Source organism: Mastigoproctus giganteus, chromosome 5, assembly GCF_048544385.1.
Source record: "Mastigoproctus giganteus isolate SK-2022 chromosome 5, ASM4854438v1, whole genome shotgun sequence".
Classification (NCBI taxonomy): Eukaryota; Metazoa; Arthropoda; class Arachnida; order Uropygi; family Thelyphonidae; genus Mastigoproctus; species Mastigoproctus giganteus.
Genome location: NC_143579.1, coordinates 74,410,796 through 74,512,816, shown reverse-complemented (window position 1 = coordinate 74,512,816; position 102,021 = coordinate 74,410,796). Strand labels below are relative to the sequence as shown.

Genomic DNA, 102,021 nt, shown 5'->3' with positions numbered 1-102,021 from the left:
ATCAGTAGGAATATGATCAGCATGAATATTCTGTTTCGTTGACTATTATTATTATTTTATTTATTTTTATATTTTGGCTGACGCAGATAAATTCCGCTTCCTTGCATTACGTAGTCTTACTGATACTAGTACAGAAATAAAAATAGCAATACACTTTTCAAGATCTAAATGAAACAACAATTAATATTTTTTACTAGCTTAATTCAAAAATACTCGTATAATTCCTGTGGTGTCTCTCCTTTTTTTTTTTTTGGTTTGGTTTTTTTTTTTTTTTAGGAGCATTAGCAACTAAGGCCATATTGCTCCGGGATATGCAGTGGTCATTCCCTGACCTTTCCACATCCTCCGTATTTGGTGGCGACGGGCTCGAACCCCGGTCTAATCAAGAAGCCTGTGCTATGCACCGCTGCTCCTTCCCACCTGGCTACGGAGGCGCCTGGTGTCTCTCCTGCCGCGGCATCTCTCCCGTGTTTACCTTATATATACAATATACAAGTGAACAGTCTCTCATAAAAGCGCTTTCGTATTTCACTGGGTTGTTACGACAAGAATGGCTAATTTTTAAATAATTAACTTTTACTGAGATTAAAGATTATAAAACTAATTTCAGTGTATTTTACAGGGCTGGCTTACTGGTCACTTAACAGGGGCGGCGTTCGATTAGCCGCCAGCGACTGGGGCACTAGGCAAATCAGGAAGTCAGCGCTCCCAAAACTCAGCGCCCTAGGCGACTGCCTAGTAGGCCTAATGATAGCACCGGCCCTGGTCACTGGTACATGCATATCCTTTCGAATACATAACACTGCTATAAAAATGAGTGACCTACTTTATTATGAAACAATTACAATGAAGTTGCCAAATATGAGGAATTTTTTTAAAATAAAAACTTGTTAACGCTTGTGGAAATGTATTGGTCTACTGCAAAATTTCTAAACGTATCATTCCTAATAGCAGGTATTTCAATATTCAGTGGTTCGTGGACTATTTATAAGAATTTTCTTTTTGGTTCAACTTGTTCCTAACTACTATACGATATGAGAAACCGATTTCCGTGGATTTCCTTCTTTTTCTTCAAATTGCCTATCTAACACTGTTTTTACACTCAATAATACTGTTTAAGCCAGTTTCTTCAAATTTTTGTCCTGAATATTCTTATCTTTCAATTCTTTTTGATAACTTCGCGGCTGAATAATGCTTTCAAACTTAAAAAAAAAGTTACTAATCAACATTCTTTGTTCAGTTATGTTTGGTACAAATTTGACAACGGCCAGCGTAAATTCCCATCATTTATTTGTGCAGTTGTAACAGCAAGCGAAAAAGTTATCGTGTATAATGAAAACAAAAAAACTACCAGTCATTTCATGGTAATCTCGTAGAGGTGGTTCCAAGGCCAACTTGATAGAACCGACTGAAAACATTATGTTAGAAAATGTCTTATATTATTATCTTTTCTTCACTACTTTTCCTAACTACAAGCCACTTGTCCCAATCAGAATGCAAGGAGCTACTGTAGTAGTTATAACCTACTCAAGCTTTATAATAAAAAAAAAAGAGAAGAAACCTCCAATTATTTAATCATGATAGTAAATCGACTACTATATAAAACTGTTCATGGACATAGTGCACAAGTCCGTTATAAACTAATGGGAGCTGTGAAAAACGCCGCAGACTCAATACACTGTACTTGCTGAAACAGACCTGTTGCGTATGATACTAAAACCTTGAAGAGCCAAAATTGAGCATTGCACACGCCAGACATGTAAAATGCATTATTTATTTATTTATTTATTTGTATGTTTGTAATATCTTTGTGGCTGTAACTGAAGCATCAATGGTTGACAATAATAAAATAATAATGCAATCAAAATTTGGTTTTTTTTTTCATCTGTCACACATCTTCATTACATACATCAAGCCGGACACAGATACACTTGGTCACAACACTTGATGTATTACAGATACCATTGAAAAGAGTGATTAATATTGCTAATAAATTTAACTTTTGTTTTTTTATTAATTTCAAATAAAAAAACAACTAGAGAAATAAATTAATATATATAGTAGAACATATCATGGTATTTACAACAATTACAATCGCGGGTAAGTTTGAATTATCAATGTCAAGCGAAGGTAATTTTAGTAATCCTAGGGAAAACGTTGTTTAGTAATAGTTGAAGTTACTATAGAGTGAATCAGAATTATGAGAATCAGAATTATGAGAATTATTATTAAGAGAAACGTACCAACTGTGTGGTACTACACTTAAGGTGGTAGAAAATGAAAAAGACCTGGGAGTAATTGTGCAGTCAGATATGAAGTTTTCTGAGCAGTGCAGACAGGCTGCTAGGGCGGGTCATGGGGTTTTGTCAATGATATATAGGAATTTTGCTAGCAGGGAAAAGGAGGTGATTGTCCCTCTGTATAAGGCAATGGTCGGGCCACGCCTTGAGTACTGCGTACAGGTCTGGAGGCCTCATTTTAGGAAGGATGTAGATTTGCTTGAGCGTGTACAGAGAAGAGCAACACGATTGGTGAGGGGAATGAAGGGATTCTCTTACCAAGAGAGGCTTAAGTTCTGCAAATTGCAGTGGATGGAGACTAGGCACCTGCGCGGTGATCTGATTGAGGTCTATAAGGCCTTGAATGGGTTGATCACGCTGAATTCTGATGGGATCCTTCCACTTGTTCAGATTACCAACCTACGGGGACATAAGTTCAAATTAAGAAAGGACAGATGTAGAATAGATGTGCGGAAATTTGCCTTTAGCCAGCGGGTGGTTAATTGCTGGAACAAACTTCCATCTGTCGTTGTGGAAGTTGATAGGTTAAATAAATTTAAGGAGGAACTGGACAGGCATTTGGAGGGAATGGTGTGATTTTTTTTTTTTTTTTTTGGCTGATGCTGCATAAGCTCCTACACTTGCTTTCTTGCATCATGTGCTACTACTACTACTACTACTACTACTACTATGTATACACACTTTAAAATCCATTTGTGAATCTAATAATATTCTTCTTCTTTTGATGGCGTCTCCTATTGGAAGTTGGCGATCACCGCGCTGTACTTCTCTCTGTCTTGGGCGAGATGAAAAAGATCCTCAGCGATCTGCCAGTCCAGTTACAGATGTTTTTCAGCCAAGAAAGTTTCTTTCTCCCCACTTCTCTCTTTCCCTCTATTTTCCCCTATATTATTACTTGAAGCAATTTATATTTCACATTTCTAAGGATGTGTCCCAGGTAGGCAGTTTTCCTTCTCTTTACTAAGCTCAACAATTCGCGTTTTCTTCCTGCTCTTTTCAAGACTTCAATGTTGATGATTCTATCTAAGATATTTTTAGCATGCGTCTGTAGATCCACATTTCGAAGGCCTCTGTTTTGTTCATGCTTGATGTTTTCAGCGTCTCAAGTTTCAACTCTGTATAATAGTATGGACCACACATAGCACCTAACGAATTTCAGTCTGATTGACAGATCTAAGCTTTGTTGACAGAGTATTGTTCTGTATTTTGTAAAGGCATATCTCTCGACCTCGATTCTTGCTTTTTTTTCTGCTTCCGGATCTAGATCAACATTTAGCCAACTACCAAGGTATTTAAAATGAGTCACTCTATCTATTGGAGCTCCATTCAATAATAGCGGACTTGGCTTACTGGAGATTTACTCACAGTCATGTATTTGGTCTTGTTGATATTGATTCTTAAACCCATATCATTACATTTGTTGTTAATACAGTCCAAAAGCAATTTAAGCAGTATCATCATCGTATCATATGTTATTTATCAGATGACCATTTATTTTTTTCCTTCTTTCCTTTCCCACAATGCATTTTGGAAAAGAACTTCAGAATAGATGTTAAATAGCATGGGCGAGAATACAACCCTGCCTTACTCCTCTTTTTATATTGCTCTAGTCAGTTTCACCCTCTTCGACACTTACAATGGCTGTTTGATTCCAATAGATTTCTTTGATGAGTCTGATGTCCCGTCCGTCAAGGTCTAGCTTTTTAAGTGCTTCTATAAGCTTTACATGTTGTACCCGATCGAAAGCCTTTTAAAAGTCTATGAAGCAGATGAATACTGTCTTCTGGTGTTCTCTACATTTTTGTAACAACACGTTTATACCTAGGAGAGCTTTTCTTGTGCCTAGTCCGCTTCGGAATCCAAATTGGATGATGTGAATCAGTAATCAGAGATTACTGATTCACATCATCCAGGATTTACAAAAAATGCGAATCAGTAATCAGAGATTACTGATTCGCATTTTTTGTAAATCCTGTTTAGGATTATCCGTAGCAGCATATATTAGCAACTGAATTACGTATTTGGCTTCTATTTAAAAGAAAAAAAAAACAGCATTTATGATGTTCAAAATATCTTTTTTCGACACTCCTACATACAATGCACAAATCAGTTGAAATTCTGCGTGTTGCCTGCTGTATCGCCATCCACAGATACTCCAATGTTTTTGGTTTTTGAATGTACACCTTATCTTTCAGGTATCCACATGCAAAAAAAAAAACATTAAGGAATTGAGGTCCGGAAACCTTAGAGGGCATTCAAAAGCACGACCACTGAGACCTATCCATTGTTCATGAAATTCTCTGTTCAGATAGTATTAACGACAGCAGTATAAAATAGTGCCACCCTGTTTTAAGAAACACCATCATATCTGAAAACATGCTTCTGCTACTACATAATTCCTTAAAATTTCAAGATAACTCTACCAGTAGCAGCGTCATTGAATCTGTAAGGTAAGATAATCCCACGAGAAGATACTCATCCACACAGTTATCCCTGGCAGGTTAGCATCTTTCTGCAAGGTGAGGGGGAGGAATTTCACCGACCCAGTAAACACAGTTGTGACGATTCAAATGTCCATTTAGTTTGAACGTGGCTTCGTTAATCATACAATTTTATTTTCAAAAGTGCGGATGATCCCATTTTTATGACAATACCATGAGTGGTATTGTCATAAATATTATGCAGGTCTTTTTAAACCTGCATGATATTTATGTATTGTCTTTCCCACGTACGCTGAACCTCTACGACATATTCAAATTTCCAGTACCGTTTAAGAATTGCCTTTCTCTCATCAACTGCGTGTTCTTCGTTGTTTCTATGGGTTTCAGTCAACCTGAAAAAGGAAATAATCCAGATCGATCATCTAATTAAATTAAATGATCCAGATCGATTATCTAAGCGAACTGATGTTGAGAGAGCCTGTAGTTTCGAAAGAAAAAGTTGGGATTTCTAAAAATGGTATCACTGATATGTGGGAAACCAGGATTTTTTGTTTGATAAGGGAGCGTAGCATTTAAAGTTGACATGTGAATAAAAATGTAAATTACCATACGTGTTGCACCTGTGGGGGGCGGTCTCCACAGGCCGAGAATCACTGGTTTAAAACTGTGCGTATTTCAACTCTACAAACACAAGCCGGTTACGACTTGCACCTAAAGTGTGAAAAAGCACTAAGGTTTTAATCTATCAATGACTAGGGATATTGTTCCTAGACTTCTCACCGAATGTTAAGTTAGTCAGTCACAGGAGGAAGTAATAGTAGTTTCGGCCAGGTTACTCCGTTTCTTAACTTCCCTGTAAAAGAGATAAATTGAACTTTAAAATACAATCAAATATTTGCATCATGATCTGAGTGCGATTGGTTTAGCTTATAGCAGAGAGAATTTCTAAAGGTGGTCAAGGTTATTCGCTAGATATTCCGTGACGTATTCACGCTACAATTCTACCCCTTCTCATCAAAAAAGTTGTTCTATGAAACGCACTGCTTACGTAAGCATTTAGTAGTCACTATCATGAATTATGCGGGCGGAAAATATACGAAATGACCTACAATCGCCTATAAAACATCTTTCCACTACAACGTAAACGCTAAGCAGAAACGAAACCTCAAAGAGGGGAGGGAATAAAAGTTACATTACTCTCTTACATTACTTTATACACCACTACACCCATATACAGAAGTACAATATTCATCTACAAGCATATTCAATAGAGATAACAAATAAGTCTTATTTTCAAATCTAGCAATATACAGTGTTTTGCTGCTTCTTAAAATACATTGTAAAAACAGCCAAAGCGGTTGTCTGATAGAGTACACCTTGAGTACCAGAAGAGGAGTTAATCTACTCGCTACTCCAAGAAAAGAATCTTCCACCGATGACTGGAGGTACTCTGGAGTCCACCCCAAATGCGCTTTCCCAGAATTCAGTTTACTGGTATTGGTTCATGAGCTTTCTAGAAAGCTGAATAGACTGATTGCACATTTTCAAAACTTAAATTGTACACTAGTTTCTGATAGTTGTTGTTTGGTTTTTAGAAGCATTAGCAACTAAGGCCATATTGCTCCGGAATATGCGGTGGTCATTCCTTGACCTTTCCGCATCCTCCATATTTGGTGGTGACGGGCTCGAACCCCGGTCTAATCAAGAAGCGTGTGGTACGCACTGCTGCTCCTTCCCACCTGGCTACGGAGACGCCGGTTTCTGATAGATTTTTCTTTGTATTATTTGCTTTGTATCTTCAAATGTTAGCTAAATTATAAAAACGTTTGTCGTCTATATTCAATATTTATATTAATTAATAGCATGAGGCTTTTCATAGTCCCTAGCAAATGAATGCATAACACTAGGTGTGAACCTGGGGTGACATAAGCGGCCACTGATACCCGCATCGCGAATCCAATCCAAACTAGAAAAAAAAAAAAAAGTACCTAAGGGCTGCTAGCACTTCACCAGTGAAACGCTGGTCCATACGCACTAGGGATTCTAGTTCTTCCCAGATTCCTCCCCACATCGGGTGGAAAAGGCCCGGTTCGAATCCCGTCGATGACGAGAGGGTCCTTAATGGGCTTTTTTCACTCTGGGGCTGAGTTAGTCGGTCTCAAGCGTAGATAGCAAGGTTTTCCCCCCAGAAACTGGGGTTTTTCGTCCAGAAAAACAGACAAATCGACCATAGAACACATGCAATTAACAGACATAAGACACAGCACCGCAGATGAATTTAATTATTCAGGTGGCCTAAAAATAATAATAGTTCTTCCCAGATAACCTCAGGGGTTCACATCTGGTGAGTATGGGCGTGGCACACCCACGGTCCTGAGCTGGATATCATCATTCTTCTTTTTCTTGGTGATTCCCTTCTCTCTCTCTCTCTCTCTCTCTCTCTCTCTCAGGGTAATTCAGAAATTTTTTTTTTTTTTTTGGCTGGTGTAGCATAAGCCTCAGGCTTCCTTGCACCATATGGCTAATAATAATAATAATAATAATAATAACATATCCCATATTAAGCAATTGCCGCCGCCTTTCTGTATAGTGGGCACTATGCACGATGGGTCCATGGATTCGTGTTACTTGCGCCACACACGAAAATGACCGTCGGCGCGTTGCACCAGGTTTTTGGACTCATCCGACGAGCACACTCGTTTACAGCCCCCCCCACAGTGTCTACCCAGCGTGTTGTTAACACCGCAGCATTCGCCGTCGACGATGATCAGTGGTGAGAAGAGGGTGTCTCTTGCGCCGTCTGCTGCGGAACGCCGTACTGTACCTCTCAGTGTGCGGCACATTGTCATTTGGGATATCGTTCTGGCATTCTCCATATTGTATTGCGATGTCAACTGTCTCACAGTTGACACCGCAGTTGACAGCGCATTGTAATTGCCATTGAGCCCGTACAACGCGTTGCACCCTTCGCTCATCACGAACACCGATATTGCGTAATCCTTTACAGTTCTGTAGCGGGAAGTGACACCCCTTTGGGGTGTCCCACCCTACCTCGCCCTCTTTCTTCTGCTTACTTTCTTTCTTCTCCTCAATCTCTCACCCCTTCTCCTATTTCAAAAAAAAATATATATATATTTATTTATTTATTTATTTTTATTTATTATTTTTTTAAATTTATTTTTTATTTTAATTTATTTTTTTATTTATTTATTTTTTTTTTTTTTTGGCCCTCCCTGGGAAGCTCAGGCTAATCCCAGAGTCGGCCAGCCAGAGTTCTCTTCCCACTTACCTGGTCCGGCTCCCAGTGCCAGTGACGGTAACTAGCAGTCTGTGGTGTTCCACAGATCCTAGGCTAAGCGACCAGATGAACAACATAACCCGCACTAAGCAAACATGAACATACACTAACATATGCTATCTGGCCTTGACAGTACTGTCTTACTTCACAAGAGATTCAAATGCGGAGTTGTGCGAAAGCACCGGTGCCGCCTGTCAAAAAAAACACTATGTCACTATGTAGCGGGAAGTGATTTGATCAGTTCGACACTATTCTTTGTACGCCTTAACCACATTGGGCAGTGAGAAATTGACAAGAAGTCCTGTTTCGATATGGAAGCACCCGACGCATGAGCTCCCACAATCATGCCCTTTTGAAACTCCGGAGTATCTTTACTAAGTCCTATAACTGTTACTTCATCACGTTGACTTGCACGACCAGGTGCAAATTATCACTACTCTAAAGTACGAAGCTGTTCGGCTTTTTATACTATGAGCTATGAGGCATAGTCCATAACGGACGAGAGTGTCATAATTCAGTGATTACTGAGTATACATACAACTTAACTAAGCAAAATTTACATCCCTTAGAAAGGAACTATATTGTCCCTAAGAGGGGAACAATGGTAAGTGATAATGGGAGATAACAATTATCTAAACAGGATGTATTTGAATTGGCTGAGGCACTGTCCTTGGTCAAACGGTAACTACTCTGTTTCACCCTAAGTTGACACCAAAGAAGAATCTATCTTAACCACTTTACACCTGTTTTATGTGTAAAGTTCAATGTTATAAATAAGTTCAATGGTATAAATTTGGATGTATACATTTTTATAGAAGAACTGGCGCAATAAACGTTAGACAACTTTCCCCTTGCTATTAATTTCATTTTATATCCGTCTACGTAAAAGCGATGTCGCTCACTGATCTATGTCTTTTTGTTGGACCTTGGCATAGATTGTAGCACTGCGTTCAACACTAGAGTAATTTTTTAAAATTTAATCCTCATCATCTGTCATTGTTCTGCTATTTCACGGATCAACTTATGAAGCCTCGCCACCATGTCCTGTCCATGTACTTCTCGCCGTCGTTGATTTCACCCCACTTTCCTCCTCTCTTAATGACATCGGTCTTTATCATGTCCTGCACCTCATTCTTAGTCTCCCCCCCACCCCTTGGTCTTTTGTCCCTTAATTGTAAATAAAACATTCTTCTTGTTAAACGCTTCTCGTTCATTCTCTTGACATGTCCAAACCATTTCAAACGGGACCTTTCAATTCTATCCTGGAGTTTTTCAACCTGAATTCTCTACCTAATTACATCATTCCTGATTTTGTCGCGTCTTGTCTTTCCGGCTATGCTCCTCACAAATCTCATTTCTACCCCCTGACTTTTGCTTTCATCCATTTTCCTCACAGCCGAAGTTTCAGATGCATACGTCAGAACTGGTACGTAATAGGCCTGATATATCGCCTTCTTACACTTCAGTGATATGTTCCTGTTCCAGATCAGATCTCTTGTCTGCTATAGAAATTCCCGCCCGCTTGTATCCTTCTACTTATTTCTTCGTCTATCACCCCAGTCTTTGTAATGGTGCTTCCTAGATACTTGAATTTGTTAATCATTTTAGCTCTTTCCCTTCCATTGAATGTATCCGTCAGGGTCGCCACTCCTCTTTAGAACCATTACTTCACTCTTCTCCTGACTGAAAACCAGTCCAAACATTCACCATACTAGCCCATATATCAACTTGTCGTTCCACTTGTTCCCTGCTCTCTCCCCATATGCAGAGGTCATCTGTGAAGAGCATGACTTTCACAGGTCCTGTCCAAGTTGTTCCACCACTCTTCATTGCACATCGTTCATGACAGCTATGAACAGTAGTAGTGACAGGACGCCTCCTTGCCTCAAACCTGATGCTATTTCGAAGCTATCTGTCAATCCCATCACTGTTCTTACTTTGATCAGTGTATTGGTGAACATATTCTCAATTCACTCCACAAGATGTTCCTCTATCCCCAAGTTTCTCAAAACCTCCCACCCTTTCTCTCTCTTCACGGCATCAAACGCTTTCTTTATGTCCAAAAATGCCATCCATTATTATTATTATTATCAGTTTATTTATCTAACATCCATGCACAGACATTATCTAGGAGGGTGGCTAATACAGACATTGTACAACAAATTAGACGGCAACATTGAAAATCAGAAAATACATAAGATTAAATAAATCAATAAATACATCAACAGTCACTTGACACAAAAATCGTTCAATACAGATGATTAAGAGTTCATGGGCACAAATTCCACAGAAATGTACACTCTTCTCTTCATTAAATTTGTAGTGCAGTATACAAATCCGGTGCTATCAGCTTCCTGTAGGCTTCGTCATGGCAGTACCTGTTCGGGTCGATTTTGAAGTCTCTAAAGAGCTCCAGAGCATTGGCAGGAAACATCCGCCTTAATCCCTCAGTGTAATGTAGAGCGCTTCAGAGACTATGAAGGTAGTAGAGCCGGGTCCCAGGATGTGGCCTGACCACAAGATTATCAATTTGTGGGGCATCTAAACTCCCAGTCAGAAGTTGTGCAAGTGCTGATGTTACGCATGGTGACCATCTGTATCCATAGAACTACGTTTAAGTTTGTATACAGCTTGGATTTTGAAATTGTAAAGGGCTTCCCGGCAACATTATTCAACCGCCGGAGCACCTAGTATTCCACGCTGAGAAACATCTACAACAAATTAGACGGCAACATTGAAAATCAGAAAATACATAAGAACAAATAAATCAATAAATACATCAACAGTCACTTGACACAAAAATCGTTCAATACAGATGATTAAGAGTTCGTGGGCACAAATTCCAAAGAAATGTACACTTTTCTCTTCATTAAATTTGTAGTGCAGTATACAAGACCGCTGCTATCAGCTTCCTGTAGGCTTTGTCATGGCAGTACCTGTTCGGGTCGATTTTATGATCAACCTGCCTTTGTCCCTTTTGCTGGCTGCCCTGCACGTTCAAAAGATTTTCAAATTCTTTACTGTGTTCATAACACATTTCCATCAGATACCTGATGCAGAAATTAGATCCCCCGTCGATCTGCCAGGCCTAAAGCTATACTGTTCCTCGGCCATCCTGTTTTCAATCGTTCCTCTTATCTTCCGCTCTAACACTCTCTCATACAGACTACTCATATGTGATGTCAGTGGGATGCCTCTATAATTTGGAACACCACTTTTTCCTCTTCTCCTTTTTGAACAACAGGATGATCAAACCTTCTTTCCAGTCCGTCGGCACCTGTCTCTCATCCCACATCTTACGGAACAGTCTGTATGTCCATGCTATCCCTGCCTCGCCTGTAGCCTTCAGCATCTCTCCGTTTATCTCATCTATACCAGCAGACTTACCTGTCTTGATGCATTTCCATGCCTGCACTACATCATTCCATGCCAAGTATGTCTGGTTTCTCTCCGTATCTTCGCTTTCATCCCCTCTTTTATGATCAACCTGCCTTTGTCCCTTTTGCTAGCTGTCCTGCACGTTCAACAGATTTTCAAAATACTTCTTCCATGTTTCTCTTATCTCTTCATCCTTGGTTATTAGGTTCTCATTCTCATCTATCAAGTATTTGCTCTATTTACCATCTCTTCTCTTATTCCTCACCATACCATACCATACAGCGTCTTTTTATTACCATCGATATCTTGTCATAGAGTTTCACTCCGATCTTCCAACTACAGTCTTCTTTCCCCGTTAACTATCCTCTTGGCATCTCTCTCTTTATTCTTATCATTTCTGTTCTGGAAGTAGGTCCTGAATGCAGTATTCTTGATTTTCACAAGAATCTCTCTCGCCCTCTCATTCCACCATGGAGTTTCTTTCCACCTCCTTCTATTGCTTGTCCTTCCGCAAGCCTGCTCTGTCCTACTATACAGTCTTTTCATGCTTTCCATTCTAGTTCCACGCTGTTCACCACTGTCTTAGGTACAACCTTCCTGAACTCTTCTCTGAACATCGCTCCTTTTTCCTCTTCTTTCAACTTCTACACCCGTAGTGTTCTCTCTCTTGTTATTTTGATCCTCTGCAATTTAGGGAATCTTAAAACTCCAACAACTAACCTGTGATCACTATCCAAGGAGACATTAGGAATGACCTTGACATCCACTAGTCTTCTGTGTCCCCGAGTATATAGTCAAGGAGGGATTCCTGTTGACCGTTCCAACCGTATCTGGTCACTTTGTGACTTTCTCTTCTTTTTAATTTAGTACTGATCAAAAATTACAAGTAATAACATTAACATTTATTTTTTAAAACATATTGATAAATATTTCTAAATTTATATTTTTCTATATCGGAAAAAAAAAACAAAACAAAACAGACTGCGATAGCCTACGCCGCTATGGACAAGACCAGGGCGTATAATTATATTATACCATTTGTTGCGTGAGGAGATCCTGAACTTTTCTCAGTGGTGTCAACTTAGGTTAAAACAAGAGTACTGAAGGATGTTTGAGGGAGCGGATGTTCTGCAATTTTCGCAGATCCTCGGGAAAGAGAGGGATTCCCATTGCTACTGGTGTTGTAACTAGGAATGCTGGAGAAAGAAAGGGGAAGGAAGGTGTTGATGGTGTCAGAAGATCTCGTATGGAAGGAGGGGAAGAAATAATGGAAAGAGATGGGGAGGAGAGGATATCAGAGGGGAGGAGGTAGGTTCATAAGAGATTGAATAAGTGTAACCAATAGGGAAGAACGGTGGTGTCCCTCCTTTTCCCTCCTTGTTTCTATTTAGGTTTTGGATGAACTGAGAGAAATTTGAAATTTTCAATGAAATCTCTCCTTTACTACTGTTTTTGCACTGTTAGAATTTTGGGAGCTTTCTGGTTGAAACTATGACTTTCAGAAATGCTGTGGAATACCACATCACTTAAAACACGGTTGCCAAGCTTGATGTGGTCTGCAGAATCCCTCATGTGGGCTTTCAATTTCATGTAGGGAGGAGGTAGGTTCATAAGAGATTAAATAAGTGTAACCAATAGGGAAGAACGGTGGTGTCCCTCCTTTTCCCTCCTTGTTTCTATTTAGGTTTTGGATGAACTGAGAGAAATTTGAAATTTTCAATGAAATCTCTCCTTTACTACTGTTTTTGCACTGTTAGAATTTTGGGAGCTTTCTGGTTGAAACTATGACTTTCAGAAATGCTGTGGAATACCACATCACTTAAAACACGGTTGCCAAGCTTGATGTGGTCTGCAGAATCCCTCATGTGGGCTTTCAATTTCATGTAGGGATAGTCTACGTAGGTCATGTTGTATTGGCATGTGACAATGGTTCCTTCCTATTACTTTGGAACCGGATCTGGATTTTGTATTTCTTGGTCATTCAGGTGCACTTTCCATCCCACCCACAATGGTAGGGAAGGGTGATATGCCTGTTCGTTGTTTTGGAGCCCCCTAAACTGTTTTTATCGATAATTATTTTGATAAGTTGCGGGGGGGGAATAGTTGTTATCCTGAATAGAACTTTGTGTCCCAGCTGTTAGTCCAGGTATTGAGGACTGCGGTTTAAAACAGTTACTGTTTAATGAAGTGGCAATATACTCGCATGCAGAACCGTAGCTAGTCGATTTTGTATCATATGCCAAGGTTCGATAGTTTATCCTATCATTTGTAGTTCATTTAATGCAATAGGTACAAACAGTAGGCAACAAACACTTCTGTTTGTAATCTCTTATCAACCGTGCCCTTTGCTTGGACACCATCAGTATCGTCCTTATCTAGCCATTTACGGTACAATTGCCCATTTATCGGGGATAACAGAGGTACAAGAGATCGATAACTGAATGATTCATAATATGGTTGCCGAAAATAATTACACAAAACATAAATTCATATTTATTCCTGTATATTCCATGGAAAGTTTCGTGTTCAATATGAAATTTAAAAATGTAATAAAGTTTGAATAAATATGTTATTAATCGGAAATAGGGAAATCGAACCAAACGAACCGCTCGATTTATTGTAGTACGGTTATCGCTCAGAACTTCAAGTCTCCATTATGTGATATTTGTAATTTCCAGTATGTATAGGTGTGTCTAAGCGAGTTGTTCCCAAACCAGAGGCCGAAAAAGTAAACCACAAATCAGCACCAGATTTCTCCTTACTACGTAAGTTTCTCTTCTTCATATTATAAATTTAATGACTGTCACGGACTAATAAAAGTAATACACTATTTTTACGCATTACCTTTTTACTGAGCATTTAATTTAATATGTATAATGTGACTAATGTCCTTTAAGTTTCATAAACTTCTGTGTATATTATTTTATAATTTGTTTATGTATCTACTTTACTGTTTACACGTCTATAAAACAGTTCATAAATGTTTGTTCACGATACTGGTTTCGAGTTTATGATATTAACCAGAATTTAATGAGTTAAACTTTCAATATGAAATTAGTGACTGATGCGCTGCACAAAAGACTAATGGAACTGTAATTCTGGATATAATAGGAAGCTAATAGATGCAGCAGAAACGTAATGGATTAATTAAAGAATTTCACTGTCATGGTTGTTTTTTATAAGTGATCGAAACCCAACGAAGGTGCTTTTTATTCTTTTGAGAAATAAATTGAACTACGTGACACAAAGGAGAGATATAAATAAATAAACAAAAAACATGCCGCCGGGAAGGGAATTGTTAAATGAATAAACTAACCACTGATTTTTAAATTGGAATCTTATTTTTGACCTTTATAAGCAACCTCTACGACCCTTTTCGATCGACCTGAATCATCAAGTCGATAAGATCTGTTTTAGTAGAGTATACTACTAAATCAGTATTAACACTTAACATTTATAGCACTCATTCTCATCAACTATCAACTTTTCAAAAACATTTATTATCAAATTAAATCATCATTCGCTATAAGGCCTGACTTTCCTACCTTAGGGTAGGCCTTTATTAACAAATTTAACAAATTAAAGAGAAGAGTGAACATTATTGATCAGTTAAAGAATATTACAAGGTAGACTAAGATCTCCTCCAAGGGAAGGCTACATCAAAAATATTGTCTATCAAAAGGCTTTATAAAGTAATGCGTTCTAATGAAAGACGTTGCTAATAGCCCAACTAAGCTAAAATTCAAGAACTGCACATTGTATTGCTAATCTGAAAATTTATGTTGGCAAAATGTTAGCAGCTAGCAAAATAGTTTCAAGTTTAGTATTCTTTCTAAAAAAAAACCCATATGCAAGGAAGTCCTGTAAATATTGTCCGGCGGTACGCCGGGTTAAATCAATTTGTTCTATTAACTATCGCTACAAAATTTCCTAAACTGCTTTGCTTTACACTTTCTCTTTAAACCAGAGGAAAAAACCAGTCCTCCGCTGGTAAACACACAAGTCACGTATACTCTTCTCAATGGGATTTATTGCACATATCACTGAGGAGGAGATCCTGCTCTCTATTCCTTTTATCGCACCATTACAAACTAATAACGTTAAAATTAAAAAAAAAAAAGAAGTTGCTATGCATGCTTTTCACACCAGAAGGCTTTTGTATTGCTCCATAATAGAACTGGCAGATTTCGACCAAAGCTAGTGTTTGTGCGTGAAGTGAATCGGAATCATAATTAATAAAGGATAAAAAACATAGTAAGGAATTAATTAATGGATGTAACGTGCAGGAACCTTAAATATTCCGACTTATACAGCTTGAATGGTCAATTGAACAATACGCTACAAGCAGACTTTATTGTTCGTTGCACTTCCCCTGTTGTTATCTTCAGATGGACTCGGATAACAGTACTAGCTTGACCGAATTGGATCGCTGCAACACAGTACAACCATTGAATTTCAATGGTTCTTACAGCCTGCTGCCTAGTCAACTGGTGATCCCAGGGAGACTCCCTATATAGCAATGCCACAGAATTCAGAGAATGCCCAGTACAGGGTCTGCAAAATGTTCGCTATGATAGATATAGAGATACAGTTAACCCTCACAATTAGGATTTTCTATAATTTTGACTGCTTTTATATATATATATATATATATATATATATAGAATCAAATTACTAGAGCGTAGAACTGGGATATTATAAGATTATATTAACCAATCAGATTAATGCCATCTGAGATAGAACATTACATCCGTCGTTAAATATATGCAGGAATATAATAATGTTAAATTGTAAAAATGTAGAAATGTAGAAGCCTTCCTGTAGTTTAAAATACCCGAAGCAATCCAAGAACAAACCGGACCCTAGGCAACAATGGTTAAACATAAATATTAAATTCAATAAAAAAATATATATAATTAGCCAACCATGGGAAAAGATACTTTGCAAGGGACTTTGTCGAGGGCTAAACCCCTACAAAATACCTAACCCATGGCTGGCAGAGCCATCAGTTTCTGTTGTCATCTGCCTGTATAACTAAGACCGAAAGATGTCGAAATGGACACATTAGTTAGGTATTAAAATAAAATAGAAATTAAGTAGCTTATTAATAGTAATTTTGCAGAAGACAGGCTGGATGACATTTAGCCCGACCGATAGCTGTAACAAAATAGGAAATAAGCAAAGCTGAGAACCAAATAATCTGCTAAACATAATAAGCTAAATTAGCTAACAAAAGGAGAACGGAGAGAAGGCTAGTTAAAGTAATAGTACCTCAATCCCCCTCGAATTACTCTAATAGTTCATGAGGTATGAAAAATAAGAATAAGATAGTTAAAAGTACAAAATGAAGGAAAAGTGTTTATACGATTGTACATAGGATAGTACCGGGAGCGTAACTTCCCGACCCTATAAGAAAGGGATCCTGGTATAGTAAGATAATATCAGCAAAGAGCCGTTAAAAATGGTAATATATAACGGAAATATATCGAAAAATGGAATGCCGGAATAGCTAATTCCTAATATAAATTCCTAAATGACAAATAGGCAATATTCATAGTGAAAATGTTAAGGTCATAGGGAGTAGGATATACCCATGGTGGAAACACTAAGGTATTACGGCGTTAAATATACGTTACCTTACCCTGTTGAAGCGTAGACAAGAAGGACCGTAAGTCAAAGCACATGTCATATGCAGAACGGAAATTTTAGCTAAATAAAAATTTAATGAGACTATTCTGAACTCCGAGTATCACGGTAACCAGGAAAAAAAGTTACGAAGAAAAAAAACGGAGACTAAAAATGAAATATCATTACGTCCTACACTCAAAAAATATTATTATACCTTTTAGGGTACAGTATATACCTCCCACATGTCTTTTTTTAAAAATGAATGAACCTTTAAAGTGAAACATTTTGAAATTATCATCGCTTCTTTTCTTGCATTGTTACTCAAAGGCCTTTCGGGTATAAGGAATGTGAATCAAAGAAAAAAAAAAAAACTGGGAGGGGAGGAACGAGGAAAGAAAAGCTTGGGAAAAAATCGAATTAGGAAAAGGTGTGGGGAAAAAAGTTGAAACTGAATATATTCTTTATAAAAGTTACACAGGATAAGAAATATTTTTTAATAAACTCTTCAGTTGTTGCGTGGAGAACTATTGTCTTCTGGCAATTTAAAAACGTTGTCCCAATGGGACAGCAGCATTATTTCCATTAAGTTCTACATGCGTAACTCAAAGGATTAATTTCTTCCATTTCCTTTATCATCCTTGTCACGTGTAGTACACCCGTGAAGTTCCCCCTTTAATACATTCTTTAGAGCGAGGTCACTCAGGATACTCTCCAACGTTCGGAAGTCAAAGCACGTCTCTTCATGTGACAGTTCTGTATGAAACTTGGTGTTAGTATGTAGGTTCTGTTAGTAAGTATTTTTGGGGTGGAAAACTAGTGTACAATACATACACCCTTCATTGCAATAATTAAATAAACAAACTATCTTTATTGCTGCTGAGTACGGTACAAGTACTGGGAAGAAGGTAGTACTAGGAATAATTTAAGTGGAGGTTTGCTAATTGCTTATTCATGAACAGGTGGGTAGCAATTTGTTTACTGATTCAATATAAAGAGATTTTGTCGTATACTGTGGCAAATATGCCAAGTACATACATAATATGGTACTCCATTAAATCATTATATTCATATTTATGAGTTGCCTATTTCAAAATCCAAGTTTGCATTTCCAGGAAACCAACTGTAATTTAAACTAGATACATAAAAACCAAATTTTCATGTCCTTAAATAACCGTAACAAGGGACGAGTGCCAATTGGTACATGACCAGTTACTTCACTCTCTCTTCGCTGTACGCACACGCTCCACCTATGAAGGATACGAGAAGCACGGTGAGTAGTGGTTAAATTATAATAAATATACAGATCTTGACGTAGTGGCAAAATTACCACCAATAGGTTGGGGGGGAAGAATGAAGAGGGAGATTCCGATGGGTCACTGGAACCAGACAGTTGGTTTGGTATAAGCATTGGGAAAAAGAAGTATTCGATAATCTCGCGGGGGAGGAGGGGAAAGCATTTGTAGTTTTGACTCTGCCCAGAGGTGCATGTATGTTTACGGCTGAACAGTCACCCATATATATGTAGCGTATGTGTGTGTATACATATATAAGAAATCCAATTATGAAAGTGTTGATTCGGAAAGCTTGAAAGTTATATCAAGGTCGTAATAATACCGCCATAGCTTAGCTACAATTCAGTTATGGTGTTAGTTTTGTTGTAGTTTAGTTTAGTAGGGTTCAGGTGGAAGAAAAGGTGATGGTTTCAGTGTAGCAAGACACTAGAATTAAATTAAATCAAGTTAAGAACAAATTAGCTGAATGGATAGCCTTGCAAGATACGAATACAACGACTATACCTATACAAACAATGAAGAATAGAGGAGGGGACTAATAAGGGTACTACAGTTGGAATTAATCCTATAAATTTAGAAGATAGATAGATATAGAGATAAGTACTATTTGTATTATATATAAAACTAACAAACATCAGAAGTTTGACAACAATCTGGAAAGTTAGCAAATAGTTGGTTTACTTTAAAATTGATTCTTATGGAATTCATATAATCACACTGTACACGCGAAAAGAGATACCATAGTAAGCATTTTCCCTATGATAAATTTACCATTACAGAGTGTATATACTTTCAGAGGAAAGCAGTTAAAAGAAAAAAAAAAACAAACGAAAAACTGTATGATGTCACACAACGAACACAAACAACTGCCTGACAGGAAATTTCGCAACAGAGGATATATGACAAAGAAACGAAGGCATGTAAACGTAAACTGTGCCAAAGTGAGACGAGGAAGCAGGTATTTCTTTTATTTTTATTTTTTACTACTACAGAACATACAGTACAATTCTAGGGTAATACAGTATACTTGTATTTTTAGCAATAAGTAATTTATAATAATAAAAGATCCTGTATGTCACTGCGACAGCTCGACCCCTATGAAACAGAAAAATCTGCATGCATAAGTGAACCGAAGAGGTGTGCACCTCATTTCTTCTACTCATTAAGTCATTTTTATGATTTATGAAAATTTATAAATTTTTTGACGCCATTATCGATTCTATTATTAATTAAATGTGTTATAAATGAAATAGATTATCATAAATGTCACTTTGCCAACTTAAAGGTAAGTGAGACTGAGCTTTAATTAATCTGCTTGAATATTTGCGACATTAATATTATTGCTATTAATGAGTAAAATGTATTATGTAAAGTACAGAAAATATTCTCTTTCAATAAATAAATTATTATTATATTTCGTGTTTGCGAATAAGATGAAAATGTTAAAGTGAACATGGAAATTTTTCGATATTAATGTCGATGTACACTGAAAGGACAGAATTCATGCAGACAAAATCTGCAACCTGCCCAGACATGATAGGAGGGAGTAAATGATGAGAGCCTTGTCAATCAATTTGGCCCTGAAGAGATTGTGCAGGCCTCATGGGGTAGAATTTTTCTCAACGTGGTCTGTGCTTTTTAACAGGAGAGATTGTTTCTACAGGGATGGGATACCTTGTTCCTGGGCAACGCGACGCTGTCACCCCTCTCGCTAGTGTTCAAACACACCGCCTGGCAGGTATATGGGTGCACTGCATTCACGTAGACGGTAAGTCGATGTCAGTATGGATAAGCGTCGTGAGTTAACCGACTTTTAAAGAGGGATGATAGTGGGTACCCGACGCATTGGTTACTTTGTCGTGGAGATGGTACAGATTTTGCACTACCGTCGTTCGACAGTATCAAGAGTGTATCAGGAATGCGCCATTTCCGGAATAACATCTCATCGTGGACAGCTCTGTGGGCGGAGAAAGGTGGTGGATGAACATGGCCGTCTGACTCGCATTTCTTCATCCAACGGGAGAGCGACAGTAGCACAAATCACCGCTGACTTCAACGAGGGAGGTGTCAGAAACGTCTACACCAAGGCCATCAGGCGATCATTAGCCGCAATAGGTCATGGGAGCCGCTGACCCACCAGAGTCCCATTGCTAACATCACGACACAGGACTCTACGCCTGAACTGGGCGAAAGAACATCGGCACTCGACCTTGGATGATTGGAAAGGGTCTCCTTGTCCGATAAGTCCCGTTTCCAGTTATTGTTGGTGACTCAATTGTAAGGGAAACGGGAAATATATTGTGCAAAAAGGATAGGTGGAATAGGACCAGGGTATGTCTGTCAGGGGCAAAGGTTGATGACGTTGTAGAGCAGATATCATCTTTTAAGGGCGCAAAAGGTGATATCATTGTATACGTTGGCACTACGTGTACAACATGTACTAATGACATTAAGTGTAGGAGATCTGCGGATTTACTAAGCAAGTACAGGTCAACGTTGAAAAAAAGTCGCGAATTAGGGTTAAATTTGAAAGTGTCTGAAACTGCCCAGACCCGATAGGAGGTAGTATATGATGAGGACCTTGTCAATCAATTTGGCCCTGGAGAGATTGTGCAGGTCTCATGGGGTAGAATTTTTCTCAACGTGGTCTGTGCTTGTTAACAGGAGATATTGTTTCTACAGGGATGGGATACACTTAAATAGAACGGGTGCAAGAATATTTGCTAATGCTATCGAGGCAATGTTAGGTGGATCGGAAAACTGCTGGCTTGGAGGAATTCACAGACTAACAGATTAACAGTAGCCGCAGTCAGAGGTGGAAATGATTCTTGAACTGCTTCTATTGGAATGAGCAGCAGCCCGGAAACCCAATTACTGGGGATTTCAGGAACTGCTGGGAGTCATGAAACAATTAAATGCATGGGCTGTGTTAGAGACAGTAAGAGTAAGAACAGGTGCATGTATACTTGCATGTACACCAATGTAAGGAGCATAGTAAATAAATTTGATGAATTTGAAGTGCTGGTCAAGACATCAAAGGCGGATATTGATTCAAAGACGTAGTGTCACACAGATATGAAAAGTGCAGAATTGGAATTTAAGGAGCACAATGTGTAGAGAAAGAATAGAGAGGACAGGAAGGGGAGAGGGGTTATGCTGTTAGTTATGAAACACATAAAATCTAAGGAAGTGCATCCAGTTAACATAGATAGACAGTGCAACGTTGAATCAGTTTTGTGTGACATAAACATTGGGAAAGAAAAAATGAGGGTAGGAGTTTGTTATAGACCTAATGACTCTGATGAGTACAATGAACAATTATACAGAGATATAGAGTGGGCCAGTAAATTAGAGCGTCTTATAATAAGGGATTATAACTTCCCAGATAAAGACTGGAACTTGTGGATTGGTCACTCGCACACTAGCAAGGCTTTTGTGGATTTATTGGATGATTGTTTTCTAGAGCAGCATGTTAGAGAGGCAACAAGAGGGAGTAACACTCTTGATCTGATTATCAGCAGTGATTATTCATGCCCGAAGAATTTAGAGATAAAGAAACTACTCGGTGGTAATAATCACAGTGTACTGATGTGGGATTTACTTAAAGATGTAACTACTATCAGGGGTAAAGGGTAGGGTTTTTGCTTTCGTAAAGCGACTACAGTGGTCTCAGAGATTTTTTAGGTTCTATACAGTGGAACCAACTGATGATGTTACCAACAGCAAATTCTAAATGGGAAGCATTCAAGGAAGTAAATTTTTAAACTACTAGGCTTTTTGTTCCAACTAAGAAATACTGCTCTAGGTTTAGGCCCAAATGGATATCAGATAAACTAATGAGACTCGTGGCAGACAAGAAAAATGCATGGGATGCACATAAATTGTCAGGCGATACAGAAGCCTATGGGAGATACAAGCTAGTCTGTAATCAAGCGAGAAAGGTTAGGCAAGCGAAGGCAGATTATGAAAAATCTTTAGCAAACGAAGCAAAGAAAAACAGCAAAGACTTCTTTACTTATATAAACTCTAAAAGGAAGGAGATGAATCAAATTGGTCCATTTGATATCAATGGTTTGACTGTAGATGATTATTCTTAGATAGCTGCAGAACTAAATGAGTATTTTTCATCTACATTCACACGTGAGGAGTTATTTAAGGAGGAGAGGGCGAGATGTTTAACAAATTCTAACAGCGAGTTAAATGATTTTGTAATAACTGAGAGAAAAGTGAAGGAGAAACTGTTGAAGTTAAACATAAGAAAGGCACCTGGAGTAGATGGAATCTATCTAGTTATATTAAAGGAGGTGGCAAAGGAAATAAGCAAACCCTTAGCCATAATTATGAGGGCACCCTTGGACTCGGGGTTAGTCCCCACGGACTGGAGATATGCAAATGTATCTCCAATTCATAAAGGGAGATCAAAGGGTGACAAGAATAATTACAGACCTGTTAGTTTGACTTCTGTTCCAGGGAAAATAATGACGTCAATGGTTAAAGAAGCATTGCAACATTATCAAGACAAGACAGCAGTAATAATTCAGACACAGCATGGGTTTGTCAAGGGAAAGTCTTGTCTGACCAATTTCATTGGATACTATGATGTGTTCACAAAGGAACTGGATGCAAAAAATAATTTTGATATCATATACTTGGATTTCAGGAAAGCTTCTGATACTGTTGCACATGGTAGACTACTATACAAATTGGAGCAGCATGGCATTAAGGGCAAGTTGCTACAATGGATAAAATGATGGTTGAGTGGGAGAAGACAGAGCGTGGTAATCAATGGATACTACTCTACGTATACTAATGTCATTAGTGGTGTCCCTCAGGTTTCGGTGTTGGGCCCATTGTTGTTTCGTATATTTATCGATGATATTGATGAAGGTATATATCAAGCTTAATGCCAAAGTTTGCAGATGATAGAAAGGTTGGCAGGGTTGTTAATAAGAGTATGCTGCTACAACAGGATCCGATAAAGTTGGGTAGATGGGCTGAGAAGTGGCAACTGAAGTTTAACAATAACAAATGCAAAGTACTGCATATGGGTAGCAGTAACCCCAGAGAAATGTACCAACTGGATGGTGTTACACTCAGGGTAGTGGAGAATGAAAGAGACGTGGGGTAATTGTGCAGTCAGATATGAAGTTTTCTGAGCATTGCAGACAGGCTGCCAGAGTAGGTCATGGCTTCTTGTCAAATATATATACGAGAATTTTGCAAGCAGGGATAAGAAGGTGTTTATCCCCTTGTATAAGGCAATGGTCAGTCAGGCCGCAACTTGAGTAATGAGTACAGGTCTGGAAGCCTCATTTTAGAAAGAATGTAGAGTTACTAGAACGAGTACAGAGGAGGGCAACAAGACTGGTGAAGGGAACAAAGCGGTGCTCTTATGAAGAAAGGCTTAAGTTCTGCAAATTGCTGCTTCTGGAGACTAGACACATGCGAGGCGATCTGATTGAGATGTAAGGTATTGAATGGATTGAGCAGGCTCAATGCTGATGGGATTCTTCCTCTTGCTCAGATTACAAACCAACCTGGGAGGGGGCATAGATTCAAACTGAGGAAAGACAGTTGTAGAATAGATGTGTGGAAGTTTGCCTTTAGCCAGCGGGTAGTTGATTTCTGGAACAAACTTCCATCTGTTGTTATGGAAGTTGATAGCTTAAATAAATTAAAGGCAGAACTAGACAAACATTTGGAATAAATGGATCTGTGAAATGGGAAGGGATTTATTTGGCTGATGCTGTATAAGCTTGCTTTCTTGCATCATGTGACTCTAATAATTATAATGCTAATTTCGAGCAGACTGGAGTGTGCGTATCTGGCGGAAACCACACGAAGGTATGCACCCATCATGTCAACAAGGGACTGTTCAGGCAGGTGGACGGTCCGTAATGGTCTGGGGCGTGTTCAACTGGCATTCTTTGGGACCTCTGGTACGTCTAGACGCATCTCTGAACGGTCCAGGTTACGTGTCCATCCATGCAGACCATCTGCATCCTTTCATGGTCATCATGCACCTGCAGGACAATGCGCCTCTCCATAGTGCCGTGGTGACTAGAACATGGTTCGAAGAGCATTCCGCAGATTTTGTCACCATGGAATGGCCTCCCCATTCATCGGACGCCGACCGGGCTAGCCGGGTGGGTAAAGTGCTTGCCTGGCAACCCAAAGGTCGCGGGTTCGATTCCCGCTTCGGGCTTGGATCAAAGTACTGCAAAAACCTTGGAAGGTGCATTATGGCCACAGAAGCCTATGCGCCAACAACTACTAAAAAAAAAATTCATCGGACATGAACCCTGTGGAGAATCTTTGGGATGCTGTGGATAAGTCCATTCGAGCTTTGGATCCTCCGCCTAGGAATGTGACAGAATTAAGGACAGCGGTGCAGCAAGCATGGATGGAAATAACTGTGAAACGCTTTCGTGAACTAGTGGACTCAATGTCTAGCAGTGTGACTGCCCTTATCCAGGCGAAAGGTGGGCTTACCCGTTACTAGGTAGGGGTCCCATGATTTCTGTCCACTCAGTGTAATAAATGAATAAAGTGTAGTAAATGTTCCCTTAATAAATAAAATACATTAACTCTTTAAAATAACGAATTTACTCTGAAAATCCATTATATTACTTAATATTAATAAATGAAAGAGGTCGTCGTGATAATTAAAAAAAAAGCTTTAATTCGACTGATACCTTATATTATAAATTTTAATGGGACAGTCTAACTGGCCACTTCGCTGGCTAATACTAAAACTTTAATACTGAAGTAAATAAAATAAAATTTTAAATCGAAAAGACTGATTGGAAATTGTCCTTGGACAGGCTACTTTGCAAATGGTGTCCTTGCTGTGAATCGCGAGGTATTACTGAAATACTGCCAACAGAGGAAGGCAGGTCCAGTCTTGTCGTTTAAGATTTAAGAATCTCTAGTAAAGAGACAACTGCAACACTTCTAGGCAATGGGAAAGCAAAGGTCCTGAAGTGGTGCCAGTTCTATTGTTTGTAATGAGTGCATAATATCACATAAAGCTGTCTTGAAGGCTCTTGACTGTATCGTGCATGACCTTCGATATAATAATACAGGAATGGCAGGAGTATCTCTAATGATGGTGGGTGAGTGCCAATAATAAAGGCAGAAACTATTTCAATGCCAAAACTTTCACGAACTGAAAGAAGCAGTATTTCCAAATGTTGCATATCACTTTCATGTAGGCCTTTTCAGGTCCACAGAAGTCCGGCCACTTCCAATTTTTGAGACCAGTAGCCATAAAATAATATAAATAAATAAAATAAAATAAAGGCCACAAGCAGTGAGGCATAATTTGGGCGGGTTTTTTTTCATAAATTTTAACACATACTTTTAAAGTCATTTTCTGAGCATTAATAGCACTAATTTTCAGAAAAATCTATTTTGATATCTATTTGAAGCCTACTTTGAGCTTGAAGCTTGTAAATCTACGCGCAAACTTGATTACTGTAACCAGCATAAAGCTGATTATTTTAGCTAGTTTATTCATAAATTAAATAACAGATAACTGAGAAAAACAATTATAAAAGACAAAAGGAGAAGCAATCCTAGTTATGAAGCTGCCAGTGGGTACCGAGGAAATAGAAAATTCACAAGTCGATTGAAATTTAACATTTTAAATAACCTTATTTAATTAGAGTAGCACCTCATGTACAAGTTAGTGCAATTGCATCATTTCAGTACATAGCCAACTACTCAAGTAGTTATAAATTGGCATCATTAAGTATATCTCATATTGTGAATACCTTCACAATCAGTTAGAGCAGCACCACATTGAGAAATAGCTAGGTTACATGAAAAAGGAGAGGTGCAACACCCTAGAATGTTTTCTGTCGATATATTACACAAAACCAGGGAAAATTCGGAAATAACTTGTTCTGTGCGCATGCATTAAAAACAAGTGGTCATGATATTTAAAAGAGTTCAGTACAAGCAATGCTAGATCAGATCAGCAGCAGACTGTAGGAATTTTCTCGCCAATAGAATATAAACAGAGCAGACCTCAGCAATATACTCTATAATTAAGTAAAGTGCCATACACAGCAGCACCTCTCCTGATGTCAACTGCTCTGGACATATGGTTTCCATTTACTGTAGTTAATTTCCAGCTTTATGATTTGGATACAAATAACGTATAGAAGTTAGTTTTCATTATTGATAGTGACTAATGTACTGGTTATCTTTCCTCGGTTACGGCAATCTGGAGGACAATACATAAATCTCAAAAAGTTTCTTCCGTTAGTGCCAGAACACCAGCAGGTAGAACCTTGGGTGAACAGATGTTTTCCATTTTAAAGAGAAAGAATGACAGTCGAATCTTATGTAAAAACGTATCCTCAAACTTTTCAGACGTATCTAGGCTTGAAGAACAATGTGACTCTACCACTGCTGGGGTAGAGGTGTGGCGGCAGAGGCATCACTCCTTTTCCTCTCCTTCCCAGAAGGAGGTGGAAATGGAAAAGAAAACCATCTCTTACACATCTCCACGCCGCTTAAGAATCAGGGAAAAGAAATTCTAATGGACAGGAATGCAGTATACTTTTCATTAAAGAGGCTTTTAATATTATTATTTTTATTTTATAGATATTAAATGATCCATTACATCTAAGGTTGCAATTACATCGTTTAGCAACAAATTATTAGAATTGCTAAACTATTAACAATTCGATGCATGGTCGGAAAACGAAATTAGCGTGCAAAAAATAAACACAATATAGTCCACAAGCTACATAGTCCATTAGTCTACTAAGAAAAGAAATGTCGTAGGAGGGCAAACGTGTCAATATATTGAGCCTCGTCTTCTCCAAAGGAGTCCTGAAGAGAGTGTGTGTCACGTGTGCTCATGCCCATGCCTTTAGGATAATTCGTAGTGACACCGTGATTGCAAGGGTTGAAATATTTCTTTAATATTCATAATTGAATAGCACTGAGTGATCCTTAGATATGAAAAAAATTTTTCGAAATCTGCAAACAATATGACCATGACATTTTCAGCAGTACTGAGGAAAATTTCATTTCTAGACGCACACTTCTCCAAAACATGCGAATGATATAATTATCTAAGGCAGCGGTTCTCAACCGGTCGTTCGCGAACCTCTGGGAGTTCGCGAAAGTGTTCCAGGGGGTTCGCAATAAAAATTCTGTAATGGCGTCTGCTTAGATTTACATAGGTATATTATTGTAAACTACAAAATATAACTAATAATAAACAATAAAGTAAAATCAAATTAAATAAAAAGTAAAAATTGCCAAAGAAAGAAACCACATCTCCCATAATTCCTTATAATTAGTTTATATATTACAGTATATCATGTTAAATAAATGTTTTCCATCCTAAATTTTTTTCATTCTCAAGGATCATTGTTATGTATAGGTATTTTTTTTTAGAACGTATATAGTATTTAATATTGTGAATGGATTGAAAAGTTGTTGACATTTAACTTGAACTTCTACAGATTTTAATTTTTAGGAAATACATATGAAGAAAGGTCGTTCCAGAAAACAGAAGTTGAATGAATAAATGAGGAAGAAGAAAAGTTGGTTCTGCGAATTTGAACTTGGACAGCAAAATGATGTTGACTTGTTGCGGCACGTGTTCGGAATATTTTGAAAGAGAGAGCAGGAATTATAGAAGCCAATTCAGAACAGTGCCCATGGAAGTATCTATAGAAAAGATATGTATAGGGAAGTATCTATAGAAAAGAAAAAGCATGCAACAGAAACAGAAAGTCTATGAGACAGAGAGTGGAGAGACTTTGTTAGAGATGAGACATCAATTAGCCTAACTGCCCTCTTTTGAATGGAATCTAGAAGCCCGAGAGAGGTTTTGGGGGCACCGCCCCAGATGTGGGAACAATATTCCATGGTAGGGCACATTTGCGATTTCTACAGACTCAACAACAGTTTGGAAGAAAAGTAACGCCGAGGGCGAAAGAGAAAACCCAGTTTATTAGATGCAAAGGAATCAATATTTGTCATGTGATTTATGCCAAGAGAGATTAGAAGTCAAGGTAATCCCCAAGATCTTGCCTAGAAATCGGAGCGTCATCGAAGATAAGCATAGGAGCAGAATCCTTTTTGCGAGATATAAGACAGGACTGAGTTTTAGAAGGATTGAAATTAAGTTATCTTTGCCCCACTGGAGAATTATCTGGAGATCAGCATTTAAGGATAGGTAGGATTTGGCAGTGGATACTCGAGAAGTTGAAGCTATTTAAGCAGGGCAAGGTTTCTCAAACTGGAAGGTGGAATGCAATGTGCTATCGCCAGCAAAACTTGGATAGGATTTCCGGTCAATGAAATAAGATCATTAATATACAAGAAAGAAAAGAGTGGGAGAAAGAACTGAACCTTGGGGAACACCAGCATTAGCGGACAAGTTAGAAGGCAGAGAGCCGTCTACCGTCACCTGCAGTGAGCGGTTAGAGAGAAAACTGGATACCCCGTTACAAAGAACAGCCGGCAAATCATAGGATGGAAGCTTATTTAAAAGACCTTTATGCCAAACACGACCAAAAGCCTTTGAAATATCAAGAGAAATGGCTTGAATTTCATCCACTTTTCCATTGAATTTGTCTATAGATGGGTAACAAGCCAGAATATCACCAGTGGAACGACACTAACGGAATCCATACTGGCGATTGTTGATCAAATGAAACGTTTCCAGATAGTTTTAAGAGTTGGCGGTTAATTAATTTCTCCATTACTTTGGAAAGAGTAAAAGTAATCGCAATGGGACGATAATTGGATGGAAGGGATTTGTCACCCTTTTTAGGAACTGGCTGGATATGAGCAAATTTCCAAGCAAATTTCCTAACACCTTTGGAATAAGAAAGTGAAAAAAGACGACACAAAACAGGAGTAAGTTCAGGAGCACAGATTTTGAGAACAAGTGGAGAAATACCATCAGGACCTGCAGCTTTCTTAGCATAAGATTCATCAAAATCTTTCTGACATCCTTTTGACAGAAGCCCACAAGAGGCAATGAATGGAGTGTGCTGGGAATGGTTTGAAGTGATTTACCAAGATCATCAATACATGAATTGGAAGAAAGATAGAATGCTAGCAGGTCATATTTATCTTTGGCTGATGTGGCAACTGAACCATCTGATTTTGTCAGAGGTGGGAACAGAGATGGGCAAAAATTGCGCCCAATAGCTTTGGCAAGAGACCAGAATGCTCAACTACCATTTGGACTAAAAACAAGTTTTCTACTCTTAGCCTGTTCGAAATCTAGCTTGGATTTATTAATAACTATTTTACAAAGTATAAATAATACTTAATAATGATTTTTATTATTATGCAATGTCGCTTATAAAAAGGTAGTACTGGAAATATTTTATAATAAAAATTCAGAATATTATACGATTTCAGAGAATATAAGCTTAGTGGTTCGCATTAAAAATATTATGTTGAAAGGGGTTCGCGATAAAAAAAATATTACATTGAAAGCGGTTCGCGATAAAAAATATTACATTGAAAGGGGTTCGCGAGTCAAAAAAGGTTGGGAACCGCTGCTCTACGGCATTCTGGTCAGGCATCAAGTGTCGAAAGTCATCAAGTTTCGTCACACATCAAGTGACGAAATTTGATTAGACCAATAGGAATATTAGCATATTACTCTTTATGTAATCAAAATAAATGTTATTCTCAACGTCCTGTGCCCATTTATTTGATGATCAGAAATGTAAAAGACAGATATTGAATACCGTCTTTTTTTGAAGACAGGCGTTGTAACTGACAGATGTAAGTTTAAGTAAACTGGGTTTCTTTTAAAATTAAATTGGGTTTCTTTTAAGCGATCCATTGAAAGCGTGGGATAAAGATCCATTTAGTCAATTATAATAAAATTAAATTAATCAGTATGTATCATAAGTAAATATTATCTCGTGTTGAATCGGAATCTTTAGACACAGTGTGAGTAAATGTGTAACTCTACACATTTATTCACACATTTACACACGATTGATGGGATAATTAATTGGGTTCTTTTCCATTACATTCATATGTGCTAAAAAAAACTGTGGATTCAGTTTGACTTTATTTATTTGACTTTATAAAAAAAAAAAAAAAAAAAAAAAAAAGCTAAAATCTGTACTCCGTTGACTCATTCAGTAAAAGGTTTACTGAATGAGTCAACGGAGTTGACTCATTCAGTAAAAGGTTTACTGAATGAGTCAACGGAGTGCAGACAAAAGTTGAGAGAGGCTCCTAACCAATCACAAACGAAGAGACATGTTGTTAATGTTGCATTTAGGCTAATGAGACAAATGGAGTCGGAGTCGTCCGAGCAACTATACCGACTTTGATTTTGTAAAACATTTCAGTTGCTGTTACATTCCGCTGTTAGCCTCACAGCAACTACACAACATACGGGCAGTCATTCTTTCATCTTTCTCTGTAGCAAGTTGTGGTTCAGAATACACAGTAACGAATACATAGTAAAATATTTAACTCTGCATCCATAGTTAAAAAGCATTTTTAAACATGCACGATAGGGAATAGTATCAGATGATATACTGTATTAATCAGTTTATCGTGTACAAAGTAATCAACACACTCATGAAAAATAAATTGTTAATAATGCTTAACTTGTCATTTTTAGAGAGAACCTTACTAATATATACAAATAGCTTTTTCCAAGATATAAATATTCTTAAGATGTACCTGGAATGAAAAACTCCAATGGACTGACAGAGTCCACAGAAGCAACCGGAAACAAATTTACATAAGACAAACATCTAATTTACATATTAAATTCAAGCTTGGCAAACAAATTGTGTTCAAACATCATAGCCCATCACTGAAAAAAAATCACATTTGCGGCATTTACACTTTCCTTCTTTTATAATATTGTCAACATACTGAGTCCTGCATAGAAGACCTGACCTATCAGTCTAGCTGGCCTCTTTAATTAAGGCGAAAGGAAACTAAAAGCTGATAAAAAAAATACTGCCGACACTATGGGGGGGGGGGCTGCAAAATAAGAACTTCCCCACCTTGCATAGTATAACAATGAATGCAGGCATAATATTAAAATGAACGCTAAACTCTATTTCCGCAAAGATCGCAGAAATGAGTTTAATCGAAAATAGAAGTTGTTCGCTTTCGGTGTGCACTTGAACAGAAACAGAGTGAAAATGTTGTGAACAATTAACAGGGTAATAGTCTAAATCAGGGATGGTCAACCTTTTAATACATACCGCCCACTTTTGTATCTTTGTTGATGGTAAAATTTCCTTACCGCCCATCGGTGCCGCAGTAACGCAATTTAGCGCAAGTGCAAAGTAATTTTTAGAGGGGAGGGTTTGTAAAAAATATGTACTTAAATTTATCTTTTTATTTAAACTTTATGTACATTTATACATAGATAATTTAAATTTAATGAATTTCTTCATCTCCATCGATACAGCGCCTACTAGTGCGGGAGCTGCTTAAATTGAAGAAAAAGATAGTTAAATGTGAAAACAATAAAGTTTATTGACATTACCTTTAATTAATGATTAATGAGATCCTTGAGGCTGATGCTGCGAGACTAAATATTTGATATGATAAAAAGTATTGACGGCTTCGATGATAAAAAGTATAGACGGCTCATCCTAGATCTGCACGTGGTCTCCACAACTACCAACTGATCTCAGATCGTTATGGCTGGGCAAGAAACTCTCAGAAAACTGCACTCGAGGGAAATATCTTTTGTTATCACAATTTGTATTATTTTTGTTATTTTGTATTAGTTTTCCTTCCAAGTCAATGTTATCTGCTATGAGTACTTTTTTTTTTATATATATATATATATAATCTGCCTATAATTAATCTTTATAATCCCGGCGAGGTTATCTCTGCCGCTTGTTAACCCCTGGCATGGTGCCGTGAAGGGTATTGTAGGGTCGTGGTACCTGCGTGTACCGGTGAACTTTATAATAAAGATTTCATTTATATCTGGTTCGATTTTCGTAAGGAAAAAACGAAGGTCTCCTCTTTCGGTGATATTGAGACGGTTTTTCTGTTTGGTGATAATATGATTAACAGCACTAAAGCCTGATTCTACAAGATATGAAGTAGGGAAAAGTATCAAGAAAAAGACGGTTTTTCTGTTTGGTGATAATATGATTAACAGCACTAAAGCCTGATTCTACAAGATATGAGGTAGGGAAAAGTATCAAGAAATTAAATATCATTTTCCACATATTTGGATATAACGCAGGCATTTTTTTATTTTGCCAGAGTTTTTGGTATCCACCACTATCGAAATTATATTTGCTCTCTCCATTATATTTAAGTTCTAATAGTTCTTCTTGGCAAGTTATATCAACCTCAGCAAAATTTGCAGTAAAAGGATTTATCATCAGTCATACACCTTCGAGTTCAAAATATCTTTAAATCGTTTTTCCATATCCAATTTAAGTTCGTTGAGGTGGCTACTGAACCTTTCATTCTCCTCTGGAGTTACGTCATCTTTTATAGATGACAATTCAGGAAACTGATGAAATTCTCTCTTCAAAAGATTATGACGGAGATCAAGTTTTTTGATAAATAATGACACAATATTTTTGCAATTGATAAGAGTTATATTGGCTCCTTGAAGCTGTAAATTAATTTAATTAAATCTCTTGAAAATGTCTGCCAAATAAAGGGCATCATTCTTTACTGTTTTTAATTGTTGACAGAGGCCAGCCTCATTATTACTTTCAAAAAACTGTATGACACTATCATATAATGCTACAAAACGAGACAAGCATGTACCCTTTGAGAGCCATCGAACTTCTGTGTGTAAAAGTAACCTAATAAATTGCTCATTGCTCATTATTGTCCTGGCACAGCTGTCGAAACATTCTATCATCTTTGGCATTAGATTTGATCTTATTTACAGCTCTAATTATTAAACTTAATGATGAATGGAGACTTGTACTTAAATGTTTTCCTACAAGATGTTGTCTGTGATACTGATGAAGCACCACACAACGAATACACAAAACGTTTGGCACTTCTTCCTTCAAATAAGCAACAAATCCACGATAGCGACCTACTATTGATGGTGCTCCATCAGTAGCGCATGCATCAATATTGTTCAACGGTATATAATTTTTTGCAAAGTATGATTTCACAGCATTAAATATTGATAATCCTTTTGTATCTGTATTTACAAATAAGATTTACAGTGAATAGCATATCTTCTTGCAATGTATTGTTTTCATCAAGGTACGGTACATATGTCATCAACAGAGCATTATTATCTGCAATGGTAGACTCGTCCAACTGTATGGAAAATGAAGAGTTTTGGAGAATACCTATAAGTTTATTCTCAACATTAAGCGCCATTTCGTCAATGCGTCGCTTTACTGTGCTATCGCTAAGGGGCAATGTTTTTAAAACTTCAGGTATATCCTGATGCATTACTAATGAGATAAATTCTTTGAAAGAGGGTATTATCAAAGTTTCTCCAATATTATGGCTTTTACCACGTTTTGCAATTAATTGTGATATACGATAAGCTGCAGTTAATCCATCTTCGTTCTTTGCATGTTGTTTCTTAGACTTAAACGATGCAGTTATTGTTGAACGATTTTGAAATATTTTATACATTTCTTGAAAATATTCAATGGGCTTATCTTTATCTTTTGAATGCTTTGTAGCAAGATGTTCTCGCAATCGATTTGGCTTCACTGCTTCATTGGATAATGTCTTGTGGCACAGTAAACACATTGGAAGCTGTTTATTTATAACAGATTCGATGAAACCCATCTTCAGATACTCTGGTAAATAGCCACGAGCGTATTTATTTGTTTGAGACATGGGTTCACAATTTGTTGCACAATTTATCAACTTGTTCCAAGCCGTGGACGCGTGCTTACTCTCACAAATCTAACCACGTACTGCACCCCCACCATGAAAGAGGTACAAATTATTATTATTTTAGGGTTGCCCGTAATTAAATACATTAATCCGTATTTGTGTCTGTAAATTGCGTATGTTCTATGGTTGATTTGCCTGTTTTGCTGGACGAAAAAACCCCAGTTACTGGGGAGAAAAACCTTGCCATCTAAGCCTGAGACCAACTAACTCAGCCATGGAGTGAAAAAAGCCCATTAAAGTTCCTCGCGTCATCGACGGGATTCGAACCCACGCCTTTTCCACCCGGTGTGGGGAGGACGATGACGATACCAATGTGCTACCCGCGCAGACATGAAAGAGGTACAGCTCGAAGACTGAGTGATGGTTGGCGGTAAGCCACGCCCTCGTTATACGCACTAAACTCGTGCCTTTGGCTACGGAGCTCATTCGCTGCTCCCTCGTCCACGGGTATACTTCGAGAAGTGTCCAGTGAATTATTATCTATATTCAAAGTTTAGAGATGGAATTCAAAAGTAAATTGCAAAAGCATATTTTAAAAAGTCAAACTCGCGAAGTTGTTAGCAATGTATTCGATATATGGAGGAAGAACAAAATTTGTAACAACGGACAAAAACTCCCACCGCCCACTGTTAAAGCTTGAATCGCCCACTGTTAAAGCTTGAATCGCCCACTAGTGGGCGGTAGGGACCAGGTTGATGACCACTGGTTTAAATGATCAAAATCTCCCCGATTAATAAAATGCACTATAAGTAAAATAGACGCTTTGTCTTTGACTACGTTACAATAAACAAAAAACACGAGCTTACAGCTTTATTAAATCACTCGGGTATTAGCTGCACACAGTTCCTTCCAAGTTTACGTGTACTATATGTCTAGAAATCCAACATTTCACCCAGCCCTCTTTTAGGTAAAACAAATAGAAACTCTACGCTTGATTTAAAAAGAAATGCCATGGGTATTTATATTTCTTTTCAATTCGCGTGTCACATTCATTATAAAATGCAAGATTTCAGAAATACTTCCACAGTTACCGTGCTGTAATTTACAGTTGTGGCCTTTGCCCACCCAACAGTGCTCCCACATACTCACAAGCGCTGAGGAATCCAAACACTGCAAAAACTCCAAACACAGAGACCAGCGAAACCCTGAAAAGCGAAGAGCTGAAAAACAAAGTTATGTCGAACCTCAAAGATGACTTCAAAACCACCAAGATTAAGGCAATAAGAAAGACAAGAAACGTAGGTATTGTCATAGAAACGGAGACAGAGAAAGACATTGAGAATATCATGACCAACACCATGGGCCTGACTGCAGAGCCACCAAAGCGGAAAGGACCATCAATTATTATCTTTAATGTAGACAAAGAAATCACCCCACAAATCCTAATACAGGAAATATATACCAGGAACTTGTCAGGAGCATTGCCACATCAGTCAAACTATGGTACAGCCGAAGTACTCAACGAAATGGAAAACCAGGACTAACAAAAACTGGATTGAGGAGATTGCGCCGGCCGCCTGGCAGACCCTGAAACATCAATCCAGGATCTACAGAGAATAGGGAAGTAATAGCTTCCGGGAGTGCATGGCCGTGCCCAAATGCTATAGATGCTGTCGGTATGGCCACACCTCCCATACATGCATCCAGGTCGCTTCCACCTGTAGTCAATGCTCAGAAAAAGGGCATGAATATAATAACTGTCCGAACAGGGCTAAACCACTGACCTGCGTAAACTGCAAAGCACTTAAACTGGCATAACCACTCAATCAGAAACTCCAAATGCCATACCTACCTCAAAACAAAAAGTCTTTTCCAACAAAGAATCAATTATGGAGACTAGGCCTAAACACTACAATACAAATTTGTACAGCTCTGCTAAAAATCATGCAAGTCAACGCACAACGAGCTCGAGTAGTGGTCGAGCAACTTCGAAAGAAAGCCGACGAGGAAAACACAGATCCTTCAGGAACCATACACCAATATTAAAAAAGTACGAGGTTATCCAGGCAATTACAAGATCGTCCAAACGAAGACATCCCCTGGACGGCCATCATAATCCGAAACCCAGCCATCACAGTAACGCGAATATCCCAACTATGCATGGCCTCTTGTTATCTCCCCATTGGGCGCCTTCTTTGTGGTGTCCCTGTACTGCAGGCCTGGGAAGGATATAACGCTCGCAACTAGATACCTCCGGACCCTCTTAGACACATTGCCTAATCAGAGAATCATCATAGGAGTAGATGTAAACTGCAGCTCCCCACCCTGGCAGAGCATGACCCCCAGATAGGAGAGCCACGAGAAATGGCCATATTCTGGAAGACCACTTGACAAACACTACGCTTGAGATCCTCAACCTGCCACACCAACTGACAACTGTCTCTAACACTCTGTGGGAGGCCACAATTGATGTATCACTCGCAACTGCGAACGTCGCCCAATACATTAAACACTGGACGGTCCAAGACTCCTGGACCACGTCCGACCACAGAGTGATTACATACCAGATATAGAACCAACTCAGAAGAACCCCGATGATAAAAACATCACTAAACCGGTTCGCAGTTAATAAGGCAAATTGGAAAACCTTCAAGGAAAAACTCACTGCTGAGGTTGGGGAGCACTCCCAGACTGCGAGTCGACCCAGTGAGGCAAATGACCTGCAAAGAAAAGTTACTGAATTCATCACAAGGGTTAGCGAACAGGCTATGAAAAGGAAAATCCCAAAGCCAGGCGCCATGCCCTGGTGGACTTCCGACATTCAAAACTTGAGAAGAGAAGTAATGAGACGAAGAAAGGACTTCCAACGGGCCCGGCGATCTTCGCCGGCCGCTGAGGTCGCGGCCATGAGGGACGGTATAAAGACGCAAGGAATCAATACACCAAACTAATAAAGGATACCAAGCGCAAAACTTGGGAAAATCTTGTTTTCACAGCAGAGAACGCTGACCCCTGGGGAGTGGTTTATAAAGTAGCCACTAACAGACACTCCAGAGGAGAAGTCGCAGGAGCAACGATGACCCCGCTGGGTTCCCTGACCACTACGTGGGATGACTCGGTGACCAATATCCTAAACACCATCTTCCTGGAAGAGGTAACTCCTACCCTCCCGGAACAACTGCGGAACTGTCAAGAAAATGACTCATACTTCATTGACCAACAAGAAACACCCTTACTGTGGATGAGTTGCAGGCGTTCGCCATGCAAATCAGAAGTTAAAAAAATGCCCTGGCCCGGACCTAACTGAACCGGAAATTGTGAAGGAAACGGTGGAATACACCCCGGATCTGTTACTCACGTTATATAACACCTGCCTCCAAGAAGGACCCTTTCATAATGACTGGAAAATTGCCAACATCAAACTTATATTGAAAAATCCATCAAAACAGCCAGAAAAACCAGAGTCTTAACCATCCGATCGCCTTATTCCCAGTTGTAAGCAAACTATTCGAGAGAATACTGCACAAGAGATTCCTCCACTATCACGAAGGGGCAAAGCTAATAAACACAATGCAATTTGATTCAAACCTGGCCTATCCACGATCGACGCTCTCAGGACACTACTGGATAAAGTAGAAGACTGTACTACAAAATATTTTCTTGTTATCAGCGTCGACTTCGTGGGGCGTTTGACGCCATCTGGTGGCCAGCATCCTTGCGAGACTTAGCCGGGCTGGAGTGCCTCAAAACTTGTATAACATAATCAGGAGTTACCTAACACAGAGAACGATCGAAGTACATGCACCGCATAGGAAGCTAACCAGACAAATCCACAGGGAGTGCCCGCAGGGCTCCGTCCTAGAACCCCTGTTGTGGAATATGATTTTAGATATATTCCTGGTCCTTGATATTGCGAAGTCGGCGCCCAGGCCTTCGCCGGTGATTTGATACTAACTGTTGCTGCTAACTCACGAGCGCAGATCGAAAAAAAGCCAACCACGAGGAATTTTACAAAACTGGGCTACAATCCATTGCCTGCGGATTTCGTCAAAGACCTGCTCAGTACTCCTGAAGGGCAGACTCGACCTTGCCAGACCACCGCAAGTGAAAATCCAAGGCAACACAATAAAACTTGCTACAGAAATCAAATATCTCGGAATCATCATAGACAAAAATCTGTCTTTCCAGCCCCATCTAAAGTACATTGAACAAAAGATACGGAAATATTCTGCATTGGTCGCAAGAGTGACCATGAGAGACTGGGGGCTAAACAAGCGGACCCTGTCTCTCTACTACAAACCTGCCTTCATCCTGTCATCGCATATGCTTCACCAGTTTGGTAAAAAAAGGTAACCACAGTGGTAAGTAAATAGAAGAACCTTGGACAGTATCCAGCGGTCAATAATTCTGACAATCACACGAGTTGTCTCGACAGTCAGCACGCACGCACGCACACCAGGTTCTGACGGGAGTCCTCCCGCTGGACTTGGAAATCATTAGATGCGCCCTGACATATAATATGGCAAAAGAAATATCGTGTGTACTATCCTGAACTATACGTTATTAGACCTCGTGAACAACAGGAAGCATGAAAAAACCAGACTACTCAACCACCTCTGACAGGAATGGCAGGATCAGTGGACAGAGTCCACTAAAGGGGAAATCACCAAGAAGTTCCCTCCGAGCGTAAATAGAGTCTTTAAGAAACATGCGAGTTGGTTCCAACCGGGGCTCCACGTCACCTTTCTGTTCACCGGGCAAGGGCCATTTAATGCAAAATTGTCTAGCTTCCGAATCACTGAGGATCCCCGTTGCCTCTGTGGCCGCGAGGAGACATGGCAATATCTCATGTATCAGTGCGATACATGAGATATTGCCATCACTATGAGGATCTGCGATATATGCTCACTACTGCTATCACCTACTTCTCGCAGAACATGGAACAGCACCTTCTCGACTCGGAACATGAATACAAAACCCTTAACATCTTCGCACAGAAACTCTTCACTAGAAGGAGAGCACTTATAGCAAACCACCACGCACAGCACCCGGAAACTGATGATGAATCACGAAACTAGGACTGGAGAAAACTGGAATACGCAAGAAAACTGTATCAAAATAACCTACAACCAGAAAAATGACCATCATCTAGCTTTGTTCACGAGGGAACTGACAACCAGGAAGACCTACGTCTGAACGAGACAAACTGACACAGGACTTGACATGAATTGGATACAAATTACTCGCACTGGACCACTAGTTGGATGACTAAACCAAATGGCCAACGCACGAACTAAGTGCAGAAGAAAATGCAGAAGAAAGTGCAGAAGAAAAGAGGGGAGGAGACAAGGCTGTCTCCTCCTCCCCCCTGCCAACCCTTATTCTTCTCCTGGCGAGGCACGGGCCTGACACACTGAACATCCTGGGGTCGCCTTCTCTATCGTCCCCATACTTCTGTATTTTCCCCCAGCCTTTAGTCTCCCCTCTACTCTGCCTAATACGGCAGCGTATACCCCATGCAAACTGCAAAAACTTAATTTTGTCCAAATTAAATCGCAAAAACCTCATTTGGCTTTTCTAATTCCAGCGCTCATCCATACTGAGTTTTTTTTTTTTTTTGTTTTTGTTTTTTTTTTAAGGCCACTGAAATCTCAGGAAACTAAGTGACAGGGCCTGCCTGAGTAAAAATTTCACAATACTGTGTACAGTACTTGGTCTGCAGTGTTGACAACTCTTAATAATACTTCCCGTTAGCCGCATGCTCAAAATCCGCTATTTTTAACACTTCACCCGCCAACTTTTTAAATTTTCATTTGGGTTAAATCCTATTAATGGGGGCCATAAAAAATTTTAAGACCCTACATAAGACCCCAGACAAAAACCTCCAAATTGCATATCAAATGCAGTTTATTCTGGGGAAAAAGTCAAAAATAACAACTTATGTAGTTGTTATTTTTGCAAAGTACAGCTTTTGGTGAAGTTTGCAAACTTGAAATGCGGCTAACAAAAAGTAAATGTAAAACTTATATGTTTAGATGGGGTTGTAAGAAACCTTGCCGTAAAACAAAGAGCATTAGACATAAATCATTTTTTGATGATAGTAGATGATCGTTATATCAAAATTTATTATTTCTAAGCTTCTGGTCCTAAGATTGGTCTCAAGATCGCATTGCTCTTGATTTAAATATCAATTAACAAAATAAAAATAATAAAAAAACTGTTATTGGAAAATGCAAAGATCTGAGGGAGATCTGCATGATATCAATAATTGATTAAGATAGTTAACTAGGGGGATTTCAGAAAATGGAATAGCTATCGGAGTTGAAATTGATGAATCAGCATTTTTCAAAAGAAAATATATAACCCCAGGGACTCACATATGGTGGGTATGGGCTTGGGATACCCAGGGTCGTTAGCTGGATATCATCATCGTTCTTCTCTTTCTTGGCGACTCCCTTCTACTTCTCTCTCTCTCTCAATAATTAAGAATTTTTTTTTTTCGGCTGGTGCAGCATAAACCTCAGGCTTCCTTGCACCGTATAGCTAATAATAAAATAATAGACGACTAATAGGAACACAATGGATTTTTTTGTGCATTCGAAAGAATTACCAAACGATGTTTTTTTAGTTCCGGGAGAAAATAGAGATAAAACAACTCTATTATCAATTATAAGAAAGAGAATATTGTCATGTACAAGAATCATCAGTGATGGATGGACTGCATATAAAGATCTCTACCGAGACATTAATTATACCCATGATGAGGTTATTCATCGCTATAATTTTGTTTCTCCAGATGATTCAATTACGACGAAGAAAAATAATCCAATGGCATTCCTTCGCGGTTTCAAAAAAAAGGTGGGGCTAATTCATTAGAATTTTTTCCACATTTTTAGATTTGATTCAACAATTTAAAGCTATGAACCAACGGTCATATCGTTTGACGGCGAGTGTAACTACGTATAGAAATAGTTGTGGTTCCCCTCAGGGGATCCCTGAATAATATAAAACCGATTCTTCGCTTTATAAAAAAAAACTATTAAATAAGATATCCCTACTATGTTTACGATGTATATCAATAAAACATTTCAATTATGAAATATTTATATTGCTAAATAAATATTTCTTAATTTAAATGTTACATTGCCAAAATATATAAAATGCTAAACATATTTTAAATTTTTACATTTAAACTCATTCCGCTAAAAAAACCGCTATCCGCTATTACATATTTTAATCCGCCAAACCTGAAACAATTCCGCTAAATTGGCAACACTGTTGGTCTGCCTCCACGAGGCCAAGTGTGGGCAATGTTGGGTCTCAGTAGGGGTCCAGCGGCTAAACGGCCAAATGAACAACGATACACAACACTACACATATACAAAACCCACACACTTTACACTTCCGACTTTACGACAGTCCTCAAAAATAATACTTCTAATATCAATAGCCTCAGGCAGCACAATTTTCCCTTAGTTATACTTAAGGAACCATATTCTGATAAAAGTCGGTGGGCGGAAGATAACCTATTTGAATTTGAATTATTAAGTGCGTACTTTTAATCTTGAGATAGGAAAACGGATGTTTTCCCATCTCTTAGATTAAATTCCTTTGACTGACGCATATCGGACACACACACACACACACACACAAAGGTATTTACGAATTTTTTTGAACATATGTGAAAGTGTGTATTTGAACGTTTCTCGAAATTTTAATTTAAATCTTCAGCAGTTGTCCTAGTTCTTATGCTATTATCAAATCTTGCGATAAGACTGAAGCTATCATATACCGTTTAATCTTGCGAAATTGTGAAGTTCCGCTCTACTACACAGTCAACGTCTCAACATTCTCTGCAGATTAGACACATTTCCTGTTTTGTTTTGTTTTTGAGTTATTTATTTCCTGTACCTCTTCCTAGAAAACGATAATCCCATTTAGTTAAACGTCATTCCTGTTTATCTGAGCTTCTTACCTAATTGCTGTTTATAATTCCATATTTTCTCGCGTTTATTTATTTACTACTCAGTAAATCTCGTAGCGTGCAGCCAGAGTCATTTCCTCGTCCCCGCCGCCCAACATATATACTGTACATACTCATATGCCACAAACTTTGGACTAATAAATAAATAAATAAATTTTCTGTTTATACTCCGGGACGACCAAACGGTCAGAGGAGATCACAAGATAGACAGATAGACAGAATACAAGAAACAGCACCGTATTCAGCAGTCACGAATTTGAACCCCGGTCACTCAAGGCACGTGTATTTATGCACCCGCGCGCCTGACCACTAGGCTAAGGCGGCCTAATGCACTTGTTGAATATATTGATGACACGATCCATTTGAAACACGCTTTCACCTATCGAAACGTAAACAAGAAAGCCGTTTGACGGTAGATATAACATTTTAAAATGTATTATTTTTATTTGTTTATTGTATTAAGCGATTCCTTCCAAAATCTGGCAACACCGCTGTTCAAACTACAGATAATTTAGATAACTACAATGTACTCTCCCTCCCTGTTTTTGCCCAATTGCAGGGTGGGAAGACCTTCTAAAATGACATTAAAATAACACACACACATATGAAAGACAGTTCAAAGTCCGGTTAAAGTGTCCAAGTCCAGGTTATAAATAACTATCAGCCTATTTCAAAGTCCACAGCATCATTGATTAAGATGGCTACAGCAAACCATACCAAATAATAAATCAAATAACGGTGAATAAGAAAATTCTCACGAGATCAAGAAGTTCTTCAATAATCTACATACCAGTCTGTAGGAACCGGGTACTTCGCTGAGATAAAGCCTGTACCACAAGTAACTGCCTACAACAGAACTGTGGAGCTCTGTGGTATCACGAACTAGCATAAGGAGCTTTCAGTGACAATCACAAACAATGCTGAATCACAAACAGCACCATGAACTACCAGGGGATATCAAGAGGAAAACGAAGACGTCGATTATGTAGATGTGGGAGTGGGCACCTATCAAGATTCAGGAACAGAATACCGTATCCTTGCCCGAAATCATTCCTTCTGTTCCGTCACACAACGCAATCCCTCACGTGAAAACTATGAGCTGTGTGAGCTAGCCTTGTAACAATAATACTGCACACATCTTTCATACTGGCGTTCGCAGCCGAGTTCCAAAGCATTTAAAGATCCTCAGCTCCAGATCACAAGAGCCTCATCTACCACACTGTCATATTCCACCACGAGGGACCACCAATTCTCCCACTTAGAAGACCTACTGCCAGAAGAGATAAGGATTTGAATGTGACTTAACCACAAGAACTCATGACTCCAACACGCCAAGTTTTAAGAATTCTAGTTAAGCTAGCTCATAAACTACACTGTACTCCACTACCAACCTACGCTTACAGACGCAGAAGCGTCCTTCGCCTATCAAATATAGCAGTGTTGAAGTCCTGGAAAGACAAGAAGTTACATAGCGTTTCCACTAGAACTGTTTCACAGCCTTCAACCATAACTTTGAGATCACGTACCAGAGATAACAATTCAAATCTCAGATCGTTACATTCCTCACAGGAATATAACACAGTTCTCACGACTCCGTTTGGTTGCCATTGTTACGAGGATAATAGCAACCAGTGCTTTCAGGGATTTCCCAAGTCATGCAACTGTGCATTAATCGAACCATGACCAGTTACTAAGAACATAGTTTGTAAGTTCGGTGCAAACCATTTGGATTGTATCAATGCTGCATGTTTTACATCCTAAAAAAATTTGGGGCAATCCGTCCTTTATCATATCGTCTCCAACGCTACTGCCAAACATTTTTCAGAGTGTCCCAGATCCTTGCCTTTTCTCTCCGCGGATCTGCCAAGAGGTCCACTCCTACATTCAGAAAAGAGTTCTTAATACCACAGCACATAGAATAACCTAACCCATTTTGCCAATTAACACCTATAAAGCTGAGGTGGTACTTCTAAAGATATTGAATTACTTGAATCTAATGTGCATTTGAAACAATTAGGGATTTTTGTGAGTAAGCCTTCAAGATCTCCGCCCCCGTATCATTATTTTTGGTGTTAAACGAGATATTCAAGAGTAAGAACTAATGAATCAGCTCTATGAACGGAATGTATTTGATCATGGGTCACAGGTGCAGGAGTTTGATAAGGAATGCAAGCTTTGTTTCTCAAGGGTCAATAGAACCGGTGATAACAGAAATTAAATATTGATGTTAGCCATAGAGGTAGGGAGCTTCTAGAACATTCTGGATGTATATTCATGGTTTGTCAAAGTTAAGGGTTCAAAATGTATTATATCACTACGATGTGTTACCGATGCCTTCGCTACGAGCATATTGCAGGTCGTTACTGTTTAAAAGAACTGATTTGTTCTCATTGTGCAAGGAGTGGACAATTATTATGAATGCTCATATTAGTATATGAAGCCTACTTTCGCTAACCGTTTGGCTGAGAACCGTTCTTCGTCGCATTCTGTTCGAAGCACATTGTGCTCTTCATTTCGGATGCATTATAATTGGTCACGATCAGGACAGAGACCAGTTAGATTCCTTTATCAGGTTGGACTTATTGAATGCTGTGGATTAATAATTTGAACTTCGTTTATTTTCTATATTTGTCCTTTCTTCTTCTTTTTCTTCTCTCTTTTTTATTTCCTGTCCTTGCTTTCCCACCTTATCCCTCTCTGTCTTTCTTACTCTTCCATACTTCTACACACGTTTATAGTATTATGCAGATAAGTATGCTGACTTAAAAGGTATAAAAATAACTGTGCTGGATAGATCCCTGGCCCGCTCGACCTTACCAGGAATGGAAACTAGTTGGTGGCAGCTCACTGTCTGCCAGATAGACTAAGTGGCCAATCACCCACCATAAACAACATAGCCCAACACCACACCACAACACTGATTGGCCTTTACGTGTGGTAATGCACACTATACATTGCGTGTTGCCATAATTTGGTCATGACTACCGCACACACAAAAAAAAACTCCTGCCTGCCATGCACATACAAAGTAGCACTACCCTTTGAACTGAACTGAGCTTCCCAGAAAATATTGTTCGCTTTATGCCAAAATCAAATTGGGACATCATACGTTACCATTGGGATAAATACACATTCATATAATAAGTGCAGCGCCTTTCCTTTTATTCCTCAACCGACCGTATTGATCCAGGTAATCATCCCAATAAATTTTCTGGCCTTATCAGACACATATGCAACGTACAGGTTGAATGTTAAAGAACCATCGCGCATACATAATTCCCAGATATCTTAATTGCCTTACGGAAGGTAGCCTCAACACATTCTCCCAACTGGGACCCCCCCCCCCCCGTGGGTAGAACAGTTTGTAGGATCGCCGTCCTCCACATACCTGGTGGAAAATACCTGAGTTCGAGTCCCTTCGATGACAGAAGGAAATTTTATGGGTCTTTTTCACAACATGGTTGTGTCAATCGGTCTCAGGCGAGGGTAGCATGGTTTTCCTCACCGGAACTCGGGTTTTTGTCCAGCAAAACAGAAAATCGACCACAGAACATATGCAATTTACAGACAATATACAGAATAAACACGGAGCAATATGGCTTTAGTCGTTGATGCTCCTAAAACCCTACAACAATTTACAACTGGGGTCTTCCACGTGACAAACGGCCCTTAAAACTATTGACACAGTTAATTTGTGTAACCTACACCACTTACTAACCTCATGTAAAATGTGTCGTGACCTGGTTTCTAGGTTCATCCGTGAATTCCCTTGAATAAGCAGCATAAGGTCATCAGCATTCACTGCCATTACTGTATTCTCAAAGTCCTTATGCAACCAATCCTCTAGAACTAAGTTCCACATTAGCGGTCCAAAAACTGATCCATGCGGCCATCCCCTGGTTACTTCCCATACAATCGAACCAACCGATGACTTTAGTTTACTGTACGGTGTGTGAAGTAGTCCCTCACCACTGTAAAGATCTTATTTGAGCAGCCTGCTAGTCGCAACATCATGAAACCACTGTCCCATTGAATGGAGTAAGAATTTTCCTGAAAATCAATAAAGACAGACTTCAAGAACATACTTACTATTCGACTCTAATATGTGGTTTCGCAACAACAGCAGCACATTCTCTGTCCCGCGACCTTGAGTGATTCCATATTGCATGCCACATTGGTGTGGGTTTCTTTCTGTACAATCCATGATCCTTCTCGCAAGCATTCTCTCAAAAATCTTTCCTAATCCAGGAAGGAGTGCAATAGGTCAATAAGACTGAAGATCGTTTTTTGGTTTAGATGGTGCCTTCAATAGGGGCTTTAGTAGAGCATCTTTTCATGGTCATGGATAGAGCCCATCACGTAGACAGCTATTGATGCCTCAAGAAGAATCCCCGATACTAGCCGATGGGACCGTTTAATAACCTCTCCTTCGATGAGGTCCATCCGCGGGCATTTATTATCCCTTATTCGGTGCATGACATCACTGAGCTTGCCCAAACTAAAGGGATCTTCATAATGGGTGCCGCTAGGTGGCGGAAGTTGACTAACTGCTGAATTATGTGTTCCGCTTTTTACCTTAATTTAGTATGGATTAAAAGGGTCAAACTAAGTGTATTTGTATCAGTGTGTAGCTCCTTCTCCAGCTTCTGAAACAAGTATCAACAGAAGACTAAAGCATGCAGGTAAATATTATTTCTAAAGATTAAAACTGCGAATACCTGATCGGACATTTTCTTGTTTGTATATACGCAACGTGTCCACCTACCGAGGGTGGAGTCTTCCGAAATCACTACAAGGTCATACCTCCTGCTGTACTTCCCCTTAATAGCTGGGCAGAAAGGCCTTAGTAAAGTTACAGTAGCTCACTATACAGTACTGTACTTCTTTTGCCCTCAGGGAAAGAGCGACCTTAAAAGCTACAGGAAAACACATGTCTGGATTACAAAGAATTGAAAAACAGGGTTCAGAAGCAACAAAGAAGGATTCAACTGATCAAATATGTAATATATGCCAAAAAGTGAACAAATGCGCTATTAAATGCACCGGATGCAAGGCGGTTATTGGGAGATGTTGCTCTTCGGTTGACATATCTCGACTTAATCGATCTAGAAAGAAGAAATTTCTTTGTTTAACATGTAAATTTAAGAAAGAAAACGATGGGGGTGAACAGGGAAATAAGCCATCTAAAGAAGAGTCTAGCGAAGGCGAGTCGGGCGATGACGCCTACAGCGATCCCGAGCCTATGGACTCCTCTCAAGGTATCTGCTCTCGGATACCCGAAGAACCAATTAATGTCATTGGTGACTCGATAATGGAAGTCCTCGGGTGCGATGCACGTCCAGATGACTGTGAACATCGGAGACTTCTCAGCGGAACCCAAGACACTGAAAATTTTTCAAACCTCGTTGTACAGTGTGTTGCAGAAAGCCCTCATTACAATGGAACTGGGAAAAACCCAACACTGCGGCTCGGAACCCTACACGAGCAATCATGAATATTACTTAACAGAGCTCCTCTCTCCAATGTACAGGGCCCTACGGGAGATCCAAAAGGAGAACAATGAGCTAAGGGAGCAAAACATTAAAATCAGTAGAAGTCAAAAGTTATTAGAAGAAAAATTGAACACACTACTAGCGCAGTTACAACTAACAGATAAAAGAATTGACACTACAGTACTAGCTATGGAGAAACAGGAAAATAGGGAACAATACATGGATGCGGATAAGGCATGGACAGATCAGCATACGCAGACATCCAAATTACACAGGGATACGAAGGGAAAAGCAAGGAATGATAAGAATAATAACTTTAGAAATGAGGGAGGCGAGTCACTACTGCGTCTAAGAGTGTCAGGATCTGAAATCTCCACTGAGAAAAACTACAAGACTAGGCCAGAAACAAGAATAGACCCCACCAAAGCTAGTTCCCTCTCCCTATCAAATCATAACAACCCCCAGAGCACAATGACGACTGAAATAAATACTGGGTTTACTAGACAACCTACCTTTGCGCAGATTGCGGCCATTCCCCCGAAGGCACCGAAGCAAAACAAGACAAGTGAATCTGCCCCATTGATACTTTCCCGCACAAATCAATCCATGTTTGAGAACAATCTTGCGGACTATAGGGTTCAAAAAACAAATCAAATCAATAATGAGCACAACAGAACCGAGACCACAACGCAAACGTGTCGCAGGACACAGTCAGAGACTTGCCGATAGATTTAACATATCCTCTGTACAAACCAGAGGAAAAATATTTATCTCAAGACTCAACCCGCAGACAGGTCCAAATCTTATTAAAGAAATGTGCAACAGAGGATTAGGGATTGACGTAGAGGTCAAGCAAATACGCACAAGACATCCTGCATATTCCTCTTTCATACTCTCCTGCCCACTAAATAGTGAAGAACGGCTCTAGGACAGAAACATCTGGGTAGTAGGAACGCTAGTGAAGACATACAGAGAAAGGGCTGGGCGGCCCACAATCAGAAACAGCACAGCGAACCTACGAAGAGCCCAATAGCAATCAATAGTCACTTTGACTCTCGCAAAAGAATCAAACCAGATTATTTTCTTGCAAAACGTAAGAAGCATATCAAATAAGCTTCACGCACTACAAACCTTACTACTCAAACTCGGAGAATGATTGCATATGCTTAGTTGAAACATGGCTCCATAACAACAGACACCTGGACGCCCTTGCACACTCCTCCGGTTACAATTCCGCAAATGGAATAGTAGAGAGTAAAAGAGGAGGGGGTGTAATGATTCTTTCAAGAAAGGATTCTCAGTAGTCAAAGAACTCGAGGCGCAATCGAAAAATTTCGAGGCTATCATTGCCACTTTTGGTACGGAAACGAGGGGATTTCAATTAGGCGTAATATACCTACTACCGGAGCACACTTAAGAAAACAGAGCCGAACAGAACACTTGACCTTGACTAGGCATTAGAGTTTCGCAAAGCAGCTCTACTCTCCCCTCCCTACTTATACCCTACTACCTGTGGATTTCACTGCGGGACAACTAAGGCTAGTCACAGTGCCAACTGCTTGCAAAACCACAACTGGTGGTGATATTAAATTGTCTAGTAACACTACAGTAACTGAATTCAATATGACAAATACTACCTTCTGTCAAAATTCTAGCGTCTGCACCATCTGTGGGACCAGCTCTGACCCCATTGTCCAATGTATTGAGTGTAAGCAATTAATATGCAATGACTGTACCTAATCTGAACTGAAAAAATTAAATAAAAGTCGCCGGAAATCATTCTGTTGTGATAGATGTCGACTCAGAAAAGCCCTATAACTGTTGTAAGGCAAAACAGCACGGAACCTGAGACACTTTCCTCCTCCTCCGCTAACAAAGTTGAAATGCCCTACTCTAGTTCATTTGAGACAAATACCATGCCAATAACTAGAAATACTGACTCTGAATCGTACGTGGATGAAGCCTCTAATTCTTCTTTGTTGTCTTCGGGGTCGCATCAACTTTCAGATGCATCAACTCAAACACATATATCTGTGCTGTCAGAAGATCTCAGCGCTAACTCCCTCCCTACTGAAACTCTGAATCCAACCTTTTGTATTCTGCAATCAACTGAATTCCAGGAACTACTCTTTAATACTATGCAGAAAATCCTCATTCAAACTCAGCTAATCAGCGTACCTCATACTGCAAAATCTGATATTCCCCTGGATTCTAATACACTCAATGAAGGAAAAAGTCAATTATGTCTTGCCACTTAAGGGAAGCTAGGAAGAATTCTGAACCTCCTCTTGAAACTAATGGGCTCAACGTGAATAGGAATTCTTCATTACCTGACGATGCCCTTAGTATTGAGACCAGATCTTCATCTTCCACCGGTCTCAATACTCCTACTGCTGCAAATATTAATTTGCCAGAGCCTGCTAATATTCATGATTCAAGTCATTCAACAGAGCAATTTATTGCCAAACAGACTCTGTCAGATGATTCTTCTGATATAAATCGAACCACTCCTACCACGTGCTCTCCTCTGCGGAACAGTTCTGTCTGTACCTCTATTTTACAAGCTCAGAGTCACCAAGTGGAATCCTCTTCAACATCAGTTAAGGCAACATATGCAAAAATAACTGCTGCCACATCTAATGAGGTCTGCAAACCTGTCTTTAGGGCTGCCGCCACAGTGAGTAAACCTCTTTCTGATTGCCAGTCCCAAATATCACACCAAAGATCAAAACAGAACAAACCTCAGAAAATGCTAAAGCCTCTATATCTCAAGATACTTCCTCCAAGCTTCCAGCCAAAATTCATCAAACACAGAATGTAACTACTTTTTTTTTTTTCATTTATTTGTACACACAATTCTTTACAGATTATATACAAAAACTTACAGAGAAGATATATACAGGGTGTTTCAGTTAAACGTTTCAGAACTTCTAAGAGGGGTAGGGTACATCCTGACAACTCGAAATCATATAGCAATGTGGGGTCGGAAATGCTTTCCTGAAGCGGTATTGTACACAGAAGTCGTCGTGCGACGTCGTGCAGCACAGATTCGATTTTCGGTCAATGAATGGGCCGGTATTATGGGAGATCACCTCATCGGACCTTACCTGTTACCGTGTCGTCTAACCGGACCTATCCACTTGATCTTTCTGCAGCAAATATTGCCACAACTTTTGAGAGATGAACAGATTTCTACATCGACGCAACAGACAATGTGGTTCCAACACGATGGAGCCCCTACCCATTATAGCGGAGATGTTCGTAACTACCTAGATGTCACATTTGGTCAACAGTGGATCGGACGTGGTGGTCCCGTGCGTTGGCCTGCTCGGTCACCCGACCTATCATGTTTTGATTTTTATTTCTGGGGTCATATGAAATCGCTAGTTTATGACACCCCTGTTGACAATGCTGAGGAGCTGGTTGCAAGAATCGCAGTAGCTGCCGAAGAAATTCGAAATTCGCCTGGAGTATTCCAGAATGTTCGGATGTCCATGCGTCGGAGATGTGAGGCGTGCATTGTAGCCCGTGGAAGAAACTTCGAACACTTACTTTAATCCATGTACCTTTTGCTTCTTTTCATGTATTATTAAAACGATTTCTCACTTACGGTCTCTTTTCTTTATGGTGCTTCTGTGTACAACACCGCTTCAGGAAAGCATTTCCGACCCCACATTGCTATATGATTTCGAGTTGTCAGGATGTACCCTACCCCTCTTAGAAGTTCTGAAACGTTTAACTGAAACACCCTGTATACATTTTATATACATTAGCATTCTCATTATACATATATATATATATATATATATATATATATATACTGTATTATATACGAACACGTGTGTGTGTGTGTGTTTTACCTGTATCAAGGGTGGCTCCTAAGCCTTAGCCCATCTCCACCTTGCACATCTATGTTGGTGCAGAAACTCTGCAAAGCTTTTTATCGCTTGTGTACGTCCACCTTGCCACCAGGGAGCAGCCAACACCTAAGCAGCCGCTGCCTGCCCCCAGGCACAAGCAGCTAGCCTGGGTCTACTATTACCTTTGGTGCCTTGGGCACAAATCCCGCACCCACCGGAGATAGTGCAATACCGGTGGGTGAGAATGTAACTACTGCAGAAAAATCTCAGTTACTCAAACATAAGTACAATATCACAATATTCCCACAAAAGACCGAATTTTTGTTTCTAGGTTGGACCCGCCACTAAATCTGAAGATCTTATCAACTTAATTAAAGAAGAATATGGTTTCGGTGTAGATGTCCGTTCTCTGAAGACACGGTGTCCCGCCTACTCACTTTTATAATAACATGCCCTCCATCACAAACAGAAAATGTACTGAATCTAAGATCTCTCTTATCAGGGGCTCTAGTAAAACACTTCACGGAGAGCATCAAGGTAGTCCAAAATCTCTTCTCCACAGGCATAGCAATCAGAGGCCCTACTATCTACACATAATACGCTCTCCTCTCGTCATAGAATTCCCAGATCGCAACTGTTCGGTGTTTACCTTCAGAATTGCAGGAGTATAATTAGCAACCTAAACCACTTTAGAGCAATCTAAGGCTCGCATATTTATGACATTTACCTGTTCACTGAAATCTGGCTCTCCATAGATATTGATGATCAGGAGATTATAGATGGGCAATATACAATCCATAGAAAGGACAGAGGATCTCGTGGAGGCGGAGTAGCTATTATACATTCTAACCATATACTCTGTGAAATTGTATCAAATTTCACAAATATTGAATCACTATACTGCATTCTTCATCTTGGCAAGTTAAAAGTTTTAATCGTATTGCTTTATTTTCCACCTCCCTTAACTAATATCGACCTTCAGTACTTATAAAGCTCGCTGGAATCTATCTTCCCACTAATTCAATCTGCCGACATAGCAATGGTTTTGGGTGACTTTAACTGTGAACTGGCCAATTTAGGATCTTCTTCTCCATCACTGCAGACTAGGGCTCTCTTTAATATGCTTCACAGCTATGGTCTTGACAAATTTGCAATTTTCCAACCAGAGAAAATGCCTACTTTGACCTAATATTCTTTTCTACTCATATAGATGTTCACAATGATAACCCTATATTTCACTCGGATCATTCGCCAATTACTGTTGACATCACAGTGACTTCTCATAACTTGAAATGCAGCTCCCGTTCTCCACGATTCAATTTCAGAATGGCTGACTGGCCTCTGCTCAACCTAGCTCTCAGGAACGTAGACAAGCAGCTCTGTGACGCTATGGATGACATCGATGTGCTCACCAGCAACCTGATCAACTGTGTCCACTCAGTTATATCTGACATTGTTCCTCAATCCCATCTGACCGCACGCTCTACCTACCCGCACTGGTATAACAACGAACTAATACATAAAATTAAATCCAAAGAATTCTATAAAAATAAGTATAAGCAATCAGGTGACAGTCAATACTATGAAATATTCAGCCAACTCCGGAAAGAAGTGAAAACGCTCATATTAAACTCTTACAATATGTATACAGAGTCAGTTCAGGTTAGTCTGCTTACTCACAGAGATATCAAACCATTCTGGAATTACATGAAGCATTAGAATATAACCAGTAGAAAGTTACAACTCCATAACGCAGATGAAATTCTCTTATCGGACGAATTCAGTATTGCTCAAGAGTTTGCCAAACACTTTTCCAGAATTCAAACAAATGATACTTGAGACCTGCCTCATTTCCTGACTTCACACCTGTTAAAGATCATATCCTCATTAACCTCTTTATCACTGATGAAGATTTAAATTCGGCATTAAAAAGCATAAGGAATGACTATACTAGAGGCCCAGATGACAATCCAGGCTTATTTGAAAATGACTGTCACTACCTTAAAACCCCTCATACTGCGGATCTTCAACTTGTCTCTCAGGCTGGGGAAGTATCCTAAGCACTTTAAACAGGTCAATATAGTTCCTATTTTCAAAAAAGGTGATAAAAATGATGTAACTGATTACAGACCCATAACCTTGCAAAACAGCTTGGCTAAACTCTTCGACACAGCAGTACACAAACATCTCTTCGAATTCTTCAGGCCTTTCATTAATCAGAATCAACATGGTTTCTGCAGTGGCAAGTCAGTAGTCACAAATTTACTTCCTTTCTGGCAATACATCTCTGAAGCTCTTGATAACCATCTTCAAGTTGATGCAGTCTACACAGACATATCTAAGGCATTTGATAAAGTCCCGCACGAACAACTTCTGGAAAACTTAAGCTATACTGTATCCGTGACCCTTTGCTCTCATGGCTACGCAGCTATATTACGCATCGTTCCTTGAGCGTTATCATCACTCAAGTGAACTCAGCCTGTTTTTATACCACTAAGTGGAGTACCACAAGGCTCCCCCTTAGGCTCTCTTCTCTTCATTGTTTTCGTAAATGATCTTCCTTCTTTCACCTACACCTCCAATGTTCAAGTTGCTCTCTATGCAGATGATCTTAAGATCTACTTAGCAGTGAAGGAGATTACCGATTCTCAACAGCTTCAATGTGCTCTCAATAAATTCTCTCTGTGGCTATCTCTGAATAGCTTGTCTGCTAACCCCTTGAAGTGTAAAGTAATCTCTTTTTCATCCGGCAGATCTCCACAACTAATAAATACGGAGTACAGTATTAATTCTGTGATCATCGAAAGGTGTGACCAAGTTAACGACTTGGGGATTCTCTTCTCCAGCAGTGCTAAATTCGATGCTTATGTCTTTAAAATCACCAGCAAAGCATTCAAAACACTGGTATTCATCAAACGGAACACATATACAAGTTCAAAAACTACAGATATGTGGTTATCCTTTATAAAACTATTGTTCTGCCAATCCTTGAATCCTCACACAAAGACTTTAAACAACAAAATTGAAGCAGTCCAAAAAACTTTTGTCCGTTACCTTACGTACCGCAATCCTCTATTCTATCACTCAGTGTATTATGAATCGCTGTGTGATTACTTTCATCTGAGGCCTCTGTGCACCAGAAGAGTTACTGCTGACATCACCCTTCTAGCCAAAGTAATCACTGGAACTTATGAAGCATCTGATATCCTTAGCAAAATCAACTTCAATGCTCCTTGTAGACAAGTCAGGAATCTTACACCGTTTCGCCTTGACTCTGCCACCACGGACTTTATGAAGTTCAGTCCACTGAACAGAATCAGCAAATCAGCAAATGACTCTCTCATTGATTTCTTTGACAACTTCTAATCACTGATGAACTCCATCCACAAGTTTGCCTCTTCTCATAAATGCAAAGTGACTAGCTCTGATCTAATTATTGTAGTTTATTAGTATTATGTGTTTTATTACTTTTATATTCTCTAACTGATTGATTATTACTTGTTTTACCGGTAACTTAACTTAATGCAAAATCCTCTTTTGTACATATGATTTTAATGTTTGAATCTATATCAATGTTTATCTTCCTGTTGGATTTCATATTATTGTTATAATGTTTATTGTTCTGATCTCAGATACACTGTTAATGGTTACATGTTGTGTATCTTGTTATTAATAAAAAAAATAATAATAAAATAAAGTTGAGGAATAACTACATGAAATTCACTTCGGATCACCAACCACTCACGAGTGAAGCCACTTTAAGAAGAATCCGGGACATCCGTCAAACTGGTCTGCATCCAAAAAGTGAAAAACAAAGATAATTTTCTCATCAAAATATATTAAAAGTGACGTCATTCTGAACCATCTGACGGCATATAATTGGGAAAACCTATACCTTTTGGGCACTGATGATGCCTTATCAGCGCTCTCACAATCACTCATGCATATGGCTGGCTGAAGAAGGAGCATCTACGGAAATAAAATTATCAGACAGGGCAAAGCCCTGGTTCAACTCACAGTTGAAAGTAATCTTCAAAAATAAGCAAAAATTGTTCAGGAAATGGAAAAGAACTGGGCATCCAGAGGACCACACCCGGTACAAACATGAAAGAGCACGTTTCATGAAGGGGAACAAACGGGCACACATAGATATGGCTAAAGCAAAACTAAAAAAAGGCAAAAGAATTGTCAGCAAAAAAAGCCTCGTGCATAAAATGACTAAGACATCCTTTATGGAATGGACCGAAGCCACTTTTGGAACACCCCTCAAGGAAAACCAAATTGACAGCTGTTGTTGTTGTTGTTATTTGGTTTTTAGGAGCACTAGCAACTAAGGCCATATTGCTCCGGGATATGCGGTGGTCATTCCTTGACCTTTCCGCATCCTCCGTATTTGGTGGTGACGGGCTCGAACCCCGGTCTAATCAAGAAGCGTGTGCTACGCACTGCTGCTCCTTCCCACCTGGCTACGGAGGCGCCTCAAATTGACAGCGAAGCAAACAATAACAGGATACAAGATGTAATCAAGACGTTTAAGGAATCTATCAATAGTAATCGGATTGTCACTAATAATGAACATCTAAAGGAAATCAGTATTAGCAGAGACAACTTAAAAAGTGCAATCAACAGCCTCCCAAATAAAGCAACAATTGGGCAAAATAATTTCCCACTATTTATGATCAAAATCTGTAGCTGTTACATCATCGATGTACTACTATACATATTCCAGAGAATTTTGATGGAAGAGAACTTCCCGACGCTGTGGAAAAGCTATTTTGTAAAACCTATCCCCAAAATTAAAAACCCAAAATCTGTAAAAGACTTCAGACCAATCGCTGTCGGATGCTCTTTGCAAAAAATCTTTGAAAAAACAATTCTGCACACCATTATCGAGCATTGCTTTAAGCACAGGCCAGAATACCTGCACTCAGTACTTCCACAGAGATCAACCATCACCAACCTCATGGGGACACTGCTAAGGATCCAGCAAGCACTGAACAGCAAGCAGCAGTTGGACATAGTCTTTTTAGATGTGGCAGCCGCGTATGATAACATATCTATCCCAACTCTCATAATCATTCTTCGGGACTACTTGCTTATTACAGAAATGCCCTCCATTTACTGAAATGGAGGGCATTTCCTGTAATGAAAAATACTGAAATCCTTGCATTTTACCGATTGAGCTACTGCCTGTTGATTTCAGTTTTATTCCTAAATTTATATCCTGCTAAATATCTTACATAAGAGAAATTTTTTTCTCCCATATAAAACTAAAATTAATTAATTAAATTTAATTAATGAATTAATATTTGAAAAAAAAATGTATTAACATCAAGTGTCATCCACTACAAGTTTTAAAAAAATGTATTTGAACTTGAGTGGATGAATAAAAAGTATTTTATTAACGATTGAAAATTTGAACAAGATACTGTATATAAATATATATAGGGAGAGTGTGAACTAATAGTAGGAATTGAAAAAGACGACAGAAATGATTTTCACAAATAAAATAAAGCCAAACAAAATGGAAATATTTGTGAACGGCATCCTCGTCCAAAAGGCGCAGTCACACGTTGATCTAGGACTCAAGTGGGACGAAGGCCTGACCTTCCGCCCGCACTTGGCATACATCCGTAATAAAGCATACGCGGCGCTTTAGGCAACCTGGCAGGAGCTCACTGGTATTACAGACCCCGGTCTGATGAAGCAATACATCAACAGATGTGTTACTCCTATTCCCCTATACGCGGCACAAATCTGGTCTTCAGCTCCCGAATGCAGTATCAAAGCCTTTCTAGGACTCGAAAACTGGCTCTTGAGATGGCTAAACAGAATTTCAGCTAAGCCTTTTACCATCTCAAGAGCTATACTATACTCCAATTTAGAGATCACATCCTGGAGACAAATAATCACGTCAAGAAACACAATGACTCTCGCTCAGCTTTTAACGGGACGACTGGATGCACCGAAAGCCCGAGAGTGGTAATAATACCCGGCGAAAAACCGGATAAGGAACCGCAATTCAAAGCGGCATTTACGCAGTTGGGTAGCCTCGGAAGATTCTTTCCAGCAAACACCATCCAGCTATTCAACAACCTCAATAGCAACTCTGAAAGGCTCTGCACTTGCAAATCCTACAGAAAGGAAGTTCTCAGAAACTCTTACTTGCAAATACAGATGTAAGGATACAGTTTCAGCACCTTGTTCGGCCAGGCACGAGCCACTGGGCTTTAGGAAACCCGACCTCATCAAGAAATAAATAAATAAATAAATATTCTGTTTATACTCCGGGACGACCAAACGGTCAGAGGAGTTTACAAGATACACAGAATACAAGAAACAGCACCGTATTGAGCAGTCACGGGCTTGAACCCCGGTCACTCAAGGCACGTGTACTTATGCACCCGCGCGCCTGACCACTAGGCTACGGCGGCCTTTCTAGGTGTCAGGATTGTCCTACCTACCCCACTCTAAACCCCACAGAAGAAGACGACTGCTGGAAAATTGAACTTTCAAATTTTTATCTTACTGTATCGCGGTCATTCCTGTTGTCATGTTGTTTCATATGTTATACGTTGTTTGGCTGTAAATATTTGCGTTTATGTAAATATGGTGAATCTCCCACTTGTGTGTGTTTAAGCAGAAGGTATGCTTCAATTGTCACGGTATTAAGTTCTTAACAGTTTACAGTAGTTAAGTGTTACTACTTTGCGAGTAATTAATAACTCAAATATTTTATATTCCAGATAAAATGTACTTATAAATCAGATATCATGTATTTCATGTATTTTATGATTGTATTACATTTTGTAACATAGTTGTATATGTATGATCACCACCTAGCCAGTGGTTGTAACCGGGTGTTCTCCTAAGAGAAATAAACTGATGATAATACTAATAATAATAAAATGTTTTTTTTTTTTTTTTTTTTTTTATGTGAACCCCAAACACGAGAGGTATTAGAACCTATAGTACTTAGTACCGTGCTTGGGTTGGAGGTTGAGAAGACGAAAGAAGATATTTGTTGACATTGGACTTGAACTTCTGTAGATTGTAATTTTCAGGAAATACATATGAAGGAAGGTTGTTCCAGAAAACGGCAGTTGAATGAATAAATGAGGAAGATGAAAAGTTGGTTCTGTGGGTTTGAAGTTGGACAGTAAATGGATGTTGGCTGGTGGCGGCACGTGTTCGGACTGTTTTGAAAGAGAGAGCGGGAATTATAGAAGCCAATTCAGAAGAACAGTGCCCATGGAAATATCTGTAGAAGAGGCATGCAGCAGAAACAGTACGTCTATGAGAAAGCGAGTGGAGAGACTCTGTTAGAGATGAATCATTAATTAACCTAGCTGCCCTCTTCTGAATGGAATCAAGAAGCCTGAGAGAGGTTTTGGGGGCACCACCCCAAATGTGGGAACAATATTCCATGGCAGGGCGGATTTGCGATTTATACAGAGTGAGCAGCTGTTTGGAAGAAAAGTAACGCCGAGAGCGAAAGAGAAAACCAAGTTTTTTAGATGCAGAGGAAGCAATATTTGTAATGTGCTTGTGCCAAGAGAGATAAGAAGTCAGGGTAATCCCCAAAAGAGATATATCCTTTTGCCTAGAAATTGGAGTGTCACTAAAGATAAGCATAGGAGCAGAAGAATCCTTTTTTCGAGATATAAGACAAGACTGAGTTTTAGAAGGGTTGAAATCAACTAAGTTGTCTTTGCCCCACTGGAGAATTACCTGAAGATCGGCATTTAAGGAATTGGTAGCAGATTTTCGAGAAGTTGAAGCTGATTGAGCAGGGCAAGGTTTCTCAAAATGGAAAGTTGAATGCAATGTGCTATCATCGGCAAAACTATGGATAGGATTTCCAGTCAATGGAAGAAGGTCATTGATATACAAGAGGAAAAGAGTGGGGGAAAGAACTGAACCTTGGGGGACACCGGCATTAGTGGAGAAGTTAGAAGACAGAGAGCCATCTACCATCACCCTCAGTGAGCGATCGGAGAGAAAACTGGATAACCAATTACTAAAAACAGTTGGCAAACCATAAGATGGAAGCTTGTTTAGAAGACCTTTATGCCAAACACGATCGAAAGCCTTTGAGATGTCAAGAGCAACTGCTTGTGTTTCACCGAACCTTTCCATTGAAGTAGTCCATAAATGGGTAACGTAAGCCAGAATATCACCAGTGGATCGACACCGACGGAATCCATACTGGCGATCGTTGATCAGACGGAAGGTTTCTAGGTAGTTTAAGAGTTGGCGGTTAATTGATTTCTCCATTACTTTAGAAAGAGTAGAAGTAATTGCAATGGGACGATAATTGGATGGGAGGGATTTGTCACCCTTTTTAGGAACTGGCTGGATATGAGCAAATTTCCAAGCAGAAGGAAAAACACCTTTGGAATAGGAAAGTGAAAAAAGGCGGCAAAGAATAGGAGTAAGTTCAGGAGCACAGATTTTGAGAACAAGTGGAGAAATACCATCAGGACCTGGAGCTTTCTTAGCATCAAGATTCATCAAAATCCTTCTGATATCCTTTTGACGGAAGACCACAGGAGGCATTGAATGGACCGTGTTGGGAATGGTGGGAGGTGTTTTACCAAGTTCATTAATACATGAGCTGGAAGAAAAATGGGATGCTAGCAGGTCAGCTTTATCCTTGGCTGAAGTGACAACAGAACCATCTGGTTTGGACAGAGGTGGAAGCAGAGATGGGCAAAAGTTGCGGCCAATAGCTTTGGCAAGAGACCAGAATGCTCGGCTACCATTAGGGCAAGAAGCAAGTTTTCTACTCTTAGCCTGTTCAAACTCTAGTTTGGACTGATTAATAACTGCTTTACAATTGTTGCGAGCTTTGGTGTAGGCAGAAAATGAAACTGAAGAATTAGAAACAAGCCAATTACGATATGCAATATTCTTCTCTTGAACAGCCTTAGCACATTTATTGGAAAACCAAGGTTTAGATAAAGGACGAGATTTTAAAGTGGAGTGTGGGATAAAGGATTCCATTCCTGCAAGAATAATTTCACTGACACGATCTGAGCAAACGTTGACATCAGGAGTTTTGAAACAGTAATCCGACCAAGGAAAAGAAGAAAAGAAGTCTCGCAGGTCATCCCATTTTGCATTCTTGTAATGCCAAACAACACGAGGTTGGGAATAGCTATGAGATAAAGGTTCCATTGGAGAAGAGACAATCACCAAGTTGTGATCTGAAGTGCCTAAAGGACCTCTCACTTCTACCGTGTACTTAGAAGCGTTGTTTGTGAGAAAAAGATCAAGCGTATTGGCTGTATGATTCGGATTGTCCGGTATTCTTGTAGGTAAATGAACAATCTGTGCTAGGTCATTAGTAATTGCAAAAGCCTCAGCATCTCGACCTGCTGGGTCGGTGTGACTAGAAAACGGAAGCCAGCTGGAGTTGTGAACATTAAAATCACCAAGGAAAATTACCTCACTGTTAGGAAAGTTGGACTGGAGAAAGTCAAGTTGCAATGAGAGGAAGTCAAAGAGCTCGAAGTGATTAGTGGAGTTGGGAGAACGGTAGAGACAACAGATGAATTTGACACAATGAGGTAGAGAGATTTTAAGCCAGAGAAGATCAAAGAGAGGAGATTCCAAATTGCCAAGTCTCTGACAGGGAATATCAGAACGGACATATGCACAAGTACCACCTTTGAGGCGAAAGGAATCATACAGCGAATAATTTGGGCATCTGAGATGAACAGTAGTTGAATCAACCGATAACTGAGATTCTGTCAGAAAAAGTACATGGGGTTTGGCAGACTGCAAGTGGAAATGGACATCGTTGAGATTAGAATTGAGACCACGTATATTTGTGAAATGAATTAGGAAATCCTTGGGAGGTTTAGATCTTTTCGCAGATAAGCTTGTTCTATTAGTTTGACAATTCATGGTGTATTCAATAGTAAGAAAAAGTGGGTGGGACATGCTGTATGAAGTAATGAAATTTTTGGATATGGCGTACATGTGGGAAGAATATACCCAGATCCTTGACATAACGTGGCCTCGACAATGCTCCCCGCATACACACTACTCGGACTCCCTCCAGTCACTATCTGGCAGAGTAGAGGTAGCAAGATTATACACTAGCTGATCCGGAAGCCTCCTAGAGAGTTACCAATAGGTTCGGTCCGGTGTACTAACTAGCGGCCGGCCTGCGAAAACCGTTTTAGAGCTGTACCCTCGAAATGTAAGGAATATTGGATCTCGCCACAACGTTCATCATAGCCTCAAAAGTCATCAATCATACTGCATGATGGAAGAGATAGGGAAGGGTTGACCGGAACTTAGCTCTAGAGACTAAACATGGGTTCCACCACTTCAAGCCTCCAATAAGCAAAGTGGTGGTATTTCACCGGTTGATGAGAGTCATCTACCACCTAGTACTGCCTGGTAACATAGAGGGGCGGCATTCCTCCATGTGGTGTGGGCGCCACACCTCGACCCCTGCTTACGTTGGTTCACACCTGGGTGGTCACCCACCATGTGCTTGTGCATGGAGGTTATACCCAGGATTACTAACAGTCCCACCATCGTGAAGGTGCAAGCAGAGGATTTGGTTGTCACAGACCGTCCGGACTTCGCCGAAATTGGGTCCACTTGACTTGAGTGTCACCCGAATATCAGTTCCATCAGCGTTTTAGACTCCCAGGTAGCAAGTACAGCTTGTCTGGTATATCTGAGAGAATGTCTGAGACAACCTCAATGTACTCCAATGTAAGCATAATTCAGCCTTTTCATCAACACATGTTCCTCAACGAGTTTTTTTACCTGTTAAATATACGAAAAATACAGTGCTTCATGAAATTAGTATTAGCATTAGCCACACAGTAGAAGGGAGCCCCAAATGTTTGCTGAAATATCAAAAAAATAAAATAAAATAATAATAATAATAAATAAAATAAAATAAATAAATAAATACTAAAAACTACCTATGTGGTCCCTCCTGATGTATGCGCCTATCCAGCTGCCCTTTGAATTTTCTCAAGCTGTCAGCCTCAGCCACCCACGGAGGAAACTTATTTCAGTAATTAGCAACTCAATTAACAATAAATTAGTATATTTCGCCCTGAATACAGGAAACAAAGTTTACCAGACAAAGCGCATTTAATACAGTAAATAATTTTCTATTTTCTGATGATATTTGTGAACATTTTATAATTCTCTTTCCAAGTCGGGTTGCATTGTACAATAGTCATGCTAATCAGATTTTTCTTTTTCCTATTCGGATAAATCTTTAATTTTTTTAAGTTCACATCTTCATTACGGTTTTGCTTCCTGTTACAGTTTTTATTTTAATACAATAAATATGTCTAATGAAATTAAGGCGATCGGCTTTTACTAGTACACAGAATTCATAGTAGATATAAAAAATTACTCTCGCGCATGTGAGATATATATATATATATATATATATCTCTCGCGCATGTGAGATATATATATATATATATATATATATATATATCAGTGCGCGTAATCCAAAGATAAGACTTGAGAGTTCCAGTAACGTGTGTATGAAAACAGCATATCTACAATGTTAGTAAAGAATTAGAAACAAATGGATGAAACACGTTATCTGTATTTAGAGTGATCTTTGATACCGCATTGTATAAGATTAAAATACCGCACCTGTAAAGTAGTTCGCAGTACTGCTTTGTGTCATGAGATATACAGAAATAAGAACTGCCTATTAAGGTAAGAAAATTTATTAATTTTTTTGTAGGGATATTCGTAAATTTTAAGCAAAGCAGAGTAATTAATCAGCAGCTCCAGCTGGTAATTTTAGCTAAGAAGCTTTGTAACATATGTCTGCTGTTAGTCTCTTCCTTATTGTATCGTAGTTTCCATTTTTGTGAGAAAAGTAACACACGTGTGATTTATTCATACTTTCATCCTTTGGTGGGGATAAATGTCGTTTGATGATGCTGTAAAATAAATTGGATTACAGAATTTACAGTAAGAAATATATTAGTACGTACAAATATACAGTATTAGTACAAAACAAAGAAAATTTCGATCCCCTTGGGTTGACTGGCCCATCCTTTCTCCGTAGTCGCTGTCTGTCCCGCAGGGCAGAAATTCTTAAACTTTAGTAACCTAATCAACACCCTCTCCCTCCCTTTTAACTTTAAACATTTTTCACGGATCCTGCAATTTTCCCGTTAACTCTTAACGGGAATTGTGTGACACGGAAATGTGTGACAAAATTATTTTTCTGATGTGAAAATACTGTATAATGAATTTTGAGTTTCGAGGACACGTATCTTGCTTATAAGAAACGCTATTGTGAAGTACATGTACTTTCATTCTCGTTTTCCCTTTACTCTAAAGGTATTGATAATCTCATAAAAGCATGAATAACTTTCATACGAATAATTTTTTTCATGTGAAAAAATATGAATTTTACTGTAAACTGAAAATCCCTTAGATTACTAAAAAAATTTATTTCAACTTTTCTTTTATAATAGTCTATATTCTCTGAACAATATAATGCTTATTTTGAAATAAGGAATAAAGCATTTCTACCTGTCACCTAAATATCTGCTTTTTACTTCCAATCGGAAGATTAATTAAGGACATTATTAAGAGAATTAAGTAAATTTAAAGAAAAAATTAATGAAGGAAATTTGACACCGCGGCAATGTTATTGCGGCTTTCGAAGAGTGCCTCGCGGTACGTGAAGAACTTCATTGAGACACAGCTATAGTTGAATACAGTACAGTAGTTTCAATAGAACTGCAGTGATATTGGAATCTGGTTCAACAGAGCAATCATTGTCAGGAATATAAAAAAAGCTGGAACCATATAGAGAATCCGCCTGTTAATCCGCCATAACAAGAGTATGCTCGACAGTGAGCACTCCTGACTTGCAAGTGCTGGCCGTGACATTACAGTACTGTTCAACCTATAAATCATTCGCCGAGGGTTACACTTAAGAGGAATACCTACGACCATACTGGATATTACCTTAGACCGACCTAGTGATATAAAACGAGAAAATAGCCATGTTACTCCAACGGAATGGCAAGCCGATTGGGATCAAATATTCAAAGTGGGCGTGACAAAGGAATTCCTGCCCCAGGTATCTTTGATCAATCCTAAACCACCAGAGTGGTTTTCTCCTTGGCTAAATGTTACTTCTCTCTCCTGACAAGGCGCGGTTGCTTCAATGCAAAACTTCATGCTCTTGGACTAACCGATGACCCTTATTGTATTTGTGACAGAGAGAATTGGGCGCATTTCTTGTACAGCTGCCCCAACTGTGACGACCAAAGAAACCAATTAATCAATACCATTGATCCTCTACTAAGAGACAACGAACACCTGTTCATCACAGAAGGAGGCCTACTACAAGGACCTCACCCACTATGGGCAGGTCGTTTTTACAATACGTAGAAATAACAGACAATCCCTGCAAACAACCACGGTAACTAACCAGTAGAATTAACTGCTTATAGTTGCTCTGCTGCTGCTGCTGCTCTGATTCTCTCTGACCACAACCTGAATGAACAAAATATCAAACCAGAAATATGAAACCCACTCTGTCTGCCAGACCTGGGCTTCCTCTCAGCCGGGAAACTAGTTACTGGAAAAGTAGGGCAGGCTGGTCCTGCTCCTGCCTCCTAGCAAAACAGGCAGATATGATTTGACAATGAGGAAACCTAACTGAAACTGTAGCAAGTTTCATGTCAGCTGAATAAAATAAGTAAGCTGCTTGATCACTAGGGTAGGCGTGTGAGTTTTTGAAAGATAATTGTGGATGAGTGAATGAGAAAATGAGTGTGTATGTGTAAATGGTGTGAGATTGTGGTTGAACTGAATGAAAGAGTTCTCTGTATGAATGGTGGTTGCAAATGAAGGAATGTTGAATGAATGTGCAACTGCGCATGCTGTAGAATATATTTGATGGATGGTTGTGGATGAATGTGGGGAAGGTTGTGTATGTATGCCTGAAGGCTGAGTGATATGATACAAGATAAACTGAATGAAATGGTCTTCAGAAATTAGGTATAAATGAGATGTGAGTAATAACAGGACTTGTACAAGTGTGAATGGGAGAGAATGAGGCTTGGAAGTGGATGGATCGAATGTGGTGAGTCTGGGTGGATAGATTTAAGTGTATATAATTTGAATGTTATTTTAATGTGAGTCAGCTTATGAATTGATATTAGTTTATTTTGATATAGGTTGACATGCAGATCATATTGTTTTTGCAATTGTTTTTAAATGTCACTTTCATGTGTGTTAGTTTAGATTTTTGATATTGAAATTGTTTTAAATGACACCTTAATGTGTGTGAGAATAAACTTTTGATATGCCACTTAATATTTTTGACAATTGTATATTTAATATCAGTTTTTAGTGGTAGCATATATCCCTGGTGTGAATGAGAATGATGGATTCTTGTTAAAACAAAAAAAGTATATAAGGTAAATAGATGAAAAGTATATATATATACTATAAAAGTAAAAAATGTAAGAAAAAGGTAAAAAGTATAAAACTACAAAAGTATGAAAGATGTATGGACAAATTAAATTGTGTGTTCGTTCTAGGTCGCGGCACTGATTAAGACTGATGGCTCTGAAATACCTCAGAGGCCCCTCATGTGACCATCCTTTTGACATCATGATGTTTGCTCTTCCTAGCCGGCATAGCGTGGGATGCTGACTCTGGCTTTGGCTGGTCCAAGCTTGGTGTGAGACTTAGAGAGACCCTAGTTGATGTGGCTTCCACTCACGAAGGGCACCCTGCCCCTACGCAATATAGGAGTGGCACCCCCTGAACCTTACCCACCTCCCATCCCCAAACTTTTGCATGAGGCTCCCCAAACTAAACTTTCTATTACTCCCCTCAGGGTGTGGATGGGATTTCCCACCGTGGAAGCCCTCTATCCGCCTTTTCCTACCAGGCGGGTACCTCTGCTTTACCCCTCTATTTTCTTCCCCTTTTCTCCATATTATTCACACTATCTCCCGTGCGCTCCTTTCCAATAAAAATGTATTTATATTTTATTTTTCTTGGGCCCTCATTGACAAGCTGGCGAAACCAGAGTTCACCCTGTCAAAGCCTTTATCTCTACTACCTGGCCTTCCTCCTCGTGGCGCTGGACGATAACTAGGGGTCGGTGGTGTTCCATGGGCCCCTAGGGCAACATACCAGTACAACCTAACATTAACACTACACAAACACTCAATAACCCACATAATCTGGCCTTTACAGTTTTGTAATCTTCGTACTTTACACGCGGAGTTGGGGAGAACCCAGTGCGGCATTACCCTATACACTATAACTCCTGTGATTTTATTGTGAATACAGTACGAATGATTGACTATTCATATTAAGACATTCCTCAGCATATTTTACCTTTTCAGTAAAGTTCATAGGATAATACGATTTCATAGCGAAATGTAAGATCCCTCAAATCCCTCAAGGAAAGAACAAAGAGGTTCATTGGTTGCAGCGTCCAAGTCCGAGAAGCTAACAATGCTGGGCATAAAATTTTTAGAAAAAACATTAGAATTTACCATAACGCTATATCAGTATCCATGGGAAAAGTTTGTGAGAAATAATGAAGAGATTCAGAACCTTCCCACTCTCAGGACAGCAGTAAGATCAGAGGAATTTTCATGATAGAGATACATAAAGTCTATGAAAAGATTCGTCATAAGGTGGATTTATACACTATTTTTTTCTCAATCATTATATTGCGAGTTATAAGACAGGCATTAATATAATGACATAGCATAATCTATATTTCGCTATGTCATTATACGAAGGGGCATCAAAAGGTTTTTCTTCTGACCTTGAGATTTAGAACACACTATGTAGTCACCACCCAAAGCGACATATCCTTTTGCAATTTCAGAAAGTCTCACTTTTCTTTTTAACCCATGCTGATCGCAGAAATTACCTTCGCATTGGCAATAAATGCTTTCCCGCGCAAAATGACCAGCTGCGGAAAGATGAAGTCAGAAAACGCCAAATCAAGAGCATAAGGAGAGCGTGGCAAGATAACAAAGATAGCAAAACCAGAAATTTGATAATAGATCGATATTAAACTTTATCCATGATGACACTGTCACACATTCAGCTCAGTAACAAAATAAACATAACAATTAGAGCAATAAAAGTCCTGGCATATATTACTAGATAAGCAAAACAATAAGGCCAATTAAACATAACGATCGTAGAACAAACAGAAGATCGAGGGGAAATTTTTTGATACCCCCTTGTATTAATGGCATAGATCACACCTGACATATAAACAAAGTCAGTCCAAGCAGACACGTCGCGCTGATCTTTGCGATCATATTTATATTTATATCTTTAAATTGCGTGTGTTCTATGGTTGATTTGCCTGTTTGTTGGACAAAAAACAAGTTTCAGGGAAAAAATCACGCAAACCTAGCCTGGTACTAACTAACTTAGTCATGTTGTGTAAGCCCATAAAAATTCCTCGCGTCATTGATGAATTCGAACTCGGGTCTTTTCCGTTCGGTGTGGGGAGGGCGGTGATTATATCAACTGTACTGACCGCGAGGACCGGGGTCGACGGCATCTTACTCATACACCTTTTGCAATCGCTTATGGATGTTTCCCATAGTTTCCTCCTCACGCACTAAAACTCGCTATCGGCTGATTGCTGATACTGTCCACTGTTGTTATTATTATTTATATAGCGTATTATCATCTAAGGCAAAAATCCCGGAATAACACAGAAGAGAAACCTTATCCCTCCGCCTGCGATCGGCTAATTACAGCGCGAGTTAGAGGTCTTTAATCAAGGCTATAGTTAATCCTTTAGTCTCGGACAGGATTCGACTCCAGATGTCTCCAACAACGCATTTCATTTTGGACATGCTTCCATTACGTTCTTATTTCTGCATTTTATTCTTTAACCTCTTTATTTACGTTATTTAAGGCTGTAGTAATTTACAGATTTACCAATCGTAAAATCTTATACTATAAAATGGTAAAATCCACAAATTCTTCTAACTATCCTTTCTTTTCGTATATCATTTTATTTAAATACTGCACGCTTGTCAAGAGTTCATTTGGCTGTCGTGCATGTTTATTTTACTACTAATAATTTTAACTAATTAAAATTTAATTAACGCATTATATTTAATTTATTAATGTTATTTATTTAATTTGATTAATAAATTGTTTTATTAATACGGTTACGGAGCTATCGCTGTTTGAATTTTAAAACACGGTTACCAAGTTAAAAAGCAATAAAAATAATAAATATAAATATTTATTTGTATATATTTATATATAAGAAAATATGTACTCTACCTAGTAATAATAAACATTTTATTAAGTGTGTTCGCTTATTCTCATTTTTTTTAAAATTATATTTACTATTAAATTCCATGGTAATTTTTTAAACTTCAGAGCTTTCAAACGGTTAAGAAACAGATACATGTTAAAAATATCTTATACATATGCTAATAATTGTATCAAAACGAAAGGGAGATCACTGAGTTCCTCCCCCCGACAAAATCAGATTTCTGCGTATGCAGGACTTTGCATTGTAATTCCAGTGTTGTTTATAGAATATTTGTACTTTGTAATGGCCAAGGATGTTCACAGGATATTTGTACTTTATAATCAGGGATATTCCTACGAGAGCCTTTCTACGTATACGATTGACGAAACGATCCCAAAAGAAGAGCATTACTGCTGTACAGTACTGTACTGCGCATGAGTGCCATTTACATTTATTTCTTCAAGTTATTGGTAAGGGTTATTTCATACTTACTTATCTAATTTCCTATATTTTTATATGACTGCATTATTTTACGGATTTAATATCCTATTTAGAAAAATACAAACTTCTGTGCAGAAATATGAATCGTAATAATTAAGATACTAAAATAATGACAGTAGTAAATTAGAGTATTCTGTTTAAAATTATGAAATAGTAAACACGACACTGAAATGATGAATTCGTTAAAACTGTTTTGAAAACGAATGCCACTTCAGCGAAAGCTGTACAGACGTGTGAATACTTACTACTGTCAATGAAAAACTAATGCTTTAAACAGGCAAATAATTTAAAATTTTTTTTTTTTTTTTTTTTGCATTACTGTGTTGATTTACTTGACAAGCTTTAAAATGTGACATAGTTAGACTGATGGCATTCTCAATCAGTGTTATACTATTGTCTTTAATAATAACCTGATTAAATATATTAAATACTATATTTCTTTACTTAGGTGATTGTTTGAACGGTATATAACTTAGGCCTAATCTGATAGTGACAAATAAAAGAAGGTCTGTGTCCAAATTAAAGCAATTTTCATCGTTAAATTTTCTAATTAATATAATTCTTACCTGTGGTTTTACTATTTTCAGAAAACATGGAACTATTTGGAAAGCTTTTAGTATTTTTCACTTACATATATACAATAACAGCAGCAACCATCGGCTGCCCGACAACAGGATATCCTGACCTCTGCCGGTGCACAATGGTATCTCCTTCTCACGATAATTTTGAAGTATGGATCCAGTGCAAAAATATTAATTCGCTACCTGTGTTGACTAATATTACCAAGGCAATGAAAGGCTATGTAATTAATGTGTTTGAATTATCGATATCTAATGTTAATTATCTGCCAAGTAATCTGTTCTTTGAAACTATCACAAAGTCTATAAAAATCAGGGATACCGCGATTGGACGTTTCACTGAAGGTGGTATATCTGCTTTCTTTGGCCTGGAGAAAATACTAGAATCTTTATCACTACGACGTTGTTCACTTGTTGATAACCTCCAATGGCGCAAGATAAGTGAGCTTGATGAACTCAAAACTCTTGACCTTAGTGATAACCAAATAACTGAAATACCTCGTGAATGGTTCCATTATCCTCCCAAAGACGTAAGATTTCTTTACTTGAAGGGAAACAAGATCTCCAGCATTCACAAGGATGCCTTGTCAAAGATGTTTAGTCTTGTAATCCTGGACTTGTCAGAAAACGAAATCACGACTTTGGAACGTAGCATGCTTCCATCGCCAGGAAATCATCTGTTGTTCTTGTATTTAAGGTAAGTATATATATATGTGATTGATTTTATTAGTGCTGTTTTCTTGATGACTAAAATAAAAGTATTATTACAGTCCACTAATCCAGTGTTTCTCAATCTTTTTACTCTCGTGGCACATTTTCCAAAGAAGAAAAATTTCGCGGCACACCTACGTAGTCATAGAAGAAGAAATTTCTAAATTTTGCGGCACACTAATATGACGCGGCACACCCTTTGAGAAACACTGCACTAATCTATTCAGTTTATCAATAATTTACTCAGCTTTTCTTAGAGGAATTTTCCGTAATTTAGGAAAATTAAATCATTATAATTAATTTGGCGTTCTAATTGTTAATCAGTATAATTAGCATAACTGAGAAAATTATTCAGTTAGTTAACTAAGCACCTGCTTAATAAACATTTTAATTGCTAAACGAATAGTGGTTGGGAGTACTCCAGTGGTTAAAATACTGTACACTCGCAGGGATTTTTTAAACGTGAATCCCAATTGAAATCACAATGTCTGCAAAATTAACTACTTTCAATAGATTCCCATAAGCATGTTCTGTTTTTACTTCGGCATGACTTGTAGGTCAGATGAGACCTGCGGGGTCGTGCCGAGTATAAACAGAACATTTATAACTGATCGTTTTGTGAGAAATATCATCATCATTGCTGTATTTAGCGCCATGTAGACTGGAACCACGGTCAACTGAAACGCGTATGCTATTGCATTCCCGCTTTTCGCTCGACTACTTCAGAATTCGCAGGGTGTGTCGAAGTGACGTTAGTAAATGTTTTGTTTTTCTAATATATTTTTAAACAATACTCATGTCTAAATAGCGTTTTGAATATTACAAATGCACTTAGTATCAGAAAAATTATCTGATATTGATTGTATACCCCTAAAAATACATATTGATTTATTTGAATCTTAGTATACAAATTGGTAAGGATAAATACATCAGAACAAAATTGTATAAAAATTTCATTACGCAATGCAGAAAACCAGCACATATGAGTTCAATCCAGCTTGCATCCTTTAAATGAGCTGTGGAATACCAAATACTGTATATATTTTTGTCGCATTCAAAAACGAATTAGGTCACATAATGTGACAGACAGATGTGGAGTAATCCCCGGCAGCTGCTTTGAAGGAATCCGACAGAAATTTTCCACCAAGCTTCATGGTGTGAGTGATGACGGTCGTACATTACCTTTTTTTTTTCCATACAAAACGAGATAAAACCCCATATGCATGATATAATACATAATATTGGATATAAGTAGTTGTAGTAGGGTTTTAGGAGTATCAGCAACTAAGGCTATATTGCTCTGTATACTATCTGTAAATTGCGTGTTCTTTGATCAATTTTCGGTTTGCTGGATAAAAAACCCGAGTTGCCGGGAGAATGAAACCATGCTAACCTCACTCGAGACCAACTAATTCAGACACGTTGTGAAAAAGCCTGATAACCCCCCCCCCAAGTAATATGATTTTAATAAAATAAAATAAAACATTAGTCTGTAATACTATTTATATTAAACAGTAATTTCACTGATTTTAAGAAGCTATATGGTATAAATGAATCAATCTTGTTGTTGTTCAATTAATTTAACCCTAGCCTGGTCCTCCCGGTTTTAACAATATTATTAGAACCATGTAATAAAAATGTTATTAGTGTCAATTATTAGATTTTCATATTTAATTAAGGATTAAATGTAAAAACTCTCTAACTGTAAATATAAATGTTCATAGCAAATTCGTAATAAGCAGTAAGGATCTGTTCTTCCAGCCCACGATCCGTTGCCAGCGAGAAATAGATAAAATTCCAGAATTTTATCTATTTTGGCCCATGGCCTAAAAAGGTTAGCCACCCTTCCATTAACGGATAACAGGCGATAGTTAACATGGGATGATGGACTATCATTTAAACAATGGGTTGCCAAAACCCGTGTTAATAGGCGTTATTATTGAACTAAGAGTCAGTTATATTCAGACATGTATGGTATCAATGATATCAATACAATTCAGACATGTATTGTATCACAGTTTGGTCATCTGTTCCAAAAAACCTTTTGATATTGGATTTTGGGGTAACTTAATCGAATTATTATTATCTGACCATATCCAAATCTCTATTCCAAGGACATTTGAGATCGCTAATCGCTCCTTGGAACCAACTTCTCATTTAGAGAAATCTTACCATTCTCTTTGAAATCATCAAATTGATGGACTCCGCATTAAAATGGCGTTAGACAACTGAAGTTTGCAAAAGCTACAAAAAAGAGGCGGTTGCATACTACACATTCAAAGGTCTATAATCAGTTTGGATTAAGGGGATTGTTTCCCATTCAAAACTATTTAAATTGCACTACTCTCTCAAAAAAACCACCATCAATTTTTGTCCGATAAACAATATATACAGTAGACCCCCCATTATCTAGGGTGGTTCGGTAATAAATTTTTGTTGATAATCGAAATCCTGTATAAACCATGAAATTAAAGAAAAAATCGCAAATCTGCCAAAAGGGCAAATTCTCTTTCGAGAAATGCACAAACTATATTACTATTTATACTACAGTGCCAGAAGATTTGACAAAAAAATTAATGAAGTTCTCCTTCTTGCGACTTTCATTGTTTTACATTTTCTGGTAGTGTAAAATTTTTCACAGCATCATCTTGTTAGTATTGCGTCTCCTTGTTAATTTGCGTAGTCGAATAGAAACTTAATACAGTCGACAGTTTAGCATCCTTTTTGTGTTTATTGCCGTTTTGATATGACGTATGCATGGGGATGAAAATGAAAAAAGAACTCTGGGAAGAATGTTAAATTAACCGTAGAGTAGTAAAACTGAAGTACTATATTATTGAAATATGGCTAGAATAAGGAAGTAATCAGAAAGCAAAAGTGATGATGATGCGTTTCTGAGAAATTACAAGTTTTGTGTACAGGACACTGAAAATATGAACAAGCGACTTTTGTAATGGGTTCTATTTATTTTATTATTATTATTTATTTATTTAATTTGTTATCTGACTTAGCTAACTTTTGCCAGTCGAAGAGAAACTAACCAATTCAAACCTGCATAATTTATCCACAGATAATCCCGTCCACTTTAAGTAGAAAATATATCAGATAAGCTATCAGGTAAAAATATCTTTAAGCTCAAATATAGGGGGCCAGTCGATTCTTGTATCTATTAAGTCAAACCATCTACTATGAATTAATTTCTTCTAATTGATTCTTGTTGTATATATTTTGTCCGATAAACAAAATATTCAATAGCTTCCCAATTATCCACCGTGCGTTTAGTACTATAACAACTAAGGCTATAAGGCAACAGTATATTGTCTGTAATTCTGTGTGTGTTTTTAGTCCGGTTTGACGTTTTGCTACCCTCAAAATGGCAAATGATGATTATGACAAATGTACTACCCTCATGGGTAGCACATTTGTGTGTAATTGTGGCTATTATAGGTATCAGTGTGTGTGTGACATCAAGAGACGTATTCTGCAATGAATTGTGGGGCAGGGGACTCTGATTCCCAGAACCTGGAGCCGAGTGCGATTACGTTACTATTTCTTCTGATGGGAGGTACAAGTTTTTTTATTTTATTTCCTGTTGATACTATTGGAAATACAGTTGTGCCCCTGTATCCGCTGATTCAGTTACCTGCAGTTAACCATGAAAAAAAAAAAAAAAAAAAAAACTTAACACGTACTACTCGCGTGTCCAATACGATGCTTCCCTTTATTTTTTACGATGTCGACTTTAAATCCAATAGCTTCTCTTAATTTTTTACAAAGTCACGTACGGTTTGGTCACCAACATTATAATGGTTCTTTAGATATTTAACGGATGCACCATTTTCAAACTTTTGAATAATTTCAAGTTTTTGTTTAATTTGAAAGCACAACTCTTGTATTTGCCCATCATTTTCGCGATTTCTAAACAGAAAAAAAAAAAATTACTATAAAAAAAAAAAAACCGATATCCCTGACATAAATAGCGAAACAAAATTTGTCCTTTTGCAGTGCGACGGAACACGACGATCAACGCGACGCACTAAATCAAACTAAACATTTGGTTCTTTTGTTTGTTTTGAGCAGTAGGTGTGAAGACAGCGTAGGGTTGCAAGATAATAGGTACACTAATCTCCCAATGACGACTTATAACGCCGTTTCTTGTCGCTTATTTACGACTTACAAAATATCTGTTTATAATTATTCTCGTTATTACGAGAATTCGCTCATCTGCTTATCAAACTTGTAATGAGCAGTGTAATGAGACTGGCTAAGAGGGGGAATAGAGCTCCACCTTGCTGATGTATTAATTTCTGCCCTGGTTTAAAGGCAACTTTTTTTTTTTTGCAAGCATCCTGAGCAACTGCTTCTTGCACTGTAGCATTCCTTTTCTCTCTGCCAGTCAAAGGAATGTTACCTTTGATCAAGTTTATACAAATCTCACAGAAAGAATTAATCCGAGCACAATTTGAGGCTTCCAAAATAGCAGTCCCCTGTTTTGGGCGAGAAGTTAGCATTGGGTTTAAAATGTCCAGCCATGGAGGTACATAAGTGACGGTTTCTCCTTCGTTTTGTGACATGTGTGCGCAGCCATAACCTAACATCTGTATCCTGACAAAAATCAAACAGCAAATATTAATGCGGATCACGTGTAGCGTCTATGTCAACAAGAACACATGACCTACCGGGGAACTCTTGGATGGCTAGATGCAAGATGTGTCAAGAGTCTTGTTGATTTTTTAAAAACAACCAAGTAGTGGGAATTCAAACTTATAGGGCAGAACTGAGTGCCTTGAGAGAATAAGTTTTATGTTAATAAAATCACACTCAGATTTCTGTGGTGTGATCCCTTTATAAATATCTCGGACACTAGAGTACTATCTTTTGCTTGATTAATGAGATCATCTAAGACGAGCAATTATTTACTCTAGGGCCGAATTCGGGAATGTTTAAACCCTCTACGAACTGGATTTGCAAGTATCGTAGAAACTTTTCTTGGGACTCTGAATAGCAATAGATGATTCTTTGAGGTGGAGGGGAAATTAAATTTTGCGTGTTTTCCAGCAGAGACAGGACAAATGTTGTCTTCCTGCTTTGTATTGCTCCGCTCACTAGGGCTGTAAATGGATGTTGCATTATCATTGTGTAACTGGTCATGTGCGAGTCTGGACTCTGTATTTATGTGTGTGTTCGCGCGAATGCACAAGTGCGAGAGGCTCGGCTAGCAATGATAAAGACAGAAAGTGATGTCTCCAGACAAAAAAAGATGCGTTGTCCCCTTTTGAAAAAGGCTGTGAGATTTTCCCTCAGAAATGATACTGTGAAAACATTGTTTATTACTGGTTTTTTAAAAATAAAGGCATCCATCGTGACAATGAAAGGTGTGTGTGTGTGCACCTTCCCCCCCTCTAACCAGACCCGTCCCTTTGTGACGGGTGGGAGGGATGCCGCGATCCCCCCTGCACATCCGAGGGCTGTCATCAACATGATGGCTGGGGATAGGATGAGCAGGTGCATGCCTGGATGCCCTCACCAACATCCGAAAAAAAGGAGACGTCACCAGGGAAGCCACTGAAGACTGCATTGTGTCAAAACATAGTAATTTCATGGGAATTTTCTTATGTTGACAGTTTGATGTTTAGGTGGTTAGCTTTCACTGGGTGTCTTGGAAATATACATAATGGTAAGTGTGTGTGTGTGTGTGTGTGTGTTATCTCCAACCGCTTGCTTACTCGTTTACTTTCACATTTAGTGAAAGTACAGTGAAACCTTTTTGTTACATAGGACTCAAGGAGATAGGAAGTGCATTTGTCTCTCCGGACAGAAAACGGTACTTCAGCGGAAATATCGACATGTTGGCCCTTTGCTGCAGCGGTCATAATGTCCAGGTTTACTATCTTTGTGTTCTTGGCATTAAGGTTCACACCCTTGCATTTAGTCACTAGTCTTCCTCCTTGGATCCAGAAGGAGTGAGTCTAGGGACTTGGGGAAGCGAACTAGACGATGTGATCTCTGCCTAGTTCATCCATGAGCTCCCCAAGCGAGTGACTAATGGGTGGACTTTCGTCACCAGGTTTATGGGTGTAGACTATACTATCAGTGTCATAGTAAAAATGCGATGGCGTAGAAGGGCCATAGCCTTGTAGAGCTTCATCCAGCCATAGGAAGCAATGAAGGAGCCAATGACTGCCTTCTCCGATGGTAGGGTTCCTCCATTCCCTTGGTCGGAGTGAATGCAACTAGCATTGTTTCCTCCGATACTAACATGGCCTCGTATATTATTTTGTTGTCATCCATGAAAAGCTCTACAATGCTTTCATACGTGTTACATACTTTTTTGCTCACCATATTGATTCACATTGCAAGTCTTCCTCAGATAGAATTCAAACAAATTTTAGCAAGTGCATGCTTTGCTGGTTTCGCCTTTATTTCTTATCTGTCCATAGTGATGCTTTTACTTTTAAAATCAGAGATGTGCACATCACGGTCAATCCCCTCAGGCCATTCCGATTCCTCCTGTTTGATTTTGTAGAAGGTGCCTATGTAGCCACCAAATGAAGACTTATGAATCTCTTCGAAATCCCAAACATCATAGGTTTTGTTAATTTTATAACTGCTCTCTATTGCCAGGTAAAACTCAGGCATGCCCAGATCCTGAAACGTTCTGGTCCTTGCGGTTACACATGGGCGACATCTGCTCTGCACAAGCAACGGATAGTAGGAATACTAGCTTGCCATTAGAGCTTATAGAGAGGACGGGCAAGAACTGCTTCTCGCACATGGTCACCCTTGCATGGATGATACAAAAGTATGCATTGTGATTATAGGCAAAGTCGCTAAGAATGACTTTAGGGTGACCGCGAGAAAATATGCTGCATTTGAAAACCCACGGATACTATGAACAGAAATCCACATAAGGAATCTCCCCATTATCCGCCACCTGGTGGTAAAGTTTAAAACAATAAGCTCTACCGCCTCTGAGAGCGCTACGGGGCATAATCGGTTCGTGTGTTGTGAAAGCTGCAACAAACTCTTTCATGTCTGGGTCATATTTCTGTTGTCTGTCAAATTAGTATTCCCATATAGACACCACGTCATACCCTTAAGCCTTGATGAAAGACTCACGGTCCATTGTTTCATTGTAGAGGAACCCCATTGGCTTGTTTCTTTGTGTCTGTATAGTGTTAAATCGAAAACACTTCTTGCACTTGTGATAGTAGTACCTGTAAAATTCATAGGTAGTGCCCCTACAAACTCCATCTATTAAAAAAGGTCCTACTCTAACCTCCCCACCCTGTGACTAATCATGTTGAATTTTAATGTTGTTCTGTTGTTCCAGCCACGAAATCCAAGCCAACGCTTTTCTACTCTGTGTGTTACTCCCAATGTAGATGTCAGGTGGCAGGATAGCCATTGTGTTTGTTTCTAAAAAGTTTCTGCCAAAGATACTGCTACATGCACCGGTGATAGTAATGTCTTGACAGAAAGGATCAACTTGCGAGACTGCTATAAAGAGAGAACAAAACTTATTGTAGGAATCTCGCAATACATTAACATCATCTAGGGCATATGTCAAGAGCTCACACTTCGGGTTGTAGGTCTCGCATGACTTCTCTTGGTACCATCACTCGGATTCTGCCCAGGTTTCTTTCGTCATTAATTCCAGCTTAAAATATTTTTGATCGGGCAATGCACCCTCATAATCCAAAGTGTCGATCTTGTGGAAATCATGAGGAAAGAATCCCTTACGGACCGCAGGAAGCTCAAAAATTAATGGCAGTTTTCGGAGCGGAACTGGAAGAAATGAATACGAGTCCAAGACAACTATGTTTAACGTGGCCAAAGATGCCCAAAATCTTCAACCCATCACAGATTGTTTGTGGTGTTGTACATTTTGAAAAACGATAGGTTAGCATGAAGTAGCCATCAAAACCCCGAAGGGTGTGAGCGACTAACCACACGTTCTTATACTTTGGTTTGACATGTCGAAGATTTCGGCCGTCCCTACCTCGTTTCAAGGTCTCCCAGACAGTTCATCCAGAGACTCAGCTATGAAATTTCGGACCCAATAAACACACATTCCTAATCACCAAAGGAAGCAACCCAGAGCACAGCCACAGGTACATCTCATCAGAAGAAATGGTTGTGTAATCGATCATGGCTCCAGGCTCTGCAAAGCAGAGCCACCCCTTCCCAAAATTCACTGCGGAATACAGGTCTTTTGATGTCACACTTACACACTGATACCTATAATAGCCACATTTACACACATTCACTCAACTTAATGGGTAGCCTAGTGGATAAGCACCAGGCAGCCAACACACCAGACTGGGGTTCAAACCTCAGCCAAAAAAATAAAAAGAAACACACAGCGTCATCTGGTGAGCAATATAACAAATAAATAAAAAAAATTTCCCACTCAATTCAACAGCGAATCACAGAGAAGGACCGGGCCACTGCAACTCCCCGACTCACTAGACAGTTTTATTACCCCCAATAAAAAGTCTTGGGTAAAAGTGTTCGCATCACCGGTTGTAACTACTGACATTTTTTTACAGAAAAATTTTATACTCTGCAATATGGCCTAAGTTGCCGAAGTGTTTAAAACCATACAACCAACCAGCTATTTTCTGGAACAAAAACCGAATTTTCGGGAGATAAAAAAAAAAAAAAAATTGAACTTCGGCTGAGGCCAATTAACTCGGCCCTATTATTGCAGTAGGATGGTTAAAGAAAGGCCGATAAAAATTTCCACACATCATTGACGGATCCAAACTCTAATATTTTACAATGGGTGTCGGGAGATGGTGATTATATCCACTGGGCTACTCGCGAGGGCCGTATATGTTTTGTACGTTGAAGCTGGCACTTTCTACTGCGCTAGGTGTGCAATCTGCAAAATAATAATAATAATAATAACAATAGTAGTAGTTTGTTAAGACTAACTTACCTCTCCAGCTATTAATCTCGTTATTGTATGGGATGTTTATCTTTACTCCGAAGAGATGATTACACCTCATCCCAGAGATAATTAAAATCTGATGAATGGGAGGTCACTGGAGGATGAATTCATGTTCTAATGTTTATGGAACCAGTTCTGTACAATTCTAGCCTCCTGACATGGCACATAATCCTGTCGGACGATCCCATTCACATATGGATGCTATGCAGCTATGAAGAGATTCGCCTGGTTGGAAAAAATTAACTGATAACCTTTACTTCCGAATATTGCTCCATTCATATCAAGGCGAGCAATGGGTACTACAAAAGTGCTCCTTACAAAATTACACCACCACCACAGGCCTGGATTTTTAACATCTGGCAAGAGACAGGTCCATGGGCTTATTGTTTTTCGCCATATTCTGGTCCTCCTCTCAGAGTTAAACAGCAAGAACTGGGATTCATAGGTAATCAGAAAAGTCTTTCCAGTCCTTCACCATGCAATGATCCTGAGCCTATTGAAACACTGCTTTCTTGTTTTTTTTCTGAAAAAATGTGGAATCCGATTCGATTGTTGGCTGCGATGCATCATACCTGACAAGGTAGGATGGGTTGTGCATTTTGAAATGCCTCTTTCGTTATCACTGTTGTACTGGGTTGTTATTTTGCTCACTGTAGCATGTCTGTTAACCTGTACAATACTTGTTTAAAATGATTATTTCTACAAGAAGACAAATTTCTTTATCTCTCAAAGGAAATATGTTCTTAATATGATCTTTCAAAATAAACTTAAAAATAGAAGCCAGTGTTGCAACACAAAAATAAGTAAAAACACAGGAGAGAATTTCCTATCAACAACCCCTGGATTTAAGTCGACCGTGATGGGAATTGTGTGAGGTCCTCTCCTCTTCTAGGTTGTATAAAAAGTATTCATTTTACACAATAATTCAGGGTTGTTGAAATACAAGTTGTTATGGTTGAAAAATAAACAGGCCTAACACAGCTGATTAGTCAAAGCAGGGATGCAGTACAACTGTACTGGTGTTTAAGTTGACTGTGGTTCGAACTCACGTGAAGCAAACTACAATAATATTATTGTATTCGGATATCAGAGACGTGGTGTCACACAGATATAAGCAGTGCAGTATTGAATTTGGGGAGTACAATGTGTACAGAAAGGATAGACAGGACAGGAAGGGAGGAGGGGTTATGCTGTTAGTTAAGAAACACATAAATATAAGGAAGTGCATCGAATTGATGTTGGTGGACAATGCAAAGTTGAATCTGTTTGGTGTAAAATAAACACTGGGAAAGCTAAAATGAGAGTGGGTGTGTGTTATAGGCCTAATGCATATGATGAGTATAATGAGCAATTGTGCAGAGAAATAAAGTGGGCCAGTATATCAGAATGTCTGAAAATGGGGGGGATTTTATCTTTCCAGATATTGACTGGAACTTGTGGTTTGGTCACTTGCACACTACCAAGATTTTTTTGGATTTATTGGATGACTGTTTTCTACAGCAGCATGTTCGAGAGGCAACCAGAGGGAGTAATACTCTTGATCTGATTATCAGCAGTGATTATTCATGCATTAAGAATTTGCAGATAAAGGAACCACTGGGGGACAGTCATCACAATATACTGATATGGGAATTACTTAAAGATGTAACTACCATCAAGGCTAAAAGGAAGGGCTTTTACTTTTGTAAAGGTGACTAAAGGGGTCTCAGACAGTTTTTAAATTCTGTTCAGTGGGATCAACTGATGGTGTTACCAACGTCGAACTCTAAATGGGAAGCCTTCAGGGACTTAATATTGGAGGTTACTAGGCTTTTCATTCCAACTAAGAAATACTCTTCAAGGTCCAGGCCTAAATGGATGTCAGTTGAATTAATGAGACTCGTGGCAGAGAAGAAAAATCTATGGGATGCATATAAATTATCAGGTGACACAGAAGCCTATGGTAGATAGATATAAGCTAGTCTGTAAACAAGTCACAAAGAAGGTTAGGCAGGCGAATGCAAATTACGACAAATCTTTGGCAAAGGATGCAAAGAAGTTTTGCAAATTACAGAGTCTGGAGACTAGGCACCGGCGAGGTGATCTGATAGAGGTGTATAAGGCTTTGAATGGTTTGAGCATGCTCAATGCCAATGGGATTCTTCATCTTTCTCAGAATAATCACCTCAGAGGGCATAAATTCAAATTGAGGAAGGACGGATGTCGGATAGATGTGCGGAAATTTGCCTTTGGCCAGCGGGTGGTTGGTTGGTGGAACCGACTTCCATCACTTGTTGTTGAAGTTGATAGCCTAAACAAATTTAAAGCTCAACTGGACAGGTATTTCGAACGAACGGAGGGGTGAAATGGGAGAGGGTTTTTTTTTTTTTTTTTTTTTGGCTGATGCTGAATAAGCTTGCTTTCTTGCATCATATGCCTCTACTAATGCTAATGCTAATGCTAATGCTAAAGAAAAACAGCAAAGAGTTCTTAATTATGTAAACTCTAGAAGGAAAGGGAAAAATCAGATGGGACCACTTAACATACACTGTGCTGCCACTTTATTAGGTACACCTACCTAGTAGCATGTTGAGCCTCCTTTAGCCTTCAAAACAGCCAGAATTTGTCTAGGCATGGATTGAACAAGATGCTGAAAACGTTGTGCAGGAATAGAGTACCATGCAGACATGAGTGTGTCACGCAGTTCCTTGAGATTCGACGGAGGCGTAGGCCTACAGCGAACAGCCCTTTCCAGCTCATCCAAAAGATGTTCAATAGGATTGAGATCCGGAGACTGAGCGAGCCACTGCAGCAAAGGAAAGTCATTGTCATGTTCTTGGAACCATTCCATAGTGATTCGGGCTTTGTGCACCGGTGCATTATCCTGCTTGAAGTAACCATCAGACTGAGGATAAACTGTCAACATGAACGGATGCACTTGGTCAGCAACGATGTTTAGGTACGATGTGGCACTTAGACGTGAATCTATGGGTATCAATGGACCCAACGTGTGTCAAGAAAACATTCCCCACACCATAATACTGCCCCCACCACCTTGCACAGTAGTCGTCAGACATGACGGGTCCATGGATTCATGTTGTTTTCACCAAATTTTGACCCTTCCATCAACATGATGCACCAGGAACTTCGACTTGTCAGAACAATCAACTGTTTTCCAATCCTCGATAGTCCAGTGCTGGTGTTGCTGTGCCCACAGGATGCATGCTCTTTTGTTCTTCATTGATAACAAAGGTACGCGATATGGCCGCTGTTGTAGCCCGTTCGCAACAAAGTGCGACTAGTGGTCCGTTGCGATATTTTGTTCTGCGCACCAAGGTTGTATTCTGACGTGATATGCGACATTGTGACCCGTCTGTTTGCTTGCACACAATTGGCTCTGACCTCTCTCATCAACAAGCAATTTTCTTCCACAGGAGTGCCGTTGAGAGGGTGTTTTCTGTTCGTTGCACCATTCTCGATACACCCTTGAAACCGTGGTGCGGGAAAAGTTCAGGAGAATTGCCGTTTCAGAGATGCTTTGTCCACCACATCTTGCACCTACTACCATGCGACTTTCGAAATCCGTTAGATCACTCGTTTTTCCCATTTTTGCTACAGTTTGTATGCTTAACTGATACTAGAAAGGTTGTTGTGCTGCATTTATATCCACAGCTGTGGTAAAGTGTGACTTGACCACACGTTGTGGGACAAACCATTTGTGTGCACAATAGGGGTGTACCTAATAAAGTAGCAGCAAAGTGTAGATGGGTTTGACTATTGATGATCATGCTCAGGTAGCTGATAAACTGAATGAGCATTTTGCATCTACATTCACACATGAGGAGTTATTCAATGAGGGGAATGCCAGAAGTTCATTAAACTCTAACAGGGAGCTAAGTGATTTTGTAATAACTGAGAGCGAAGTGAGGGGAAAATTGTTGAAGTTAAACATATGGAAGGCACCTAGGGTGGACGCGATCTATCCAGTTATATTAAAGGAGGCAGCAAAGGAAGTAAGCAAACCCTTAGACTTAAATATGAGAGCTTCCTTGGACTCAGGAGACGTCCCCCATGGACTGGAGGTGTACAAATGTGACACAAGTAACTATAGACATAGTGACAAATGGGCCTGGAGTACTGGGGTCCATAGTTTAATAATTTTTCAAATAGATATTTACAGTATACCCAGTATAAAATAAAATATAAGTACAAATTTGTACTTATATTTTATTTTATACTGGGTATACTGTAAATATCGATTTGAAAAATTATTAAACTATAGACATGTTAGTTTAACTTGTGTTCCAGAGAAAATAATGGAGTCACTGGTTGAAGAAGCAGTGCAGGATCATCTAGACAAGACTGCAGTAATAGTTAAAACACAGAGTAGGTTTGTTAAAGGGAGGTCTTGTCTGACCAAATTGATTGGATATTATGATGTGGTCACAAAGGAACTGAATGTCAAAAATAATTTTGATATCGCATACTTGTATTTCAGGAAAGCTTTTGATACCGTTGCACATGGAAGATTGCTGTACAAATTGGAGAGGTATGGCATTAAGGGTAAGTTGTTACAATGGATAAAGGGATGGTTGAGTGGGAGACGACAGAGAGTGGTAATCAACGAACACTGCTCTTCATGAACAAATGTTATTTGTGGAGTTCCCCAGGATTCGGTGCTGGGCCCAGTGTTGTTTTTATTTGTATTCATCAATGATATTGATGAAGATATATCAGGATTAATATCCAAGTTAGCAGATGATACAAAGGTTGGCAAGGTTGTTAACGACAGTAAATACAGTATGCTACTTCAACTGAATCTAGACATGTTGGGCAACTGAAGTTTAACATTAACAAATGTAAAATGCTGGATATGGGTTGCAATAACCCAAGAGAAACGTACCAACGGTGTGGTACTACACTCAGGGAAGTGGAAAGTGAAAAAGACCTGGAGGTAATTGTGCAGTCAAATATGAAGTTTGCTGAGCAGTGCAGGCAGGTGCCAGGGCAGGTCATGGAATCTTGTCAATGATATTTAGGAATTTTGATAGCAGGGACGGGGAGGTGATCATCCCGTTGTACAAGGCAATGGTCAGGCCACACCTAGAGTACTGTGTCTAGTACAGGTCTGGAGGCCTCATTTTCGGAAAGATGTAGAGTTGCTAGAACAAGTACAAAGAAAGATAACAAGATTGGTGAGGGGAACAAAGGGGTGCTCTTACCAAGAAAGGCTTAAGTTCTGCAAATTTCAGCGCCTGGAGAATAGGTACCTGCAAGGTGATATGATTGAGGTGTACAAGGCCTGCAAGGCGATATGATTGAGGTGTACAAGGCCTTGAATGGATTGAGCAAGCTGAATGCTGATGAGATTCTTCCTCTTGCTCAGATTAAGAAACTGAGGGGGCATAGATTCAAATTGAAAAAAGACAGTTGTAGAATAGATGTGCCTTTAGGCAGCGGGTGGTTCATTGGTGGAACAGACTTCCATTTTTTGTTGTGGATGTTGATAGCCTAAATAAATTTAAGGCTGAGCTGGACAGGCATTTGGAACGAATGGAGGGGAGAAATGGGAGGTTTTTTTTTTTTTTTTTTAGCTGATGCTACATAAGCTTGCTTTCTTGCATCGTATGTCTCTACTAATGCTAATGCTATTCTCTGTTTTCTGTTGTTTACTCTGTGACCATTATGCGGCCATCCCGGATTATAAACCGAATATTTATTTATTATTTTAAATTAAAGGAAGCACATTCAGCATTATTTGTTATTAAGGTTGGTTTTCTGTAACAACTATCTAAAACAAGGGAGGTTCACTCTCTCATCCAAAAGAAAAGTTTCAGTTTGAAGAGGCGATATTACTTATCAAAGGAATGAAACAACAGCTTTAAAATCGATTTCAACTGTTTGTTGTTCTTAATTTCCGAAAAGTTTACCATATTTCCGTATCTCATCGAATTAACATGAGATAATTATATATTAAACTAATTATGTACTGTAAATAATGGATTTAAAAACTTTAATGTAAGTTTATTTTTATAACGGTTTTGAACTGCCTGTGATTCTTCTCATGTAGAAACTAGTTTAAAAATATATATATATATTTGATATTTTCAGTTATAATAACATTGAAGCTCTGCCGAAGGACTTTTTCCACGAAATGTATAGTCTCAGAAGGGTCTACGTAGACCACAATAAACTCCATACAGTGGATGAAGCTACATGGAGGCCAGTATGGAGTGAATTGACCCACCTAGATCTTTCAGGTAAATTTTCTATCAGCGCATGCGTATGTATGTATGGTCAGCGCCGGCCTGGCAAGCTTTGGCAACGGCGGCTCCCAACAAATTTGTCCTATCTGAATCGCTTATAATATCATGATTATTATTTGATGACCTAAATTTGCTGTTTGTTCTGGCAGTGATCACAGCCTCGCTGCCTGGCTCAGTCCACTCTGTTCCATGAGTAGCGTTGGGAATTATGAGGGGATGTTTTCTGTTGTTACAGTGGCGGACAAAAAAACTGCATCACCTTTAAAAAAGTAACATTTATAGTGAAATGTATAAGATATTGTTTGATTACAGTCATTTTGTTTGTCGCAAAGCAAAGTTATTGCGTAAGATAACGCTTCTATTGCATCAGACCGTCATTTCAAGGTATTGCATCAGCCGTTTCTAAAAATACGGCGTTAGAATGGTATACACGCTCATTAGTTATCCTGTTTTGCGAAAGTGCAAGTATGGCTCCCTATTATATTATATTATATTAAAATCAGTTTATATGTTCAGTTGACACCAAGAAAAAAAAGTGTAGTTGTTGCTCTGTCCCAGAAAGTGCTTTCTACGCGCGCTATCGCCGATAAAATAGGCTGCCACCAGTCGACATTATCCTGGGTGCTGAAATTAAAGCGTGAAACCGGTGATGTGAAGGGAAGACCTGGATCAGGCCGTAAGAGAGTGACTACGCCTTCCCAAGGTCGATATTTGAAACTGCTATGCCTTCGTAATCGCCATGCTAGTGCTCCTGATCTAAACTAGACTTTGAGATGGCCTCTGGTGTTGAAACAAGTGCACGAACTATCCAAAGATGGGCTGACCGGGCTAGCCAGGCGGGTAAAGTGCCTGCCTGGAAGCCCAAAGGTCGCGGGTTTGAATCCCGCCTCGGGCTTGGATCAGAGTAAAATGCAAAAACTTTGGGAGGTGCATTATGGCCACAGAAGCCGATGTGCCAACAACTAACAAAAATATATATATATCCAAAGATGGCTTTCGGAATGTGGTCTGCATGCCTATTGGCCCAAGAAGAAGCCTTTGTTGACCCAACAAATGAGGAAGAAGTGACTCCTTGGCTAAAACGCATGTTTCATGGACAAAAGAGCAATGGGGAACCGTCATCTTTTCTGACGAATCGAAATTCAACCTGCATGGCTCGGATGGGAAGCGATATGTCAGAACACGAAAATCGGAGGCATACCATCCTGACTGCATAACACCGACTGTAACGTTTCCCGCCGGTCAGATGGTCTGGGGATGCATAACAAGCAAAGGGATGGGGCGAATTAAGCTTATTAACGGAACGGTGAATATAGAAACCTACACTGCTATCTTGGAGGAGTGCTTGAAACCCGTTATTAGGAATCACCACACAGACGTCCAAAACTGCATTTTTCAACAGGACTCAGCACCGTGCTGTTTCTTGGTAAGTTTTATGCTATTTAGGTTTAATGATAAGTTTGTCTTCTTGTGTCACAAGGTTTAAAACATACTTAGATCAATATTTTCCCTCGTTTTTCTCCCTTAAGGTGCGTGCAGTCATACCTCAGAAATGCCGGCATTACAGTGTTGGACTGGGCCGGCAACAGTCTACATGTGAATCCTATTGAAAATTGCTGGTAGATAATGTCGTCTAAAATTGCTCAGAAGGAGCCAACAAGTAAATTTGAGCTGCAGGAGAGCATTGTAAGAGTGTGGTACCACGAAATTGGACAACCGTATATCCAGAAGTTGATTAGTTGATTAAGAAGTTGATCGTTGGAAGGCTGTAATTGCAGCTCGAGGAGGAACAACAAAATATTGAGGACTTATTTTTCTGATTTACAGTACATAATACTATTACGTTAACTTGTCATTTCAGTTTGTACACATAAATGCAATAAAATGTATGTTTGGTTGTCATGATATTTCCATTAATTACGCGTTTTACCCTTTGGGAAGATATTTATGGCAATTAGATATAACAGGTGGAGTCTTTTTATTGGATTTCATTCACAGAGATATATATCCCATCTAACAAATGCATTTCCAGCTGTTTGTTCTCTGGCCATGGGACATGAACTGTACTAGGTCATTTGCTGAAGAATTCATAGAGAACAAAGCATAACGTCCGTTCTTTATGAAAGTCTAAAGGAACATTTGCCTTCTGAATCGTGTGATAATAAAAAGCCGCTGTAGCCTAGTGGTTAGGCGCGCGAGTACATAAGTACACGTGCTTTGAGTAACCGTGGTTCCAAGCCCTTGACTGCTGAATACGGTGTGTTTCTTGTATTCTCCATATGTTATGAATTCCTCTGACCGTGTGGTCGCTCCGGAGTATGAACAGAGAATTTATTTATTTGTTTCGAACATTTCTGCAACCCGCAATGCAGCACAAAACACATTATTTGCAAAATTCACAAGTAATGCAGTTTTTTTGTCTGCCACTCTAATTATTATTATTGTCCATATGGTGCAAGGAAGCCTTATGTTGCACCAGCCAAAAAAATTCCCAAGTTACCCTGAGAGAGAGAGAGAGAGAGAGAGAGAGAGAGAGAGAGAGAGAGAAGTAGAAAGGAATCACCAAGAAGAAGAAGTAATGTTCACAATAATTTGATTCAATTTTTCAATTAAGATTAATTTATGAATTTTAGAAATAGGAATTTTTAATTTTTTAAAACGTTGTTCAAGTTTGGGTTTAATATAATTGTGATTACAATGAATATGATAAAACATTTAAGTTACAAGACATTTGTCTTGTAACTTAAATGTGAAGAAACTGCGCTGTAGCATTTTCAGAAAAAAAAAATATTGTTTTAAAATGAGGTGCACATTTAACAAACCTACAGTTACCTCTAGGTTTTAATTGCAGTGGAATTATCAATAATTAGCGAATATGATATTTAATTTTGATGAAAAGTAATTATGAACACGTTTAATTGTTAAAAAAAAACTGAAAAGTTTTGCATTTTTATATTTTAGGAAACAACATCATTTGCAACTGCTCTATTCAATGGATAACATATCTTAGAAACCCCATTCATTTATACGGAAGTTGTTCGGCTCCTGAAGTGATGAAAGATATCCAGCTGTTTGTTCTCTGGCCATGGGACATGAACTGTACTAAGTCATTTGCTGAAGAATTCATAGAGAACAAAGCATAACGTCCGTTCTGTATGAAAGTCTAAAGGAACATTTGCCTTCTGAATCTTGTGATAACGATTGCTTAGGTTAAGTGAGGTATAAATTATAAACCTTATCATAAGAAATTTCTTTATGGCATGTGTTTAGCCTTTAGTAAGGCAACGTTCTCTCGTGTAAGGCTTTATAGTTGCTAGTGGGCACTTGGTGACGTACTGACCGTTATATCAGCAAGCAGCCTGAAGTTGGTTAGCTCATTTTGTTGTGTTCTCCGATTAAAAGATTTGTTTATTCGTTCATATTTTTTATTTCTTCTATTTATCAGTTAGTAACAGTATTTCTTACATTTTTATTCCTTCGTATTTCTTTAATTAAATTTTCTTATCCAGGCTGAATTTTGAATGATCTCATATAATATTATCCTGTTTTTATTACGTGTATATATAATGTTGGTGCAAATACACCATTTTTAGCCCTAAGTTTAATAAGTAGTGTAAAGGAATCGTTTGATTTTATCTCATATTGTGGCTACCTTCACAACGAGATACCAGGTATTGCACTACTTCGAATAAACAACGCTTCTCTAATACAGGAGACGACTGTTATTTATTCTCAGGTGCAGTAGTAACCTCTATTAGAGAAGCGTTGTTTATTCGAAGTAGTGCAATACCTGGTATCTCGTTGTGAAGGTAGCCACAATATGAGATAAAATCAAACGACGCCTTTACACTACTTATTAAACTTATGGCTAAACATGGTGTATTCACACCAACATTATATAGTTAATTTCAACCCATAACATATTATTATGCATTGCGCAATTAGTCTTCAAAATATTATATATATATATATTTATTTATTTTTTAACACCAAGGATCTACTTCAAAAATAAACAAGGTCTTGAGATCAATATATCATAATTTCTAGAAATGTGTCTTTAACTTAAACGAAATACGCTGGTTGTGGAATTGCGATACATCAAGCAGGTACACAAAAATTTGAAGTCAATTCAAAAACTGAATTCAGCAAAGTAATTAATGAAATTTCCAGTATCCGTGTGCTCCAAAAAACTATATTATATTTCTATGCAGGGGCCGATTCGGGGGGGAAGAGGGGAAATATTCCCCCTTAACCATACGTATAAGTGTTCCTAGGTCTATCTGATAAAAAAATATCAAAAAAACCTGGTCGTCATGCCCCCTTATGATGATACCTGGATACGATGGTGTTTCTATGCACAGCAATCGATCATCTGTTAATACACCAAAGAAACAAATTACTGTGATCAATTTGTTTGTTTGGTGTATTAAAAGTAAGAGTTTCTTCTTGATGGGGGAAGCAGGCGACCCTCGTTCGAATAACTCCACGATGTGAAATAAAATATATAAGTTTTCTTTTCTAAACAGGATTCGAACCCATGTTTCACACTGTAAGGAGATGGCAATCTTTAGCAATGCGCTAGCTGCAAGGTTATCAATCATGATTTCTAAGCAGTCCGGTTATTAGCTGAAATTTTTGCAGTTGCTCAAAATAACAAAGAGAGAGAGAGAGAGAGAGAGAGATACCTCGTAATGATATGTGATATCTTGTTATTTTGATGAAAATTAGCTATAAATTACTTTAGAACTAATGTTTCAATAAAAATATAAGTAATACATATTTTGAATTTTAGTTATAATTATTGATACTTCGCTAGTATGTCAATTTTCAGTAATATTTATTACAGATAGAGCAACTCTTGCATGCATGTATGAGGTGTCATGTGATCTATATCGAGCAGAATCACTAAATCAATTTGATCAAACATATATATCCGAAAACATATACAGATTTCAGGTATCTTAAATCAGTATATGGACGCATTATTCTATTTCGAGACGTTGCTCTTACTTTTGTACCTCAAACACACCAATAATTTTAACCAGTTCGCACTAGCAGCTATATGAATTTAACTACATTATAACGTTAGTTCTCTGTAGGCAAAACATTCCCTTCGAAACATCCGCTACTTCGATCTTCGATATTTTTTTATGTTTGTATATCACCAGTAAAAATAGCCAATTGCTCTTTGCAAATTCAATTTAAAACACCAGATGGCAGCACATTCCCCTAATGATTTCTTAAAAACAGTTACAAATGATAATTTAAAAAAATCTCAAAAAAGCCCATTAGCGGGAAATGAATGTCACATAAACACATGCAAACGTATTAGAATCGCTTACATAAACATCCGGTATTGAGTTTCTTATGAATGGTTGATTAGTACCTTCTTTTCTTTTTAAAGCTGAAGTGTTTTTTTTTTCTCTTTTTCAACCATGTTAGTGCGTTTAAAGTTCCTCTTTTCACATTACGAAGAGTGATATTGATTCTCTTTTAAATTAAGTATATTCAGCACCCGAAGTCTAGCTCATTCAGGACATACTGTAATGTTGGATTGCCTGTTTTGATGTAACCTTAACCCACCCGAGACAGACTTGCTTGGTTATGATGTAAAAAATGCCCATAAAATTCTTTTTTAAAAGGTTTCTTTCCCTTACCACACCGGTCTATTTTACCAGTTAACAAAGTCTATTTATTTTGTTTGGGAATGAAAAATTTGCTAAGTTAAAATGTAGTGAGCAGAGATGAATCGGTTGTACTAAAAAATACTTTAAAGGCAAACCTTAAAAGTGAAGAATATCCTTAACAGTCTAAAATCTTCCTTCCAAGTAATAGCTCGTTTTCTCTTATATGGAAAACAAATTTGTTCCATAATTTGCACGTACTGTATTTACATGCGTGCAAGTTTTGGAAACAAATCCATCTACCTCTTCTTGGCGAAGAAACTGTGTTTAAAGCCAGTCGTCGGTTGTTCTCTTTATCAGTTGTCCTGTAAGTAGAATATTCCTATTGTTATTTTCAGTCCAGGTGTTATTCTTTACCTTGATCAAGAATAATCGGTACTGTAATACTAAAATGGCTGATTTTCATTTCATCAATGGACGAGAGAACGCGAACAGCGTAAAATTCAATGTCTCCACCGCCAGACTTTCCGAAAGAAAATATGCACCGAGGATACATTGCGCCTGTTACCACTGATTGGAAAAAAAAAAAAAAACAGAATCATCCGAACACTTGTTTTAGATGAACAGATAGAGGACACGATCGAAGAGGAGCCCGGAACTATGAAGAAAAATGTAGCAGCAGTTTAGGTGTCGCAGCACCTAAACAGCAACTCTATCCATATCACGTGCAATGACTGCAGGCTCTCTCACAAGATGATTTTCATCCAAGAGTCGTGTCTTGTCAATGGTTTCTGCGCAGTGTATTTCACTTTCTTTCTCTATTGTATACTTTTCAGGGATGAATCAGAATTCACAACAGATATCATCATGAATTTTCACAACAGTCACCAATGGGCATGGAAATCCTCATGTTATCACTCATTAGAACATTTGGGCTGACTGTATGACTGGTCCATATTTTCTACCACCTACGTTCAATGACCATTATTGGAGTCATTTCTTGCAGGAGGAAATACCTACATTGCTGGAAGAAACTTAGGTGGAAATATGCTGTCAAATACGGTTCATGCATGATGTGGCTCCGCTACAATTTACTCTCACTACTGGAGAAATTCTCGATAATAAGTATGGCCTGCTGCATGACTAGCTGCGTGGACTACAAGCTCTACCGCTTTAAATCCACTGGATTTTTTTCTGATTGAGGCACACCTCAAGGTTTACGCTGCTCCGGTTCATGACGTACAAGTTCTCCAAATAACTGTGTTTGTCATTTCTCTTACAAGTAAGAAATGTCTTTGTGTCTAGCATAGATGTACAAGTTGTATGTTAAGGGGGAAACAAGAAAAATTCTCCTAATATGAGTTTTCACAGGTGAACGACATTTTCGTTTTATTCTGAGAATGGCAGGCGTATATATCCGCTATGCTATGTTTTGTTTGATTCCCATTTGCATTGCAGAACAACGTATCCGGCTTTTATAAGTTCGAAAAGGTGAGGTTATCGCTTCAGAGGTTATTATTTGATTATTAATAGTAGTAGTATTGACGGGAATGATGAAAGGAATCAGAATTCACAACAGATGTCATCATGCATTTTCACAACGGTCACCGATGGGCATGGAAATCCTCATGTTATCACTCATTAGAACATTTGGGCTGACTATGACTGGTCCATATTTCCTACCACATACGTTCAATGACCATTATTGCAGTCATTTCTTGCATGAGGAAATACCTACATTGCTGGAAGAAACTCCGGTGGAAATATGCTGTCAAATACGGTTCATGCATGATGTGTCTCCGCCACAATTTAGTCTCACTACTCGAGAAACACCAACAGAACAGCCGAACAACAACAAAAAAAAAAACACTACCCACTTCATATATCCACCCTCCTCTAATAATATGTAATTCACCCTCAAATTTATTGATACTACCTATTTCCACAACAACAGATGGTAGAGTGTTCCATCAATCAATTGCTTTCTAACCGAAAGAGAATTTTCGCACATCTGTCTTGCAGCCATCCTTTTTTCAATAAGTTTATGTTCCCGTGTGTGTGTGTGTTGTCCGAGAAAGAGTAAGACTATTATCATCATCATCATTAAATTTACTCAATTAATTTAAAGCCTTAAACACTTCAATCAGGTCTTCTCGCACGTGCTCAATTTCCAAGCGCTGCAATTTGCAGAACCGAAGTTTTTTGTGGTAAGGGTATCCTTTGTGTTCTTAACTAATATAGTTACTCTTCTCTGCACCCGTTCTAAGAGATCCATATCCTTCTTAAAATGAGGCTTCCAGACCTGGCTGCAGTACTGAAGATGTGGCCTAAGCATTGTCATACCTCCCTGCTGACAAAGTCCTGTATATTATTGACAGACAGTGGCGCGTTATCCTATAGGCAAAAAAGTCACTGCCGATCAAATAGGGCCCCAAAATCACCGTTTCAAAAACTCATTGTGTTTTTTTTACTAATATTTTTAAGTGATTTTTTTTTTTATCGGAAACTGAACTTTCTACCTGCCAAGGTCAGTAAACTTTACTTGAAGATTAATTTGAAAATTACGTATTTTTTCAAAAAATATTTTACCGATTTTGATAAAATTTTATATTTAGTTCTTATGTCATATAATTGTTTTTTGTTTTGTTGTCACAATAAAATTAAATTGAAAATGATCTTTATTAGTTTTTTATTTAGATAGATAGGGCCCCTAAATTCCATTTTGCCTTGGGCCCCAGGAAGGTATAACGTGCCACTGATGACAGAACCCCATGAGTTGTATTAGCAGTCTCTTTACACTGCACGGAGAACTTTATGTTATTTAATTTTGCTTTTCTTCCCTTAGACGCCATATTAAGAGAATTACTAAATCTCAATATTCTCATTATCTTCACTCAGTTGAGGCCGAACTTACTCTTAATTTCAATTCGAGACCATTGTGGTCCTATCTCAAACGGTTATCGAGATCTTCTAGAATTTTTATGTGCTAATTAATCATTAAAATATCTCTATCAACTGTCCTCTTGGTATTGTTAATATTTTTGCGCACTTTTCGAAACTTTACTCTTCCAAACAGTGACGTTCTTTTCCCTGTTATCCGTTTGAATATACATGTAATAGTAATGACAGTTTTGATAGATTAGTTCTCACTACTGATGACGTCCAGTCAGCCATTTCTCGGCTTTATAAATCATCCCGATTTATAAAAAAACAGGGTGATAAAGTTAAGCCTAACTACTATACTGAATACAATTGCCGACCTATTACTATATTGAATACAATTGCCAAAATTTTTGAACTCCTACATTATAAATATCTTAGTTTCTATCTTCACCTTAGTTTCTATCAATAATCATCAGTATGCTTTTCTTCCCAGGAAATCAACTGTTTCAAATCTTTCCCTGTTTTCTCATTTCCTACAAACTAATTTGGACAAAGGAAATCAAATTGATTCGCTTTTTATCTTGATATTTCACATGCATTTGACTCTGTCCACTTCGATCTTTTGCTGTTCAAGCTGTCATCTTATAGTCTACGATTCCCTTTACTGATGGTACTTCATCAACTCCGTTTACTGTTTCACAAGGTGTTCCTCAAGGCTCACCATTGGGTCTACTCTTCTTTATTGTTTATACTAATGATCTGTCAACCTTATTTTAGTCCGTTAACGTTGAGTGGCAACTATATGCAGATGATACTAAACTTTATAAAGTTATTTGTTCTTCAACTGACAGCGATGAACTCCAGTCCTGTCTTGATTCCCTCTCACTCTGGCTCAATAAAAATAATTTGTTTCCAAACCCGTTAAAATGTAAATTATGTCGCTTTCCCTCGAATCGTGTAGTTAAACCCTCCGTCATTATTGATTATTATATTGGAAACTCTTTAATTGCAAGTACCGGTACGTTCAAGGATTTAGGTGTCCTATTTCGATCTGACCTTCATCCCTCTTCCCATGTAATATCTCACACTTCTAAACTTCTTGGATTAATCAAGCGTTCTTCCTCTGTTTTCAAGAGTGACAAAGTTATAATTCTTCTCTACAAGCAGCTTATACTTCCCAATTTTGATTATTGTGATATTATGTGGTCCCCACAACAGGAATATCTTTCTCACAGACTTGAGAGAATTCAAATTAAATTTATTAAATTCTTATGCTATCGAAATCACATTGCCTTTCACCGTCGAAATTATGGAGTTCTTTGTGGTCGCTTCAGAATCATTCCTCTTCACTCTAGACGACAACTCCATGGATCTCTTTTTGTCTACAATATCATAAACTCTGTTATCGATTCTCCATCTCTTCTTGAACTAATACCTTTCGCTATACCCCGTTTTAATTCTCGTCATAAAATTAATTTCTCACTGCATGTTCCTCGTACTCATCACTTACTTGGTAGTCCTCTGTTTCGTTTCCTTCAGGTAATGAATTATTACAATATTGATTTTACTCTTAATCCATCTATCTATAAGAATTTACTCTTTACTCTGTTTTCTTAATGTAAATTTTGTATATATTTTAATTCTAGCTCTGTATTGATTATTACTTTTTGTATTTTCTGTAAATCCTAGCATTCTCACCTTTATTTAGGATCTGTGTGCCCTGTGTGTGTGTGAGAAACGTGTATATAAATAAATAATTATATTATGGTATTTGGTTACATTGTACCGTTGCATACATTGCATACATCAACCGTATTCATTTGTAATCAGAAAATTACAATTAAATAAACAGCTGATCTGCAACAATATTTCGAAAGTATTTTTAGACAACGGTATTTTACAGCATCGTGCTTCCATTTTAATTTGTAGTGCATTTCGGTTTGCATTAAAGTGATCTTTATGTTGCTTACAAAATGTAAAATTCTCTGAATAAATTTTAAAATATAATTCTACTGTATATCTTTTAGCATTGATGTAAAAATTATAGCTGTTTTAGCAATTTGCTTAAAAGAGAATTAAATTTTTTGCACTTACTTGAATGATGTCCTTAGCATGACGCTACAGAACTAATGACAATGTTCCATAGAGATTACAACTAAACGTAACGTCATGCTCTGTCCTTAAATGATATATTATGCAAAGTATTAGGGATATATGATATATTAGTGATGACAATGTGATGAAGAGGGCGCTGACTCTCTTTAAAAATTACAGCTGTGAGTTACAGGCTCCGAAAAACCGATAAGTGTTTGCCTTTTTATTTACATAATTGTTATTTTATATTGCACTTAATACGTAGTCTTATAGTTATAGTTACGCTGGTTATTTTTATTTTAATTTAGATAAAGAGTTTTTGTGGATTACTACTTAATTTACATAACCGTTATTTTCGTTAGAATCTTACAGCCATTGTTTTTGTATATAGTGGTAGGGAATTCAAATTTTTCATTGAGATAGCCAGGTAGCTCTAACGCATAATTATATAGATTAATACGCTTCACTGTTTCTATTAGATAGCGTAGTATTGACATTTAATTAATTTAATTTTTTAATCTTATTAATTTAAAATAGCATGCCCCAAACTAGAGCAGCAAAGCAACGGGCACAAAGTGGCAGGAGTGCTGCGACTCGGGGGAGAACTGAGGGGGGGGGCGATTCTCCAACGCATCACAGCCTAAAAAAATGTGCAACTTGTGAAATGTTTGCCGAACTCTCTGGAACGGAACATGACATTGCCATGGGGGATGTCTTTGTGTGTGCGCGATGTAAGGAGTGTAAGGAAATCAGCAGACAACTCAGCGTTGTTATGGGCCTATATGAGAGTTTGAAGGACAGGGTGGATGCCCTCGAAAGATCTAAATTGAGGGGCCCATCAGGCTCTCAGCTGCCCACATCAACGCCAGAGCTTGCACTTGGTCATCACGCAACACAGCGGCAACCCCAAGGCAGAATGCGCTGGTCCCACAGGAACTAGTAGTTCTTGGAGACTATTGTCAGGGAAACGGGGAACATGCTTTGTAAAAAGTATAGGTGGAACAGGACCAGGGTATGTCTGCCAAGGGCAAAGGTTGATGACGTTGTTGAGCGGATATCATCTTTTAAGGGCACAAAAGGTGATATAGTTGTACACGTTGGCACTAATGATATTAAGAGTAGGAGACCGGCAGAATTACTTAACAAGTACAGGTCACTGTTGAACAAAAACCGAGAATTAGGGTTGAATTTGAAAGTGTCTGCAATTCTGCACAGACCCGATAGGAGGGAGTATATGATGAGAGCCTTGTCGATCAATTCGGCCCTGGAAAGATTGTGCAAGGCTCAAGGGATAGAATTGTTTTCAGCCTGGTCTGTACTTGTTAACAGGGGAGACTGCTTCTACAAGGATGGGATACACTTAAATAGAAAGGGTACAAGAATATTTGCTGATGCTATCGAGGCAGTGTTAGATGGGTAGGAAAACTGATAGCTTTGGGGGATACAAGGACTAATAGTTTAACAGTAGCCGTAGGCAGAGGTGAAGGTGATTCTTGAACAACTTCTATTAGAATAAGTAGCGACCTGGAGCGAGGGGTGTTGTGGGTTTCAGGAACGGATGGCAGTCATCCTGAAATAGGTGGGTATATGGGATGTGTTAGGGTAACTAGGAATAGGAATAGGATTGCATGTATACCAATGCTAGAAGTATACTAAATAAATTTGATGACATTGAAGTGTTGGTCAAGACTTCAAAGGCGGATATTGTTGGGATAGCAGAGACGTGGTGTCACACAGATATAAGGAATGCAGAACTGGAATTTGGGGAATACAATGTGTACAGAAAGGATAGACAGGATAGAAAGGGAGGAGGTGTTATGCTGTTAATTAAGAAAAACATAAAATCAAAAGAAGTGCACTCAGTTGATATAGATGAACAGTGCACTGTTGAGTCAGTTTGGTGTGACATAAGCACTGCGAATGCAAAAATAAGAGTAGGAGTGTGTTATAGGCCTAATGACTCGAATGAGTACAATGAACAATTGTACAGAGAAATAGAGTGGGCCAGTAAAACAGAATGTCTTATAATGGGGGATTTTAACTTCCCAGATATTGACTGGAACTTGTGGGTTGGTCACTCACACACTAGTCACACTTTTGTGGATTTATTGGATGATTGTTTTCTGCACCAGCATGTTCGAGAGGTAACCAGAGAGGGTAATACTCTTGATCTGGTTATCAGCAGTGATCACTCGTGTATTAAGAATTTGCAGATAAAGGAACCACTAGGTGACAGTGATCACAGTGTACTGATGTGGGATTTACTTAAAGATATAATTACCTTCATGGGTAAAGGAAAGGGTTTTTGCTTCCGTAAAGGTGAGTACAGTGGTCTCCGACAGTTTTTAAATTCTGTACAGTGGGGTCAACTGACGATGTTACCAACAGTAAATTCTAAGTGGGAAGCATTCAAGGAATTAATCGTGGAAGCTACTAAAAGTTTCATACCTATTAAGAAATACTGTTCAAGGTTTAGGCCTAAATGGTTATCAAATGAACTAATGACAGTAACAGAGAAGAAAAATACATGGGATGCATATAAATTATCAAGCGACTCAGAAGCCTATGGCAGATATAAGCTAGTCTGTAATCATGTCACAAAGGAGGTTAGGCAGGCGAAGGCAGATTACGAGAAATCCTTGGCAAAAGATGCTAAGAAAAACAGCAAGGATTTCTTTACTTATATAAACTCTAAAAGGAAGGAGATGAATCTGATTGGTCCACTTGATATCGATGGATCGACTGTTGATGATCCTGCCCAGATAGCAAATAAACTGAATGAGTATTTTGCATCTACATTCACACACGAGGAGTTATTAAGGTTTGGAAATGGCAGAAGGTTATCAAATTGTAGCAGGTTACTTAATGATTTTGTAATAACTGAGAGCAAAGTGGAGGAGAAATTGTTGAAGTTAAACATAAGAAAAGCACCTGGGGTGGATGGGATCTATCCCGTTATATTAAAGGAGGCGGCAAAGCAACTAAGCAAACCCTTAGCCATAATTATGAGAGCAACCTTGGACTCAGGGGAGGTCCCCACGGACTGGAGATGTGCAAATGTATCCCCAATTCACAAAGGGGGATCGAAGGGTGACACGAGTAATTACAGACCAGTTAGTTTAACTTCTGTTCCGGGTAAAATAATGAAGTCACTGGCTAAAGATGCATTGCAGGATCATCTAGACAAGACTGCAGCAATAATTCAGACACAGCATGGGTTTGTTAAGGGAAAGTCTTGTCTGACAAATTTGATAGGATATTATGATGTGGTTACAAAGGAACTGGATGCAAAAAATAATTTTGATATCATATATTTGGATTTCAGGAAAGCTTTTGACACTGTTGCGCATGAAAGACTATTGTACAAATTGGAACAGAATGGTATTAAGGGTAAGTTGCTACAATGGATAAAAGGATGGTTAAGTGGGAGAAGACAGAGGGTGGCAATCAATGGGTGCTGCTCTTCGTGGATTAATGTTATTAGTGGAGTCCCACAGGGTTCGGTGTTGGGTCCACTGTTGTTTTGTATATTTATCAATGATATTGATGAAGGTATATCAGGCTTAATGTCGAAGTTTGCAGATGACACGAAGGTTGGCAGGGTTGTTAATGACAGTAATGGCAGTGTGATACTGCAACAGGATCTAGAAAATTTGGTCAGATGGGCTGAGAAGTGGCAACTGAAGTTTAACATTGACAAATCCAAAGAACTACACATGGGTAGAAGTAACCCCAGAGAAACGTACCAACTGTGTGGTACTACACTTAAGGTGGTAGAAAATGAAAAAGACCTGGGAGTAATTGTGCAGTCAGATATGAAGTTTTCTGAGCAATGCAGACAGGCTGCCAGGGCAGGTCACGGGGTTTTGTCAATGATATATAGGAATTTTGCTAGCAGGGAAAAGGAGGTGATTATCTCTCTGTATAAGGCAATGGTCAGGCCACGCCTTGAGTACTGCGTACAGGTCTGGAGGCCTCATTTTAGGAAGGATGTAGATTTACTTGAGCGTGTACAGAGAAGGGCAACAAGTTGGTGAGGGGAATGAAGGGATCCTCTTACCAAGAGAGGCTTAAGTTCTGAAAATTGCAGTGGCTGGAGACTAGGCACCTACGCGGTGATCTGATTGAGGTATATAAGGACTTGAATGGGTTGAGCACGCTGAATTCTGATGGGATCCTTCCACTTGTTCAGATTATGAACCTAAGGGGGCATAAATTCAAATTAAGAAAAGACAGATGTAGAATAGATGTGCGGAAATTTGTTTTTAGCCGGCGGGTGGTTAATTGCTGGAACAAACTTCCATCTCTCGTTGTGGAAGTTGATAGGTTAAATAAATTTAAGGAGGAACTGGACAGGCATTTGGAGGGAATGGTGTGATTTTTTTTTTTTTTTTGGCTGATGCTGCATAAGCTGATATACATGCTTTCTTGCATCACATGCCACTACTACTACTACTACTACTACAATGTTCCACGGAGATTACAACTAAAAGTAACGTCATGCTGCGTCCTTATATGATATATTAGTGCGAAGATGTAGAAATTCTAATTCTTTCAGTATATAGCGGAAATCCTTTGAATTTCCAATATATTTTTTTCTTTTATCATACATATGTCGGACATGTGATGACGACGGTGGAATTATTTATTCAAACCCTATATTGTTATAATAATATTATATTGTAACCACTATTTAAAATCCTCCTAAAGAATTCTACCAGTTCCACCTTGATCGTTTTCTTCGATATTCCTGCGCTTTTAGTATTAATAGTTTTTCATTGGGACTAATTTCGTTTTCTTTATGGTTTCTATATTTTGGACATTAGCCCTGATTCTCTGAACCTTCTTTCTCAGTGATATGACAAGATTACCGCACAACCAGAGCTATGGGGAAGAGAAGCGAATTCGCCTCCTTTCTTAGTACCTCCAGCTTCAACCACTCCTTTTTAGGGTGACTAAACATTAATATGGACCATGCGTCTTTTGATTGTACGAAGGGTGTGTGTGTGTGTGTGTTCACAGGTTGATTTGAATGTTGCACGAGCGGAAAAACCCGATTAACTCATGAGGGAAAACCTGAGGGAAAACGCAGGAGATAGGCCTTCACTGATTTGGTTTTTTTATAGCGCATGAGCAGCTCAGGCTATAATGCGCCAAGTCCAGGCCTTGACTGAAGAAACCTAAAGAATTCCACCAGTTCCAGATGGGACTGAAATTCAGACCGTTTCAAACGAGTGGAAAGCGGGATGTATCGTGCTGACTGTGCTGCTACGCAGGACAGTCAGCACGATACATCAGTTGAACAAGATAATGAACAATAGTTAAGGGACTATTCCATTCGGCAAATAATTTTAACAGACTTTGTCAAACCAATAAAAGAACACATACTCTACTGTGTTCTTTTAAAAGCATTGTATAGCCAAACCAATTGAAGGTTTAAAAAGGCCCTACAGTACGTCTCGGTAACACACGTGTATTGCTAAATTTACATATCTTGGAAGGATAAAGTGAGAAACTTAGATGTTTATAATTTGTGAATTCATGCATCAAATTTGATTTTCGATTTTAATCAGTATTTTAATATCAATAGTTTAATTTAGACGTTCGTACATTGTGCCTCGTAAATTTTATGCACAAT

The 102,021-nt window shown here is 38.7% G+C and overlaps 1 protein-coding gene across 1 annotated transcript; it reads left to right on the top strand.

Annotated features, from left to right (window-relative positions):
• The first annotated feature begins 19,184 nt into the window (after positions 1–19,184).
• LOC150085494 (uncharacterized) lies at positions 19,185–89,115 on the top strand. The gene is made up of 5 exons (XM_090374079.1): positions 19,185–19,295; positions 69,137–69,261; positions 69,880–70,567; positions 85,628–85,776; positions 88,744–89,115. Exons 1-5 carry the CDS (start codon positions 19,237–19,239, stop codon positions 88,923–88,925), a joined length of 1,203 nt encoding a protein of 400 aa, XP_090230205.1. The 5' UTR covers positions 19,185–19,236; the 3' UTR covers positions 88,926–89,115.
• Positions 89,116–102,021: the final 12,906 nt, after the last annotated feature.

Bases quoted from the DNA above. Each gene is read 5' to 3' on its own strand.
- LOC150085494 (XM_090374079.1), top strand. From the start codon at position 19,237: ATGACAAAGAAACGAAGGCATGTAAACGTAAACTGTGCCAAAGTGAGA. The intron at 19,296-69,136 runs GTATTTCTTTTA...CTTTATAATCAG, and splicing joins AAAGTGAGACGAGGAAGCAG to GGATATTCCTACGAGAGCCT. The intron at 85,777-88,743 runs GTAAATTTTCTA...TTTATATTTTAG, and splicing joins GACCCACCTAGATCTTTCAG to GAAACAACATCATTTGCAAC.